The 144,179-nt window shown below is 34.8% G+C and overlaps 1 pseudogene; it reads right to left on the bottom strand.

The window, feature by feature from the left end:
- Positions 1-85,386: 85,386 nt before the first annotated feature.
- LOC144319166 (large ribosomal subunit protein eL32 pseudogene) lies at positions 85,387-85,822 on the bottom strand (annotated as a pseudogene).
- Positions 85,823-144,179: the final 58,357 nt, after the last annotated feature.

The raw sequence follows: 144,179 nt of genomic DNA, 5'->3' as shown, positions 1-144,179 counted from the left end.
TCTCTCTCTTTGTCTCTCATGAATAAATAAATAAAATCTTAAAAAAATAAATAAATGATGAACAACCAGCTGATTGTCCCCCTTATTTTTCTGTTTCTGGGTTCCCAGGTACCTACCTTGGGACATCACCAGGGCACCACAGACCCAACACACCACTCCAGAACTGTCAGGATTATCTTTACTTGTTCCACAAAAGATCCATCTCCCATTTCTCTTGGGAGATCTAAAAATATATATGCAAACACAAGGGTTAATGGCTTCTCCCTACCTATCCACTATTTTGAAAAAGTTTCTAATTCCTTACTCCAAAAGAGTAAATCAAATGCAATAAGATAAGGAAAAAATATCATAATACATCCTTTCATTCACCTGAAGGATCTGATTCTGATAGAAGTGGTTTTCCTTGATCTTGTCCTAAGGACCTTAGTAAGCTGCTCAGGACTTGTAATCAATCAAGTTAGTTAATATCTTCAGGTCTGAATTTCCATATAGACAGGTGGATTTAATGATATCTATCTAGCAGGGCTATCATAAGGCCCGCATACATTACATGTCAGAGGCCTAGTGCACGGCTATGAAGAAACAGTACCACTAATTATTGTGGGGAAGTAACAACGATGGGCATGTAAACTATCCTTTCCTTTTGAGTTCAAAATTTTCCTGGCAAAATAAAAGCACCTGCATTGGATAGGAAACTCATGGACAAAGTCAAGATACCCATTAACTTCAAGGCTGCAACTTTACCCAGAATCCATGATGCTTTCTAATTAAGAAAATATTTTTGCTTTTCTCCTAAAAGGTCTCTGCTCAGGAGATACTTGAGGAGGCAGTAATGTGAAGGTATTTTTACAAATATTTAGGCAGCTGTGACATTAGAAGAAATGTAAGTAAAGAAAGTACATGTATCAGAAGCTAACTTCCAAAATTCACGGCCCTTTCAGAAAGCTGTGGGTTTTCTTTTTACAAGACTGTGTTCTCTCACGGAAAATAAAACTACCTTCACCAGACAAGAGTAAACAATACTTTGGAAATAAGAAGAAACATTAATCACTACTATCTCCTTTCTCTAACCTCATGTGTCTCTAGCATGTTTCCCAAAGTTCAGGTAAAGTACATTTCAAGTAATTAATTCATTCCAGAGCCAAAAATGATGTGAATATTTCACTCTGTCTTTGTGATAGTTCGGAACCAGCCGCTCATCTATAACTTAAATTTGGCAAGTTTTGTTTTATTTTCACTGCCATTATAATGTTGACACAATCAAAATTCATATCTGGGAATGACTGAACTACTTTGCAGGTGTGCAAATATTGTTTTCCAGGAAGCATAAGCAATAGACATTTTATTTTTTAAATCTGTACCAACAGGAAATGAGCCATTACTTTAATTTCTAGTGAAATGTTGGCAAGACAATCCTGAGTGTGGTAATCGAAAACTTCTCTTTGTCTTTGTTTTGAGTGCCTTCCCTTTTTATGTAACTAATAGGACATATAGATTGGTGTCTACTTGTGTGCTTTAGAAAATAAATTACACACACACACACAGAGGGAGGGAGTTTGTTAACCTGTTAACCGTCATTTAATATAGTTATTTGGTACTCTGCAGTTTTATTAGTGTGATGTTCTTTTGGCTGTGGATAGATATGCATTAGTAAATTGAGATCAAAGGCATTTGCAAGGAGACTGTCCAAGAGGGGTTTACTAGCATCCAGCAATCTGAAGCAACTAGGCAATTGGGAAGCAGACCTCTGTGTTGCAGGAACATGGCATAGATCTGAAAAACAGAACTGGAGTCATGAGGCCTAAATTATAGTCTGGTTTTATCACTGACTAAGCTCAAATAGTCTCCTGATATTCCTATTATCCTTATGTCCCACAGTTCTTAGATTTCTAAAAACTCTGTTTTTTTTTCAGTCCTTTTTTCTGCTTGCATTCAATTTTGGAGGTTTCTATTGAGAAATCTCTATTTCTTCCTGAGCCATGTGCAATCTACTAATAAGCCCATCAGACACTCTTCTTCTGTTGCAGTATTTTTTATATTTTTATTTCTTTGTTGTTTTATAATTTATTTTTATTTTTTATTTCCTCTAGCATTTCTTTCTGGTTCTTTCTTAGAGTTTCCATCTCTCTGCATACATTACCAATCCGGTCTTGTAAGCAATGTGGTTTCCCCACCAGAGCCCTTCACATATATATTAATCATATTTCCTTTAAACTCTTGGTGTGGTAAGTCTAACATCCATGCCACATCTAAGTCTGCTCCTGATGCTTGCTCTGTCCCTTCCAATGTGTTTTTTTTGTTTTGTTTTGTTTTGTTTTTTGCATTTTAGCATGTCTTGTATTCTTTTTTTTTTTCTTCTTCTTTATATTTGGACCTGATGTACTGGTAGAAGGTACTGCTATAAGCAGACCTTTAGTGAGGACCTTTAGTGTGGTAGTGAGGTCTGGGGAGGGAACACGTCCTATAGACCTATGAGTAGATGTCATTCTTTTAGTGAACCTGTGGCTCTGGACCATCACTGTGCTTCTCTGTTCCTTCCCCTACCCCTTTAGGTAGGATCAGATGGCCAGAGGGGCCTGGAGTTCAGTATTCTTTCTCCTTGTAGAAGGCTAGATCCAGGCGAAGTTGGGTAGTGCCCTTTTCTCGGGTCATTAGGTTCTGATAAAACCCCAGCAGATTAGGCTGGGTTAATTAGTTTCTCCTGATGGCAGCCCTTGTTGGAACAGAGTGCTATGGCATTATTTCTAAATGGTTCTCTTCCCCCTCTGCCTGCCAGAAGCAGTCTTTTCTCTGATATTTACTGTGAGAACCTAGTTGAGCTCATGGAGGTAAAACTCACTATAACTGGGTCATGCAGGAGTTTTTAGCTCTTAACACTTGTCCATATCGAGACTCCTTCCATTCAGTCGCCGTTCTGGTTACTCCAGCAGTGGTTCCCACCAAGACTGCAGTTTGTGAGGCTCTGCTCCTGTAAGCTGTGATTCTCTGTGTTCCCTCCAATTTGGGGGATATTTTCCGAAGACCTCACTTCTCTTAAGGATCTAAGAAGAGTTGATTTTTCAGTTTGCTCAGATTTTTACTTGTTAGGCCAGGAGGGTGACCTCTAAGCTTCTTAAGTACACACAGACCAGAGACTGGAAGCCCAAATATTCTCTAGTGTCTCAACTGCTTCATCAGTAAAATGAAGAAAATGAACCACTTGGTCACTAAAGCTTTTCTTTTTCTTTCTTTTTTTATTTTTTTTAAAGATTTTATTTATTTATTCATGAGAGACACAGAGAGAGGCAGAGACACAGGCAGACGGAGCAGCAAGCTCCATGCAGGGAGCTTGATGTGGGACTCGATCCTGGGACTCCAGGATCATGCTCTGGGCCAAAGGCAGGCACCAAACTGCTGAGCTACCCAGGCACCCCAACTAAAGTTTTTCACACTCTGACAGAGGTTAACGGAGATGTAAAGCTACTCATAAAAAGTTAGAGGACTGCTATTTTGTTTATAGTTTTTTCTCTCCTATCCAAAACGTACTCAAAACTTAACAGTTGTTCAAAGTTCATTTCACTTTCAATGCGAATTATTTTTTCATTTGTTTCTACAGCTAATATTGTATATTTGTAGGCAAATTTTTGCTTGTCTCTTAAACCAGAGGAGTTTGTAATTCTATTGTTTATATTTACTCAACTTGTTTTATAGCTGTGCGGAGCTAGATATATTAATAATAACTTACATTTGGTTAGCACTTTACAAAGTATGAGGTACTCGCTAAGGGCTAGGGAGTGACAGAAATAATGAAAACCCAACATATTTGGTAAACAATTTTTTTAACATACTTCTTTGAGTTAACTATAATTTATAGATTATTTAAATGTAATATTTACATTAAACTGTATGTCAACTACAGTCTTGGAATGTGGGCTATATGCTGATTAAAACAGCTCAGTAGTGCAGATTTTTTTTAAAGCTAATCCTACATGGAGTTTATAATAGGGCAAAACTCCTTATTCAAAGAAATATGCTTAAATATGCAATTTGAGACACCTTCTATATATTTCTACAGTCTTTGATATGTTGCAAACATTACTGACTCAGTTTCTCAATCTTTGTTCCTTTACTGCTTATAGGTGCATTGTTTTATATTTCTGTGCTCCCCTAATTAAAGAAGGTCATAAAATATATACAAGTGTATGCTTCTAATGATGTCCTAATAGTTCTAAGCTAATAACACATGATTGTGTGCCTTCTATATTTGGTTGGATACCATGAATTTATTCAGGCATTATTAATGAATTTTGTTAAATCTCACAATTTATGGTTTAACGATGTTTCTTTCCCACAAGAGATTTCTACAGTAAAAATATGGAGGTAAAATCATTTATTTTCAATGAGACAGACTGACTTTATAGGTTAATGTGCTTTCATTTTGAGGGTAAACTCTATCATTTTAGTCAATTAACTTTTTGTCCTTTGTTCAAAGTCCAGAAATGATAAGAAGTTACTTTGTAACTTTATCCAATCTGAGAATTTCTCTGAAGTTGTAATTACTGTATTGAGAATTTTAGATTTATTGCACTTTGCCAGTCTTGAAGAGGCAACATGTATCTAGTACAAGTGGAATTTTCTGTAATGGATTTTATCTGGTGGTCAAGACCTTTTTAAAGTAATAGAACTAAGGTCTTACTGTTCATCTCATACAAATAACTACACTGAAAGGGAAAGGAGTTTTGATTAATATTCTTTTACAAATGCAGCAAGGTTGTGCTTTTACTCTAAATGTAAAAGCTAAAGATGCAGTCTGGTTACAACTGTAATGAGAATTTAGCACATACTCTAATTCAAGAATTCCACATTTTACACCTATTTCAACTGATTCTAACTGGTTTATTGCCACTAAAATTCATTGTAAATCACATAGATATATTATTTGGTATTACTATTATGCATCTGGAAGACAGATCTGAAAGCTTGCATTGGGACCTAGACTACTGCACTTGGCATTAATGTATAAAAATCTGTTTTTCAGACTAAACTTTTCTCTTCTGGTCTTTCCAAGATGACCTACTCTGTGATTTGGCTCATTGGAAATGCCAAACTTACTCCTCTCTAGTTAAATATTAATCTTCCTTCAAAATTCAGGTTAAATTTGCCCTATCCTCTACAATTTTTTTGGTGACCTCAAACAATACTTAACTCCATTATTTCTTATCCTGATCAATCATTTGGCATTTAATTTAAGCATCCTTAGATTCTTAGGATGCAGCAAAGCCTGTATACACTTGGTAATCTCAGATCTATTGCTAATAATACTAGTGGGGTAAATAAACCACGGTATTAAAAATGCACCAAGCAATAGAATAAATAGTATTTAAGACTATTGGTCTCTTGCTTAAATTGGAAGGTGACTTTTTTCATAATAGTAACATTATTATAAATGAAGCTAGAGCTTAATTCTCGGTGTTTATTGGAGAAGAGTGTATAGACCAGCTATACAACAAGAGTATTAAATTTATATCTAATGAAGACTTCAGTCTCTGTTAGTTCAATAGTTAACATAAACATTTAAAAAGTGACCCTGAGGAGCATAGTTCCTAAATATAATGAGAATAATAAACTGAAATAAATAAATACTTTAAAATATAGTATGTATAACAGGACTGTCAGCTATTTCAAGAACGGAGATAGAATGATTCAATGTATAGCTAGGTTGTCGTTCATTTATTTCTGTCTTAGTATTTAACAGATCCTTGACTAAATAAAGAGGGAAAAAAAGTATATCAGTCTTGCAAAATAATTATTTTCATATAAATAACACTAATTATTAGTTTAGTACAATTTCTAAGATAAAATCTTAAATACCAATGTTCCTTGGAAAAAGCCAAAATGACTTTAATATCAATAATATTTTATTAATCAAAATAGCATAAAAGGGGATGCCTGGGTGGCTCAGTGATTGAGTGTCTGCCTTAGGCTCAGGGCATGATCCTGGGATCTGGGATTGAGTCCCATATCAGGCTCCCTGCATGGAGCCTGCTTCTCCCTTTGCCAGTGTCTCTGCCTCTCTCTCTCTCTGTTTCTCATGAATAAATAAATAAATCTTCTAAAAAATAGCATAAAGAAAACATATAAATAAATTAAAATTTTACAATGAAATATAACTTTTAAAACAAAGTATTTTTAGTGGATTTTTTAAATATTCAGGAACTATTTCATAAATGTTAATAATTCTGCTTTGTTTTATGAAGTACATGAAAAAAACAAGTAACATTTCATATAGTCCATCTTATAAAGCTATAGAGATGAACATAACACTTTCATGCAATTACATGATACCTTAGAGATTATGAGGAATGTAATTGAATTTTAAAGGCATGGGTCAAGAGCAGTTGCAGAGAATGATGAAATATGACACAGATTATCAGATGAGAAGAACATTCCAGTTTAAAGGAACAGTTTAATCAAATGCAGAGAGGGCAAAGCAAACATATAATGTGTTTGATATGAGATATTAAGAACAATAGCTGTCATAATTAAGAAAGAACCCAAATAGTAAGACTGTTAGCATCCAGCGTGCAGTTTTTAACATACTAAAATAAATAGTGGAGAGCTAATGTAGGTTTTGAACACAATGAATGTTAGGAAAGTGATATTTTAGAAAGCTTAGATTGACATGCAAAGTAAATTGGACTATAATGGAAAGGAAATCTCAAAGACAAGGAGATTATAAAGGAAAACCCACACAAGATGGAAATGTTGAGGTCTGAGATGATAGCAATATGATGCAAAAAGTATTCCAAGAATAAAAATATTTCAGGGGCGCCATGGTGGGTCAGTTGGTGAAGAGGCCAATTCCTGGTTTCGACTCAAGTCATGATCTCAGGGTTCTGGATCAAGCCCTGAAGCTGACTCCATGATCAACAGGGAGTCTGCTTGTAGATTGTCTTTCTTCCTCTGCTGCTTTCTTTCCCACCACTCATGCCCTCTCTCAAACAAATCTCAAAAAATATACTTCAAAGAATAAAATGAAAGATATTGATGACAAATGTACTGAAGAAGAAGAAGAATTATTTGGCAGTCTAAAGATTTACAAAGATATCAAATGAAAATTGAGTTTACCTTTGGGTGTTACTTTCTGAAACAAAAAGATGACCTCAGAGAAGACATTAAATTGAAAAGTTTGAAGTGACTATTGAATATCCAATAAAAATGACATAAAAGAGGTGAATTTTAATGATTGAAGTGCATTTTATACAGCTTAATGGAAATTATGAGAAAGACCTATATGAAACTGGAGTAATCTTGGAGTAATTTTTAGGTGATTTTAGTTAGTGAGAAAAAAATGTATGAAAGAAGATACATAGTACCCTACATTTTCTGTAAGAAGGAAGTGAAAATAAGAAAACAGACCTACATCTGCTTACCTTTACAAAAAGTAATAATGGGACAAATCATAAAATGATGAAGTTTATACATACAAAGGATAGGGTAGGTGTGAGGGAGAGGGGCACGAGGGAGTGATGCGATATTTTTCAAAGTGTACCTTTTTATACAACTGTTGCTTGTAAAAGCATGTTGATACTGTGTCTATAAAAATAAATTTAATCAGTAAGATTTGGAAAGAGGGGAAAAAATTCAAACTAAGAGGAAACTAAAACAAATGATCCTAAATATATTTCAAAAGAACTGCAACCACAAAGGAAAAGAAAGAAGGGAAGGAGGAGAGAAGGAAAGAAAATAAGAAAAGAAACAAAACAAAACAAAATCAGCTCATGCAGATAGCTTAGGAACACATACATACTACTCGATTATATACTCTTGAGTCTGGAGTTTGGTGGGCTGTGGGGATTAAAGAACAAAGTGCAAAGAAATTCTGAAGTCTTTTTAGCAGAGATATTTATGGTAGTGGTAAATGGAGATTCAATTCTGACACCAATTTCAGTGAAATGTAGGGTCAATCAAATGAATATATGTGTTGATGGTGGTGGGGGCTGGAATTCTCAATTCTCAGAGTAGAAGAAAGAAGAGGCCTCTTCAAACATCTATAAAGTAACTTGGTTCCAAAATGTAGGTTCATAATTTTGGGTCTCTTTCTTCTCTAGGCCTTGGCCCAATAATTCTTTATCTTATCATTAACTCACCAATGCCTTTGAACAGATCTGGGTTTTTTTTTCCTATTTAATCTAAGTTTTCCATCATATCCTATAAGAGCTTTTCCCCATTATTGGAAGGAAATATATAGATATGATTTATGTATACCAACACATGCATCCTATTAGTTCTATTTCTCTAGAGAATCCTGACTAATGCACACTCATATATAGTTTATGCAGTATATAATGAAAAGAATATTTGAAAATGCAGAATAGATAAGTTTATCAGAGCCTCTATTTTATTTAGAAGCAAAAATGGAATCATCTGCATTGCAAGAGTACCTCATATCTTTCTTCTTGTACTAGATCTTCTCATTCTATACTTATTCCTTTAGATCATCTAGTCTTATGGCTTAATATTCTTCCTGACAACTATTAAATTTATGTCTGTAGTCCAGGCCTCTGCTTTGAATTCCAGACATTATAGTCAAAATTATATCACCAGCATAAGTTAGGTATCTACTAAGCACTTCAAACATAGTATTTTTAAGTTCTATACCTTGAAAATACAATCTGAAGTAAAATCTTGGGTTTTGCCTCCCTTGTACTTCAGAGCTGTACCTACATCTAGTCAAGTAGACTCTGAAACCCCAGAGAAAGCACTGAAAAGAAAAGCAGAGAGATGCTCTGATACATTGTTCCATGGGCACTGGCAAGCGCCTGTTCATTCTAGCCGCTCTGGAGTACACGGCCCAGCAGAGTTGGAACACAAACACCTGCTGCACTGTCCAAAGCTCAACTCTTGCTTTTCTGAGACTGGATATTTTAGTCATTTCCTGATGCAAAAGAAATTACCCCCAAAACTCAGAAGCTTAAAGCAATAACCATGTATTATCTCATACAGGAATGAATGGCTCAGCCTACATTTCTAGTTCAGGCTTTCTCATGAGTTTACAGTCAAGATCTCACCTAGGGCTGTCTTCATCGGAAGGCTTGACTGGGGCTGGAAGATCCATTTCCAAAAAGGTTCACTCACCTTCCTTGCAAGTTATCTCCTGTTGTCTGGCCTCAGTTCCTCCTCATGTGTACCTTTTTATGGGACTTCATGACTTGGCCTTTAGCTTCCTGCAGAGGGGGTGAGTACAGGGGGAGCAGGAAGATGACCATAATGCCTTTCATGAGCCAGCTTGGAAGCTGTACAATACCCTCTTAGTTACATAAGCCAGCCCTTCCTGACATGGGAGGAGTTTACACATCACATGAATATCCACAGTCAGAGATACCTTAGAGTTTGGTACCACACCTCCTTTAACTGCAATTTTCCCAGTCTCACTCAATGGCCACTCCAGCCATCCTCTTGCTTAAACCAACAAACTTGGATTTATTTTTTACTACATTATTTATCTTATACTCCTAGATTGAGTAAGATGATGATATGAGAAATTCATTTTGGGGAATATCTTTTCACATGTACACAATTCACTTAAAAAATTAAAAGTTTGAAAATTCATATAATGTTAAGTTTGGAAAAAGAATCTGGCAAGTTACATGAAATTAAAAAAATAATAACATTTAATAACTCATTTGGCCATTATATCATAACAGACATAAAATATGTGGCTCAGTATTTAAAGTATTACTCTTTATGATTTTTTAAAGATTTTATTTATTTACTCAAGAAAGACACACAGAGAGGCAGAGACACAGGCAGAGTGAGAAGCAGGCTCCTCACAGGGAGCCTGATGCAGGACTCAATCCAAGGACCCCGGGATTACACCCTTAGCCAAAGGCAGACGTTCAAGCGCTGAGCCACCCAGGTGCCCCAATCTTTAAGATTCTGATAATGACCATGAGATACATGTATTCATATTTTAAACATGAGCTAGTTCAGTCTTCTAAAAGTTAACTAATTACTCAGGATTATAAAGCCATTAAAATTAATATAGAGGATTCACTTTCAGTAATGGGCAAGATGACCCACAGGGAATAACTACAAAACTTGTATCAATAGAAAGAAAGAAAGAAAAAATCTGTTTGAAGGCATTGGAGGGCTAATGACAAGATAAAGAATTATTAGCCCAAAGTCTTAGAGAAGAAAGAAATTTAAAATTGTGAGCCTAGATTTGGGAGTCCCTTTTGCTCTACAGCTGTCCTGTTTGGAGTATTCTGAGTGATGAGAGATAAATAAGAGGCTGAGCAGTTGAGCAAACTCGTGGCTAAATGCAAAATATAATAATAATAATAATAATAATAATAATAATAATAATAATAATAATTAGCGATGAGAGTGTAACTAATAGGTAAGGATCCGTGTTTGGTTGGTACCAAAGAGAAATATATTCTAAGAATAATGACAGCTAGATATAAATTTGCCATCACAGTCCCTGAGACTCAGCTTCAAATTACCTCAATGGAAAAGAGAATGAATGAATTAGTGCCTTCTCTCAAGGGAAGTTATACCAGACTCAGATTTAAATTAACCCTCAAATTTTTTACTTTGTTTGGCATTTAATCAAAATTCTTCAAGTGCACAGGGAACCAAATCAATGTGATTAAACATATCAAGGAAAGCAACAAACGACCGACTCCGATTTTCAGCTACCTAATGCGCTCAAAGTAACTATATTCAAGTCTACAGGAACAAATATTTCTGCAAAAGAAACTGGGTGTGACTATTGGAAGATGGTATTAGCTGAGGTAAACACATGGAAAAAAACATGAAGTCCAAAACTATATTGGCAAACAATGACAACAACCACATCAGTCTGTGCTAAAGGAGAACAAGACTATTTCAGAGACAAAAAGAGTTCTGAGTCAAAGCTGTACAGAAAAGAAGTGGGCTAGGAAAGATTTATTTTTAAAAGAAGTACATTATTCAGTGTCTTTTCTTAGGAAAGAGCAAGAAAAAGAGTAGAAAAGAAAGGAACATCTTCATTACGAAAACCAGTCATTGGAGATTTGAGTATGGAGCTGCTTCTAGAGAGCTTATACTCCTAGGTTGAGTAAGATGACGATATGAGAAATTCATCTTGGGGAATATCTTTTCACATGTACACAATTTACTTAAAAAATTAAAACTTTTAAAATTCATATAATGTTAAGTTTGGAAAAAGAATCTTAGGTACATAAGCCAGTCTAATGGAGTTTAATTTAGAGTATATGAAAATTTCAAGTTTTCAAGATTGTTTTGAAGCAACAAACAGTCTCTGGTATCCATTGTCCCTTTTGAATGAGAGAATTTATTGTAGTAATTCTGTCCTTGTTCCATCATTGTGCCTGGATATTTGTACTTGTAAGTTGAAAGACAACTTTCTTTTAGACCATAGGTGTCTGTGTTAAGAAAACCTATGTGTGGACCTTATGTATTTCATGAATCTAGAACTTACAGCCTGAAGACATAATTGGGTTGGATTTTTGTTGCTCACAGTAGGGGGAATATATTTTAATGGTAGGGAGAGGCATGAGAAATTGTGATCAAAAGGACAAACTTTATATTTTGAATTATTGATCTTGATTATTTACTCACCCCTATATTCATGCCTGTTGTCACACAAGCTTTGCAATTCTTCTCACTAGAGACAAAGTACTTCACCATCTTTGAGGTTTGCACTTGGCCACGTAACATGACTAGAGGACTATTAGTAACATGGCACAAGGAAAAGCTTGTGTGGTGGTGTGTGCCATCTTGAAATTCTGTAATTAGCAAGTAATGAGGGTTCCATCATAACTGCAATTCCTTCAGCTTCAATAAGAATGAACTCACATTGGCATATGTGAGCCCAACAAGCAGTAAAGAGCCAAGATCAGCTAGCTGCATATTTGAAGAAAAGCCAAATAGCCAAACCCTGTCTTTATCAGCCAATACACAGAAGTATATATGAGATTAAATGATTATTGTTTTAAGCCATGTGCTTGAGACAATTTGTTATGCTGTATTATTGTGCCAGTGGCTGGAAAGCATGACTGAAATATTTATTGCATGATTGTGTTAAATAAAGTTTTAACAAAACAGACTTAAACTATAATGCTGGAAGTCAAAAGAGTTGGGAGAAGAGAGATAACTGTTATTGGGAGGGGCATGAGCTTCTAGGGATCAGGCAATTTTTTCTTTCTTGACCAGGACGATGGTTAGATGAATATTTTAATTTTTGATAATACCTTTGTCTGCATTATAATTTGTAAACTTTTCTGTATGTTTATGACATCTCAGTATGTATATATTTTAAAATTCTATACTTTAACTGCTATAAGATATATAGACCAAGCTTTTATGAAATTAGGTTATATAGAAATATCAAAAAATAAATAGAAATTTATGTATGGTTAATCTAGGTGCCAATCCACCTTGTAAAGCTTGGAAATTTACATGTAGAGTTTACAGTATTATAATCCCTGTGAAGAAATATTTTTTAAATAATTATTTATGTATTTATTTATGATAGTCACACAGAGAGAGAGAGAGAGAGGCAGAGACACAGGCAGAGGGAGAAGCAGGCTCCATGTACCAGGAGCCCGATGTGGGATTCGATCCCAGGTCTCCAGGATCGCGCCCTGGGCCAAAGGCAGGCGCTAAACCACTGTGCCACCCAGGGATCCCTGAAGAAATATTTTGACTATTATGTAGCTTGTATGCCTTACTAAGCATACAGGAAAACATAAGTAAGTTTTTTTTTTTTGGTAAAAATAAGTACGAATAATTGATGGAAAGAGGCAATGACTAAAATAAAACTCTTAAGTTTTTGCATGTACAACTAAAAGAAGTAAAAAATAACAATTAAAAGAAGTAAGCAAACATTTAATAAAGTCTTAGAAAATTGGAGGGTCAGCAGATTCTCTTAGTAGATGCATGTCAAACATCTAAGTTGATTTTTTCAGGCTAGGCAATTGAGAGTTTGGGAAGGGATAATCAGAAAGGCAATCATTAATCTTTGTCCAATGGATTTGCTATTGCTGCAAATTGGTAAGAATAGTTGGGTAGTGTGGTAAGAAAATTATTTGGTATCGAGAGAGTGAGAGAAGTAGAATTGTTTGTAATTGGTTTAGAAAATAATTACGGAGAAATTTATCAGAAAGAATAGTACAGAATTGAAGCACTAGTTGGACATCAGTGATAAAGAGAGAAGCAAGAATTGCTCTTGAGATGCCCTTGAGTAGAAACGAGGGAGATGGGCTCTGTGCAAAAGTGGAACACAGAAGAGTCATCCTTTCTAAGAAAAGAGATATCAGAGTGCGTTTTTAAAGATGTGAATGTGGTGATATAATTTGTGGAGAAGTCTAGTGGAAAGCTTCTCCTGATTACTTCTATTTTTTCGCTGAAAATTGATAGCACCTTTAACACTGGTGAGTTAAGAGATGGGAGCCGGCATTAAAACTTTAAAGAGAAAAAAGTTTGTATAAGAGTGAATGTATTCAGTAAATATCATAGAAATGATGGATAGCAGTGGGTGTCTATTTGATGTTGGTGGTCATAAATTTAAAGTGAGAGCAGTTATCAAGCTTGTGCATTTTTCTCCAGCTGTGTTTAGCTGTCTAGAGAAGTTGTAGAATAGACAGAAATTTGGATTTAACTAGACTGGTGTTTCTCCAGGCCAGAATAACAGAGATAAAAGGAATAAGGATGTATGCAATGACTTAATTATAATAATAATATATGTAGACTGAATAAGGGGAGGAGTTAAGGGAATTGGGAAAGCGGGAAAGTGGACAAAGTCAGCAGATGAAAATTGCAAGTGGGGTGGGTAAGGAGAGGAGCAAGGAAGGGAGTGTGCCAGAAAGTATCTAATGCAGTACTTGAGCTTATATTCTGGAGGGAATGCTTTCAATGGAAAGAAAGAAGCCTAAATTCCAACCAGGGACTGGGAAGATAGAGGGCAAGACCAAAGGTGAGAGCTCAAGTTTTTAAGAGGTCAGATTACTGAAAAGTTATTTTACACAGTTTTGACTACCTCAGAGATTATAATATAATTAATATTGAGGGTACTTTGGAACTATATTCTTCAAACTTGGTGGATTTTAGAGAAAAGAGTAAAACAATTATCTGGATAAAGAAAGAAGATATCCAGCCCAGAGTCAGGACCAATAGCAAGGGAACCTATATAAGCTGAAGGAAAGCTTGCTCAGGAAAATTAAGGTTTCAGCTAGACAAGATGTTGGAAAAAATTCAGAGATAAGGTTGAGGATATGAGGGATGACATCCCAATGACAGTCTGTGAGATCTGAAGGGCACAATGGGAAAATTTGGGCAATGAGAAAGAGGTGAGAAGTGGAAAAAGACGAGCATGTGCACAGGTCCAGAGTTGACGATTTATTGTAACTTTTTTGAGAACTGTCCCGATAGTGTATTAAACAGATTGGGTTGGTATTGATGTGGATATTGTAAGGATGGACTTATCTCCTGACACAAGGCTGTCTGTGGCTCCCTCTTCATTTGTAAACCATGAAATAAAATGTTTTGTTCTTGACTTTAAATTATGTATTGTTTGGGATAGAGAATATACACATAAAAAGAATACAAATACTACCCACATATTATACTAGTATGAAGAAGGCTAAATTAAGCCACAAGTAATAAAACTTTAATTTTATTAAAAGTACCATCATCTTTTTCTGAGACAACTCCACATTTTTCTAAGTGGTCAAATAGTATCAGTTCTCATCTGCTCCCAATTTTTCATCCTCACTGCATCTAGAGAAATCTTTATGGAACACGCATATGATCATATAATTATTTCTTCCTTAAAAGTCTTCCATGACTTTCCATTTACTTTCAGGACAAAAAAATACTTCTTTAAACATGACTAAAAAACCTCTGTAAGAGTTTATACTTACTCACTTCTCAAGCCTCATCTCTGTTTTCATTCCAGGTCCCCCTAACGACAGACACTCTACTCTGTACTTGTGACAGCTTCTGCATCGGGGTTCACCTAATATGAAATTAACATCTTCGTATCTATACACAAGTCCAATCATCATTTCCAAGGACAGAACTTCTTTGGCTTCCCTGAGTATATCAATCCCTTAATAGATGCTTGTGCGGGACCAAGTATCTCCCATTTGTGGCACTAGATACCTTGTAATGTTACATTTACGTGAACAGCTATTCGATTAATATCATCAGTCTTCTCTCTAAACTGGAAGATGACTCTTGTAGGTTATAAGCAAGTCTCAGGCGTGAATTTGGCTTCTAGTTATTTAACCAATTAAATTTTCCCCCGTGGAGATCTCTGAAAATAACACATTCAGTAAAACCCTAAGCTTTAGACAAAAAGCAGTCAGGACTTGGGTACGTTTGCATGATCGCTATTGAAGAGAAGAAAGGGGACAGAGAAATACTCCACCACAGTAGTGGAGGAAAAATATTAGAGAAGGTGATTTTAGGAATAACATGGTAGCTTCTGTATTTGAAACATGGTCAAGGAAGAGAACAGGTAACAACTAGGAAGAATCAATTCTGTTGTGAGTTCTGCTTTTCTCACACGAGTAAACCAAACTCTAACTTTGCCTTCCTCACATTTCACATTTTCCAATGTGTGCTGCGTATGAAGAAAACAACCTGCTTAGACTGTTCTTAAAGGTCGTCTGCTTAGTGACCAGAAAATTCACTTACAGAAGAGACTTTATGTGCCGATGATTTAAACCTCTTCCGCTTTAAATGGAGCTCTGGCAATGGCCCTGAAGAATGCTGTTCAAAGTGCAGCCTTTGGGGGCATCAGAGCCAAGGCAAGAGGTCGCATTCTGCTTTCCATTCACAATTCCCTTTGTTGCATGTGTTTCAGATTTTCTTTTTCTCTTTTGCCTAAAATCCCTATGCACTCACATTGCAGTTCTCCTAGTATTTGAAAACACGCCAATAAAAATATAGATCTTTGAGAAAATTTCAAATCATTAGAGGTAAAGTCACATTCAAAAAAGACTATTCTTTCTTATAGCCCTCAGATTAAATTCATCCTCTGCATAATCCTTTATTGGTTATGAAACCAAGCTTTTATAATCTTGTGATAAAGAGAGAGAGAGAGAGATCAGAAACCCATGTAATATTAATTTGCAGATATTAGTTTGTATGTCTTTGGAAAATCTTTCTTAGAAATACACAAGTATTCTTGTAAAGGATGATTAAATTTGAGTACATGTTCAGTTTTATGACTGCTGGATAATTTCTTTTTTTTTTTTCAAAAGATGAGTTGCACAAGGATGCAACATTGCCATTATCAACTTCTGTACATCTTTTATATTGCCTTATGAAAAATGTTTTTTCATTCTTTGATATATTTATGTTTGTTTATAGTAAATCTTTTAGTCTCTCCTTATTTCTAAATAATGCATACTTAGCTCTATTTGTAAAGGAAATTTTAGATAGACTTGGTTTGGTGTATAATTTTTATTAAGCATGCAAAGGTAAGGAAAGTATATTTAAGGCAAAAATTAAATAGCCTTTTGTAAATTGGACTGACATTGAATTATATGTTTTCAAAATTGATGATAATTAAAATACAGCACTGTTCAAATCACCTCACCTAAAGCATGAACTAAGAAATAGAAATTTCAGCATTTAACAATATACTTTTAGGAGTTTGAGTGATTTCAGCTGTCGCCTCCATTTTCACTCACATATTATCCTCCATTTAACATCCAGACAGAGGCTAAAAGCAATGTGCAGGATACTCACAGCAGTTTCATATATGTTCATTCAGAATGTTTAAAAAATAATTTGTGAAAAATAAGAAAAAAATATCTGATTCCAATTACTGCTCATCATCCCTACTAATCCCACAATACAAATGTATAAATCACTCTTATCTCTCACCTAGATTAGGATAATAACCACCTAAACTGATATCCCTGCATTTCTTCCCGCCTCAGAGAACAACCAGAGTCATCATTTTAAGCAGAAATAATATTACTGTTCTGTTCAAAAACACCCAAAGGCTTCATAATCCACTGAGAGTAAAATCTGAAGTCCTCAAGATGGCCCAAAATATTTTACATAGTCTGATCCCTGATAATTCACTTTGTCTTCTACCATTTATCCTTCATTTGTTGTTTTCCAGCTACATGGACCCTCTTGACTATTCTTAAAAAACAACCAGAAGGTTTATGTTTAAATGCTTTTCTCCAAATAGCCCATGACATACTCTGGTTTTCTCTTTTTTTTCTTTTCTACTCTAATTTCCACCTTCTTGGGGCCTCCTTTAACAACCTTTTGTTAAAAAACTGTAGGCAAACCCAGGCTTCTGTGGGTGTGGTTACAGACCACTGCAATGACCATCACAATAAAACAGGCCAAATAACTCTTTTGGTTTCCCAGTACATATAAAGTCATGCTTACACTATTCTGTAGTCTTAAGTGTACAATAGCATGCCTTTAAAAATAGTGAAATATCTTAAATAAAAAAAATCCTTTCTTGCTAAAAAATGCTAACCATCATTTGAGCTTTCGGCAAGTGGTAATCTTTTTGCAGGAGGAATGTCTTGCCAGGATATTGATGGCTGCTGACTGATCAGGGTGGTGGTTGCTAAAGATTAGGGGAGCTGTGGAGATTTCTTCAACTAAGACAACAGTGAAGTTTGCTGCATTGATTTGACTCTTCCTTTCACAAATAATTCTCTGTAGCATGTGATGTTGTTTGATAGCATTTTACCCACAGTAGAAGTTCTTTCAAAATCGGAGTCAATCCTGCCAAATTCTGCTTTATCACTAAGTTTACGTAACATTCTAAATGCCTTCTTGTCATTTCAACAATCTTCACAACATCTTTGCCAGGAATAGTTTCCATCTCGAGAAACTACTTCTAAAAAACAAACAAACAAACAAAAAACTCACTTTGCTCATCCATAGAAGTAACTTCTTATCAGCGAAAGTTTTTCTATGAGATTTCAGCAATTCAGTCACATCATCAGGCTCCATTTCTAGTTCTGGTTCACTTGTTATTTCTGTAGTTACTTCCTCTACTGAAGTCTTTAACCCCTAAAAGTAAGCCATGAATTTTGGAATCAACTTCTCCCAAAAGCCTGTTAATATTATCTTGACCTCTTCCCATGAATCACAGTGTTCTTAATGGCATCTAGCATAGTGAATCCTTTCTGGAAAGATTTCAACTTCTTTTGCCCAAATCTATCAGAAGATTCACCATCTATGGCAGCTACAGCTTTACAAGTTGCATTTCTTAAATAATAAGACTTGAAAATAGAAATGACTCCTTGATTAGAATGGATGTTGTGTTAGTGGCATTAAAACAATATTAATCTCAATGTACATCATCATCAGAGCTCTTTGGTGACCAGGTGCACTGTCAATAAGCAGTAATATATTTTTTAAAGATATTATTTATTTAGTTGACAGAGAGAGGGAGAGAGAGAGACAGAGAAAGAGAGAGCACACAGGGAGGGGGAGTTGAAGGCAGAGGGAGAAGGAGAAGCAGGCTTCCTGCAGATTGGGAGCTTAATGCAGGGTTCAATCCAGTGACCCTGGGATCACAGCCTGAACCAAAGGCGGATGCTTAACCAACTGAGCCACCCAGGAGTCCCAATGAACCCTAATATTTTGAAAAGAATAGTTTTCTTTTTCCCCTGAGCAGCAGGTCTCAACAGTAGGCTCAAAATATTCAATAAACTATGTTGTAAACAGATGTGCTATTATCAGATCTGTTTGTTACAACAAACATCCATTTGTCCCATTTGTAGAGTGCAAGCAGGGGAGATTTAGCATAATTCTTAGAAGCCCTAAGATTTTCAAAATGATAAATAAGCACTGGCTTCAACTTAAAGTTATCAGCTGATTTAGTCCTTAAAAAGAGAGTCAGCTTGTCATCTGTAGCTTTGAAACCAGGCACCAATTTCTCCTGTCTAGGTATGAAAGTCCTAGATGGCATCTCCTTCCAGTAGAATGCTATTTTATCTGCATTGGAAATTTGTTGTTTATTGTATATACTTTTGTTAATTATCTGAGAGATTTTCTGGATAACTTGCTGCAGCTTCTAAAGCAGCACTTGTTGCTTCACCTTGCACTTTTCTGTTACAGAAACAGCTTCTTTCCTTAAATCTTATGAATTAACTTCTGCTAGCTTCAAACTTTTCTTCTGCAGCTTCCTCCCCTTTCTGGACCATTATGGAATTGACAAGAGTTGGGGCCTTGCTCTGGATTAGGCTTTGGTTTAAAGGAATGTAGAGGCTGGTTTGATCTTCTATCTAGACTACTAAAAACTTTCTCTATATCAGCAATAGGCTGTTTTACTTTCTTATTATTTGTGTGTTTCTTGAAGTAGCATTTTTAACTTCTGTCAAAAACTTCTCCTTTGCTTGGACAACTCAGAAAGCTGGTGCAAGAGGCCTGGCTTTTAGCCGGTCTTGACTTTCAGTATGCCTTCTGCACAAGGCTTACTCATTTCTAACTTTTGATTTCAAGTGAGAGAGGAATGACTCTTCCTTTCATTTAAATACTTAGAAGCCTCTACAGGGCTATTTATTGCCCTAATTTCCATATTGCTGTGTCTCAGGGAATAAGCAGGCCTAAGAAGAGGGAGAGGGGTGGGGGAACAACTGGCTCAATCAGAAGACACACAGGAAGCCTGGCGAGCTAAATGTGGAGCATGTGACTCTTGATCTTGGGGCTATGGGTTTCAGACCTATGTTGGGTGTAGATAATACTTTAAAATAATAAAAAATCTTTAAAAAAACACAATATTTGCCACTTAAATTCTCTGTCGTATATGGAGCCAATGCTTTTGGAAAAAATAGCTCATAGATTTGCTCTGTGCAGAGTTGTCATACATTTTCCATTTGTAAAAGACAAACAAACAAATAAAAAACATGGCAATAGCAGCAACAACAAAAAACTGGTATCTGCAAAATGCGATGAAGCAAAGTGCATTAAAATGCGGTATATCTACACTTGTTAATTCTCTAATAAGTGTTACAACATTTTTATGATTTAATTTATTTTATAACCTTCACAATTATTATCTGGTGACCTATCATATATCTGTTTGCTTGTTCATGGTCTATCTCCCACCTCTACAACTTAATTTCCTTGGTGAGCAACAACTTATCTGTGTTGCTCATAGTTATAATACCAGAACAGTGTTTTGTTGGGGGAACAGAGGGCTAGCTGAGGATGAAGTGCAAGCTCAGGGAAGCACATCAAGTTCTTGAAATAGGCAGAGGGACATTCTTCTAGGGACTCAACTGCCTCGATGTTCATACTTTGCTAAGGGCAAAGGGCAATCTTAGCCCAACTCCCAGGATCCTGTAAGTCTACTTTAACATATAACAATTCCTTTAGAAATTTTCTTTATCTCTAAAGCCTTCAGGATACATGTTGGCAATCATCCCCCAAGCACATGGCCCACCGATATACATCTGAAAGGTCTCATGACTCAGGTTTTATTAGGCAGTGATAAATGACCTTTTCCCAATAATAACCAGCCCCCTCAAGGTCCTGGAAACCTTGCTTCCAAATTCTTTAGAGAGTATGCTATCCTCAAAACCCTCCCAACTCCCTGGTATATAATCAGCCACCCCTCACAGGCCTGGAGCAGCAGCTCTTCCTGCCCAAGGGTTCTTTCCCTGTGCTTTATTTACTTATTTATTTATTTTTAGATTTTTATTCCTTTATTCATGAAATATACAGAGAGAGAGGCAGAGACACAGGCAGAGAGAGAAGCAGGCTCCCTGCAGGGAGTCCTATGTGGGACTTGGTTCTGTGTCTCCAGGATCACACCCTGAGCTGAAGGCAGACACTCAACTGCTGAGCCACCCAGGCATTCCTGTCCCTGTGCTTTAGTAAAACCACCATTTTGACCAAAGACATCTCAAGAATTATTTCTTGGTTGTTGGCTCTGGACCTCCCCTATATTCCAAAACTTCAACAGTTTGACATATATTAGTGTTTCATAAATCATTTCTGAATAGATAAATGTGTCCTTATGGTATAAGTAAGGGAACACATTGAAGATCACATGTCCAGACACCCCATATCCTAGATTTCTTATAATCCAATAAGTAATATAATATTTTATACACTGAAAGACATGGAAAATAAAATAATTCATTGATAAAACACTGAAGGACTTATTTAAAATCTAGACCAGGGTTTGCCAACCTACAGCTCTTGGATTGCATTAGCATCACCTAGAAGCTAAGAGGTTTTGTTTTTGGTTTTGTTTTTGTTTTTGTTTTTTAATGTTTTAATGGTTAAAAGACTTCAAAAGGGATATAGTATGTTTTGGCAAGTGAAAACTCTTTAAAATTATAATATTAGTATCCATAAAGTAAATTTTTTTGAAACACAGACGTGCTCATTTGTTTACACATTGCCTTTTTTGCACCTTAAAACATCTGAGTTAAGAAGTTGCACCTAAAACTAAATGGATCACAAAGTCTAAAATGTTTACTAAGTTGGCACATTAGAGAAAAAGTTTAACAGCTCTCAGTTTGGAGATACTCAGATGATCCACATCTGGTCTAATTAAACTCAATTTTTATGTCATGTCTTCAGTTTCGATACTCATCTTTTCTGCCATATTGCTGGAAGCAGAAATTTGGATTCCAATTCAAATATTTTATAGCCAGTTAACTGTCATTTTTAGAAGTATTGCTAATTTTGATCATTGTGATCATAATCCATGATTATAGTTAAATAGGTTGAATGAATCAACCTATCATCAATCTATGCATTGGGGGGAAAAATAGAAGCAAACATATGATAAAACCAGAGCTTTCTTCTATTTTTCTTTCCATTACTAGGTAAATAATTGTAACCAGCTTTAATGATTTACTCCACAGGAGCAAGTGTTGGGGGGTGAATCAGAGAATAACTTCTGAGATCAAGATTTACAGATCCACTTTTGTAAAAGTATACATCCCACCTTCTATTTTGGCATTATGTCCTATGACACTGTTATAATGTTTGCAATGAGTCATGTTTAAATTTGATATACTGCCTGTGATCCATGACCCACTACTTAGACATTGTGACAAATGCATCGTTTAGCAGAGCCCACGCTATTCTATTTACTCCTGGAGTACTTTAGTCCTCTTAAAATAATTTTAAAACATTTATTAAAATGTTGTGCATCTTTCTGAAAACTATTATGTTCTTCCAAAAGCACATTTCACATGCATTGTTAAAATTCTACAATTTAAAATACTTCCCTTTTATTTTTCTCCTATCATTTCTGAGAACTCTGAGCAAGATTTTGGGGGGGGGGGGGCAGAGTAAGGAATGGGTAATGACCTTTATTGAGATTACTCACCAGAGTAGAAATAATGTCTGTACAAAACTGAATGTTTGTTATCATGACTTCCACATCATAATTAAAATACAAACTTTAAAAATAGTCATTTCAGAATTAGTGTCTTCTTTGAAGCCACAGTAACGGTTAAACATGGTTAAGACTCAAATGCAAAAATTTTGTTGGTTGGAAAGCTAATTAAATTTCCAACTTGCTCAAATAAAATTACCAAAGTGCAAACATGTGTTTTTCACAGAGATAACAATCCCCTGGAATTTCAAAACTGGGTGGTGGTGAGAGTATTAGGATCCTGAGATAATAAGGAATCCAGACAGCCTTTAAACAGTCTTCTGTTATCTTATTTTCTCAATCAGAGATCTATGGGTCTGCTGAATCGTAACAACTATAGCTTTAATGAGAGAGTACAATTCTTGGTCTGCACAAATAACAAGATGCAACTTGGGGTGATACACTTCAAGTTTTGTGGTGCATTTCCTGCCAGTCCAAGATTCTCTATAATGAGGTACTCCAAAGATGGGTGCACTATACATGGTGCAGTGGCAGTTGTGCCCACATGCCAATGCTAGTCACCCTAGATCTCGGGTGCCAGGAATATAATATGGCCAACCAAGAATTTCAAACTGGCTATCTGTGAGCAGGAAACCAGCTTTCTGGGGTCCTTCTTAGACTTATCATCAGCCATTTCAAATTCTGCTAACGTTCTAATCAGCAAGACAGAGAAAGAGCTACTCAGATACCTAGTTGAGATCCCACTGCTTACTTTTTTTGTTACACCAGGATTCCAACTGCCAGATATTTTCATCAGTATTTTTATATTCATTTTCCTAGTGAGGAAAATGCAATGGCAAAGCTTATAATTTGGAAAAAAAATATAAATTTTTAAGGGGAGAAAAAGACTAGAAGTTGGATGGTTTTATCTACTAAAGTGGAGAACTGACCATAACTCTAGAATTTGAACACGAGTTTTTCACTTCTGGTTCCAGTGCTAACATGTAAAGCAACTCCTCACTCATGTATTCATACAAGAAAAATTGGAACAAATGGGAATGCCCATCAGAAAATTGAGGTTGCAGGGCAAAGTGGTACTCTGAAATCTGGAGAGACAAGCAAATTCAGAGTTATAGTCAAGAGCTGCTTATCTGGAGCAGAGGTCACTGGAGCTATAAAGTGGTAAGAACAATTAAATGGTAATTTGACAAATGACTGGAGTCTGAGCATGAACTAGCTTGTGGGTAAGAAACTCCAAGAGCCATGGTCTTAAAAGGCCCCCACATTTTATAGGTTTCACTTCCAGGAACCCACCAAGTTATCATGGTGAAGACCCAAGAAAGATCTTATGGCTCTAACAGCAGTAGAAAAAGAGTAACCATTGGGAAATATGCTCATGGAGTTATCTATCCCCAAAACCTGCTATGGAGAAAAGACATTACCAGAGTCTTATCCCACCTGAAGGAGAGACATTTCTCTCATCTCTAACTTTCCTGTTTCATCTAAGGGAAGGAGGAACAGAGGCCTATTAAAAGCATGAGATATATCCATAAGATTATAGAACACTATCCATCGCCCACACCTTACCAACAGAGCTCCAGTATAATAAAGGCAGAATTATAGCTGAAAGACCTGCAAAATGTAGCATCTGAAGAGGCACTTTTTATGGAAGTCCAAAGTCAAAAGTAGAGATAAAACTAGGATAACCGAGGAATTTGAAGCCTCTGGCAGCCACAGAGTTTGTTTGCTACAACAAATATTAAACACAAACTAACTCCTAGCCAGATTGATATGGAACCTCACACTAAAGGCTATTATCTCAGTTCCTATTACCTGATACATCAGAGCTGGCTCCGAACAAAAAATTAAAAGGGATGGAAAAAGGCAAAGAAAAGACATAATTGAAGAATGAGACAAAGCAAGCAGATTCAGATATGACACAGTTTTTGAAATTCCCAGGCAGAAATTTTAAATAACTATGATTAATATATTAAAGGCTCTAATGTAAGAAGTAGTCAACAAGCAGTGATGGGTAATCAAAGTAGAAAAATCTACAAATCATAAGGAAATGCTAGAAATTTTTAAAAAGAGAGAGAAAAATGAAGAATTCCTTTTATAGGCTCATCAGTAGACTGGACACAACCAAGGAAAGAATCAGTGAGCTTGAGAAGAGCTCAATGGGAAATCACCATACTGAAATGAAAATAATTCTTTAACAATGGAATAGAGGAGAAGTAACATTGGGAGACAACTATTCTCCTTCTGCTACTTAGGTGCTCAAACTTAGTAAAATGAATTGATGCAAAAAGTAATAAGTACAATATCTAATTAGATTACACAAAGGATTGCAAAATTAATAACTTACACATCTGTCCAACTGCCCTTTAAAAATGCCCTGTGCTTTTCTTCAGTGACACCAGAAAGCCTTGAACATATATATATTCTACATGTCTTATGCCATTATTTGTTCTTTCTTTTTCTAGACACACACTAACATTTTATTACTTTTCACAGGTTTTCTTGTTAGATAATTTTGTATTTAGTAATATAATAATACATGTATCACTTAAAATATTTCATGCTCTAACAATTTTTTAAAATTGACTCCTCTAATAAAAACACATAACACAAACACACATACACACATGCCTAATACCTTGAAGAAAGTATAAAATTATAAAGTTTTATTCGTGAAAATAGAATTAATATGGTATGAATTGGGGTTCAATGAGAAGACAGAAACCACACAATAATCTGAACAGAGAACCTTTTTTTTTTGCCTGTGTTTCTTTTATTTAAAAAAAAAATATTTATTTATTTGCGACAGAGTGAGTGAGCAGCAAGAGAAAACACATGAACAGGGGCAGAAAGAAAGGGAGAGGGAGAGAGAGTGAGAAGCAGACCCTCCTGCTAAGCAGGGAGCCAGATGCTAGGCTCGATCCCAGGACCCTGAGGTTGTGAACTGAGATGGTGACCTGAGAGAGACTGAGCCACCCAGGTGTCCCCAGAGAAAGTTTTTATAAAGAACTATTAACAAAGGCTAGAGTAATGGAAAATGAATAATAATTAAGGAAAACTACAAAAATACAGTAGTGGCAGATATAGAAAATAGCCACTACCTCGAGGGTTGAGATAGAGTTCCCCTAAAAGGACTCCCCCTCTACCAAGGAGGGTTGGAATTCAGACGTTCCTGGAAAGGGCACAGCCATGGTTTACTGGATGGTGGCAAATTTGCTCAGTGTCTCACCAGGACTTGCTGAAAAAAATTGGGTTTGTGGTGTCTGAGAAACTGGTTCAACTTAGAACTCCCTATAAAGTCATCTAGGGGGACGCTGGGACAGGCCATTCACAAGGAGGTGTCTCACTTGTGGCAGTTTACTGCAAAACTGCTAGAAAAAAATACCAGGGAAATCCTCTGTCCCCTGGGTGTAGTTGATTGCCAAATGCTGCAGAAAGTGGCGTACTTTCACGCACAGCATTCTATATACATTAGAATTTCCATACAACACTAAAACAACTATAGTTTCCCAAGTGACCAAACATGTTTTTTTTGGGGGGGGGGCGGTGAGGAAAATGAGGAAGTTCTCTTCCAAATATGATGAGACGACACATGGTCCCAACCTCACTGATATATTGAAGAGGCTATCAATAAGTTAATTATTCCTCAAATTCCATCACAGTATCACTGAATATTACTACATAAACAAGAATATAAAGTTGCTCTCCGAGTTGTATCTAAAATAAAAATGTGAAAGAGAGTAAAGAAGAAAATGGGCAGAAAACACACATAAACAGAGAAAGAGAAGGGAAAATGTAACCATCATTTCTGTATACAGTCTCAAAACCATAATAGGTACCTATGAGATCTTTCTTCCACAACCCATTCCATATGTTCCCTATTCTCGGCCGGAACTTTAGCTGGTCAGTGTTCTTCACCTAGTGGAGTGACCCAATCATCTATTCTTGAAGGCCTGGGTCTGCTTGCTACCCTTTTGTTTCTTGAAATTTTTCATGAAGTTTTAGTGTTAGTCACAGAAATACTAAGTGGTGCCCTAGAGAATTATCTGGGATCCAAGCAAATCCCTCCTCGACTCCAATGGGCAGCAGTAACACCATCTTCCCCTGGTGATTGTAATCAATGACTCCAGCCTGCAGCACTGCTCCTTTCTGCCTATTGGTTTTGTGGCATAAAGAGCTGAGATACCCAGGTGACTGTCTCCTTTTCCAATCCAATGAAATCATTATTGCATCCTTGGTTAAAATATTACCCCCTTAGGGACAAAGGCTTCTAAACCAGAAGAGCTCAAGGCTGCCTGAATAGAGAATTAAATTTCTTCAAGTGCATTACTCTGTATAAAAGTGAGAAAGGCCATTGCCACACCTTTGACTCTCAGACCCATGTATTCTTGCTTCAGAGTGATAGAATCATATTATGATCTGATTCAAAGCAAATACTGCATCCTATAAGATCGAACTACATCCTCTCAGGGTATGGTCTCCCAAATGATGACCTAAAATGAGATGTCAGTAAGTCATTCTACCTTTCAGTTAGCCCAGGTAGTTATGGGTGATGTGCAGTGTAACAAAAAAAAAAAAAATAGTATTATGGGCTTATAGGTGCATTTCTTTTTTTAAATGAAATTAATTTATTGATTACAAACATTACTGTGCAGAATAACATAACCACGGAAGCATTATATGAGCCCATAGGTAGTGGTGGCAGTCCACAGATGGTGGTCTTAGGCAAGGAAGGCAAATCCATACCCAGAATATGTCTCTTTATCAATAAGGACAAACGTCTGGTCCTTAATTGAAGAAGTGTAATGTAAGTAACCTGCCACAAGGTGGCTGTCTGTTCTGCCTGGATAATAATGCCATATTGGCTCAGTATTGGTCTCTTCTTTTTTTTTTTTTTTTTTTTTTTTTTTTTTAAGATTTTATTCATGAGAGACAGACAGAGAGAGAGAGGCAGAGGGAGAAGCAGGCTCCATGCAGGGAGCCGGACGTGGGACTCGATCCCGAGTCTCCAAGATCATGCCCTGGACTGAAGGCGGCGCTAAACCGCTGAGCCACCTGGGCTGCCCAGTATTGGTCTCTTCTTTGACAGATTACGTATTCAGCAGGAGTGTTAGGCAGGACAGCATTGATAAGTGAAACTCCAAGATATTGAGTCTATGCCTAGCTGCCATCCCTACCTATATGCCCATTTTCTTCATCTTTCCCACTTGAATAGCCTATCACCTACTTTGTAGTGTATGCCCCTTGACAGGCATTCACACGGAGAGAAATATCCCCACAGTCTGCACTTTCTCTGACAGTTTCATCCATAGGCCTTTTCCTCAGACGTTTTTTTGTCACCCAGTCTTCTAACACTTTTCTTTCCAATTCCTAATAAAAACTGGGAGCTTTTGTGGATGAAGCAGAGTAGATCTTTACTTCTCTCCAATTCTCAATCCTGATGTGGTAAACAATGCCCAAAGTTGTGCCCAGTGGGAGGACTCGCCTTACCAATGTCCATCATGGGCACTCAAGGCTATGATATTGCCACCATTTCTGTTTGCTTAATACCAGCACACCACACAGATGCATCTGCAAAGTAGACTTGAGTTCTGTTTTGTTCTTTTTCTTTCTCAATTAACTGGTCGTACAGAATGTCTCAGAGGCCCACAACAATATGGAATTTTAAGAAAATACAATGGAACCAGTGTCAAGAGAGTTTGAGTCATATGTTCATGCAACGTATTCATTCCTTCCAGATCTGCCTCAGCTTGGCCTCTTATATAACATTTACATTTAATAACATTGTGGGAGAGTTCAAGCTGATATTTCATGTTTATGTTACCTACCAAAGCCCAATAGCAGACAAAAAACTCAAGAGGATAATAGATAACTGCAAAAGAAAGCATAGAGTTGCTACTAATCCTAAAGGTCTGTGTTGTGATCCTCCAGTTTATGCTCGCCAGAGGCTCCATACAGTATTCCAATTTGCCATGGCCATTAAATATCATGATGTGTGTAGAGCATTATGAGTCCCAGTTGGTAGGGCAACTATCACCGTAGCCTCAACTGTTGCAGTCTTCTCTTTTTCTTGTCCCTACATTAAACTGGAAGCCTTAAAAGAGACTCAACTATATGCTGTTGCAAAAATCCAAAATGGCTTACCAAGCATTTGCAACTCTTTCTTTATAGTAATCTGTGAAAGGTGTGAGAACTTGTCTTTCACTTGTAAGGCATATGTTAACATGTCTCAGGTAATTGAATCTCTAGAAATCTCACTGCTGTGGAGAGATCATGAATTTTTTTTTTTTTTTTTACGATTTTATTTATTTATTCATGAGAGACACAGAGAGACAGGCAGAGACATAGGAAGAGGGAGGAGAAGCAGGCTCCATGCAGAAAGCCCAATGCGGGACATGATCCCAGGAGTCTGGGATCATGCTCTGAGCCAAAGGCAGAAGCTCAGCTGCTGAGCCACCCAGTGTCCCAAGAGATCATGACTTTCTTTGTGTGGTTTATCCACCACCTTTTAGTTTGTACATGTCATATTAAGGAATCTAAAGTTCTTTCTACCCTCTGATCCAATCAACAAATGTCATCAATGGAGTGGACCAGTTTTACATTTTATTGAATGTCAAGATGATCAAGATTTTTCTACATTATAGCATAGAACAAAGTAATGGAATCAAGATAGTCCTGAGACAAGATATGTAGGACTTACTGGTGGATGTGCAAGGTAAAAACAAACAGTTTCTGGCTGTCCTTATAAATTGATGGAAAGAAAAAAAATTAGCGACATCTATATGCCAAGTTCTAGGAATGTATTAATTTGTCCCAGTAAACATACTGCATCACAAACAGCAGTTGCAGTTGGAGTCACCACCCAATTAAGTTTAAAATAGTCTACAGTCATTCTCCAAGATCAAGCTGGCATCTGCACAAGCCAAACTGGTAACTTAAATGGGAGTATCATCATCCTGCTTCTTTCAAGTCATTGATGGTTACATTATTTTCTATAGTTCCTCCAAGGATGAAGCATCACCTCTGATTCACTATTTTATTTTATTTTATTTTATTTTATTTTATTTTATTTTATTTTATTTTATTTTATTTATTTTGGTAACTCAGTATTTTTAGGCCCTGGGCTGAAGGCGGTACTAAAACGCTGAGCCACCCGGGCTGCCCTGATTCACTATTTTAGTAGAAAGTGGAAGTTCAAAGGGCTTTCATTTAGGTCCTCTTCCCATAATGGTACTATCACCATGGATCACAAAGCCAGTGTGGGCTTTCTATTTGGTATAAAGCTTAACTATTCCAACTATACATTTAGGGACCTATGTAGCATAGCCACAGAATAAGTCTGTGGACAAATGGGGACTTGAAAATGAACTTGAGTACAGAGCCCATCTGTCATCTGATGACCAGAGGTCTCAACCTCAGTGGGCCATAGTGGCATTTTGGGTTTCTATCAGGAACCTAGGGAACAAGAAGAGTAAACTATAACAGCAGATTAGGGAAATACATTGATATAAATACAATTACTAGAGATTCATGATTTAGTAGGTTAACACTTGCAGCTAGAGATGGCTCCTAAAGCTACTCTGCTACTTTCTTCCAATTATTTTGTTGAGGAAGTTGTTTCCTGCTTGGTCAAAACATGTTCTCTCAGGGAAAGCAGAGATTTTTCACTAGCTGAAATCCAGTGACAACACTGAGGAGTTTTGGTGGATCTTAGGAAGAGTTTTTCATCTTCTTTCTAGGCATCTGCCCTAGGTAAGATTATCACAGGTTTTCAAGCAGGGAAAGGTTAGTATCCTCAAACAATGAAGGGCAAGCTACTTTCACTGGTATGGGTGACTCAGAGTAATTCAGAATTCAGAATTTTCAGGTTCATAAAGTTCATATTAGATGCCTCCAGTCCAAGTTTCAGGATCATATTCCTAAGCAACCAGTGCTTAACTTCCAAATGAAAACTTGACAAGACTGAATTTGAGTCTTGTTTTAAAACAGTGGCATGCATATTTAAATTTTGTGGGGTTTTTTTTTTTTTTTCAGTATTAAGTCTATGGCTACAAGAAACAGGAGGCTATTTGTGAATTGTAACAAAAGCTCAGTTTCTCAGACTGTGACCTGATATGATAATAATGGACCTGGTCTTTCAATTTTATTTCTGTAATTACTCAACTACATTTGAAAGAACTCATTCCATATCACACACCTTACATTCATATTACCACCATAAAAGTCAAGTGCAAGCATCCTTTTGGGATTCCAAAGTGTACAGTTGACCCTTGAACAATGTGAGGGTTAGGAGTACCAACACCCCAGGCTATCAAAAATCTGTGTGTAACTTATTCCTCCCCAAAACTTCACTGCTAACAGCCTACTGCTGACCAGAGTCTTTACCAATAACATAAACAGTCAATTAAAACAAAAACAAAAACAAAAACAAAAAAACAGTCAATTAGTACATAATTTGTAGTTATATGTATTATATACCAAATCCTTAAAGTAAAGTAAGCTAGATAAAATAAAGTTATTAAGAAAATCATAAATAGGGCACCTGGTTGGCTCAGTCACTTAAGCATCTGCCTCTGGCTCAGGTCATGACTCCAGGGTCATTCATCAGGATCCCTGCTTGGTAGGGAGCCTGCTTCTCCCTCTCCCTCTATTCTTCCCCCTTGCTCATGCTCTCTCTCTCTCTCAAATAAATAAATAAAATCTTTAAAAATGAAAAAAAAAAGAAAATCATAAATAAGATAAAATGCATTTACAGTACTATATGTATGAGAAAAAAAGTCCACATTTAAGTGGACCTGTACAGTTCAAACTCATGTTGTTAAAGAGTCAACTGTTAATTACTGGTATTTCACTGGTATTTCACTGGTATTTCACTATAATCAAAGATGATAAATTGTGATGCTATTATATCTCATGGATTACTAGCATCTTATTTTCCATTGGCATGAAACTCAGCATGGCACAAAGCCTAAGAATTCAGACAAAAGAAATTCCTAACTTTCTAAGTCTATATCCTGGCATTATTCCCAGTACCAAATCTGTATCAGTTAGGATTCAATAAAGAGAGATATCATGAAGTAATTTGAACAGAGAAAGTTTAAATAGTAATTGACAGGAAATTGAAGCAATGATGAACTGGCTAATGAGAGTTAAAGAAAACTTTTAAGAATACAGCAATAGCAGAAGTGAGGAGTAGCCACTGCCAATGAGGCTGAGATAGAAAGGCCTCCAAAATAGATCCTTCATCTCAAAAGATTTTAAGATCCAGATTTTATTGGAAGGTACACATCCTTGGCTCACTGGATGATGCATAAATTGTTGTTGAGGGGCTTGCTGGTAAGTCTTACTAGAAATCTTCCATTTAGGTTACTAAGAGGGGATGTGCTTTAAATTGATTGCAAATTAACAAAACAAAACTGGTTCTTTGAAAAGATCAATTAAATTGATAAGCCTCTAGTCAGACTAGCTAAGAGAAAAGAAAGAGGACACACATTACTAACATCATAAATAAAAGAGTAGACATCACTACAGATCTCACTGGCATTAGAAGGTAAAGGAATACCATGAACAACTTTATGCCCATAAACCCGATAACCTAAATGAAATGGACCAACTCCTTGAAAGGCACAATTTATTAGAAGTCACATAAGAGGGCGAAGAATCTGAACAAGCCTGAATCTATTAGGCAATTGAATCAGTAATTAGTAATCTTCCAAAACAGAAAACTCTTGGCTCAGGTAGGTTCACCGGTAAAGTCTGCTAAGCATTTTAGTTAGAAATTATGTCAATTCTCTACGATTTCTTTCAGAGCATAGAAGCAGAAAGAAAGAATGCTTCCTACCTCATTATTTGTGGCCAGCAATACCATAAGACCAAAACCAATCAATATCAATATCACTTTTGAATATAGACTCAAATATCATCAACAAAATATTAGGAAACTGATTCTAACAATGTATGAAAAGAATTATATACTATGACCAAGTGGAATGTGCTCCAGTTATATAGGCTAGTTCAGCATAAAAAATTAATGTAATCAATTACATCAACAGATTAAAAAAGAAAAATCACATATCCTATTAATAATTACAAAAAACGAATTTGACAAAACTCAACACCCTCTCATAATAAAAACTCTCAGCGAACTAGGAACATAGAGGAATTTCCTCAAGTTGATAAAGATTATCTACAAAAAACTTATAGCTGAAATCATACTTGATAGTGGGAAATTTGAAGCTTTCCCACTAAGATAAGGTACAAGGAAAGTATGACATTTGTCACCACACCTTTTCAACACAACACAATAAGAGAAAAAAAGAAAATACGAAGTATACAGATTAGGAATAAAGAGAAAACTATCTTTGTTCACAGATGACATGGTCATCTATGTAGAAAACCCAAAAGAATAAACAAAAAAAACCTCATGGAACTAATAAGTAATTATACTAGGTCAAGCTACAAAAGTGGATTGCCTTACTATATACCAGTAATAAACAGTTAGTATTTGAAATTAAAAACACAATATCAGGGCAGCCTGGGTGGCTTAGCGGTTTAGTGCCGCCTTCAGCCCAGGGCATGATCCTGGAGACCTGGGATTGAGTCCCATGTCAGGCTCCCTGCATGAAGCCTGCTTCTCCCTCTGCCTATGTCTCCACTTCTCTGTCTCTCTCTCTCCCTCCTCTCTGTGTCTCTCATGAATAAATAAATAAATAAATAATCTTAAAAAAAACACAATTTCACATATATTAGCACCTAAAATATGAATATTTAGTATAAATCTTACAAAATCTATACAAAATATATTCCATGTTCATGAGGAGCAAGACAATATTTTTTTTTAATTTTTTTTTTTTTATGATAGTCACACAGAGAGAGAGAGGCAGAGACACAGGCAGAGGGAGAAGCAGGCTCCATGCACCGGGAGCCCGACGTGGGATTCGATCCCAGGTCTCCAGGATCGTGTCCTGGGCCAAAGGCAGGCGCCAAACCTCTGCGCCACCCAGGGATCCCGACAATATTTTTAAGATACAAGTTCTTCCCAACTTGATCTGCAAATTAAATGCAATCCCAATATAAATCTAAGCAAATTGTTTCATGGATGTTGACAAACTTATCCTAAAGTTTATATGGAGAAGCAAAAGACTCAGAATAGCCAAAATAACATGGAAAGAGCAGAACGGAGTTGGAGGAGCGACCATATTCAACTTCAACCCTTGCTAACAAGCCACATAAATCAAGACAGTATGGTGTTGGGGGGAGAAAAGACAAATAGATGAATGGATTGGAATAGAGCCCAACTGATTTTGATAAAGGAGCAAAGGCAATACATTAGAGCAAAGAAAGTCTCTCTTTTTTAAAAGATATTACTAATTTTTCATAAGAGACACAGAGAGACAGGCAGAGGCATAAGCAGAGGGAGAAGCAGGCTCCCTGCAGGGATCCAGAACCCTGGGATCATGACCCGAGCCAAAGGCAGATGCTCAGCCACTGAGCCACCCAAGTGCCTCTAGAGCAAAGATAAATGTTTCAATAAATGCTGTTGGAAGAACTAGACCTCCACATGAAAACAAAAATGACACAGATACACACACTTTACAAAAATTAACTTAAAAATTATTATAGACCTCATTATAGAATGAAAAGCCATAAAACTCTCAGAAGATAACACAGGAGAACACTTAGGTTACCTGGGGTATGGTGAGGACTTTTTAGACCAATATTGACGGCATAATCCATGAAACAAAAATTGATAAGCTGGACTTTACTAAATTAAAAACTTCTTTGCAAAGACAATGTAAAGAGCATGAGAAGATAGGCACAGACTAGGAGCAAACATTTGCAAAAGGCACATCTAATAAAAGACTATTATCCAAAATATACCAAGAACACATAAAACTCAACAATAAGACAACAAACCATCCAATTAAAACAAAGAGCTTACTAGACAGCTTACCAAAGAATATATACAGATGTCAAAGAGCATGTGAAAAGATGCTCCACATCACATGTCATCAAGGAAATGCAAATTAAAACAACAATGAAATACTACTGCACACATACTAGAATGACCAAATTCCAGAACACTGACAACACCAATACTGGTGAGGGTGTGGAGCCACAAGAACATTTATACATTAGTTGTGGAAATGCAAGATGATATAGACACCTTGGAAGACAACTTGGCGACTTGTTTTTACAAAATTAAACAAACTCTAACCAATGTGATCCTTGGTGTGTATCCAAAGGAGTTGAAAAGTTACGTCCTCGTAAAAATCTGCACGTGGATATTTATAGCAGTTCTATTCATAATTGCCAAACCTTGGAAGCAACAAGTCCTTTAGTACTTGAATGGATAAATAAACTGTAGTATATCCAGAATGGATTATTATTCAGCAGTAAAAATAAGGGAGCAATAAAGACATAAAAAGACATAGAGGAAACTGAAATGTGTGTGGCTAAGTAAAAGAAACCAATCTGAAAAGGCTACATATTGTGTGCTTTCAAGGACAAAATGAATATATGGAGACAATAAAGAAATCAATGTTTGCCTGGGGTCATAGGGAGAAGTAGAAGGATGGAAAGGCAGAGCACAGAAGATTTTTAGGGCAGTGACAATGCTCTGTAGGATACAACAATGATGGATACATACCATTATACATTTGTCCTAACCCACAGAATTTACAACAGCATGAGTGAACCCTAATGTAAAATACAGACTTTGGGTGGTTATGATGTCTTGATGTAGGTTCATCAGTGATAACAAATGTGCCAATCCAATGGGGGATGTTGATAATGGCACAGGCTATGCATGAATGGAGGCAGAGGCACATAGAAAATCTCTGTACCTCCTCCCAATTCTGCTGTGAACTACTCTTAAAAATAAATTAAAAAACAAACAAACAAACAAACAAACAAACCCCACTATTAAACTCACTGGTAGAGATGCTAGCCAGGCTGTCCATGGGAAAGTGCCTCATCTGTGGCATTCCACTAGAAAGCTGACAAGGGAAATGTCAGAGGGATTAGTTGGCTGATGTGCGCCTCCTCCTGTTGCTGTATGAAGGCCTCAGGTAGAAAGACAGATCGCAGCTGAATGCGCGAGAAGATATACTGGGCTCATGTCAGGTTCTGGAGAAAGCTGCACCCTTCAAGAAACTCAGAGGGGAGAAAACAACACACCGTCTTCAGCCAAACGCTGGAGAAAATGTGCTTTACAGAACTCCAGAGATGGAGAGAATGTGCAAACTCTGGGGCCCACCTTTGGTAAAAGCACACTGTAGAAATCTGGCAAGTGAGCTAAACAGCTCCCAGGAGGAGAGAGTCTCCTCCTCCTTCTGGGTCTCTCCAGCACCCTCGACTAACATGCTTAACAAGGTGGTAAGTGGCAAAGGAGAAAGCTGTGCATCAGTACCTCCATTATCAAGGAGCAGTGCAAAAAGAGTGGTTTGGGGTATGAGAGGTGATAAATTTACAACACAGAGCCCTGTCAGAGCACTACCACCAGCATTACATGAATTGTTGCATGTTAAAATCTAAAGAACCAAAATAGAATTGACTTTCTAAACATGCTTTAATGGCGAGGGCACTGACTTCGGTGTTACTAATTTGTATTCATCCAGCAGGTTATTCTCTAAGCTTCAGTTCCTAGACCTTAAAATGGAGGGGGGCATTGTGTGCTTGACAAGTAAGTTGTCACTTCTTAATCATTATTATGATAATGATTATTTATTTATATTATTATAATTCCATTTTTATATAAATTACAAATTTATATAAATTTATATAAATTTATAAATTATAAATTTATATTATTTATATTTCCATTATTATGATAATGGAAAAATACTCCATAGGGAAACATCACGATGGTTCTTGAAGAGTCTTTGATGTCTGAAATAAATTAGACGTGCTTCCTTTACTCCTATTTTAGATTTTAAGATGTCCTCCAGATACAAAGTAACTAGAGACCATCTTGAGATCTTTGGTTTAAAATAGGTATTGCTTTCCCATCAAACTTTTTTCTAGGATAAATATGAAATCAAATATAAAATATAGTTTTATTTCTTCACAAATACAGACACATTCACACATTCCTCTGTGTGTGTGTGTGCGCACACATGCGTGCAGAAGACGTGCATGTTATTAAATTTTTTCATGTATTGCATTTAGGGATAACTTCTAGAAAAGTGTCATGTGATAATTACGAGAATAGTTTTTACTTGACTAAAGTTTTTATTATTTTTTATTTTTATTTTATTTATTTATTTATTTGTTGACAAAAGTTTTAATGTGACTTCCTTAATGATTCACCTTTAAGAAAGATGTTCTAAGGCTGCGTGGGTGGCTTAATTGGCTGTATCCACCTCTTGATTTTGGTCATGATCTCAGGGTTGTGAGATAGAGCCCCTAGTCAGTCGCCACACTGGATGTGGGGCTTGCTTAAGACTCTCTCTCCTTCTGCCCCTCTCACTCCCCTTCTTTCCCTCTATTATAATAATAATAATAGTAAATAAAATTTTTAAAAAATTAAATAATTTTAAAAATTTAAAAAGATGTTCTCTATTGATTTGATAGAGTTTTAGACTATTTATGGGAACTACATTACTTTCCAAAAATTTTAATCGGAAACAAATACTGCATTTCAAGTGACATATTAATCTTTATAAAGATATTCATATGATATTCTCCTTGGCCTATCGACTGGATTAATCACTTTATTTGAATTTCTTGCTTCCTTTCTTTCCAAGTTTGGTTGGTCTCTGTATTTGTTTATGTTTTTTAATCCTAATGTTTATTTATTGAGAATTATATATTAAAATATTGATGGTACTTTACATTTATATTTGGTGATAGTTTTCACATCTTTATATTTCTTCCAAATTTTTTTCTTATTTATAAAATCTCTTTTATGTCCTGTTATTGGAGTTCAATTTGCTGACATATAGCATAACACCCAGTGCTCATCCCATCAAGTGCCCCGCTCTGTGCCCGTCACCCAGTCACTCCCACTCCCTGCCCACCTCCCTTTCCAACACCCCTTGTTCGTTTCCCAGAGTTAGGAGTCTCTCATCTCTTGTTATATAGATTTGATTTCTACACAACGAATAAGATTTTCATGACATGTTAGAAATCTCTTATTTTGAGAATTTATTCCTTCAATTTATTCTTAACTGCTATTATTTACCTTCTGTATCCAGAGTCCATCATTCCTTCTTTTATCCTTTCTTCTGCACCCTCTTTCTTTCTTTATTCTTTGTATTCATTCTTTTGTTTTCTCTCTCTCCACTTTCCCTGTCTCTCTGTCTCTGTCTCTCTTTTTCTTTCTTTCCCTTTCCACTTTTCCCCAGGTTTTCTTAGGATGGGAATTTGCTTAATTTTTCTAACTTTGGCATGTTTCTGACACAACTTTTCTTCACTTTTTTCTTATTTAATGACTCATTTAATGGTAAATTATTTCTTCTGATTAAGCTTTGTTCCCCTTAGTTATTAAGATTCCTGTTTTATTATTTTCTATGTAAACTATTTCTGTTATTTATTTCCACTTTAATGCACCCTGTTATAAACTTACTTTACAAGAAATTTTTCAGCAACATAGAGATACGGATTTGAAGTTTTACATTGGTTATCAAGTTATTGTTCATTTTATTTCAATATCTGCTGCTCTTGAGAAACCATTCAAATTTCATGATTTCCTATAGCAGCAACTTTCTATAGTAAGTCAGATAGTCTTGAGATAAAATTCTGCTTCATTTATAAATATGTAAAAATACTTCTAAAATAACTTTCATGAGTGGAAGAAGGGTGTAAATCTTATCCACTACTAGAGTGCATTGCTTGAAAGAGTGCTAAGTTTATAATATCCTTGAAAAAAATATTATTTACTAAATTGTGAATAAGTGATACAGGACTAATATTAACCTGTAAACATTAGTTTAAACCTAATCATTATATATTTTAGAATACTTTGTTATTTTTATTTCCATGATCTGCCCTAAGGTGATTACAATGTACTAAAATCCTCGTAAACAATTAAGCAATCTGCACCATTTTGGGTATTAAAATAAAATGATTTAAAAAGCTATACATGACCAATGCAGAAAACTTCACCAATATATAAGTATATCAAAATGTAGGAGAATTAACCTCATATCTGTTGGTTCCCATGATCCAAGAGTAATTCCTCTTATTATTCAAGTTGTATCTTCTTATGGATGCTTCTAATAAATCCAAATTACATATTCCTTCACCAAGATCTATTTTTCACATTTTAAAGTATAAGAAAAAAATTACAAGCAGATGTTTAATATACTTGAACTTTAATATACCGAAGAGTAGTTAAGTGCTCTGTGCTCTTTTTTTTTCTCTTACTTCTCTTTTCTTCTCTTATTTCTCTTAAAAATACCTTAGATTGCAAAACTTAGAATAGAGGGTTCTTTATAACTTAATACACACATTGTGTGTACCTCAGTGTACAGATGGCTATAGCAAAATGTAGGTGAAACTATGGTTTTTAATATTGTGTATATAACTTTGTCACTTAATGGTAATATTATTAATATCTTCTAATAGTCGTACTTCAGGACTTGTCTTATTTTTAAAGCAGCATAATAGTACACATTGCAAGTATACAATATGGCTTATTTCATTACTTCTCTATTGATGGGTACTTCAATTGCCCCTTATTCTTTATTAGAAATATTTCTTCAACAAACAACATGTAACGAGAATGTCACTGCATAGATATCTGTAAGTAAAAAAGCTAGTTCTAATGGCACTAAATTTTAAAATATTTATAGGTACTTCTACCAGCCTACACAGCAACTTTATGTGAATTAAGAAAACACACCATACCTCTAGGTAGAAGTAGTCCTATCCAGGACAGGAGGCTTGGCAAAAAACACAGACTGCCTCCATTTTTCTCCTTGGCATGACACTTTCAATCAAATAAACAACTTGTACACTTTTATATGGTGGCCCTATGTATTGCACTTCCCAAATTGCATAATATACTTTTCTATTATCTTATATCTTATTATTTTAATTTTCATTTCTTCATCAATAGTAAGATTGATGATTTTTAAATATATATCCATTATCCTTTTTGTTATTACATCATTTTAAGCTATAGTTATTGGCAATTAATTCAATATTTCTTTAGTATTATTGCTTTGAAATATTAAGGTAAATGAGCTTACCTGTAGGTAAAATAGTAATCATTAAAATGTTTTAAATATACTTGCATAGTAAAACTCAATTAACTAATGACATTGAGTTGAGTTCAGCTAATAAATTTACATGTTTTATTGTCAATTAATTTCTGCATACATGGTACCATCAAATTCATTAAAAATGAGCAGATGGATACAATTAGCCATGATCATGGAAACACATTACCAAGAATACTATGTATTGTTAATTAGGGAAATGGAAAGCTTAATTACTCACATTGAAATAACTGATAAACCTGTTATATGTGGTTTTGCTATATAAAATAATAGGAAACAGGATTTCACAAAGTTCGTTGGCATCTGAACAGAAAATACTTATAACAGCACCGATAAACATTAAAATGCATTATTTATTTTCATAAATAGGTGACAGGCATTTAATTTAGCCTGTTTGGGAAAAGAACATTATAAAAGTTCCTGCCCAACTTGTCATGATCTGCAATTAGATTTCCGAGGGATACTGACATTGAAGAACAAAATACAACTACATGCTATGAAGCTATTCATGAATTTGCCTCACTTCTCCCTTTACCAGGTCACCATTCACCTTTCACCCTATGCTCTAACAATATAAATCTTTCTTATACCACAGGAACTAATACAACTGAAATAATCTCGTGGTTTACTTTGAAGAACTACTCATTTTGAGAATATTTAATATGTCAAACAAAGTCAATTCCTATTTCTCTAAAGTACTATAATGTACAACTGACATTATATTCCCAAGTATTTCTATTCAATCACCACAAACTATTCTACTAAATCACTATATGTCATTAAAATGTTTTTTAAACTAATTCATCTGTTTGTGCATCAAAATATGTATTGAAATGTAATAAGAATCAGGAGATAGGAGTAAAAAAAAAAAAAGCCTGTGTTTTCAGGGGTCCTTGGGTGGCTCAGTCGATTAAACAGCTGACTCTGGATTTCAGCTCAAGTCATAATCTGGGTGTCCTGGGATCGAACACTTGCTATGGGCTTGGAAGCTGCCTTAGGATTCTCTCTCCTTCTCCCACTGGCCCTCCCCCTACTCATGCTCTCTCTAAAATAAATAAATTTTTTAAAAGCCTTTGTTTTCAAAAGATTTACATTCTTAAGGGGGATGTCAGACAATATATAAGTAAACATAGATTTTATGTAGTGATTAATGGGGATAAGTGAAGAAAAATCAGGGTAAGAAGATGGTGAGTGATAAGTAGTGTACTATTTTAAATAGTGTTTTTGCTAAAAGGCATTTTTAGTAAAGACTAGAAGAATGTGAGGAAGAATGTGAGTCAAACTCCTTTATAAGGCAAGAGTAGTTCAGGCAGGAAGAACAATGCAAGGGCTTTAAGATGAGCCATGCTTACATATTTGGGGAAACAAAGAAGGCTGCTGACCTATCTAAAATAGTGAAACCGGCTGGAGATGAGGTCAAAGGGGTAAAGAAGTATTGGGTAGTTTTTAATTTCAGCCTAAGTGAAATGAGAATCCATCAGATTGTCAAAGAGAGTCAAAATTTAACTCAGGTTTTAAAGGTCTCTTGTTATAAGGATTGTAGAGGGCAACAGTAGAAGCGGAAAGTTATTGCAATAGTCTACATGAAAAGTACTAGTGGCTTGAAGTTGACTGGTAGTGGTGGAACTAGTGAGAATTGTTAGATTTTAGATCTGTGAAGTTAGAGACAATGGTTTTTGCGAGGTTAGGCCAATAGATTTAGATGTAGAGTTTGATAGGAGGACGTCAGGATCTGGGGCCTGACTGACAGGCAAAATGGAGTTGTTATTTTACAGAGCACTAGATTTTTAGGATATAAATACTGATGAACTTATTTAGACTGGAGTAGTTGGTAAAAGAAATGGTTAGATATCTGTTTTGGTTTGGAAGCTCAGAAAACAATAGTGAGGCACTGAGGGGCAGCATGAAATGAGAAATTCTGAAAACCTCTGGTGTATGCTGATGGGGATAGGGAGGGAATAATCAATGAGTAAGAAGAAAGGACAGGAGTGCTTGGGAGGCAGAGTCAGTTGAGCACTCACCTCTTGGTTTCTGCTCAGGTCTGATCTCAGGGTCTTGAGATAGAGCCCCAAGCCAGGCTCTGTGATTAATGTGGAGTCTGCTTGAGTTTCTTCCCCTCCCTTCTGTGCTCTCCCTCTTTCAAATGAATAAATAAATAAATAAAATCTTTTAAAAATGTTTAAAAATTTTAAAAAGGAGAAAGAACAGACAATCACAAGAGGAGTATATGAATAGTTGAGAAATAAGGGAATCCAGTGCACAAATGAAGGATATACTCCTACATATGGCCACCAGCGCTTTATCCTTTAAAAAATATGGAAAGTAAAGTCTGGAATGGTTGATAGTTTTGTTAGTGGGAGTGGTGGGTAGCTTTTATTTTCTTTACTTGAGAGTGAGAAATAAGGAGAACATGATGTCTGAGGAGACAGGAGGTGTAAAATAGTCTTGAGGAGATTAAGAGAGTGAACTATGTAAAAGTATGGTTTTGCTAAACAACATCAAGGACCAATTTGATGTTAGTGGTCATCTATTTAAACTGATGCTAGACAATGCAGTTTTGTATTTACATACATATATTTAGCTATTTAGATGAAGATATGAAATAAGAGAGTTAGATTCAGGGTTTTCTCATTCACGTACAATAGAAAATATGAGTCTCCAGAAAGATTAAATTGCAATGGCCTCAATTCATTCTATATCTGGTTTATGTTGTAGAATCCATCTCTTTAATAATTCCTTATATGCACTTTAATCTTCTGGAGACTTATCCTTTCTATTGCACATGAATGAGAAAACCCTGAGTCTAACTCTCTTATTTCATAACTATAGGAAGTGGCAATGAAGACCAAGGTGCAAATACAATCTATCTCTAGAATTAACCTAGGGAGTATAGGAAAACAAACAAACTACTAATTGGGAGAGTTGAAGAGGAATCAACCATTGCTAGGAGAGAGAGATTGCTATCACTTTAAGCAAAAGGGAAATGGAAAAGAGCCATGACATTACTGAAAAAGGCAATTTTGGTGACTAGAGATTGTGAATCTCAGACTGGAAGAGTTTAAGTTAAGAAATGGGGTGTGAGATTAAGTCCATGTAAAGCCCAAAGGAGACAGGTATCTATATGAAAAGGCCTGAAGATGAATGATGGCCTAGGAATCTTGAATTTTATATAAATCTTGGGGTTATTGAAATAATTTTGATGTTTTCTTAGGCAATTTCAATGCCTATGTAAAAGAGTCTGTGAGCGTTATCTAAGGGAGTAAGGTTACCAGGACTATGTGAGTTATATAGGTCTCAGATTCAGGAAAACCATTAGTAATGCTAAGTCAATAGATGTGTTTTAGAACTGGAAGGATATCTTGGATAGGTTAGAATTTATTTAACTTGAGATGATGTATATTTTCCATGAATAATATTTAATGCATACTCTGTTTTCCAACCCCAAGATCTTAGGAAACACCTAATACTTTTATTTCTGCTCCTTTTAATTTATTTATTTATAAGGAAATCTAAATCTAGAGTCTATTTAGGAGCATAGTTACAATGGAGTGATTGAATATAGAAGAAAACTAATATATATATTCTATTATAAACAGTTTTAGATAAAACTAAAATACTTTAGGGGTGCCTGGGTGGCTCAGTTGGGTAAGCATTTGACTTCGGCTCAGGTCATGACCAGGGTCCTGAGATTGATTGAGCCCCTCATTGGGCCCCCTGCTCAGTGAGGAGCCTGCTTCTCCTTCTCCTCACTTATGCTGTCACTATCTCTATCTCTCTTTCTCAAATAAATAAATAAAAATCATTAAAAACAAACAAACAAAAACCCTAAAATACGTTAATGAGTAGTTCCTTATAGAGGATACTCTACCAACCAAGAGTCCCACACAAACAAGCACAGTCATTTTTCCAAAGTTCCTTGACCAAAACTAAAATTTGTAGATCTGATTGCACATGAATGTTCAATTTGTTGCAGAGCTGTTTTCTATTGTTAAGGGATAAATGAGCTAAAAAATAATTTTATTTTTTACTTTTTTATAATTTATTTTATAACTTAATTTCCTCCTGAGGTTTTTGAGTAATTTGAACTTTAAAGTAAAAGTTAATTGCTAGGTATTTTAGAACCCCAACCCATCTATAAATAGTGATCCTAATATTCCTCAGTTCTTCAGAGATCAGCCTTCTGACCACACTGAGCATATGGAAAAGTGCCAATAACATTGAAATGTTATTTAAAAAAAAAACCCTAAATATTCAGCAGTGATTAATCTATTTGAGAAATGCTAAAAATAATTTTTCACACAGTTGATCAGTTTAGCAACCAGAGAGAAAGGAACAATCACTTTGCTTAGCAATATTTAAAATATTAAAATATTAAAGGCACTCCACAAAAAAATCTGAGAGGAGTAAAATGAGACAAGTTGACAGGAAGTGAGACCAAAGAATATGGGAAGAAACAAATGGGATGTAGGAGTTGTGAGCACAAGAGTGATGTCAATGAATCAAAGAATTGTGATTGTATAGTTTCATAGTGCTTAAAAATGAGGAAAAAGTAAAATCTTTTTAATTTATCCCCTGAGATTTGAGACTTGTTTCCAGAGTATATACTGACTGATTCCACATCATAAATAATTTTTAACTCATATAAATGATTATCAGATTTGGCAAATAAAATACAAAGTGATCAGACAATTTTTAAGTTAGTATATTACATTATTATTATTCATTGTTATCTAAAGTTCTAATTTATTTTTAAAAATTTTTAAAGATTTTATTTATTTATTCATGAGAGACACACACACACACACACAGAGAAAGAGAGAGAGATCGAGGGAGGGAGAGGCAGAGACACAGGCAGAGGGAGAAGCAGGTTCCATGCAGGGAGCCAGACGTGGGACTCGATCCGGGGTCTCCAGGATCTCACCCTGGGCTGAAGGTGGCACTAAATCTCTGAGCTACCTGGGCTGCCCTAAAGTTCAAATTTAACCAGACATCCTCTATTTTATCTGGCAACTCTACTAATGGTGCTTATATAAACAAGGTGACCCAAAACTGTCAAAGTAAGTAAGTCCACTGCAGTTTTTATAACCTCAGAGACGGAATTAACTTAGGCTGGTTATGATACCTAATATGACGTTACTATGAAAAATGTTAGCCATGTGACAATGGTAATTTATATTACCCTAGAGTCTTTAAGTGTATAGAGAGAATAATATCTACTTCATAGATCTGCTGAATAGATTATCATATATATATATATATATATATATATATAGCATTTACTAATGTCCTTAGCAAACAGCAGCTGTTATTACCATGCACCTCAGGCTTAACCGTATGTTCTATGGCATGATACGTAGTTTAGTTTTAAGATAATGAAATATAGAACATCAGGGACATAAATAACCTTAGAAATAATCACCTCAATTTTACCATTTGAGCAGAAAAATTAAAATGAGATTTAGAATAAAAAGCTTCATTTAAAAGAACATATGCTGCATTTTGGTATTTAGTGTTAGTTCTCTATAAATTCCTTAAATTATGCTAAAAAATCCACAGAAAACATACAGTATTTCTCAAGAAAATGAACACAGGATAAGGTGTTTATAACCCACCTCACAGAAGAAATGGATATATTCCCCAGCTTGTTTAATTTATCAAGAGCCAGCTAAAGTTAGTAGTTAATGATTTTTGGCAATATCTAAGAACATTTGTAATGCATTTTGCAATTTGGCAAATTGTTGAAAATTATGAGGGGAGAGAGAGACATCATCTCCCTTCTTAATAATGAAAAATATTAGTTCTGACTTTACCCTATATTGCTTGTGGGCATGTGTTTAATTTAGTTGAACAGAATTGAAACCATTACAGAATATAAAGTAACCAAAAAAAGGTTTCCATAAGGGGAAAAAATGCTAAAAGTTAAGGGGGAAACTAAGTGTACTATATCTTTTAATAAATAATATAATTAAGAATCCTGACAAGCAAATTTATCCTACCCTTTACTTTTACTTTTATTGTTATAATCTAAAATATACATGGTGCTTGTGAGGGTTAATTCTGTGTCAACCTGACTGGGCTACATTGCCCAGGTATCTAGTCAAACATTATTCTGGATGTTTCTGTGAAGGTGTTTTTTGGATGAGACTAACATTTACTTTAAGTAAAGCAGATAATCTTCTATAATGTGGATGGGCTACTTCTAATCAGTTGAAGACTTTAAGAGAACAAAGACTGACCACCCTCAGCAAAGAGGAATTCGGCCAGCAGATGGCCCTTGGACTCCAACTCTTCCCTGAATCTGCAGACTGGGTTTATCAAGTCTCCAGAATCACATAAACCAATTTCTCAAAAGAAATCTCTCTCTCTCTCTCTCTCTCTCTCTCTCTCTCTCTCAATTTCCCAAACTTTCTGTCATCTCTATTTCTGTCTTTTTGGATCTAAACGCACACGTACATATACACACATATTTGGATATACCTATATAGATTGTTATATATCTATATGGAATAGATACAGATATATCTGATAGTTCTATTTCTCTGGAGAACCCTGACTAATACACATTACTTATATTTTTTCATTGATTTTTTAACACATAGGAGACAGTGCCTATGCAAATACATCTTACATTAAAGTACCATCTACACAAATAAAATGAACGATGCACAAAGAATAATTAAAAATAAAAATGTGCCTGGGTGGCTCAGTCATCCGAGCATCTCAATCTTGGTTTCTGCTCAGGTCATGATCTCGGGCTCCTGGGATTGAGCCCTGAGTCAGGCTCCCCACTCAATGGAGTGTCTGCTTCATCTTTCCCTCCCCCTCTGTCCCTCCTCTGCTCATGCGCACACACTGTCTCTCTCAAATAAATAATCCTAAAAACAATAAAATAAAATAAAGATCTTTCCATGGCCCATGTATGTTATTATTTAGTATGAGAATTATAATTGAAAATCATCCGAATGGACAGACTTCATTTGGGTTCATATTTATAAAAGTTTCCCACTGTTTTAAAGTCGTTGCATCATGCAATAAGTGCCATTATTTTAATATCAGAAGATTTAAAAAATTAAAACTAGTAAGAAGAAGAGATAAGTGTAACAGAACATGCCTTATTTGCAGTATGGTAATAATGAGGTGGGATCTACATGCAAGCTTCTTTGTGAAGCAGGCATGAGGAGAATTAAATTTACCTAACTTACATACCAAAGATGATGAAACAAATATTCTTTTTCCCCCTTCAGGCCTCTGACTTATTCGACACTGAACACACTCGGAGCCTAGGATGTTAATGGTAGACGAGTTGCAGTTAGCCTGGCTTTTAGTTTCATTCAACCCTTTCTAATTGGAGCCCCAGGCTTGGATCTCTCACAAACCACATTCTGTATGACACTGCTCTGATAGATAAATAAGTAGAAAAAACGAAAACAAGAAAGAGAAGGCTGGGTTTTTAGGAGACCGGCCGAGGGAGTAGACATCCAATAGCCTCAAGCGCCTAACTGTGATGAAGGCTGTGAAGAGGTGATAATGCGCCGTGTTCTTTGTGGCCAACAGATTTAGACAGGTCCTAGAAGGCCAGAAGGTAGATTTAAAATTAAATGGCAAACAGTTACTACCAGTAAGAAAATACTGTTCACGATAGCTCTCTGCACAGAGTGTTGATAACACATGTACCTCCAATCTGGTGTTCTGGAATGTACTGAACTGGGAGGGGAAATTCAGTGTAAGCAAGGAGGCAGGCACTAGGAACAAACAGCTCTGAAACTCTGGGAAGGAACAGCAAGGCGAGCCAGTGCACAGAAGGGATTCTCAGGAAATCTAGGTCAGCCCAGAGGTAGAATTTAGAATCAGAGGGCGCCTGCAAACAGGTTATGAGAGCATTGTTTATAGCGTAGATGACAGCTGCACAAATATAGCCTGGTTTGTGCTCAAATTATTTTAAGGATTTGAACATTCTTTTTAAATCTCTCTAGAGAGTTATTTTACTATCAGAAATTTTGCACTTCTGGAGGTTCACAGTATTTGCTGGCCTCCCTCTTGGTTGTAGGTATTCGGGTTGTCTAATGTCAGCACATCAGGCTAGAATACAAAATTCACAAGAACACTGGCTGCCAGAAGCACTAATCTGAAATGTATCCGTATGTACCCCGTTTGTACACATTAATTAATTTAGGGGAGAGATTAACTACGCACTACTCATTAGCCAGTAGCTTATTGCTAGCCAATGAGCAAGGTTACAATAATGATATCATTTCTGCACTTTGGAGTTATTTCTGTAGGAGTCAACGGAAAACAGAGTTTAAAGGAGATTATTTTCATAGCCTTGATGAAAAGGAATGAACGTCCAAGCAAGTGCATTTATCAGGCAGTAATGATAGTTACTGTCGTTTATGGACTTTAATTTCTAAATAAATTCTTTGACTTTTTTTCACAGATACTTTTTGAGGAGGTGGAATAAGTCACCTCTGGAAAGGTTTGGATCCCAGTAATAGCCTATGACCCTTAAATAAATAGACTTTTCCTTCACATACATGTTTAACTTAAAGTAATGGCATAATTCCTTCTAGAAATTAAATGCTTGCGACAGATTGCCCATTATCTTTACCACTCATTCTTATTAGTAAATAAACTGTGCCTTTTGTTCTTTGTCTTGTATTTCTTCTATTAAGCAAGTCAACATGGAATGATGGTTCAGAGCGAGGACTCTGGATCAGAAATGTCTGGCTTCAAATCTTGACTCCAGAACTTTTTAACTATGTAATCCTGAGCAAATTAACATCTCCCTGTTTTAGTTTTCTTATCTTTAAACTGAGACTAACACATATATTGTATGAGCTTTAAATAAGTTACATTAAATAAGTTATATGTGGGCACCTGGATGGCTCAGTGGATTAAATGTCTGTCTTCAGTTCAGGTCATGACCCCAGGATCCTGGGATAGAGCCTTGCATCAGGCTCCCTGCTCAGCAGGGAGTCTGCTTCTCCCTCTCTGTCTGCCCCTCTCCCACCCGCATGCTGGCTCTGTCTCAAATAAATAAAAAAAAAAAATCTTAAAAAAATAAATAATTATATGCAAACAGAATAAAATAATCATTAAATAAGTTATATGCACTTAGACACATAGGAAGCACTTTATACATACTAGCTATCATTATTAGTCTTTTTAATTTATTCCATTTGATTGATTTCATTGGCTCTGCTACAGTCAGATCTCTATCATCTTCCATTTCAGTTATTAAAACAGCTTCCTACCTCTTTTCCTTTAATCTTCACCTGTCTCCAGTTCATTTAGCCTGTTGTCAGCATGGCTTTACCAGATGCAAAACCGGTTATATAATCTCCCTGATTAAAACTTTTTAATTTTTCTCTATCTTCATCAAAAGGAGGTCAAAATTATTTTCACAACATTTCCATCTCTCTGTGAGTTGACAGTCTTCTGTCCCTTTAGCCTCATCTCTTTCCCCTTGTCATATTGAACTTTATGTTTTAGCTACACTGGACAATTTGTATTTCCTTAAATGCATTCTCATTATCTCTATGACAATGTCTGCACATTATACTTAATCTACCTGTTATACTGATTCTTAAACAGTAAAATACAATTCATCCTTCAACACTCAGTTACTCAAAAAAGGTTACTCATTTTCCCCATCTACAATTTTATGTGTTCTCTAATCCCCGTATTAATGTTTTGCATTTTTAGGTTGCACTGAAGTTGTGTGCTTCCCAACATTGTGAGCTATCTCAGAGTTATTCTGTATTTTATCTTAGACTTTTCAGAATCTACCACCATAGCACTCTGAGCATAGTAGAATCTTCATAAATGTTTGTTAGAAACAATCATTTAAAGTGTGTGCTTTCTTGTACCCTGGTAAAACCTGTGGAGTGTGAGATAAATCTATTGGTAAAAGCAATTTATCTGGAAGGAACAAATTAACAATAAGCACTAACAGAATCTAGACCCTGGAGTGGGGGTTGAGAGGTGGCACTTGAAGAAGATACCAAACATTACCCAACCTTTGCTGTGTGCTACAAAGAAAAAATAGAACAACAACAAAAAACACATAAGCGATTCAGAAATACTATAATCAATTAATAAGTACAATTACAACTATATACTGCTTTCCAAAAATCTTTCATTATTACACCTGCTTCTTAATTCAGCAATGAACTAGTCTTTTTTTCCTTACTTTAAGCTGGATCTAGAATTGTGTATTGCCATTTTAATCTAGTATTATATGTCAAGGATATTCATAAATCTTTGAATAGTTTTGGAAACTATGATCACATGCCTTTTTAATATATATAATATCTTTATAAAACCAATTTACATAAATGTTGGGAAAAATAATACCACAGACTAAGAAATTAAAAACTGAACCTTGTTCTCTTTAAGCTGAATTGTGAAAAGGAAGGAGAGATGCATTCACCAGTCAGCAATACCCCAGTACTGTTCCATGTTAACATTACTGGCTTTTTGGGTAAACAATTACAATCAATGACTCCCTTTCAGATTAGTCTTGAGGTCAGGGGGGTAGTAAGAGCCTTGTTACCACAGAGGGGAGAAATAAAACAGCACATGCTCAACTAGGAAAGAGAGAGAGATTTGTAATTATAAAGTAATTTAAGCTACTTACACGTGGTGCTCCTATAACACGTCACATGAGTTGTGCAGTAAACAGTTCAAATCTATAACTGGCTTATAGTGTTTAAATAAAGAAGCAAATACAAAAATCTGCATTGGTTGAGATTTAACATACATCGAAGTTCTGTTTCACATGGAGACTGATTCCTTTTTCATAATTATTCTTGTATTGTTGGGACAACCAAGCTATGTAAACCTCTTGTTATTTTAAAAACTATGTCAGCATCTTTTTAACTTAGATTTTAGCTGAATTACTGATTCTTTACTCATAAATAACACATAGTAAAGCAACTAAAGGAGTAATATGAATTGTTTTATGGCTTTTGGTAAGTATAAACAAATTACCATTAAAAAGATATTTTGGGGGCAGCCCTGGTGGCTCAGCGGTTTAGTGCCCCCTTCAGCCCAGGGTGTGATCCTGGAGACCCAGGATCGAGTCCCACATCAGGCTCCATGCATGGAGCCTGCTTCTCCTCTGTGTCTCTGCCTCTCTCTCTCTCTCTCTCTCTGTGTCTCTCATGAATAAATAAATGAATTATAAAAAAGATATTTTTGTATGGTTTTGTGTTTCACAGTTTATAATATCAGCATATGCATTATCTATCTCACTATAACTTCATCAATGAAATCATTTCACATTTTGCTAGGAAAAAAATACCGTATTGCTTAAATTACCCATTTCAGTTGAGAAAATATTTTTGTGTTTATAACACATGTTTTTAGATTTGTTTTCTTTCAAATATTTTCATTTCTGAGAAGTTTATAGTACTTGTAGCTTTTCTGTAAAAGGGCATGCAAAAACAAAATTTTCTAGAATATAAAACCTATTATTAAATTGAGTATATATTTAGTAAAAGTTTAAATTTATACAAATATATGCACACATTCATGAGTAGCAGAAAAGTATAAAGGAAAACTAACATACAGTTTACTTCTGGATTTTTTAAAACTATTTTCCTTATGCCATTATGTATTTTCGGTACATGCACAATGAGTGTCTTAATTTTATAACTAATGAGTGAATAAAAACTGTTATTTTTATTAAGACATAATTTATACCAATAGGTTAATAACTATGTTCAAACAAAGTGTATAATTAGATGTGTTTTAACAAATGCATATATCCTTGGAACCATGACCACAATCAAGATAGAACTATTTTCATCACTCCCAGAAATTCCCTTCTGGCCCTTGCAGCTAAGCCTTCTTTTCACCTCTGGGTCCCAGATCTGTTTCCTATATTTATATACAGATATTAAAGGAGATGTTATGATTATGAGGAATTGGCTCATGTCATTATGAAGGCTGAGAAGTTCCATCATCTACCATCTGTAAGCTGGAGATCCAGAATAGCTAATGGTATAATTCAGTCTGAGTCTGAAGGTCTGAGAACCAGATTAGCTGATGGTATAAATTCCAGTCAAAGGGACAAAAAAGGTAAGAGGTCCTAGTTCAATCAGTGAAGCAGAGGAAAAAAGGGTGAATTCTTCCTACCTCTAACTTTTGTTCTAGTCAGGCCCTCAAGAAATTGGATGATGCCCACATTGGGGAGGGCTATTTACTTTACTGATTCCATCAATTCAAATGATAATCTTGCCCAGAAACATCCCCACAAACACATCCAAAATTATGTTTAATCTGGGCACCCCATGGCCAATCAAGTTGGCACACAATATTGACTAATACATTCCCCATTTTCAGTTTTGATTTCACTAACTGCTGAATAGTTCTCACTGTCCAATTTATTTTTCTCCTTTAGGGAGAAGTATTTTACTGTATTCAACCTTCTAAAAACTATAAGACAGAGATTGCCTTTGCAATGCACCTAGGGATGATGTAGATAGAATGGCAGATGGCAAGTCGTGAATTGGTTCAACAGCAAAGATGCCTCACTCCGACTACTGTTGCTGAAGACCAACCTGTCAGCAGCAAAGAACATAACTGAGCCCTCAATATCGTACTCTCTTCTTCAAGAAGACCACCAGCACTGGGTAGCAAGAACAGGCCAGTTTATTACAATCCCTCTGCTTTAGGCATCAACAATTCACCCCTACTGGAAATATATGTATTGCAGATGGTGGTATGCCTTTTCTGCATGCAGTGCCTTTGGCAGCACAATCCTAGGGCTTTACAACATGTTTTATTTACTGACATGAAATAATGGAGGTCTAAAGTCAGGACTTTTTGAAGTATGAAAGAGGTCTATTCACACATCTGGCTCAGTTAGTCTGCACTATATTAAAGTCAGTGCTATTCTTAGGTGAATTTTTTTTACCCTAATATATTGTCACTTGCTCTTTTGTGAGCCCTCACTAAGAGGCAGATGGACACAACAGACACAAACTTCCCAGCAAACTGTCTGCAATATAACTTTTACATTCTTGTTTTTCTTGCATATTTAACACTTTCTTTACTTCTGGTCTGGAAAAACATTTAGAACTTACCAATGAAAAGCTAGTCCTGATATCTGGGTGCATCTACTATTTTCAGCTCATTAATGCAGACATGAATGAGCCTAAATAATGAGGCTAGCTCCTTCTATTACTGAGTCCATCTACTGATCTCCCAATGAAAAATGAAGTTATGTTATGCCAGATTATCTAAATAAACAGAGGAAATTTTTAAGATATATTTTCCCCATAATTTTGACTAACCTATTCAGGAGAAAAAATTTAGAAAATCCTTGCCAATTATCAGAGTTGACAACCTCTCACTTAAGGATTTCAGGAGGTTTTTAAGGCATGAGATTATACATGCATGAGAAAGAGTGATTGGGAGCCACAGGAATTATATACAATACCTGAAAAATAATGAGAAATGCATTTATTAGTTCAGAAAACTAGTTTATGAAACTTTCTAAAGTGTTTTGACAGGCAGTAGAAACTATAGGTAGAGCATTAATAGCATTTCCAAATTTAACCAGAACACAATGACTTTCTTTAATGTCTTGTTAATATATTCCAGCATTTTTGAGACCAATGTATGGGGGAAATAATATATATTTTATTTGAATTAGTAGGACAGTTTTGCATTAATATTTAATGTCAGGAGTATATGCAACTGCTACAATATAAGGACAATTTTCCATTAACTTACTGAAGTTATCAACTTGAAATTTTCTACTGATGAAGTTAACATAGGTTTTTAATTTTTTTTTAAAAAAGGAAAAAAGGAGCATCAGAAGTGAAATCATTAACTAATTGCAAATTTATAGAACTGTTCACAAAAAAAAATACTAAAAAAAAAAAAAGCATACTGACCATCTCCTTCCTATTTTTATACTTCTGTTTTAAGGAGAGAATTTGTCCTTGTATCAATAATTAATCCACATCAAGTATCTGAATCACAGCAACTCTTGTTTTTTTTTTTTCCAGTAATCTTTCACTATCCAATGTCACCTATTTCTGCTATATATATATTCTTACTTCTTTCTACAATATCCAATAAAAGACTACTAAAATATTTCTTTGGAAAATGCATCTCTTTATAGCTACTGTCCTGGTCTCTCTTTCCCCATTCACTACTCCAGCCACTGCAGCACAGTGAAATGTTTCCTCACTTCGATGACACTGTTCTAGCTAGTTCAATCCATTTCAGCAAATACATAGTATATGCATACTCTGGCAGACACTGTGATTGGGCTAGGAATGCAACCATGGGCACTATTCCTCTAGTAAAGGATAGAGAATAAGTAAAGAAATATTATAATATCACATTTAAAAATAATAATGACATTTTAAGGTAGTTTACTATAGAGTGGCATTGTCTACCTAAGAGGCAAGAGAAGCACTTTGTTTATTTGCTTGTGTTTTTTTTAACAGATGATAACCTGAGATATAAAGCCAATTATATTTGAAAAAGAAACATTCCTGGAAAAGCCATAGCATAAGCAAAACCTTAAGGTAACAGAGATTATTGTGGTCTAGGAAATTAAAAAAAAAAAAAAAAGTAGGGGGAAGGGTACAATAGGAACAGTCTAGTGAGTAAGCAGGAGAGTGTGAGAAGAGGCTGCAATGGTAGTCTAGATGTTTTAGACCAGGTTCTAAGTCATGAATATCTTACAATCCATGACAGGAAGATAGGGTCTTACCTGGATTGTAAAAAAAAGTCATTGAAAATTATTAAATAGGAAGGAGGTTTCATCTGATTTTATCTTTTAAGATGAATGGAATGAGGTGTACAGGGGGCAGTGGTAGGAACAGGGACAAGTGGAATGATCTAAGTAAGAGGCAATGGTAGCTTGAACTAGAATGGTGATAGGCTAAGTCAGATGAAAGGGACAGATGCAAATATATTTTGTTAAAGGACAAGAGCTTAGAAGTAGAGAAAGTTCGGATCAATGAGTACACTCGGATTTCTGGTTTTAATAAATGAGTATATGGCAATGGATGGGTGATGACAATTCAGGTAATATGTGATTATGGGAGTTAGGGAGGAAAGAAGTCAAGAATTTTGACAAGCGACCTCAGATAAGTCCGATGAATATTTGTAAAGTTTCCTTTTTCCCTTGACCTCACAGTTACTTGAGCCAGTTAAGAATCCCCTATTCCAAACACATTCTTCCTTTAGAGTCTCAGGAAAACCACACTTTTTTTTTTCCTTCCTACCTATCAAATTGCCAATTATTGGTGTTCTTTTCAAAGCAAACTTTGTTTCTTAGAGCTATTAGAAACTATTAGAAGTTTCACAAGATGGTTCTAGATTTTTTTTCTTCTTATACTCTTTGCTTAAATTATGTAGTCTACATCCTTTTTATACAGTTTGCATGCTGACCGATCTCATATGTATATCCCTCAGATCTCTATTTTGAATCATAGACTCATATTTCCAACTGTTTCAATAGCCCATATTGATATCCCGGAACCTCAACATCAATATATTGAAAACAGACCTAATACTCTTCCTTCACCTAAAATAAATCACCACAGTTCTAGCCGTTTGGGTCAGAAACCTAGAAGTTGGGGTGGCTGGGTTGCTCAGTGGTCCAGCATCTGCCTTCAGCTCAGGATCCTGGAATCAAGTCCCACATCAGGATCCCCACAGGAAGCCTGCTTCTCCCTCTGCCTATGTCTCTGCCTCTCTCCGTGTCTCTCATGAATGAATAAATAAAATTTAAAAAACAAACAAACCTGGAAGTTACTTTCATTTCTCTGTTTTCCAGACTATCCTCCCAATCACATCAAACTATTTACTCAAAAATATTCTTTGCCAAACCCTCTGTCATGAATGGTGACTTCAACGGAAAATGAGAAGAACATGGAACCTATAATTATGGACTTTTTAGTGAAGGACAATATGTTTAAAAAATAAGGACATAAATAAGAATATTTAATGAATTTTTGTGTAATAGGAATATGCTGTACTTTTTGAAATTTTATTATAAAATTACCTGATTTAGTTTAGAAAGATTCAGCACAGACTTCTCGAGGAAGTGCCTCTACTTTTCTTTCTTTCTTTTTTTTTAATCAACCCACATCTTTCCATATTTATTGGGCAAGTCACCATCTTCTCTTTGGTTTTTCTATTTCACTCTAAATGTACTTCTTACATCCCTTCTTGTCTCCCTATGTTCTAATTTATACTCAGAAAATAATACTATAAAAACAATAAATATCCCCATCCTCACCAACATCTGTCATTTCCTGACTTGTTAATTTTAGCCATTCTGACTAGTGTGATGGGGTATTTCATTGTGGGTTTTTTTTTAATTTTTTCAATTTTTTATTTATTTATGATAGTCACACAGGGAGAGAGAGAGAGAGGCAGAGACACAGGCAGAGGGAGAAGCAGGCTCCATGCACCGGGAGCCCCATGTGGGATTTGATCCCAGGTCTCCAGGATCGCGCCCTGGGCCAAAGGCAGGCGCCAAACAGCTGCGCTACCCAGGGATCCCTTCATTGTGGTTTGGATTTGTATTTCCCTGATGTCAAGTGATGTTAAACATGTTTTCATATATCCGTTGGCCATTTGTATGTCTTCTTTGGAGAAATGCCTCTTCATGTCTTCTGCCCATTTCGTGATTGGATTATTTGTTATTTGGGTGTTGAGTTTGATAAATTCTTTATAGATTTTGGATACTAACCAATATGATCCGTCATTTGCAAATGGCTTCTCCACCACAATTGCAATCTGATCATTATTTATGTAGTTATAGGTTAGTGTCCATATGCTCTGATGCATCATAAACACAGTAAGCTGGAAAATGTAATTGTCATTTGTATCTCCTGTGCCTGGAATACTGGCCAGCTGTACCAATGAACTCAATAAACAATTATAAAATCAGCGGATGTGTCACATTTAGAGTAATCTACAACTGGATCAGCTTCAGTGCAGTGATAAAATAGGCACAAATTGATTACAATGCAGTCAGCATATTTAACAAAAACGATCAATTGCACCATTTAAATAAATACAAGGGTAATAATTTGATATGTAATTCATTACTGGAAGATACCTAATGTGAGACAACATGTAAATCAGTTATTCTTTAACCTACTCATTAAATTTTGTAAAAATCACTAACATTTCAAATCAATATTTAACAGTTAATAGTGTTATTTCCAATATTCAAATATTTCTTTTGATATTCGAGTCCCTTATTTGCTCTTATTTTGTGACAATAAACATTGTTCCACAGTCAACAGAAGTGAGTTGATGAATCTGGTAATGATTACTTTTAAGTATTGGAAAAGACTAGTGTTCATCCTTCAGTTTACATAAGGTTTCATTCTTTCTTTTAGATATTGACTTGAATACATTATAGATAATTTACTCAGTATCTTTATGACATATCTCTTGTAATACATAGTAACATTCTGAAGGCCAAGTATGTGTTGACTCTTGAGATATGAAAGAAATTCTAGAAATTCTCATGAAATGTAAAACTATAAGCTATTAATGAAATAATATAAATAAGTACTTTCTTTGTCTAAATCTGTGGGGCTCTAAACTTCTATCATAATTTAGTCTGATTTCTTATTAGGTTTTCTGTCAGAAAATATAAATTTTAACATAAAAAATTGCAGTTATGTAACAGTAATTCCTAGTGCTATTTCATGGATTAATTCTAGGTTGGCTATATGAAAATCAATTGAGGACCTTTATAAAAATATATATGAACATGCCTCACTCCTACAAATTCTAATTAACAGGGTGGGGAGAGAGCCGACTTTTTTTTTTTTTTTTTTTAATTTTAGCATAAAGCTCCCAAAGGAATTTTCAAAGGCACTCAGCTCATCCAGGTTTGAGAATCAATAATGCCATTTGGAGGTCACAAACTGGCTGCCAGGGGGCTGAATCTAACTCACAGAAATGATTTCCTTGGCCTATGGAGCATTTGCAATTGTTGCAAATTAACATAAAATATTCACATTTGTAGCTTCTCTTCAAAATAAAAAGAAAAATCTGATGAAAGAGAATCTACATTATTGAATAGCAGCAATGTACTAGGGCAGTAAGCAACTGCCTCCTTCAATGTATTTATTCCTTCATTCATTTATTCAAACTAATATTTATTTATAGCCTGTTCTGCATAATATCCGTCTAGTTGCTCAGGAAATTAAAATGAATAAAATAGACAAAAATCCCACAACTATTGGAACTTGAGTCTTCCAGGAAAACAGAAAATACATATGTGCACCTGGGTTCAAGCTTGTCCCAATGTACAATCACATGATTGTCTCTGTCATGTCTCCGAAACACGATCAGTCAAGTGTCTTCTTGTCATTTACCACCACACTTGCACATCAATATTTTTTTAAGTAAAGACAATTTTTCTCTTACTCTTTTAAGTAAAGACAATTTTTCTCTTACTTTATTTTTTATTTATTTAGTTTTTTAAAAGTAGGCTCTGTATTGGGCAATCACAACCCTGAGATCAAGACCTGAGCTGGAGATCAGGGGTCAGATGCTGAACCATTTGAGTCATCTAGGCACCCTTGTTTTTATTTTTATATCAGAGTAGGGATAGTTTCTATGGGGAAAACAAAACAAAACAAAAATAAAATATTCAGTGGCTTAACCCAAAATAATCTCTCTCTGTCTCTTTTTTTGAGAGAGAGTGTGTGTGCAAGCAGGGATGAGAGAAGGTCATGCAGAGGAAGAGGAAGAGAGAGAATCCCAAGCAGCTCCACACCCAGCACAGAGCCTAAGGTAGGGCTTCATCTCACTACTCTGAGATCATGACCTGAGCCGAGATCAAGAGTAAAGACTTGACTGACTGACTCACCCAGGTGCCCCTGATTTCTCTTTTAAGTTACTGTTCAGTGTGTATATTCTACAAGATGTGTATATTCTTATATATTCTACAAGATCCAGTGTGATTTAGGAACTTGTTCTCCTTTCATCTTATGACTTTTAGATCCCCTGAGACTTCAAAATTATCTGTGAGCACCTAGTGAAGGGAAAAGAAAGGATGTGCCTAGTATATGCATTTTGTTATTCTGCAACTATGTAATCCCATGACCTGGAAGTGATGCACACCATTTCTTCTGACATTCCTTTGGTGATGACAAGACCCATATCCCACCTCAATGTGAGGAAGGCTGGGAACTGAAGCCCCTTATCTGGTAGCTCCTTCAATTATATAATATGGGAGAGAGAATAAGAGTACTTTCTAGACATATAGCTTGTCTTTGTCAAACCCTCAAATTTTTTTAAAAAAGAGAGAGAGATGTATCTAGAGGGCTGCATAGTTTAAGAAAACAAGAGAACATTTTTCTTTCCTTCTCTTTTGTTCAATACGCAAACTAAGAGAGGCTACATAGAGAGCTGCACCTTGCCAAAGTTATACATCTTGTTATATTCTTGGCACCTATAGGCAATTGAATTTGACTTCTGATCTAGTCCAAACCTTGATTTTTGGGAGAGAGAAATGATTATAGAAGGGAATAAGATTTTCCTAAGGCCATAAAATGAATTAACAGCAGAACCAGGAAAAGATGTGAAATAAGTCTACTAACTTCAAGTCCTATTTCTACTACACTTTTATTCCTCTCTAACATTATATATAACCAGATAGAATATGTAGAAAGCTGTGTACAAGTTTATACATATATTCTTTTTCTACTTATATGTTAAGAGATATTTATTTATTTTTATCTTCACAATATTTCTCTTTCCTCTGGTAAGAGCACTTTCTTTTTTTTTTTTTAATTTTTATTTATTTTATGATAGTCACAGAGAGAGAGAGAGAGAGAGGCAGAGACACAGGCAGAGGGAGAAGCAGGCTCCACGCACCGGGAGCCCGACGTGGGACCCGATCCCGGGTCTCCAGGATCGCGCCCTGGGCCAAAGGCAGGCGCCAAACCACTGTGCCACCCAGGGATCCCCTCTGGTAAGAGCACTTTCTTTGTGAAACTTCACTTCCTATTTTCCATGATTATTTTGGAGCAGCAACTGTTGTACTATTATGGTCACAGAGATGATCACATTACACAAGCCTATTAAATCATAGTACACATTCATAGCAAGGAACTAGGCCCATGAATGTGCAAAGTATATAAAATGGACCAGAGAACTTCTTTAGGAATAAAATGGAATAAGAGCATGATGATGATGGTAAATAATTTGATATGAGCCCTTTACCTCATTTTCTATAATGTTTGGGAGACAAACAAATAACTCCTATCCAAATAAGTCAAGGAGTCAAGGACTATTGATAATTCTTTGTCTGACATGTGTTCATCCTCTGAAACCACAGAGCTGGAGCATTATGAAAGTGGAATAAACATAATGGACTGGAAAAAAGGTCATATGGATGAGAGCAAGGGTGAGCATATGGGAGCATATTTACATTTTTGTAGTTAATGTGACAACTTTCTATGAGTTTTCTGAAAGTCACTGCTGAAGATGATATATGCTGTCTTGCTATGCCTGGCCATAATTTCAGCTCAAGAAACAGTTTTCTGGAGATTTAGACTCCAAATGCAAGAGATTGTGGGGGTAAACCATAAAGTAGCGGGGAAAAAAGAAATTAAGCCTGATGCAAATCCCCCAAATTAGAGAATTATATAAAATATGGCGTTCCAAAGAACAAATGTACTCTCCCAAGTGAGTCAGGGTTCAGATGCCTGCCAATGTAGAGGAAAATGATAGGCAGTATGGGTTAGAAACAAAAGAAGCAAACACCCACAAGAAGAAAGAACATCCCAAGTATATGATGCTGTTCACAGAAGACGGCTGAGGATAAGCCAAGCAAAGAGCAGATGGGTAATACTAGAAGAAAGACTATGTTTCCTCTCTCTCCCCTCTGTCCCAGTACTAGAAAAGATACTAATGGTCTTGAGGAACCATATGGTGCCCAGTAAATTCCTTCAGGATGCTGAGGCAGAAAGTTTAGTCATTGCTCTAACAGGAGTGGTACCTTGAAGGGTTTTGGTTTTGAGTTTCTCATTTAATGAGTGAGGGTTTTATTCAGTGATAGACTATTTCTGTACACAGCAGGTTTGGTGTGAAACTGACCTGTTCACCCTTACACTTCTGCTTTTGTTTTTAGAGTAAACCTGATTTTCCTCAGATGGTACGTCTTATTTCCCCCCCACATTTTATGGAAAATATAGCACTTCAATATTTTACTCTCTAGCACTTTCTACTTATTTGACCAGCTCTTCTGAGACATTCCTAATTGAAAGCTCTTGGGAGTTTGGTGACTTGCCTCAATTCTCCGAATAATGAGCTTTTGGAAAAGGGAGCAGGGATACTTAACTGAGGAAGGGGATTGTATTCAGTAAGAGCCTATCACTGCTATTTCTAATATCTGGATAGTGTTGTTTAGTTTAGCCTATTCTGCTGGCCTTTTACATCACTGATGGTGACTTTCTCTGAAGGGACACATTCTTTTTACCTCCAGTGTAATTTCTTTTAAGTTCATGAATCAGTGAGTGAGATGTATACATATCCGAGACTTAATTTTAGAAAGAGGCTGGCTAGCTGTTGACCAAACTCATTTCCCTTTCTCTTGGGCAAAAACCTGATTTTCATTCACCATTGCAGATAGGCATGACTATGTGACTAGAGTTTTGACAGTGGAATGTGGGTGGAAATGAAATATACCATGTCGCAGTTTGGCCTTATAAAGCTTCTTATACGAGGCTCTATATTCTTTAGAGAAAAAGGCATCTAGATTACACATCTACCAGAGAACTCAAGGGATCTGGAAGGTGGCACAACCACAAGATAGAAAAGCCCGAGTTGCTGTATCACTTATGGAAGGCTACGGGCCAAATAGCCACACTGAATGAGAGACAATATGGAAAGCCACTGAGAATTTGTTTCAGCAGTTCTCCACCCTCCTCAGAAATGATATGTATTTGTCCACCAAGTACTTGTGGGCTCCATTAAAAATCAAGATATTTTCTGGGTATTTGATTTTAATGCTTAGTCACAGTCAAGGACACATAAGACTGGTTTCCAAACTTGTTAGGACAGGCGTTATGGGTTTGCTACGAGTCTAATCAGCACCACAAGGGGGCAGAGTTGCCTAATCCCATCAATCAGCCAAACAAAACCCTTACTTATGACCCATTCAAGACGTAGGCTTCTCTCTATCTGAATTCTTCTTCCTTGACTTCAAATACGTAGTAGATTGGTATAAAATTTTTCAGATAAATAGACATATATTTTTAGCTGCTGCCCTAACTTCTGCTATTTGCTATCCAAAACTCAGGAACAAAATAGATTAATGTAGTAAGTGTATCTTATTAAACACTCTATAGCTCTATTTTGTATTTTATAGCTATGCATGCATCATAGTATATATTTATATAGTTACCCAGAGAGAATGTTGCCGCAAAAGTAAACTTACACACATGTATATACATGTATTTATATGACATGTGTTTTTATAGTCAATTAACTAGGTCTAAAGGACACTTATTAACTTAATCATATTTTCCCCAACTTTTGACTACATTGTATTCAAGCCAATTATATTGGGGATCCCTGAGTGACTCAGTGGTTTAGCGCCTGCCTTCAGCCCAGGGCGTGATCCTGGAGTCCTGAGATCGAGTCCCACGTCGGGCTCCCTGCATGGAGCCTGCTTCTCCCTCTGCCTGTGTCTCTGCCCCTCTCTCTCTCTGTATCTCTCATGAATAAATAAATAAAATCTTTAAAAAATAAATTATGTATATTTATACATGCATGTAATACATGCATTAAACATTTAGAAAGTCTAGGACTCTCATCTTTGATAGGGGTCTTTTAAAAGGGTGTTGATTGAAGTTATAGTTTGTATAAAGCTACTACTACTCTACGTGTGCATACCTGTACAAGTCCAAGAGTAAATTTGACGTTAGATCAATGTCTATAACTGTAATATGCCCCAATACAAATTGTGACTCATTCGGACAACTGGGTGGGTGAGTGTTTGAGCTTCTGCCTGTGGCTCAGGGCATGCTGTCGGTTAGGGATCAAGTACCCTGCATCAGGCTCCCTGCATGGAGCCTGCTTCTCCCTCTGCTTGTGTCTCTGCCTCTCTCTGTGTCTCTCATGAACAAATAAATAAATAATCTAAAAAAAAAGAAGAAGAAGAAATTCTGACTCATCTAGACCTAGTTGTAAACTAAGAGTTTTAGGTGACCAAGTGGTACTAGGGTGGCAAGGGTAAAGGTCAGGAGAAGGAGGGGAGAAAAGCAACAAGCAGAAGTAGAAGGAAGAAGAGGAGGAAGAAGGGGAAAGGAGGACAAAAAGGAAAGAAATTTTCACAAAGGTTAAGGAAAACATTTGGTTTTCCCAACAGTGCTTAGATACAGCATGAGAAAAGGATAATGGGAAAGAATGCAACAAAATATTATAAATATTTTCTTTTACAACTTACTTATAAGTAACTTTCCTCTTATTAATAAAGACAAGTTTTTGCTTCCACAACAATTGCATTATTAATGAAGAAATGCAAAGACAGAAGAATGCCAATGTTCCATTTTTACCTTTCAAAGTAATTTCTTTAAGCTCAGTTCTAAGATAATAATCTGAGTGTCAGAGATTTCATTTAAAAAAAAAAAAAAAAGTTTTGAGAATGTCAAGATCAAGGCCTGAAGAATCTGACCAAGATTAGGAAGACCCATATAGATTTATTAAAGTTTTATACACACACACACACACACATTTCTTGGTATTTTTCCAGGTTTAGATTCCAGTTTACATTGATTAGCTTCTTACTACTTACTCTTTTACAGCAAATGTGATATTCATGTGATTTCCAGGAAAGTAATCAATTCTTTTTTCTCCCTGTAGCACAATTCTGCTGTTTTATTGAATTAAAATCTAGAACAATAGTATTTTCATTTTCTTCTGCTTAATGAAAGTAAATTAGTAAGAATGTCACTAAAAGAAATATATATATTTTGGGTTTCTTAATCTGTAGTTAGATATCTCTGCTATTTAGAATACACACATTGGTAACAATATTAGAGATTTGTTCTTCTAGCAAAACTTTGAGAAAAAATAACTAGATATTATGTAATATTTTATTTTCTGTATTTTCAGAATGATTCTGGATAACTTAATTTAACTACTGAGGTGTTACATCATCTTTTGTCTTGTTTATTGTTTGTTCTAAATGCTAAAAACATATAGACCTTAAGTAAATCACTATTTTTTGAGGACATTAAAAATGTTCTAACTAGATCTGAGTACACGAAAAACAAATTTTTCTAACCAATGCTAAAGTTTTGTTTTTATTTAAAAGGAAACAAAGTTTAAAGAAAGAGTGATAAGTAATATGGCTCATAATATTGGCTTAGCCACAAAAAAAAAGATTACCACTCTAAAATATTTTATTTTGTATAAAAATGTCATGTCCAATGTATAAAATAATGCAGAAGGATTAACTTGCCTGTTCTGGCTCAAAAAGTTACATGATATCAAATAATCTTATAAATATATATTTCTCTTTTTTCCTGCCATTATTTTAAATAAATGAGATTATTTGGTCTGTGGATTCAATTGAGTAATAACTCAAGGCCAAGTTTTACTCCCTGGGAGTGGATTTCCCTGGTACTTGGTTCTATCCTCTGGATTTCTGACCCCATCTCCTGAGTCACACTTCTTTTTCCACAAGAAACAGTCCATGTTTGTGGGTGAGTAGCTTTCTCAGTCTGCTTCCTCTCTGTAAAAGACTGGGGCTGACAGGGGATGCAAGGTTTTTTGGGGTTTATTTCCATTTTCAACTGTTCTCACCCTTTTTAGTTCATGCTATGATGCTTCCATGAAGACTTTGCATTTGAAAACATTTTGGGCAGCCCAGGTAGCTCAGCAGTTTAGCGCCTGTCTTCAGCCCAAGGCATGATCCTGGAGACCCAGGATCGAGCCCCACGTCGGGCTCCCTGCATGGAGCCTGCTTCTCCCTCTGCCTGTGTCTTTGCCTCTCTCTCTCTCTCTCTCTGTGTGTGTGTGTGTGTCTCTCATAAATAAATAAATAAATAAATAAATAAATAAATAAATAAATAAATAAATAAAATCTAAAAAAAAAAAAAGAAAAAAGAAAACATTTAGAATTTCCTGTGTAGCATTTTGGGGTTTACTCTATTAGAAAGCCACACCTATAAATATCTTTGAGATAAGCCCCCCTCCATATCAGGCTGTGAGTCAGGGTGCTGTAGGGCAATGCCCTTGAATTTTTCTGAGGTGGTAACAAAGGACCTTACATCCATATATGGGGACTTGACCTTGATTTCATTTTTAGTGGTAGCACCCTGGGCTTGGTCTTTGAGATCCTCAGATTCTTTGGGAATCTTTGTTAGCTGAAGAAGGGAATGAAAACAATCTTATCCCTCAACCCAGAAAGTTCTGGTTTGAAAATGTTCCTCCATGGACACCTGGGAGGCTCAGTGGTTGACCATCTGCCTCTGGCTCAGGCCTTGATCCCGGGGTCCTGGGATCAAGTCCTACATCAGGCTCCCGTAGGGAACCTGCTTCTCCCTCTGCCTGTGTCTCTGCCTCTCTTTGTGTCTCCCATGAATAAATAAATAAAATCTTTAAAAAAAAAGAAAAATATTACTCCAGATTCTGCTTGAAAACTGAGCAGTTTCTTCTTTAATTCATCTCTCTGTAAATTTATTTTATCATATTCAGTAAAAGAAGCCATTCAAAACTCTTCCTACTTATCTTCTTAGCCAGTTTACTGATGCTGACATGCCAGTTTACTATGCACATTTACTGTCTTGCCCATCACTGCAGACGACAGCTATTGTCATTCTTCTACTTCTATATACCACAAGCTGCATTTTCTCTGGAGTGTAATAAAAATTCCTCACTGAGCTCCCAGTCTTCCACCATATCTTTATATCTTGCACCCATATCACCCATTCTCCTTCAATGTCCCAATCCCCATATCACAGGTTTGGTTTTGTTTTCAGCATCACCAGACTTCTGGATACCAATCTACTGCTGCATAAAACGAACCATTCCAAGACTTTGAGGCTTGAGACAACAGGGATCACCTATTTGTTCATGGCTTCTGCTGGGGAACACAATTCCAAGATGGCTCAGTTGTTATTTGGTAAGTAGGTGTTCACTGTTGACTAGAAGCTCAGTCCTTGGTCAGAGTCTTGATTCTTCTTCACATGAGTTTTTCGTATGGCTGAGTTACCTTTCTCTTAGAATGAGCGCCAAATTCCAGGAGGGAGAATGCAGAGTCCCTGCCAAGAGAACAAGCGCCTGTCTGAAAGTGCTTCTCAAGTTTTCACTTGCATCAAGCTTGTTAATGTCCCATTACCCAAAGCAATTCAGGTGAACCAACCCAAATTTAGTATCAGAGGCTGTTATACAAGGTTATAAAACTATAAAGATGTAGTTTTACTGGAGCAGGAAGGACGAGGCCAAAAACAATTTTAGATACCTCCAAATAACCAAGTTTATTTTAAAAGGGTAAATTTTCCCTCTCCTTTCCAACCACCTGCAGTGTTTGTTCTCTTTGGGAAACTTAGCAGTTGCCTCAAAATTATACATTTCTCTCCCATTCAATCAGCCATCAATACTATTGACTGTATCTCAGAAATGTTTCTGAACTCTGGCCTGTTCTGCAATTTTGTGTTTTCAGTGCAATAATTCTTTTTTTTTAAGATTTTTAAAATTTATTCATGAGAGACACAGAGGGAGAGAGAGGCAGAGACACAGGCAGAGGGAGAAGCAGGCTCCACGCAGGGAGTCCAATGTGGGACTCGATCCCAGGACCCAGGATCACACCCTGAGCTAAAGGCAGATGCTCAAGCACTGAGCCACCCAGGTGTCCCCAGTGCAATAAATCTTGAAACAATGCCACATCCATATATGTTTTCTTTAGGTAAAAGCTCTATATATTTATAAAATCTATTGGCTTTTAAATTATTGTTCATCTTTCTTTTCTTCTTTTTTTTTTCTTTTTGCTTGTTAGATAAGTTTCTTAGTGGGATCTGATTTTTTTAAAAAATCTCTGTGATTAGGCATCAGAAATATTCATTCTAATAAATGCTTCATGTGATCCACATGAACATTAAAACTGGAAGACTGTTCTTTTAGACCATTTCAGGATATTTTGCATTTTTTTTTTTGCTCTCTCCTCTGCCTAAAATGGACTTAGCCCATTTTACTTCTGTCATTTTCTTCTTGATTTTTAAAATTTTTTTTAAAGATTGTATTTATTTATTTGACACACAGAGAAAGAGAGAGCGCACAATCAGGAGGAGCAGCCGAGGGAGAGGGAGAAGCAGGCTTTCCGCTGAGCAGGGAGCCCAATGCCGGGTGGATCCCAGGACCCTGGGATTATGGAATGAGCCAAAGGTAGATGTTTAATAGACTAAGCCATCCAGTTGCCCCTTTCTGTCAATTTTTTGATGCAATGAAAAATATATCATTATAAATGATGCCTGACTCTTAACAATATTTTTAGCTCACACTTCCATCATAATACTTAATATATTTTTGTTAACTAATACATCGACTTATGATTTTCATGTACATTAAGTAATTAAAATTCATTCATTTTGTGAGTTTAAAGTGCATTGAATTCTCATTAATTCAAAGAAATCTTACTTAGTGCATGTCATGTACCAGGTATCTGAGGTACCGGAGTGCACAATATAAAACTCATTCTTATAGGGCAATAGGCAAATATGCAAGTAAAAAGTTTAATTAAAAAGATAATTTCAGATGGTAATAAGTACTAATGCTGTGATACAAATAATATAGAGTAATGTTATTGAGAGAGAAATGAGAAGGGGTGTGGTAGTTACTTCATTTTTTTTTTTTTAAATTTTTATTTATTTATGATAGTCACAGAGAGAGAGAGAGGCAGAGACATAGGCAGAGGGAGAAGCAGGCTCCATGCACCGGGAGCCCGACGTGGGATTCGATCCCGGGTCTCCAGGATCGCGCCCTGGGCCAAAGGCCCGCGCCAAACCGCTGCGCCACCCAGGGATCCCTGGTAGTTACTTCATTCTGGTGGTCAAAGGTGGCTTCTTGGCAAAGAAAATATTTGAGATATGAAAGATATAAAAGGTCCCTCGAATAGAGAGTACCATCATAAAAATCTGAAACCACAGCAGTCTCCAAAGTCTCTTAGTAATTTTAATGCATTTATTTTTTCATAGCACTAATACATAAGTATTTAAAATCTTAGAATATTGAATATTATTAATGTTATCAATAGTTTGGACTTTTTATCTGCTAACTTAGCAATAGCCTAAGTTGGTTGAGATACTAGTTTATTCTATTTATTTTGTTTTTCAGTGGAGGTGAGTTGAGGCAAGAAAGGTTTATGGGAGGTTGATAATATTAAAGTACTGCCTATCTAATACCCCTTCTCTACATCTTCACCAAAAGAAATCTTATTTTGTTGGAAGCACAGCTTCTCCACACTTAAAAAAAACAAAAAACAAAAAACAAAAAACAACTGTTTCTTATCTCTGTAGAAACAAATTACCATAAACTTACTGGCTTAAAACAGCACACATTTATTATCTTACACTCTTGTAGATCAGCAGTCTGATCTAGGTTTCAAAAGGTTAAACTCCAAGTGTTGTACCCTGCATTTTTCTCTGGAGCTCTAGGGCGAAGTTCATTTCCCTGACTTGTCCAGTTTCGAGATATTGCCCACGTGCCTTGACCACCTTCCTCCATCTTTAAAGCCAGGAACTGGAAGTTGAAGCTCTTTAATGTCACATCTCTGTCTCTGACCCAGCTGGGTAGGGTTCTTAATTTTAAGGATTTATGATTTGATTGGGACAACAGAATAGTCCAATATAATCTCATATCAAAGTCTTTTGCCGTAATCAGATCTGCTAAGAATCTTTTGTCAGATAAAGTAAAAAATTCACAGGTTTTGGGATTGAGACAGAGACTTCCTTGGGGAGCCATCATTCTGCCTACCACAAGGAGCCTTGCAAGATGGTCAGGAGGTATGTTCTTAGTAAACAGAAGTAAGAGTTACTATGGGGGAGGGGGGTGGCACACCTGGGTGGCTCCATGGTTGAGCATCTGCCTTTGGCTCAGGTCATGATCCTGGTGTCCTGGGACCAAGTCCTGCATCAGGTTCCCTGCAGGGAGCCTGCTTCTCCCTCTGCCTATGTCTCTACTCCTCTCTCTGTCTCTCATGAATAAATGAGTTACTCTGGGACATTTCTGGGAAGTCCCTCAACAGGAAAATAGACTGAGGTTCACGGACCCTTTGCTTGATCTTACACCATTCTGCTGCTTGAAACGTGACCAACGTAAGGCAAACTTCTGGCAGGTACCCTGAGATCAGGGCACAAGTGCTGCAGAAGAGCAAGCTGAAGGACTCACTATGTAGTCTCTAGGCTGCCTACATCTGAACTTCTTTTATATGAAAGAGAAATACCTCTATTTAAGCCATCATTTTATTAGATTTCTCTTAATAGCTTTAGGACAAATAATTCCTAACCGATACCCTTCATCAAAGTAAAGCTGACTTGGTCATTATAAAAGGAAAAGATCTATGTTGATTACAGGATGGTTTCATTTTAATGACTGAATTAGATTATCCATTCAGCAATCTTATTTACTGGTGGCACAGTCTTTAACCAGTTGAATTGACAAACTATACAAACCTGGACAAGTTAAGTTATCTAGAAAGACAAGGCAGGGTGGATGTTCTATTAACAGCTTAACAGTAATTAAGCCAACCGTCAGACGTCAATATAAATGTCAGTATTATAAGAGAATGGATTTTACTGCTAGAATAGTATGGTAATAAATTTAATTAAAATTGTAATTGCTTTTTGAATCAGCAAATCTTAGCTGCCATAAAGAAATATTAACATTTTAAATTTGTCACATCTATGCTGAGTTTTATGGCTAACTTTAAAAAAACATTATATTCTTATGTAAAATACCCAATAAACTGCATAATGTTAGAATACATTGATAATGCCAAAAGGAGTGAAAGATTTTTGAGAGCCAAGTTTAAAATAAAAGCTAACAATCTCCTTTAGGTTATTCAAAATCTGAAATTCCTGTGTAATGTTATTTATTCATGATCCTCTCTATATTACAAGTCTAAAGTTTTCCATTTATTAGTTTACCGTGGATTCTCTCTCTCTCTCTCTCTTTCTCTCTCTCTCTCTCTCTTTTTAACACAGTTACACAGCTGCTGGTGAAACCAAATTATTTTCTAATGGTATAACAGGAATTCAGATTATTTAATCAAATCACATAGTGCTTGCACTTATTTTTCACATTTTCAGAGGAATAGTTTTCTGTTTACTTTAGATATGATGTCAAGTCTTAGTAGCATGTGCTCTGTGAACCATTTTTGATAAGTATAGCACTATGTCAGTTCCATATATTGTATTATGGTTTGCTACATTGCACACACAATGAATACCATCTATCCTAAGATGTTTGGTCTAGTAACACTCTTATTTTGTTATGCATTAGTAAATAGGTAATTCAGTTTTGTTTGGGTTGTCCATTTTTGTTTATCTCTTTTACAATTGAAATGTATAAGTATTAAATAAAATTTTGCAGGATAGATATGATAAGCATATTATTTTAAAGTGTGTCCAACTTTGTGTTCTTTATTTTAAAAAAATACCAAAATTGGAAGAAAAATACATTATTTTCAACAGAAAATATGGTAGGCTGAATGATGGTCTTACCTAAAGATATGTTCTCACACTAATACCTGGAATCTGTGAATGTTATTTTATTTTTTAATTTTTTTCAAAGATTTTATCTATTTATTTGAGAAAGAATGACTGAGAGAGAAACCATGTGTGGGGTTTGGGACAGAGGGAGAGGGAGAAACAGACTCCCCAGTGAACAAGAAGCCCAATGTGGGGCTTCATCTCAGGACCCCGAGATCATGACCTGAGATGAAGGCAGACGCTTAACCAACTGAACCACCCAGGCACACCGAGTGTTATCTTATTTTATTTTATTTTATTTTATTTTATTTTATTTTATTTTATTTTATTTTATTTTATATTTTTTAAAAGATTTCATTTGTTCATGAGAGACACCAAAAGAGAGAGGCAGAGACATTTCATTTGTTCATGAGAGAGACCAAAAGAGAGAGGCAGAGGGAGAAGTAGGCTCCGTGCAAGGAAGCCAATGTGAGACTCCATCCTGGACCCTGGGATCATACCCTGAGCCAAAGGCAGATGCTCAACTGCTGAGCCACCCAGGCATCCCATGTTATGTATTTTAAAGAAGGCATTGCGAGCAGACAGAAAAGGAAACCCAGAGACACAGAGGAGAAGGCAATGTAAAGATGGAGGCAGAGACTGAAATGTGTGGCTGAAAGCTAAGGGAGGCCAAGGATTGCCACCAGTCACCAGAAGCTAGGTGAGGCATGGAAGAGATTCTTCTCCTGAGCCTCTAGAAACAGCACATTCCTGCCAACACCTTGACTTTGGACTTCTGGCCTCCAGAACAGAGGCAGAGTAGTACATTTCTATTATTTTAAGCCATCTAGCTTGTGGTGATTTGTTACAGCAGCTATGGGAAACCAGCTGCCACTTTCAAATAATTTTCATTTTTACTAACCGTTGCTCAGTTTGTCATCTTTTCTTTAAGCTTTTATTTAAATTCCAGTTAGTTAACATGCAGTGTAACATTAGTTTCAGGTGTACAGTATAGGGATTCAACACTTTCATATATCACCCAGTGCTCATCTCAGCAAATGTACTCCTTAATCTCCATCATCTGTTTCACCCACCTCCCTACCTCCATCACTCTGGTAACACCAATTTGTTCTCTATAGCTAAGAGTCATTTTTTCAAATCAATTTGATAAAACTAGTATTTGGCCCTTTTGACTAACTGAAAAATTATATATAAAGATTTTCTTGATTCAGATTAAAGGTAGTAGTTAAATATATATTTTCATTATGGTCCCTCTGTATTCTCACTACACTGAGAAACTTTTGTATTTCAACATATTACAAGAAGATTTAGATAATTTGCTAGACCATGTCTTTGTAGTTGAATTTATGATCAGTACATAAAGACTAAGCAAATGCAAAATAAGAAAACAATTTCAGGGAAAACAAATTGCCTAAGAAAGAAATGATAATTCAATACTATGAGGTTAGGTTGCAAATGACATTTATGTAGTCTTAATAATGTAAACAATGAATGATATAAACAAAATAAGAAAGTTAACCTATTTTCAACCTATAAAAAAAAGGAATCTATAGGAGTGTGGGATTTGGGAATGATTTGGTAATGCAGTAAAATATATCAGATAAATGTTTTGCTTCATTGTTAGGAAATAGTAGGAAATTAAGATATTTCTAAAACTGATCATTCTAAGAAGTAGTCTAAATATGTTATTTTTTTTTTAATTTTATTTATTTATTTATGATAGTCACACAGAGAGAGAGAGAGAGAGGCAGAGACACAGGCAGAGGGAGAAGCAGGCTCCATGCACTGGGAGCCCAACGTGGGATTCGATCCCGGGTCTCCAGGATCGCGCCCTGGGCCAAAGGCAGGTGCTAAACCGCTGCGCCACCCAGGGATCCCTAAATATGTTATTCTTTAGATATATGGAGGTAAAAACAGGAAAAGAAACAATCCAGGACAGATAAAGAAGTGAAAAGTGACTAGCTCTGAGGCATCAAAAATGGAGTGTTGTGGGGACCAGAAGGTGGTTTTTTTATACCATATGTGTGGTACACACTCCAGAGCGTCCCATCTCCTTGCATTCACACCTTGAGTAATCTTCCCCTGAGTGTGAGCAAGAACTATGACTTGCTAACTAAGACAGCAAAGGTGATGGGATGACATTTTCATGATATTACTTAAGATTAAACCTGGCTTGATAGGAGACACTCTCTCCCTTATTATCTCTGAGAAAAGAAGTGGTCATGTTGGACAGACCACGTGGCAAGAAACTAAGAGCACTCTCTGACAACAGCTAGTAAGGCAGGAAGGCCTTCAGTGAAAGCACACAAAGTGGATGCTGCCAACTATTATTTAAGATTGCTAAAGGACCATCCCCAGTTTAGCTGTGAAATGAAAACCACACTCCCAACCAGGGCCTTCACTGCAGCATGTGAGACTCTTAAGCAGAGGACTCAGATAGTTGTGGCCCAGTTCTTCACCCACAGAAACTGAGATGATAAAAGTGCTCTGTTTTAAGTCATCAAATTTGTGGTAGCACTGTTACAAAGAGACAAAAATCAAGAAACTAGATCTTGAATAATTTGATTCTGTTACCATGTGCATGTATTATTTTATTGAGGACACAAACTACAATTAAAGAAAACATAGCTTCTCAATGAAAATGGATCTATCTGTCTATCTATCTATCTATCTATCTATCTATCTATCTATCTACCTATCGATCTCTGTATCTATCTAGATATCCCTCCATAGACTCCAGAGTTCCAGTAGTGAGTATGCCAATGAGATTGTTGTCCAGGTGAGCAGACATTTCTTGTGCTTCCTAAGCTTTCATCTTCCCTAAATCCACTTACTCAAGGACGTATCTTAGAAAATGATTTAAAAGACCTGTTTGATAAGATATAGAGAAAACATACTGCCTAGAATTACAAAAACATAATCTTCGGCTTATAAATATATTTTAGAAAGTTGACTACATGGACACCTGGGTAACTCAGCGGTTGAGCGTCTGCCTTTGCCTCAGGGCATGATCCCTGGGTCTGGGATGGAGTCCCATATTGGGCTCCTTGCGGGGAGCCTGCTTCTCTCTCTGCCTGTGTCTCTGCCTCTCTCTCTCTCTCTCTCTCTCTCTCTGTCTCTCTCTCTCTCTGTCTCTCATGAATAAATAAATCTTTTTTTAAAAAAAAGTTGATTACATATGATATAAAGGAGAATTCATTTAGAATGTTAAGAACATATAATGTTTAAAGCATTTTAATTACAATAGCTTTTACAGAGGGAAACAAAGAATGTCATAGGTTATATAATTTTCATATTAAATATAAGAAAAGCATTTTCGTTTATACCTATATTCTCTTGTTTTTTAGATTTTTAAAACTTATTTATTCATGAGAGACACTAAGAGAGAGAGAGAGAGAGAGTGGGACATAGACACAGGCAGAGACACAGGCAGAGGGAGAAGCAGGCTCCATGCAGGGAGCCTGATGTGGGACTCGATCCTGGGACCCCAGGATCACGCCCTGGGCTGAGGGCAGGCGCTAAACCGCTGAGCCACCCAGGGATCCCCTTCTTTTGTATTTTGTCTGTGATAGATTTCTTCCATGTTCTAAATCATTTAAATTTAATATTTAAAGGATGAATGTTTAGAATTTCAAGTTTAATAGATTATAAGCATTGCAATAAATAATTTTAATATCTTTGAATTAGTATTTAAAAAATAGGTGATTTTAAATGTGATTTTATAATGTTTTATAAACAAACAAAACAAAAACAAAACACAAAAGTACTAGTTTCACCCAATCTCACACTTTGAACATGATCCTAGTTTTGTCTGGGTCATTGTTTTTTATCTTTAATTCGGAAAATAACTGATGGATCTGTCAATTGCCATAGATAAGAAACAGAAACATGGGAACCAGTCATTCTCAAACTCTGCTGTTTCCCCTCTCCACCAGTCAGCCCAAAATATCAGGACAGATGTAATATTTAACTATAAATCATCACAAACTATTAAATAGTCAACTAAATTTTTCTCTCTCCTTCATCTCTACTGGCATTTGTCAAGAGATTCCAAATGTAAAACAGGCTTACTGTATATCAGATCAGAAAATATGGAGTTTTGCACTGATGTAAGAGACACATCAATAAAAAGAAAATCTGTCTTACTATACACTAAACAATGCAAAGTTACTAATGCATATATTATTGGGTCTTAACCTTAAATACTGTATAGCATGTGCTTCATTTTATTGGTGTTTAATATCTGATTAAAGTGGGATTTCTTATTCATTCTAGCATGCATAATGCTGAGAAAAAGGTTATGAAAACAGCTTTCTGGTAACTTCTGCTACTGAAATAGCCCTGCTTTTTCTATAAGTTATGAAACTAAATAGCTGATATCCATGGGTCAGGCTAACTCACCATATGTCTTCTGAAACAATCCTTTTGAAAATCTAGAGAAAGCATGCATTCATTTACACTCTTTAAGCACCTAGTTTCTTAAGGAAACATGATGATTGATTTAAAATTAAATTTTGAAAATTATGGTCTTGATTATATTTTTGAAGTGATCAGTTTCACGGGATTTTAAAATGAAACATTGTTACATTAAACTCCTCTCAAATGAATTTTATTTCTTATGACTTCTGGAGCTGCAAACCCTGAAAGGATATAAAGGATCATTTTATGTAATACTACCCCCCTAAAGCAGTAACAACACTATTTATTTATTTATTTATTTATTTATTTATTTATTTATTTATGCATTTTAGTGCTGGCATTCTTTTGGTGCTGCCAGAACAAAGTAATGCAAACTAGATTGCTTAAACAACAGAAATCTACTGTCTCACAGTTCTGAGGGCCGGAAGGCCAAAATAAAGGTATCCGTCCACACGGTTGGTTCTCCTTGAGGGATAAATCCATTCTAGGCCTCCCTATTTGGTCTGTGGATGGCTTTCTCTCCCTGTGTCTCTTTACATGGCAAATCCCTTAGGTGTGTGCATGCCTCTGAATTTCCCCTTCCCAGGTGACCACCAGTCATATTGGATTACAAGCCACCCTAATGATCATTTCAACTTAAAGACCTGATTTCCAAGCGAAGTCATATTCTGAAGTCCTGGGGGATGGATTTCAAAATATAAATTTAGGGATGGGGCCACAATTCAACCCAAAACAGAAGTAAAATAATTATTTAAATTAATTTAAAACTTTTTTGTACAGGCATTCTTATCTTAAATCATAAAAAGCAGAGTTACTTCTTACCCAGAAGAACTCTGGCTTCATTAAATTTTATGAGTATCTTTACATGAGGCAATCCAGTAAGTAGAAATGTATGAAATAGCTCTTGTCTTCATCTATAGAGATAATTCATTATATTCTACTCCTCTAGGCCATCGAATAAAAATGTGAATGTTGGTACCACACATACACACAGAGTCTGATCTAATTTGTCAGTTTTGTTATCAAGAGAAAGAATGTTCAGGCATTATTCTTTTGTTAACATAAAAATGAAAGAAAATATTACCAAATTTGGCAAACTAAAAGGAAGCATTAGAAAAAAAGTATCGATATTATGTTTGGATAAGGGAAAATTAAAAGATATAATAATATATTTCAAATAGAGCATTTTCATCTAAGAGTTCAAAAATTACAATAACAAAAAATATAATAGAAATGTTATAGTTATTGATGACACTAAAGCTGCACACTTGCAGATAAAAATGATTTGTTAATGAATCATAATTCTCTCTTATAAAAATGAAGGGCACAGTGATTATCTTATAATGTTACAGTGTCATAATATTTCAGATATAATATAAAACAATATACTTAATTCCATAGTAGAGTACAACTTAACCATTCTTTTTATTTGGAGCATGCAAATGCTTGAAGACTTTACATTCCCTTACTAAGCCAATTTTTTTGTCATTCCACTATTTCTATAGCTAGCTGATATTTCTTGTATTTTTGTTATGGGAAAAAAAGAAAGTAGTATTGTAGTTGAGCATATTAAAAGCAATGTTCTAGAAATACTGTATCTATTTTCCCAAGTACTTAAAAAATTACCAAGGACTTACTGTTTTTGTTGATTTTATACCTGGGACTGCTAATATACCTCCCTACATCTAGGCTCCTAAACTTTCTAGATTAATTAGCTCATCAAAGTTAGTTAAAGCACTTTAAGTGAAGTTCTGTGTTCTCAGATCCTCTCTTTTTATCATCTGAGTCCTGATAGTCCATATAGTAAAGAGAAAACTCTCAAAAAAATAGGCACACTATGATATTTATAGATGAACTGAAGTATTCAGCAGCATTCTTCATCTTGTAAAATTGAAAATAATGTGATCTTTATTGAATATTGCTTCTAAAATGTATTGTCTAAGAGAAGGCTGACCTAAAAGGACTTTAGTAAATGCCACTAGGGGAGTAAAACCCAGTTTTAGAAATGCATTTTTAAAATAAAACTTATCACAATGCATTTTAATGAATAAATGCTTTAGTTTTGATATTCAGGCTGTAATATTCCAAAACATGAGAGTATTGATTAATGAGAGTATTGATTAATTAATATTGATTATTTATTAAAAATAAATACAACAAAAAATAAAAAAATAATATTCTATACCTCGTGTCTTCTTTAGTTCTTTTTTTTTAAGATTTTATTTATTTATTCATAGAGACACAGAGAGAGAGAGAGAGGCAGAGACACAGGCAGAGGGAGAAGCAGGCTCCATGCAGGGAACCCGATATGGGACTCGATCCCGGGTTTCCAGGATCACACCCTGGGCTGCAGGCGGCGCTAAACCACTGCGCCACCAGGGCTGCCCCTCTTCTCTAGTTCTTACTGTATTCAAGATAGTATTTCTAATGACATTGAGTCTTTTGGGGTTCCTGGATCTAATTCCAATGTGGGGGCAGGTGTTCAAGCAATTCTTGTCCATTAGCAGGTTATCTGAGAATTCAACTCAATTCTGGCACTATCTACCCAGAGGCAGTATCAAATTCCACAGACTGAGGGTTAAATCCTATGAGACTGTCCTCCACCTCCCTTTGGACACCAGTCACAAGCTCTAGGCTTTTATCTGTGCTTTTGATGAACCAGCTATAGATTGAGGACTCCAAAGACCCCTGCCTTATGTTCTTTTAATTTGCTAAAGTGGCTCACAGAACTCAGAGAAACATTTACTTACATTTAAAGGATTAAAGGACATGATAAAGGGAAACAACAACCAAATGAAGAGATGTACAGGGCAAAGTATGGGGAAAGGGTGCAGAGCTTCCATGCCTTCTCCAGGAGCACCAACCTGAGCTCTCTGAACTGTCTTTTGAATTTTTTATTGAGGCTTCATTGCATAGTCATGATTGACTAAGTCATTGGCCACTGGTTGATTCAAACTCTAGCCTTTCTCCCTTCCTCTCCAATCCTCTAATCACATGATTGGTCATCCTGGCAACTAGCACCCTCTCCCTCAATGCTGCCTGGATGGAGTCAAAAGACAAAATATTTTTGAAGTGAATGTAGGCTTACATTTAATTCAAGTAGTATAAGCCTGGAAAATTTATAAATTTTATATAGATTCTCATGATAAACAATCCATGCATTACAAGTGAAAGCAAATCTCCATTTTTATTGCAGTTTAAACTTTTATAAAATGGCATTTAAGATATTTATTGATTCTTTGTTTTAAAAATGAATTATTTGGACAAAGTTAACCCATGCTTTAAAAAGTCAACTGTCTGCAAATACAATGTAAATGAGCCTCTTGAATCAAACGAAACAACCGTCTCTCTCAAAAATTTGAAAACAAGAGGAGTAAATAGAAATCAAGGATTAAGAAGTATGACAGATCAGTTAAGAGGCAACTATTAATAGTAAACAAATGTAACATTTGTTATGTTTTTTTTTAATTTTTATTTATTTATGATAGTCTCACAGAGAGAGAGAGAGAGAGAGAGAGGCAGAGACACAGGCAGAGGGAGAAGCAGGCTCCATGCACCGGGAGCCCGACGTGGGATTCGATCCCGGGTCTCCAGGATCGCGCCCTGGGCCAAAGGCAGGCGCCAAACCGCTGCGCCACCCAGGGATCCCTAACATTTGTTATGTTTAATCAGAACTGAGTTACTAAATACTTTCACAGGTCAGTCGAGCAGAAAGAATACTTAGAAAATGCAATTTGTACTGGGATTATATTGGCTACTATCAAATAATGAAAAAAGTCATTATTTACCACAACCAATCTAACTCCGCCCACATGTAACAAAACAAACAAAAATGGGCTGAGATATTCTTAGATACATGATAGCACTTTTTATAAAAGGGAATAATATATTTCTATAGAAATATTTAATTTTCTATATTTACTTTTTTAAATTAAATATAGAAAATTGTATAGGTTTAAATACAAGATTGTTCAAATTTAAGGAGTGAATACTAAATTAATTAATTCTCTGGACCATTTTGGAATATCAAATATATACCAAAAACTGTGTTAGGTAGTCACTAGTATTCAATGTTAGACCACAAGTCATTTGGTGCCTAATAGAGAATACAGACCAGAAAAGAGGTTATTTCAATAAACAAACCTAAGTGCTAAGACAGAGGTAATTATAAGGAATTATAGAACCAACCAACATTTTAAGGAGTCAGAGAAGCCTTCTGAGGTCTCAGGAACACTGAGAGTTAGCTGGGTGAGTATAGGGAGATTATTCCAGGCAGAGGATAAGCACGCATAAAAGGCTTGAAAGTGAAAAGAACACAGTGCTTCCAGAACATTGCACGATTCCTAGTAGAGTCTTGAAATTAAATGTGGATGTTTTCTTAGTGAAGTGGGATATGTAAAAAAATCCAGGTAATAGAGGCTTTTGTTCACTATGTTTATGAGTTTGAACTCTATCTTTGGGGATATGGAGAGTTATTAAAAAAAATAACCACATTCTGATATTTTTGATTCTAATGATACTATTGTGCCTTCAGTTTGAAGGATGGACTAGAAAGGAACAATGGCAAAAGTATCAACAATTGGTTCTTGTTATACTTCTGTCAAGAGATGATGGTGGCATGAGATGAGGTAGTTACAGTGAGCATGGAGATAGTGGTAGCCAAGAAGATAAAAAAGAATTTGTTTTTTTTTTTTTAATTTTTTTTAAAATTTGTTTATGATAGTCACAGAGAGAGAGAGAGAGAGGCAGAGACATAGGCAGAGGGAGAAGCAGGCTCCATGCACCGGGAGCCCGACGTGGGATTCGATCCCGGGTCTCCAGGATCGTGCCCTGGGCCAAAGGCAGGCGCCAAACTGCTGCGCCACCCAGGGATCCCTAAAAAAGAATTTGAAGAATGCTTCTACATCGGATAATTTGGTAGGTGCTGTCTCATTTGTACCCACTGGATTTTAATTTATGGAGGTGGCTGCGTGGCAAGAAGAAGCAGCTATGCCATCAAAAGAAGATTTTTATTACATTCCCCAAGAGGCGCACACACCATGCATAGCCACATGGGAAAGAACTAGATTTTCAGGTCAGAAACAGAAGGAAAGAGAAAGCCTAAGCTAGAGCCTTTGTTAAGGTCTCCATGGAAATGGAAAGCCAGGCAGAGTGAAAAATGTAGGATTGGCTAGCCTGAATAATTCCAGCAGGTTTAGGGCTATAGAAATGATCTCCAGTTGCCTAGTCCCTGGGATGATTTAGAACAGAGGAAATATTGGGTTGGTGTGTGAAGATTAGATAAGGACATGACTGGAATGACTCAGGATATATTGGTTTGCATATCAAAAATGTATTATAAATTGTTTCTATCTTTAGGAATTAGCTAGCTCTGGGAGGGGTAATCTCATCTCTGGTCTGTAAGGTATTCAAATGCTATAGCATCAAGAATACAGTAAAGAATCTGGACCTCCAACAAACACATGAAAAAAAGAAAACAAAAAAAAACCCCAAAAAACAAACAAACAAAAACAAACATTCAACATCACTTGGCATCAGAGAAACACAAACTGAAACCACAATGAGATATCCCATTACACCAGTCAGAATGGCTAAAATCAACAAGTCAGGAAACACAGATCTTGGCAAGGATGTGGAAAAGGGGAAGCCTCTTACATTGTTTGTGGGAGTGCAAACTGGTGCAGACACTCTGGAAAACAGTATGGGGATTCCTCAAAAAGTTAATTGATTTTAAATAACATTTTTTTAAAAGCCAAGCCTCACATACACACTGTAAATGTATCTCTGGCCACCAAAAATATTTTTTAAAAAATACAGGTATTGTAAAGAATGAATGTCAAATTGATAAATATAGAGTCTAACAAAACACAGAACAGATTGTGGTGCCATTCACTGAACTCTGTACCACCGGAATAGAAGCTGAGAGTAGTGAAGGTAGAAATATTTAAAATGATGCTAGTGCATTAAAATAAAGATGTCTGATAGAAAGTTAGAGTAGATCCAGAAATCCTAAGAGAAATATGGACTTCTGAGATGAGCTTGGGATTTACCAGCAAGAATTATTAGGGAGTCCTCAGAACGTTATCAGCAAGAGTAGAAGGTAGTGAAGTGGAAAGGTGGCAACTCGAGTGCATCCATAACATAAGAAGGGAGCCCAGGGAAGAACCTTGTAGAGTTAAATGCAATCCTCATTGCAATAGAGTCCTAGACAAGAGGAATGTGAGCTACTTTTTTGAGATATTTTAGACCCTTTGTAGATTGAATATTTTCTATGTTCAGCATCCTGAGTCAGATCTATGAACAGTAAAAGTATATGAGTATATTTGTTAAAGTCTAATAGAAAAGTTTTCCAGTGTTTTCTTTTTTTTTAATTAGGCAAAGAAACGATTTCTAAATCAAGATTCCTAACAACATTGGCCACTTAAAGAAAACCATTTGAGCACTTACCATTAAAAATGTTATATCGAAGAAAAGATTTTATATACATGTATTATTTTAAGAAATTTGAAGCCTTTTGTAATAATTAATACGCAAAATAGACCTGTCTCATATTGATAAAAAAAGCTCAGTTGGTTTATCTTTTCAATAAACTAGAATATTATAAAGAGATGCTCATGCTGGAGTTTTTGAACTACGTTTATGAGACAGTGTTTATATACATTATATTTGAACATTTTTTCCACACTGTATCTCTAAAAAATATTAAATCAATCACTCCTCTAGATATTCTTTCTCTGAAATAGCTATAAATTAGTAGGATAATTTTTGTGAATAAACTTGTACATTTTTCTCTGCATGTATTCCTCCACCTAGGAGAAATAAATTCACCTGAGTTTACCTCAAACTGTGAGACTTTTGATGGAATCAATTTGATTTAGTTGTCCCCAAAGCATTCTCATAGAGTTATTATAGTGCTCGACTAGTGCATGGAAATGAAAGAAGCCCAGTGCAACTAGAGTTTGAAGGGAAAAAAAAAGAGTGGCTGTCATGGTGCAGAGATCCTGAGAAATGGACAGATTAGATATATATTTAGGAGGCAGAAATGACAGATTGTATTGATGGATCTGATGTAGGAGCTGGAAGAGAAAAATATTCAAGATAACTTTCAATTTTCTGGCTTGAGCACCTCGGTAGATGCAATGTGTCATCAATTTGGGGGAAACTGGATCATACACAGCTTCAGTGACCTAAGCAAATTATAACTTCTATATGAGACATATTAAATGTGTATGCTTCCAAGTATCAAGGGAAGATGCAAAGTAGTCATTGAATATTTGCCTGGAGCTTCAAAGCAAGATCTATGAGATATATACCAAGGAGTTATTAACATATAGGTACACCTGTAGAAATGTATGCTTCTGCAATTGATTGAGAAGATTGACCTCCCAGGAGAAAATGGCCGAGAATAAGTAGAACAGAAGGAAACTGAAAAAAATTGTCATTGAGATAAGAATATTGAGACATAATGCAATACAACAAAAGCCAGGAGACAGAATTGTTTCAAAACAATACATTTTTTCAATTAGTTTAAACACTACTAAGAAGTTTAATAAGATTAACGTTAAAATACATATTTGCTTAATGGCAAGGAAAGCTGCAGTTGTTTGAGAAGTTGACTGTCCCTGAAATACAGAGTCAATGCGTTGTAGAAAACTTGATAAGCTTGCAGGAAAAGTAAAAAGTTGATGCAGAGTATTTTGAAAACACAGCAAATAATTCAAGAAATTCAGATGATTGTTACTTTTGTTGTCTTTGCTGTTTTGCTTGCTTTTAGGATGGGAGTTACCTGTTCAAATCTGGCTGCTAATTACAATGATGCTAAAAAATTTAATAACTGAACACTCGGGAATGTTGGGGAGATTTACCTAAGAAGGTAGGAGGGCATGCGCTTTAAAATACAGGTAGAGTGTTTGACCTTTGCTAAATGGACAATTTTTCTTTTTGTAACAAAAAGAAGATAGGTACAAATATAAAATAGGTTGCTCATTCATGAGTGGTAAGGCTTCTATTAACTCGGTATATCATGAGGCAATTTTATCAGCTATTCTTAGCTGTGTTTGGGGCAAAAAGAGAAAGACCATTAGAGGATAATGTATGACATGGGGAATAGTCAGAAGAGCCTGAAGAGTGGGCATAGGTGGTGATATGTAATTATATTACTGGGCAGTTATAAGTGCCCAAAAGAAAATGGCAATCATGACTTTGTAATTTATAAGCAGAAATTTCTGTCATGAACTGACACATCCACTTGTATGATTTCTTTTTTCCTCACCAATGTTTAGATCCAGAACGGAAAACTTGCTGGAAATTTATTTATCCATGGCCGGGGTTTGTTATGAGAGTATATTGGAATGAGACTGGAGCTGGATGAGTGTGTATATTTACAAGAAAATAGTTTAATGTTGGTGCACAACTGTCAGCTAGATAATAATGAAGAAAGTGAAAGACTGATGAATGCAGAGGTAAGACTCTTACTGTATTGATGCTGTTCATGAGAGTAAAGGGTAGTTACATGGTAGGCATTTCACCAAGTACAATGAAGGATTTATAGGATTTTAATGACAGCATCAGACATTTAAATATTTGATATAGATCATGGTGTAGTTTTTAATTATATAAATAGTAATAAATTTACATAGGAATGAGTAGTTAAGGTAGATGTCACAATGAGACCATTAAAAAAACTAAAAATCAAGGGCTAATGGAGGATCATGCACTCATAAAGAGAAGCCATACAAAGGGATGAGAGGACAATGATCTGATGACAAAAAACGAGAGCAAGGAGTGAAAATTAAAGCCCTCAGTGAAGAACATAAAATTCAGTGAAGTTAGTAGAGGAGGTTACTCTATGAACACAAAAATACAGAAGAGCCACATAACATGGGTGTTAGTTTCAATACCAGTTTTCTGACAATAGCTGGATGTCTTATAGTTCAATTCACTTCTGACACTAACTATCCAGAATTAACATCCAATCCAGAGGGCTAAAAGCAAGACCTTAAATTTTGACACCCATCTGCTCACAGCACCAAATCCCACAGTCCCCAAGACATCAGTGGAGTCCTCAGATTATCCACACCTCCTCCTGACAGAGCTACAAATTCAGAGGTTCCCGTGATCCCTGTTCAGTTTTGGAAATATGCTAGAAAGATTCACAGAACTATATGTGGTTTTATTATAAAGGATATAACTCAGAATGTTGTACCCAAGATTGCGAATCTGAGAAACCACCAAGGAGCCGACACCGATGCAAACACATGAGGGTTTATTTACAAGCTGGAGCTCGGGTCCAAGTGTACCCCACACAGCAGAGCAGGGACTCGGACCCTGAGGTGGGTTTCAGCTGAGTTTTATGGGCTGGTCTAGGGGACCTCCAGAAGCGGGGATGGAATTTCTCAAATTCTGTTTACATTCTGATATGGGGCTTTCAAGGGCATTGAGCTCTGTTCTTATTCTAATATGGGGCTTCCTGCCCTTGGCTTGGGCTCTGTTCTTATTCTAATATGGGCTTATAGGTTGTTAAGCTGTAAACTGTTTTCTTCCTGTAACTGAAGTAATGTAAATTTCAGCTGTTATTCACAGGGGCCTGGGATGGCTGTGCTTGTGCTGAACTTAAAGTTGAATGGCCTTAATTTTCTCCACCTCCACAAGAGTCAAATAGATTGAAGTTTTGGGAGGGTGGGGAGAAGTGCAGGAGCTTTTTTCCTGTGGAGTCAGGATAAGCCACCCTTCTACGACATAAATATGTTCACCACCCAGGAAGCACTCCAAGCCTGTGGTTCTGAGTCATGGTTTCATTACAAAGGCAATGTTGATTAAATCATTGGCCGGGTGATGAACTCAATCTCCCTTCCCTAGAGGTTTGAGAGGGTGCTCAACCCCCAAGTCATGAGGGTTAGTTTTTTTTCTAGAGACCATCCATCCTGAAGCGAGGGCCTCCACCAGGAGTCACCTCTTAGGATTAGAAATACACTTCTACCCCTCAGGAAATGTAGAGTTTTTGAAGTTCTGTATCAGGAACAAAGACCTGTGTGTGTGTGTGTGTGTGTGTGTGTGTGTGTGTGTGTGTGTCTGTACCTCAAGGGAGAGAAGAGTTTTTTGTTTGTTTGTTTGTTTTTCTACAAAATGAAGATAATAAGACGAATTCTTATGGGGACAAATATGCTTTATTTAACACAATTCAGAAGTGTAAAACTATAGCAATTACTCACCAATCATACCATTCTTTTGCATGAATTTTGTGATGTAAACTAAATAACAATATTAAGTAGATCTGTTTCCTTGAATGAGAAAGGAAATCACATTTATAGAACTGTAAGTGAAAGAATTTGCATATGCTGGCTCAGAGAATATTCAATGCAATTATTTGGGTAGAAATTGAGATTCAAAGATGTAAAATTAAAATGTAGTCATCATGAATTAGATGTTATTTTTAACATGCCATGCTCCACAGTGCTGCCATATGCAGCTATTACCCATAGGCCTCCATAATCTACAATACCGATTCTTTTGCTTAGCAAAAATTCCTGGTAGAAAGTATCTTACTCCCATTTCTTCTTCCTCCATATATCTTTAAATTCAACTTCATAATAGGGACTATTAGTATGGTACAATAGGCTTAATTTTAGAAATAGTATATATATATATATATATATACACTATTTTTTGGTAGTTTTATGGTTTTATTAACACAAATATGACACGCACATAAGCCGTCTATTCATTTTCATCGCTATGCAGCCTGGCATTGGGATTGGTGACTCTGATGGCCAGCTGGGCTGCTCGTTCCACCATGGCTTTGTGGTTCTTAGAGGATACATTGTGAGCAATCTCTGCACAATAAGATTTGTTGCACATCAGCAGCACTTCAAGCTCCTGACATTGTGGACTAGGAACTTCCCAAAGCCACTGGGCAGCATGTGCTTTGTTTTCTTGTTGCTCCCGTAACCAATGTTGGGCATCAAGATCTGGCCCTTGAATCTTCTGCGTACCCTATTGTCAATGCCTCTGGGTTTCTACCAGTTGCGCTTAATTTTGACATATCGGTCTGACTGGTGCAGGATGAACTTCTTGGTCCTCTTTTTAAAGATCTTGGGCTTCAGTAGAGGTCTGAGGGTCATATATATGTATATATATATATATATATATATATATATATATATATATAAGCTTAGGCCAAAAATTTTGTTTTTAGTAAAAAGTATAGTATTCGTTCTTACTGTTACATATTGTCATTGCATTTTCCTCTATCATTTGTATTAGTTTTAGAACACTTAAAAATGTTTGTCTTTGAATCATAAGTTCAAGTTAATGAGAATAAGCATGAGATGTTTGACCTATGGAATTTGACTTTTACAGATATTCATTCTTTTTTTATCTTCCTTATACTATGGAGGGTCTCTTAAATTATCCTTGGACGTTATTTTCCATATTGTCCTATCATGACCCATTAATACAAACTTTGGTGTCTCCTAGTAAGAAAATTTCCTTCAGAATCTCTTCTAGAATGACTGGCATTCCTCTAAAATTGCCACCTGGGAGCTTTCCTACAGGGCCCTGCCAACAGTTTATATGCTTGAAAAAATGAACAATGACTGATGATGCCAAATTCACATCCAGTCAGTACTTGCAATCTCTCAGCTATATGCTCTGCTTTAAGTCACATAACCCACATAAAGACTCACCGGGAGTCACTGGGGGATGAAAATAAAATATAACTAGACAGTGGTGTTGCAAAGAAAGGTTTCCTTTTTAGATTTGAGAACCACTCCAGCCCATGTAACTCCACCTATGGCTCTTTCATCCCTTAAGGTATAACATAATTCATAGTCTGTCTCAAGTGCCCATCCCCCACCCCCTGTCAGCTTCATAATCCCAATGTGAGTTCACAAGGAGATGACAAGATTCATACTTTTCTCAGGCTCCTGGCTTATCTGATGATTCTTGGTGAGAAATTACATGAGCTTGCTTTGAATGTTGTTCTATTCTGTAATCTCCTAGAGTTTTGCTGTCTTATCTATCCTTGGGCAGTAGTCACCTTACTAGATAGATCATGACTGATTGCAAAATTATGACAAAAACATTGCCAAGTTGCAGTGCACTCTTTAACAAACTACTTATTTAATTGCTATCTCATTGCTAGAATTACTCCATTTTTTGTGACATGCTACACTCTAAAATAGAAATTTTGACCATAATGAAAATCCAATGCTTCCAGGAGTTTATGGCAATGGCTGGAGGGCAAAATTTTATTTATTTATTTATTTTGTGTTTTACTTTTTTTTAATTTAATTTTAAATTTTCATTTTATTTAAATTCAGTTAATTAACATATAATGTATTACTGGTTTCAGAGGTAGAGATTAATGATTCATTAGTCTTATGTAACACCCAGTGCTCATTACATTACATGACCTCCTTAATGTCCATCATCCAGTTACCCCCTCCCCCAACCCCTTCCCCTCCAGTAACTTTCAGGTTGTTTTCTATGATTAAGAGTCTAGGGAATCTCTGGGTGGCGCAGCGGTTTAGCGCCTGCCTTTGGCCCAGGGTGTGATCCTGGAGACCCGGGATCGAATCCCACATCGGGCTCCCGGTGCATTGAGCCTGCTTCTCCCTCCGCCTGTGTCTCTGCCTCCCTCTCTCTCTCTCTATCATAAATAAATAAAAATTAAAAAAAAAAAAGAGTCTAGAGTTTTGTATGGTTTGTCCCCCTCTCTGATTTTGTCTTGTTTAATTTTTTTCCTCTATTCCCCTATGATCTTCTGTTTTGTCTCTCAAATTCCACGTGGGAGTGAGATCATATGATGATTGTCTTTCTCTGAATGACTTATTTCACTTAGCATGATATCCTCTAGTTCCAAACATGTTGTTGCAAATGGCAAGATTTTATCTTTTGATGGCTGAGTAGTATTCACTTGTGTGTGTGTATATATATATATACACATATATATACATATATATACATATACATATATATACATATATATACATATATACATATATATATACCACATCTTCTTATATATATAAAAGATATATATAAGAAGCCATATATATATAATGGCTTGTGTGTATATATATATATATATATATAATGGCTTATATATAAGCCATTTTAAGAGAAGATATTTGCAAATGACATATCAAATAAAAGACTAGTATCTAAAATCTATAAAGAACTTACCAAACTCAACACCCAAATATAAATAATCCAATCAATAAGTGAGCAGAAGACATGAACAGACATTTCTCCAAAGAAGACATACACACGGCCAACAGACACATGAAAAAATGTGTGTATATATATGTATATATGCATATATACATATATATACATATATATACATATATATATACCACATCTTCATATATATATATATATATATATATATATATATATATATCACATCTTCTTTATCCAATCATCTGTCCATGGACATCTGGGCTATTTCCATAGTTTGCTTATGTGGACATTGCTGCTATAAACATTGGGTGCAGGTGCCCCTTCAGATCACTGCATTTGTATCTTTGTGGTCAATTCCCAGTAGTGCAATTGCTGGGTCATAGGGTAGCTCTATTTTCAACTTTTTGGGGAACCTCCACACTGTTTCCAGACTGGCTATACCAGCTTGCCTTCCTACCAACACTGTAGGAGACAGTTCTTCATTTTCTGCATCCTTGCCAACATCTGTCATTTCCTGACTTGTTAATTTTAGCCATTCTGACATATGTGAAATGGTATATCCTTGGGGTTTTGATTTGTATATTTCCCTGATGCTGAGTGATGTTGAGCATTTTTTCATGTGTCTGTTGGCCGTGTGTATGTCTTCTTTGGAGAAATGTCTGTTCATGTCTTCTGCTCACTTATTGATTGGATTATTTATATTTGGGTGTTGAGTTTGGTAAGTTCTTTATAGATTTTAGATACTAGTCTTTTATTTGATATGTCATTTGCAAATATCTTCTCCCGTTCTGTTGGCTATCTTTCGGTTTTCTCAATTGTTTCCTTTTTACTTTGACGAGATCCCAATAGTTCATTTTTGCCTTTTTTCCTTGCCTTTGGAGATGTGTCTAGCAAGAAGTTCCTGCGGCCAAAGTCAAAGAGGTTGCTGCCTGTGTTCTCCTCTAGGATTTTGGACTCCTATCTCACATTAAGGTCTTTCATCCATTTTGAATCAATTTTTGTATATGGTGTAAGGAAATGGTCCAGTTTCATTCTTCTGCATGTGGCTGTCCAATTTTTCCAACACCATTTGTTGAAGACACTTTTTTTTTTTCCCCATTGGATAGTCTTTCTTGCTTTGCCAAAGATTAGTTGACCATAGTGTTGAGGGTCCATTTCTGCATTTTCTATTCTGTTCCATTGATCTGTATGTCTGTTTTTGTGACAATACCATACTATCTTGATGATTACAAGGGCTAGTAATAGGGTTTGAAGTTCAGAATTGTGATGCCACCAGTTTTGCTTTTTTGTTTTGTTTTTTGTTTGTTTGTTTGTTTGTTTGTTTTTTTATCCAGTGTATCTTTGGGTATTTGGAGTCTTTTCTGGTTTTATACAAATTTTAGGAATTTTTGTTCCAACTCTATGAAATAAGTTGATGGTATTTGGATAGGAGTTGCATTGAATGTATAGATTGCTCTTAGTATCAGAGTCATTTAACAATATTTCTTCTTCTAATACATAAGTATGGAATGTTTTTCCATTTCTTTATGTCTTCTTCCATTTCTTTCACGAGTGTTCTATAGTTTTCTGAGTACAGATGTTTTGCAACTTTAGTTAGGTTCCTAGATATCATTTGGTTTAGGGTGCAATTGTAAATGGGATGAACTCCTTAATTCCTCTTTTTTCTGGCTCACTGTTACTGTAATCCAACTGACTTCTGTGCATTGATTTTATATCCTGCCACTTTGCTGAATTCCTGAATCCTGATTGATTTGCAGATGTTGAACCACCTTTGCAGCCCAGGAATAAATCCCACTTGGATGCGGTGAATAATCCTTTTAATATACTTTTGAATCCTATTGGCTAGTGTATTCTCTGCTTTGTTCAAGCCCCACTAGTATCTTTATAATAATTATTCTGAACGCTAATTCTCACATCTTACTTATGTCCATACTGATTAGGTCCATAGCAGTGAGTACCGCCTCTTGTTCTCTCTTTTGAGATGAGTTTTTCTGTCTTGTAATTCTATCCAAAGAAGAATAGATGGATGAGGGAACAACATGTTAAAATGGCAATAATGATTCCAGAGAAATATAAACTAGGCAAATCAGAACAGACCCTGTTGCTTCATTATTAGTGTATAGAAATGCAACAGTTTTCTGTACATTGATTCTTGTATCCTGCAACTTTATTGAATTTGTTTATCAGTTCTAGCAGTTTTTGGTGAATCTAAGGGTTTTCTATATAGGATATCATGTCAGGGGCACGTGGGTGGCTCAGTCAGTTAGGCATCTGCCGTCAGCTCAGTCCATGATCCCAGGATTCTGAGATTGAACCCCACATCATGTTCCCTACTCATTAGAGAGCCTGCTTCTCCCTCTCCCTCTGCCTCTCCTCTAGCTTATGCTCTCTCTCTTGCTCACTCTCTCTAAGAAATGAATACAATTTTAAAAATATATATATATTTATATCATATAAATATTGTATTATATACATATACATAATATATTTTAATGAAAGTTTAACTTCTTTCTTGCCTATTTGGATGCCTTTTATTTCTTTTTCTTGTCTGGTTGCTGTGCCTAGGACTTTCAGTACTATGTTAAATAACAGTGGTGAGAGTGGACATCCTTGTCTTTCTTGATTGTAGAGGAAGAGCTCTCAGTTCTTCTCCATTGAGGATGATATTTGCTTTTTTAAAATATATGGCCTTTATTATGTCAAAGTATGTTCCCTCTATCCTTACTTTGTTCAGGGCTTTATCATGAATGGATGTTATACTTTGTCAAGTGCTTTTTCATTATTGAAATGATCATATGGTTCTTATCATTTCTTTCATTAATGTGGTGTGTCACATTGATTAATTTGTTAATATTGAACCACCCTTGCAGCCCAGGCATAAATCCCACTTAATCATGGTGAATGACTTTTTTAATGTATTGTTGGATTCAGTTTGCTAGAATTTTAATAAGAATTTTTGCACCCATGTTCATCAGGGATATTGGCCTATAGTTTTCTTTTTTAGTGGAGTCTTTATCTGGTTTTGGCACCAGGGTAACGCTGGCCTTTTAGAATGGGTTTGGAAGTTTTCCTTCCTTTTCTATTTATTGGGATAGTTCAAGAAAAATAGGTATTAACTCTCCTTTAAATATTTGGCAGAATTCATCTGTGAAGCCATCTGGCACTGGACTTTTGTTTGTGGGAAATTTTTTGATTACTGATTCAATTTCTTTGCTGATTTTTGGTCTGCTGAAATTTCCTATTTCTTCCTGTTTCAATTTTGGTAGTTTATATGTTTATGAATTTATCCATTTCTTCTATGTGGTCCAATTTGTTGGCATAGCATTTTTCATAATATTCTCTTATAATTATTTGCATTTCTGTGGTATTGGTTATTTTTCCTCTCTCATTGTAATTTTATTTATTTGGGTCCTTTTGCTTTCCATTTTGACAAGTCTGGATAGATGTTTATTATTTTTTTTCAAAGAACCAGCTCCTGGAATCATTTATCTGTTCTATTGTTTTTTTGTTTTGTTTTGTTTTGTTTTTGTTTCTATATCATTTATTTCTGCTCTAATTTTTATTCTTTTCTTCCTTCTGATGGGTTTAGACTTCATTTGTTGTTCTTTTTCTAGCCCCCCTTAGGTGAAAAATTAAGTTTTAATTTGAGATTTTTCTTGATTTTTGAGGTAGACCTGTATTACTATATACTTTCCTTTAAGACTACTTTTACTGCATCCCCAAAGTTTTGGGCCATTGTGTTTTAATTTTAATTTGTTTCCATGCATTTTTTTCCTTCAATTTCCCAATTGATCTATTCACTGTTTAGTAGATTATTGTTTAGCTTCTATGTATTTGTGGTCTTTCCAAATTTGTATTGAACCACAAGAGACCTTGACCAGCCAAAGTAACATTGAAAAAGAAAAGAAAAGCTGGAGGCATCACAATTCTGTACTTCAAGTTATATTACAAAGCTGTAGTGATCACAGTAGTATGGAAATTGCACAAAGATAGACACATAGATCAATAGAACAGAATAGAAAATCCAGAAATGAATCCATATCTATATGGTGAATTAATCTTTGACAAAGCCAGGAAGAATATACAATGGGAAGAAGACAGTCTCTTCAACAAATGGTTCTAGATACCTAGAAATAAACCTAAATAACAATATGCAAAAAATGAAACTGGACCACTTGCTTAAACTATACACAAAAACAAATTCAGAATGGATTAAAGACCTAAATGTGAGACTTGAACCAATAAAAATCCTAGAGAATCAGGCAGTAACTTCTTTGACATGAGTCCTAGCAACTGTTTTCTAGGTATGTTTCCTGAGAAAAGGGAAAAAAAGCAAAATATAAACTATTGGGACTTCATAAAAATAAAAAGCTTCTGAACTGCAAAAGAAACAATTAATAAAACTAAAAGACAAACTATAGAATTCAAGAAGATATTTCCAAATGATGACATATCTGATAAAGGGCTACTACACAAAATTTATAAAGAACTTATAAAACTCAACACCCCAAAAATGAATAATCCAGTTAAAAATGGCAGAAGATATGAATACACATTTTTCCAGACACCCAGATAGCCATTAGACACGTGAAAAAGATGCTTAAAATCACTCATCAACAGGGAAATACAAATAAAAACTATAATAAGATATCACCACACCCTGTCAGAAATGCAAACTTGGTGCAGCCACTCTGATAAAACCTTGAGGTTCCTCAAAAAGTTAAAAATAGAACTATCCTATAATTCAGTATCTACACTATTAGGTATTTACTCAAAAAATACAATAATACTAATTTAAAGAGATACATGCACCCTGATGTTTATAGCAGCAAAATCTACAATAGCCAAATTATGGAAATAGGCTGTGTCCATCAACTAATGAGTGGATAAAGAAGAACTGTATGTGTGTGTATATATACGTATATATGCACACACATACACTCATTGGAATGTTACTCAGCCATAACAGAGAATGCAAAATTGCCATTTGCAACAACATGGATGTAACTAGAGAGTATTATGCTAAGTGAAATAAAGTCAATTAGGGAAAAGACAAATATCACATAATTTCACTCATATGTGTAATTTAAGAAACAAATGAGTAAATAGGAAAAAGAGTGGGAGAGAGATAACCAAGAAACAGACTCTTAACTAGAGAACAAGCTGATGGTTACCAGAAGGGAGGTGAGTGTGGGGGGGGGGGGGGGAGAGGTTAAATGGGTGATGGGGATTAAGGAATATACTTTTTTTTTAATGAGCACCGGGTGATATATGGAAGTGTTGAATCACTGTATTGTACATTTGAAACAAATATTATACTATGTGCTAACTGGAGTTTAAATTAAAAAATAAAAAAATAAGAAAAGAGATTATGTGTTAGCAAAGGTGTGGAGAAAAGGGAACCCTTGTATGCTACTGGTGGGAATGTAAATTGATATAGCCCTATGGAATCCCTCAAAAAATTAACAGAACTACCACATAGCAATACTATTTCTAGGTATATATCCAAAAGAAACGAAATAAGCATCTTGAAGACATCTCTGTGCTAACCATGTTCATTGCAACAGTATTCACAGTAGCCAAGATATGGAAAATTAAAATCTTTAAAAAACTAAAAGAAAAAGTAAGGGTATATCAGAAAGAAAAGAAAATAATAAAATTATTGATTCTTCTCTGTGAAAAAAATGATCATCACTGATTGGAAAAAAAACAACGACAAAAAAAACAGCAGTGGGACACCTGGGTGGCTCAGCAGTTGAACATCTGCCTTTGGCTCAGGGTGTGATCCCAGGATCTGGGATCAAGTCTCACATCTGGATCCTTGCAGGAAGTCTGCTTCTCCCTCTGCCTATGTCTTTGCCTCCTCTCTCTCTCCATGTCTCTCATGAATCAATAAATAAAATCTTTTAAAAAAAGAGAAAGGAAAAAAAACCCTGCAGTTTCTTATATCAAAAAGAGAGGTACTTTGGGATCCCTGGGTGGCGCAGCGGTTTGGCGCCTGCCTTTGGCCCAGGGCACGATCCCGGAGACCCGGGATCGAATCCCACATCGGGTTCCCAGTGCATGGAGCCTGCTTCTCCCTCTGCCTGTGTCTCTGCCTCTCTCTCTCTGTGACTATCATAAATAAATAAAAATTAAAAAAAAAAAAAAAAAGAGAGGTACTTTGAACTAGTAATCTAATCAATATATCAACTCTCACATTTCTCTACATATAACTATTACTATTTATTAGAGGAATAACATTTACTAAATAACAGATATTGCAAATTATATTCTCACAATGTTAACTTCTGAAAGAATGTACAAATAATAGTTTAAATATTTTGACTAATAAATATGGTCCTTTCAAAACCACATCAAGCAAAAAACAGTAAAAAATGCATTCTAATTCGAGTTAACATTAAACCAATATTTACATAAATTTCTAAAAGAAACAATAAAATCCTAAATCATAAATTCAAAAGCTAGGAAACATTTTAAAAAGAATATATATGCCCCATATAAAATATATTTATGCCCATGTAAAACACACACACATACACAAATCAGAATAAAATTAATATTAAAAATAAATAATAGTGAAAGGGAATAAAGGGGAAAGGAGAATAAATGAGTGGGAAATATCAGAAAGGGGGACAGAACATGGAAGACTCCTAACTCTGGGAAATGAACTAGGGGTGGTAGAAGGGGAGGAGGGCGGGGGGAGGGGGTGACTGGGTGGCGGGCACTGAGGTGGGCACTTGACGGTATGAGCACTAGGTGTTATTCTGTATGTTGGCAAATTGAACACCAATAAAAAATAAATTTATTATTTAAAAAATTCAATAACATTTCCCAGAAAATGAATAAGACCCAATTCTAGTGAGAAGTTCACTATGCATCATAGAATTATTGACCTAGAACATTCAACTCAAGAAATATTGTGATAGAGATGCCTGGGTGGCTCAGTGGTTAAGTGTCTGCCTTTGGGTCACAGCATGATCTCAGAGTTTTGGGATCAAGTTCCATCTGCAGGGAGCCTGCTTCTCCCTCCGCTTGTGTCTCTGTCGCTTTCTGTATCTCTCTCATGAATAAAAAATAAATAAAATCTTTAAAAAAAAGAAATATTGTGATAAAGTTTTTGGGCTTTAAAAATTAAACACACACACACACACACACACACACACACACACACACACACCAAAACTCCAGGTCTCCAGGAATTAAGAATGAGCCACATTAAAAAAAAATAATAATAATAAATAAAAATTTAAAAAATCCATTCACTGATGAAACAACATGCAATAAAGATTATAGACTACCATTTCTAAGAAGCTCAATAAAAGCAAGTATGAGCTAAATCTGTTATATCCATCCATCTCTTAAATATAAAGGATGTAAAAACATTCTTGTATGTGGAATACTTCAGGGAATACTGCAAATGAATTCTTCTTGAATCTACTAAAAGATGAGCTATATCCAACAAAGTGAAAACTGGGAAACTTCAGAAAATGGCTCATGGAAGTACTGACCATACTTAATTGTAGATCTGTAGATCTAAGACTATATCAAAGGTGGTACAAGGCTGTAAGAGTAATATGGTTATGTTCTCTAAAAAAAAGGACAACAATAAATAATACAAATAAAATGTTGGAGGAGGAATGTATATTGTCACATCAGTAGCAGTTGGTAGTCAAAGAATGTTATCGTCACCTGACAATTCAAACAATAGATGGTTAAACAAAAAGAAAGACTTAAAGGTAATTTACTAAATATTATTATAAAGGGAACCATGTGAACAAAAGTCCAAATCTTTTATGATTTAAAAAGGAAAAAGTAAATGGACCACATATAAGTGTAGATGCAACAGAATATAATATTTATTGTAGTTATACTATTTTATTATTAAATAAGATGAGAAGTTGAAACCAGATATCAGACATAACAATACATGCCTAACTCACTTATTTTGAAAAACTAAAAGGATTCCAGTTTATCTCACAAAGCAGCAGCATCTAAATTTTTGTGATTTAACACAGACATACCTAAAGTAATGACTCTCAAAGGCTAACCATAAAGGATGGAGAAGATACAACAGGAAAACAGAAAAATTAAGAAAGTAGGAGATAGAAACCTTATATCAGACAAACTATAACTGAGAAAAAAGCATTAAATGTACCACCATTAACATAATATAATGATAAAAGCCACAATTCATTTCCATACAGTGTACATTAAAGAGATATAATATAGAAAGAAACAGACCAATAATAGATTTAAGCCATTCTTTTTTTTCTTGTCAGTATAAATCAAGTGAAAACATTAAACAAGAGGTAGAAGATCTCAATGACATAATCAATAAATATACATATAACTATATTGTATCTTGTTAAAAATATACCTTTTTATAGGAACACATGGAACATTCACAAAATGAATCACACACATATTATTAGGTCAAAAGAAAGCATCAATAAGTCCTATAAAGCAGAAATAATACAGATAGCAATCTTAATAAATGAAATCAATAAAACTGATAATTAAAGACAACATTTTAAAAAAATACTTTCTCTGGGATTCTTTTTTTAAATGGAAAGCTTTTTTGGTTTATGAAAGTAATAATTAGCTTGAAGCCTAAGAAAGCAGAAAAGAAATATAATACTACCTGCCTTAGAGTTTTATTGGAAGGAATCAATGATAGAAAGCAATGAAAGGAATACAGAAAAACATTTAAAATGATTGCTATCATTCAATATATTTTATTTATTAAAAATTATTGACTTCTAGTTTTAGCTCTGATAGAAGTTGTAAATTCCGTCCTTAAAGAAAGAAAACAACTGATAATAAGGAAATCAATGTTTCCCCTTGAGCCCATCAGAGAACTGACCTTACAGAGAAAACCTAAAATCTGTGGAGGCAAATACAAAGAACCACAGCTGAGGTTTGATTATTTAGAATAGAAGACAGTAGAACCATTAACTGGTAGAAACATTTAAATGGCAATTTTGACAAATTATTGAAGGATGAATGTGAATTAGCATGAGACTAAGAAACTCCTGGGAACTCATTTTAGGAGGCTCCATATTTTTGTGGTTTTACCTCTTGGAACTTCACCAGGTTCTCACAGTAAAATCTAAGAAAAATCCCATCACGTTCTGACATGTTGAGAGGAAAAATAACCATTTTGAAAATGATTTCATTCTGAATAACAAAGAACCATTCACCAGAGAAAAAGACCATCAGAGCCTTATCCCACAAAGCACAAAGGGTTTTTGTCCAATTCCACTCCTCGCTCTTCCTGTCTTCCATTAGGAAAAATCCTAAGAAAGATTTGTGAGGGTCACATCCCAGGAATACAAGTTTTCTGGAAGATTAAGATTTAATAGTAATATTATAGGGCACTTCTCCCTTCACATCACCACACAAGATTCCAGAGTAATAAATGCAAATTACGCCTAAAATTGCTGAAGATACAAACTACATTTAAGGAGTAAGGTTTTTTTGTTTTTTTTTTTAAGATTTTAATTTTTTATTCATGAGAAAGAGAAAGAGGCAGAGACATAGGCAGAGGGAGAAGCAGGCTACCTGCAGGGAGCTGAATCCCAGACTCCATCCCTAGGCTGGAGATGATGCCCTGAGCTGAAGGCAGACGCTCAACTGCTGAGCCACCCACATGTTCCTACGGAGTAGTTTTTAAGGAAATCCAAAGATAACAGGGGAGACAAAAACAAAGATACTAGAGGAATTTGAAACCCCAGCACCAATAACTACAACATTAAGGACAGTCTAATTTCTAGCTGTATCATCAAAAAAAACTTCATACTAAATGTCTTCTACTTCAATATCTAGTTTTCTAATACATAATATTTGAATTTCAATAAAAAATAACAAATCATGCTAAAAAGTAAGAAAACACAAAATTTGGAATGACAAAGAAAGCATCTGAACCAGACTTAAATATAGCACAGATAGATGATCAGAAAGATCATAGAGGAAATATAAAATAACCATAATAAATATGTTAAGGCTTCTAATAGAAAAGAAGACAAAGCACACAACAAGGAGAGTAATATTGGCAGAGATATGGAAATTTGAAGAAATAACCAAAAGAAGTAACCCAAAACAAATTAAAATGCTATAACAGAGTTTAAGAATGCTTTTTATTGGCTCATCAGTAGACTGAATATGCCCAAAGAAAAAATAAGTAAGCTTAAAGATAAGTCAATAAACACACAAACTGAAATACAGAAGAAAAAAAATTTAAATTTGAAAACTGGAATAATTTCAAAATGGGTAAGTAACCTGCATAATTATAATAATTGAAAGAGAAGAAGGCACAAAGCAGAGGAATATTTAAATTAATGATGTGGGGAAAAGCACCTAACTTTGAGGAACAAGAATAAGAATCACAAAGGACTTCTCAACAGAAGCCATGCAAAAAAAAGAAATACAGTGTTGAATAATCAACCAATGTAGAATTCCATATGCATGAATTTACCCTTTAAAAGTGGTAAAACAAATCAAAACCACAATGATATATTACCTCACACCAGTCGGAATGTCTAAAATTAACAAGTCAGGAAACAACAGATGTTGGCAAGGATGCCAAGAAAGGGGAACCTTTTTATACTGTTGGTGGGAATGCAAGCTGAGGCAGCCACTCTGGAAAACAGTATTGAAGGTCCTCAAAAAGTTGAAAATAGAGCTACCCTACACCCCAGCAATTTCACTATTAGGGATTTACCCCAAAGATACAAATGTAATGATCTGAAGAGTCACCCCAAGTTTTAAAGCACAAAGTCCACAATAGCCAATATATGGAAAGAGCCCAGATGTCCATTGACAGATGAATAAATAAAGAGCATGTGGCATATATACACTACTTAGCCATCAAAAAAGAAAGAAATCTTGCCATTTGCAGCAATGTGGATGGAACTAGAGGATATTATGCTACGTGAAATAAGTCAATAAAAGAAAGACAATTATCATATGATCTCATATGTGGAATTCAAAAAAACAAAGCAACAAAGTAGAGGATCATAGGGGAAGGAAGGAAAAGAAAACAAGATGAAATCAGAGATAGAGACAGACCATAAGAAACTCTTTTTTTTTTTTTTAAGTTTTTATTTATTCACTCATGAGAGACACACAGAAAAAGGTAGAGAGAGAAATAAGCTCAATGTGGGGAGCCCAATGTGGGACTTAATCCCAGGACTCAAGGATCATGCCCTGCACAGAAGGCAGAGGCTCAACCATTGAGTCACCCAGGCAATCCTAATCCTAGGAAACAAACTAAGGGTCACTGGAGAGGACGACAGTGGGGTGGCGTGGGGTAACTGGGTGATGGACATTAAGAAGGGCACGCAATGTAATGAGCACTAGGTATTATATAAGACTGATGAATCACCAACTTCTGCCTCTGAAACCCATTGGTTAACACTATATATTAATTAATTGAATTTAAATAAAAAACATTTTAAGTTCATTTTAAATAAAATTTTAAATTAAACAATAATCTTTTAACAATATCATTAATGTTTTAACAATAATGTTAAATAATGTTTATTTAAAACATTTTAAATAAAATTTTCTTCAGACAAAAAATGAGGGAATTCATTGCCATCAGACTTAACTTACCAAAAAGGTCAAAAAGAAGTTCTTCAAGGGGAAGGAAAATAAAATAGGTCAGAAACTCAATTCACAAAGGAAATATGTCATGGAAGGAATAAATTAATATAAAATAAAATCTTTCAGCTTTTATTTTTATTGACCTAAAAATAATTTTTTAACATGGTAATTGTGAACATATATTGGATGTTTATAGCATATAGATAAGTGCAGGAAGTATTCTAGGAGACAAGATATAAGAACTGGGAATAATCTGTCATAAAATATTTGTACTGCCCATGAAGTGGTAAGGTGTTTTTTTTTTTTTTTTTTTTTTTTTTAAATGGCCTTAAATTTTAAATGTATATTGCAAGCTCTGGGACAACTTTTAAACTTTTTTTTTTTTTTTTTTTTTTAATGAAGAATGATCGATATGCTAAAAGAAGAGAAAACTTAAATCATACAACATGCCAGTTAAAACCAGAGATTTCTGGGGTGCCTGGGTCGCTTGGTTAGTTAAATGTCTACCTTTGGCTCTGGACATGAAGTTCTAGGATGGAGCCTCCACATCAGGCTCCCTTGAGAGTCAGCTTCTTCCTCTCCCTCTGCCTCTTCCTCTGCTTGTGCTCTCTTTCTCTTTCTGTCAAATCAATAAATGAAATCTTTAAAACAAGCAAACAAACAAAAAACCAAAAAATAGAAATTGCAGGGGCTCCTGGGTGGTTTAGTTGGTAAAGCATCTCACTCTTGATTTTGGCTCAGGTCATGATTTCAGGGTTGAGAGATTGAGCCCCACCACGTCAGACTCCACATGGGGCATGGAGACTGCTTAAGATTCTCTTTCTTCAGGCAGCCCTGATGGCCCAGTGGTTTAGCACCGCCTTCAGCCCAGGGCCTGAGTCTGGAGACCCGGGATCTAGCCCCACATTAGGCTCCCTGCATGGAGCCTGCTTCTCCCTCTGCCTGTGTCTCTGCCTCTCTCTCTCTCTCTCTCTCTCTCTCTTTGTTCTCTCATGAATAAATAAATAAAATCTTAAAAAAAAAAGTTTCTCTCTCTTCCTCTACTCCTTCTCCCTGTTCCCCTCCCAACTCATGCTTTCTTTTGCCCTCTCTCTTTTTCCAAAAAAACAAAAAACAAAACAAAGATTATAGAAAGAGGAAAAGAAACAAAAAAGAATAAGTACAATGAATAGGAAAAGAATTACAAATAATATCTATATTAACAATTACTTTAAGTGTCAAAGTCGAAATATACCAATAAAAAATATTGTCCTAAAAGATAAAACATAAACACAATTCATATTCTCTAAAAGAAACACATTTTAAACGTAAAAAAACAGACAGATTAAAATTAAAGTTATGGAGAAAGAAATACCATTCTAATAGTAGTAAAGAAAAAGACAACAGACTTCAGAACCGTGAAAATTATCAGTCATAAAAACAGGCAGTACACAGTGATAAAGGGGTAAGTTCTCCTACCCCTTAACACAAACCTATACATATAACAATAGATAGTCAAAATATGTGAAGCAAAGACTGATAAAACTAAAAGGAGAAATACACAGTCCGCTATTGTAGTTGAAGATTCCAAAGCCCTTCTTTTGGTAACGGGAAGGGATCAAGGAATAGAAATCAGCAATAGTACAATTGACATGAACAGACTTTTTTTTTTTTTTAAAGAATTTATTATTTATTAGAGAGAGACTGAGAGAGCATGAGCAGGGGGAGGAGCAGAAGGAGAGAGACAAGCAGACTCCCCATTGAGCACAAAACCCAAGGTGGGACTCTATCCCATGACCTTGAGATCATGATCTGTCCCAAAATCAAGAACCAAGACACTTAATGGACTGAGCCACCCAGGTGACCTTGAACAAATTTTTAACCTATTTTATCTACCTGATATTTATAGAACTCTTCATCCAATAGAAGCAGAATATAGATTCTTAAGTTCAAATGGAAAACTCATGAACACAGAATACAATACTAGGTCCTAAAACACAATACAAATAACATAAAATATATTTTCAGGCCATAATGGAGTTAAAATAGTTATCAATAGGAAAAAGCAGAAAAATCACCAAATGTTCAGACATTTAAAAAAAATAGTATGAAATACACAAACATTTAACTAAAAAGGTCTCAGGAGAATTAAAACAATTTTTGAAGTAAACAAAAATGAAAATAAAACATCTAAATTTGTAGTATGCAGTGAAAATAGTGATTAGAAGGAAAATTAGAGCATTAAATACATATTTTAGAAAAGAAGAAAGCATGCAAATAGTCTAATCTTCTATCTCAGAAACAGGAGATACTTAAGTTCAAAGCAAACCGAAAAAAAAGAAATTATAATATAGAGCAGAAATCTCTTACCTTGAAACCAGGAAAATGGCAGCCCCAGTGGCCCAGAGGTTTGGCGCCGCCTTCGGCTGGAGGTGTGATCCTGGAGACCCAGGATCCAATCCCATATTAGGCTCCCTGCATGGAGCCTGGTTTTCTCCCTCTTCTCTGCCTGTGTCTCTGCCTCTCTCTCTCTGTCTGCCATGAATAAATAAATAAAATCTTAAAAAAAAAAAAAGAAAAAAGAAAAAAGAAACCAGGAAAATAACAGAAAAAATTAAACAGAAGATGGATTCATTAAAAGATTAAACTTCTAGCCAGGCTAACCAAATAAAAAGAAAAAAAAAGTCACAAAATACCTATAAATAATACTCTGGACATTAAAAGCTTAATAAAGAATATTATGGACTACAAGGTCCCCCACAAAAAATTCATATATTGAAGCTTTAATCCTCAATGTGATGATGTTAGAAGGCAAGGCATTTGAAGGGCAGTTAAGCTTCAATGAGATCACAAGGGTGGGGTCTTCATGATAAGATTAGTGCCCTTATAAGAAGAGGTGAGAGAGCTTGTCTTTTCCCTCTCTCTATCACGTGAGGATACAGCATGAAGACAGCTGTCAGCAGCCCAGGAGAGGGTTTTCATCAGACACCAACATCTGTGAGCAATTTCCTTATTTTCTTCCCAGCTTCCAAAATTGTGAGAAATAAATATTGTTTCAGTCACCCAGTCTATAGTACTTTGCTATAGTAGCCCAAATTAACTAACACAAAGGGATACTATGAATAACTTTATGCCCACAATTTGGTAACTAAAAAAAATATATAAAATTACCTCAGAGATGCAAAGTTTTAAAAGTCAAACAAGGAGAAATAGGTAATCACAATAAGTCCATTTATATTAACAACATTGAATAAAAACCTTCCAAAAAAGAAAGCATCAGGAAGGAAAGAAAGGAGCGAAGCATAAGAGAGATAAGGAAGATTTTCCATAATCTTTATCAGGAAACAGAAGCATAAGAACACCTCATTTCTTTTGATGGTCAGTATTTTCCTAATACCAAAACTATATAAAAGCATTACTAGACAGGAAAACTATTGACAAAATAATGTTAGAGTTTATATGGAAAGGCAAAGACCTATAAGACCCAATACAATACTAAAGAAGAACAAAGTTGGAGTAGTATCTGACTTCAAGACTTATTATAAAGCTATAATAAACAAGAGAGTGAGGTATTGATAAAAGAATAAACACACAGTTCAAAAATGAAATGAAGTGTCTGGAAATAGACTCACACAAATATTGTCAACTTATCTTTGAAAAAGGAGCAAAGGCAATTCACTGGAACAAAGGTATTCTTTTCATCAAATAATGCTGGAACACTTTGACTTCCAGATAAAAAATATATCTATATCTATATTAATATCTAGACACACAACTTCTGAAAGTAACTTCAAAATGGATCACAGACCTAACTATAAAACTCAAGCTATAAAACTACTAGAAGAAAACAAAGAAGAAAATATGGATGACCTTGGGTTTGGTGATAACTTCTTAGATACAATACTAAGAGCATAATCCATGAAAAAAAAATTGAGAAGTTGGAGTTATGAAAATCTGCTCTGCATAAAGATACTATTAACAGAGTGAAAAGACAAGCTACAAAGAAGGAGAAAGTATTTATAAAACACATATCTGATAAAAGACTAATCCGAAACATACAAATATCTCTTGAAACTCAACAGTTAAAACAATTTCTCTTGAAAATAAGCAAAAGATCTGAATTGATACCATACCAAATAAAATATACAGAAGAAAAATAAGCTTATTAAAAGAATCTTAACATCATTTGTCACTATGGAAAGTGTAAATTAAAACAAGACAGCACCACTCACCTATTGGAATTGCTTAAAAAAACAAAAACAAAAACACCAAAAAAAAGTTGGTGATACCAAAAGATTGTGAGGATGCAGATAACAGAAATTCTAATTCACTGCTGGAGGGAATATAAAGTGATACTGCTACTTTAGAAGACAGTTCCGCAATTTTCTAAAAAACTAAACAGTTTTCTCATGTTACGCATCAATTGCATTTTCAGTTAATAGGTAGCTGATCTGAAAATTTATTTCCACTAAAAAACCTGCACATGATGTTTATAGAACTTCATTCATAACTGCAAAAAAGAAAACAGGCAATTTTTCATTTAGCAGGTGAATGAACAAACTATGGTACATCTATACAAAGGAATATTCAGCAGTAAAAAAGAAATTATCTATCAAGCATGAAAAGGTATTGAAGAACCTTTAATGTGAAATGCTGTGTGAAAGAAGCAAGTCTAAAAAGGCTACATACTGCATGATTCCAATTATACAGCATTCTAGAAAAGGGAAAACCATGAAGATAATAAAAATGATCAGTGGTTGACAGGTATGGGAGGGTTGAACAGGTGAAACACGAGGGACATTTTAGGGCTATGCAACTATTCCTTATGGTATTGTAATGGTGGACACATGACATTATGCATTTGTCAAAACTCACAGAATTTTACAAAATAAAAAAAATAATTCTGTCTTTATATTTTAACAAGCCATTTTAGGAGGCAGACATACCCCAGGAAGGCATGTAGAAAGTGATGACTAACCACAGGCGACCAATAAAGGACAGTGGGGGTTAGGGGTGCGAATTCCCAGGCAGACAAAAATCTGCATCTAACTTGATTCCCTCAAAACTTTACTAGTAGTCTACTGTTGACCAGAAGCCTTACCGAAAACATAGTTGGTTACACATATTTTAGATGTTACACGTGTTACATACTGTATTCTTACAATAAAGTTAAGCTAGAGAAAAATAAAGAGGTATTAAGAAAACCATAAGAGAAAATACATTTATTGTGAAGTATTTATTATAAAGTATTTATTGAAAAAATTCTTCATATACATGGACTGTGCAACTCAACCTCGTGTTGCTCAAGGGTCAACTGTATATTACAAGTGCATGAAACAACCTCAGTGAAAGGGAAGAGGGAAGATACTAACCTAAGTAACTTTGGAAATGCGTGAAATCTGTAGCACTTAAGGCAAAATTACTTGATAAAGCGTCCAGTGGGCAAAAAGGTTAAGAACACTGATACTGTTGTAAAAGTATGCAAGAACTGAACTATTATGTAAATGAATGGCCCATGGTGTAGGTCTGGGTTTCTTACTGTTGGCTGGAAATTTACTGATATGCATGTGCAGAAGTCTTGAATGGTAGTAATGCACTAGAGTTGGAGACATCAGGTTTACCCTAATATAGACACATATAATTGCATATGAAGTATTTAGTGAATGTTCCTTACTTTATCAGCTGAGAGGGCCTAAAAACTAGGATATTTCTTATTAATAACCTCACCTAGTGCCCAGACTTAGTTCCTAGTGTGATTCTCCAATGAAAGGAACCAGTGCTCCTTGGGGAAATGGCTAATTCTAAGATTGGGCCTGGAAATAAACCAGATGATCCTGGAGCTCTTTCAGTTTCAGAGGACATTTAAAAATTTTATCATTGCTCATACAAACAAACAAACAAAATCAAACAGACAAGAAACTAACTTATATGTCATAAGTCAAGGAAGCACAAGAACCAATTGAAAGAGATCCCAAATGCCAAAGTCCCTGAAGAGATCCTAATGTTCCTAAGGCTGGAGCAACCTGAGCAGGAACACAGATAAAGTAGTATTGGATTTTAATCAAAATTTAAAAATAAATATCTATGAGCCCACACTGATATAAATGATTGGATAATTAAACACATGAAGAAGCAAGTGAGAATTTAGACAGAATTCACCCTATAAAATGGAATAATTTGGCAAAAAAGAACATAGGAAATATTCCTGAGTCTCCCAGAAAATAACACTGATCAAACATAAACATTCAAGGAAATAAAATATATACTGTGATTATCTATGGGAAAACTCAAGAACTGTAGGCTTAAACATAGGGAAAAGGAATTACTTTGACTGACTCATACATAATAATTTAATTCTCATATGTAATATTCTGAATAGAACAGGAAATACGTTAAGCCATATCAATAAACCTAGAATCAGTCTCCTTTTGCTTTTTGAAATTGAAGCAAAATAAGTACTTGAAAGAAATGAAATATTCTTGAAAATAATAGACTAAGTTCCTCTTATTTGGAGTGAATATCATTTCTTATGTCCTAGAACAATATTAAAATAATGTTTAGTATACACTATATATTTAGCTTAATTTAGCAAATTCATTGCAAAAGCATTCAAAGATTCTTGACATTTAAAAATTTTATCATTGCTAAAACATTGCAAATTTGAGGTATGTTATGGGTATACAGTACAAGTTTTGTTAAATATATAGAAATGTGGAATTTTAGAGTAAATATACCCATGGACACACCCACATTCACCCACACCCACCCACCCACCCACACATACACATGCATATACACACACACATATATATGATTACTTTATATATACATATATGATATATATACAGATTACTTTAATCATACATAGCACAGAATTCAAAAAGCAGACAAGGACATATGCATGGCAAAAACAAAGATTCTTGGTCCTCTAGCCATGCAATTCTCACAAACAAAATAGTTTCTTATTTGTAGCTCACGGATATTAAGTACAGTGAAACACATATACCCATCCATGTGGATATGTGTATGTATAAAAGTGTAAATATGTGCATATGCATAAATACCTGTATGTATTTGTAATTTCATGAATAGTCTTATATAATAGAGTCCTAGGGATAGAATTACTGGATTAAAATGCACACTGTAAACTTTAATAAGCTTGCCAAATTTTTATCAAAGTCACAGCAATTTACCCTTCCACAAACATATCCTTGTCATACAAAAATTTATTCAACTTTTTAATCTTCATAATTTGATAAAAATAGGTAACTGTGGTTTCATTGTTGCATTTCTCTTATATTTTTTCTTTTTTCTTTTTTTTTTTTCATTTCTCTTATATTGAACAAAGTTACACAACCTATAATATGTTTAATAACTATTACACTTCACATCAACTTTTTTTCATATTTTAGCTCATTTTTTTTAGGTTTTCAAGATTTTTCTTAATGACTTGTAGGTGCTTATATGTAAAGGTGATTTATTTATCAAATAATTATCCTTTTGCATACATTTCCAGTTTATCATTTGTCTGTTTCTCATGATACACTCCAAAATTTAACGTTTAAATTTGGTCTTCTTTGTGCTCTTGAGGCTTTGAGTCATACTAAGAAAAGCTTTCAATAATCTATGATTATAAAATAATCATATTTTCTTATACTGTTACATTATTTCTGCTTAAATCTTTGAATTATTAGGTATTTATTTTGATTTAAAACCTGACATATGGATCTTATTTGGGGAGAAGGTGAGGAGGCTGTTTTTAATGTTTTTCAGACTGCTATTGTACTATCTCAACCATGTTTATTAAATAATACATCTGTTCCCCACTGATATGGAATATTGTATTTATCAAAAACTATATTCTTTAATATTTATGTTTATTTGAGGAGTTTCATTCACTCATCCATCCTATAAAAATTATCAAGGTTATCAAGGTACTTTCATTCCAGGTGATTTTGTTTTGTTTGTTATTTTTTTAAGTTTTGAAGATTATATATGTATATAATTTTACTCATACAGAAACAAACATATGTATAAATAAATATATGTGTGTATGTATATATACAAAAGCACATAAATATTACTTTTCAGCAAATAAGCAGAGCATTAAATGGTTACTTTTATATTCCTCTAACAACATTGAACAATGCCAACAATCTTAGTTAGAAATACATTGGAAAACATTGCTATTTTTTTTTTAAGATTTTATTTATTTATTCATGAGAGACACACAGAGAGAGGGGCAGAGATACAGGCAGAGGGAGAAGCAGGCTCCATGCAGGGAGCCCGATGCAGGACTCGATCCCAGGACTCTGGGATCTCGACCTGAGCCAAAGGCAGATGCCCAACCGCTGAGCCACCCAGGCATCCCCATTGCTATTTCTTTAGTATTTAACTGTGCTCTTGAGTAGAGTTTACTAATAGCTCACATAGGGTTTTTATTTAGTCACTATTTATTGTTAAATTAATATCTAGTTGTGTTTTTTATAACATACATATATGCGTGTATATTATTAAACATGTGATAAATAAACATGTATATTTATATATAAACATATATATATATATATATATATATATTAGTTTTGATATCAACCTTATGATTGCTCCATAAAAATTATTTAGGATCTTACCTTCTTTTTCTGTCTTCTGGGAAGATTTGATTTTCATTTGCATTATTAATTCTTTACAAACTTGATAGATTTCTCCTCCAAGTGTTGAGAAATAGCACATTACTGGCTTGGGGGATAAAAAGAATAGTCCTATAACAGTTTTACACGTTTATGGTAATTTTATTTTTTCTATTGTCCTATTGTTCTATGTTTGCAATTTATAAGTTCCTAATAATTAGCTACATCTTACTACTATTTAAATTTATTTATGTAGACATGAAAAGAATTCTCATGATTCTTTTCATTGTAATTCTCTTATGGATATTTTATCTTGCTATTTCTATTTTGTGTCTATTTCTCCTCATTCAGTTAAAGCTGCCTTGATGAATTTTTTCTATTTTCAAAGTAATAGCTCTTAGATTTATATGTTCCACCATATTCTACTTTATTTCATTAATTGCTTTTTCCCAATTAGGTTTATTTTCTACCTCAATTACTAACTTAAATTGGGGGCTTCACTTATAGTATTGTCTTTTTTAGAGTTTTACTGTTTAATGGTATATCTGGGCTTTGTCTTAGCTGTATCTCATTGGTTCTATAGTATAGGTTTTTGCTGCTTTTAAATAAAATAGTATTTGTTTATTTTTTCAAAGATTTTATTTAAAACACAGAGAGAGAGGCAGAGACATATGCAGAGAGCCTTATGCAGTACTTGATCCCAGGATCACAACCTGAGCCAAAGGTAGATGCTCAATTGCTGAGCCATCCAGATGCCCCTAAATAAAATAGTATTTAGATTTAATCTTCTCAAGACAACATTTATTTAACAATTTTTAAAATATCTGATATTGCATTCTTTCTTTTATACTTCTATTAATAATTTCCAAATTAATTAAAACTAGGTCAAAGAATGTCTTCTATACTATTTAGAGCTTTTGAAATTTTTGAAGGTATTTTTTGTGGCTGAATATACAGTCAATTTTGAGAATGAGTTTTTTTATTTCTTTTTTTTAAATAAATTAATTTTTATTGGTGTTCGATTTACCAACATACAGAATAACACCCAGTGCTCATCCCGTCAAGTGCCCCCCTCAGTGCCCATCACCCATTCACCCCCGGCTCTCCTCCCCTTCCACCACCCCTAGTTCGTTTCCCAGAGTTAGGAGTCTTTTTCTTCTCTCTTCCCTTATATTCCCTTTCACTGTTATTTATATTCCCCAAATGAATGAGAACATACACTGTTTGTCCTTCTCCGATTGACTTACTTCACTCAGCATAATACCCTCCAGTTCCATCCACGTTGAAGCAAATGGTGGGTATTTGTCATTTCTAATAGCTGAGTAATATTCCATTGTATACATAAACCACATCTTCTTTATCCATTCATCTTTCGATGGACACCGAGTCTCCTTCCACAGTTTGGCTATTGTGGCCATTGCTGCTATAAACATTGGGGTGCAGGTGTCCTGCTGTTTCATTGCATCTGAATCTTTGGGGTAAATCCCCAACAGTGCAATTGCTGGGTCGTAGGGCAGGTCTATTTTTAACTCTTTGAAGAACATCCACACAGTTTTTGATTTAGTTATTCTGTATTTTTATATATGTTGGTGTATGTTTTCACCGGGTGAGAGACACAAATTATTTTTTTGATTTACATTGCTCTGTTAATTGCCTGTAGCTTACACTTCATAATTGTGATTATATAGATATTCAGGACTGGATATTGTTTGGAATTATAAATGCTTCTAACACATTACCTTTGGTATTAAGATTACAGCTCTAGATTTTTAAAACAGCTTTATTAAAGTATAACTGACTTCATGAATTAACACTGTATAATTTTCCTAAAGTTTTGTCAAATGTATACATGAAACCAGCATCATATTACATATACACAGAGAAACATACCCATAAATATACTGGGTATACACACACACACACACACACACACACACACACACACACAACATTCTGTGTACACACACATGTTTAACTCTTGTAGGCATTATAATATCTGTGTGATCTGTAATTACTGTGTGATTCCCCTAATCCTTTATGGTGATTCTTTCCTCATTCTGAGATGTTTTCCTCACAGGAAACTGATGAGTATTCTGCTGAACACCTGAGTGGCGTCTTTAGCTACTTTCTTTTTTTTTTTTTTAATTTATTTTATTTTATTTATTTATGATAGTCACATAGAGAGAGAGAGAGAGAGGCAGAGACATAGACAGAGGGAGAAGCAGGCTCCATGCACCGGGAGCCTGACGTGGGATTCGATCCCGGGTCTCCAAGATCGTGCCCTGGGCCAAAGGCAGGCGCCAAACCGCTGCGCCACCCAGGGATCCCGTCTTTAGCTACTTTCGCATCCTCTCTCTGCAGTTATTGTCCCCCCTCCTCCTGTGTCCTGGGTACTTTAGCCCACCCTTTTTTTTTCTCCAGATTCAGCTCCATCTCCTCAACTTCCATTGGACTCTTCCTGGGTTCCCCTCGTACTGTGTCCTGAAAACTCTCAAGGCAGTAAGGTTATACAACGGTAGGACTTGCCATATTTGCTTTCTGTCTCCCAGGAATCACTGCCCTTTGTCTGTCTCTTTTCTGAGCTCTAATATCTGTGTTTCCTGATTGCCTCTGGTTTCAACATATATGCTTCATGACTATTTCTGAATGATTCTTTCATTTGATGGGCACACATTTCGTTATAGTTTTAATCTGTTCTGTAGCTTCTTTCTGGAGATGCTTTCACAAATGTCTTAAGTTTGGTTACTATTTTCCACTCTTTTCTTTTCTTTTTTGTAATTTTTTGGTTTAAGTTTGTACTAAGGTGATTATATTCACTCAAGTAATATTATATATATATATATATAGAGAGAGAGAGAGAGAGAGAAAGAGAGAGAGTGGGAGACACTTAACTATGTAATATTGTAAAAATCAGAGATACATAAATCCAAAAACTAGAAAAGAGAATACACTTTCATGAATCTTACACTTTAGTGGTAGGAAAAAGTCAATAAAACACAAGCAATCAAATATAGTGGTGTTAGTTCTATAAAAGAAACATAATGAAGAACTGGAAGATGAAACGTATTGTTGATATTTTAGAAAACGTTTTTAGAAGAGGTGCATGAATGGCACAGTTGGTTGAACATCCACACCTTGGTTTCAGCTCAGGGTTATGATCTCCAAATTGTGAGGCTGAACCCAGCATTGGGCTCCCCCTGGGCATGGAGTCTGCTTAAGACTCACTCCCCCTCTCCTCTACAACTCCCATGTGCTTTCACTCTTTCTCAAATAAATAAATCTTTAAAAAAAAAAAAAAGGAAAATGTTTTTAATAAAAAAAACTATCTTGTAAGTTATATGGAGAGTACTCATAGTTATTTTCAAAATAATGAAAGTCCCTGAGCTTATCTGTGAGAAGGGTATTACAGGAAGAGAAAACTTATATGAAGAAAGTACATTAATGGAACATGCATAACAGTTTGGGAGTAGTAAGGGAACAACTTTAGCTGACATTAGTGTTAGCAAATGAGTGTATATTGGAAGATGAAGGCATATCATTAACAATGAGAAAGACTGTATATGGATTCATAAACCAGTGTAAGAACTATACATTTTATTACTAATTAGAAGGAAAGCCATCAGAGACTTTTAAGAATAGAAATGGTGTGATTTATTTTATATTTATATTTCCGAAAGCCTTTCAAGATCAGTGGAGGAAAATACCTTGAGAAGCAAAAAAAAAAAAAAAAAAAAAAAAAAAGAAACATGTAAATATTAACAATGAAAAATTGCATGAAGGTGGCATGGGCTGAGGTGGTTATGCTATGAGAATAAACTGAATTCTAGATACTATATTAAGGTAGTTCAAAACTCTTATGATGAAATGAAGGTCAGAAAAGAGAGAAGTTAAGGATGATTCCATGGTTTTTGTTCCAGTTTAACAGGAAAAAATGAGTTGCTGTTTACTGATATGAGAAAGGGTGGAGAGAACAAAGTTTTACAGTGGTGGAATTAAGAGCTTGGTTTTACAAATATAAATGTGAAATAAATTTCAGACTTCCAAGAGTGAACCATACCTTTGGATATAAAAATCTAGTTCTAGGGACACACAGTCTAGAAATACAAATTGGAATCATCTGAATACAGGTGGTGTTCATAACTATATGACCAGATAAGATCATATAAGAAGGGACACAGATTAAAAAGGAGAAATAACCCTTAGCTATTTATTTCCAAGAGTGGAGACAGTACTCTCTAGAGCCCAAAAGAATTTCTACCAATTCTCCTTGAAGTTTCATATATTTCTGGTGTGTGTGTAGTTGAGGGACTGCAGACTCTGTGGGTTTAAGCAGTTGTTTTAATATTTACTTACCTCTAAATGACAGCAAGTGGCAGTTTTGGATCTGCCCATAATTTAGTACCGTTTTCCACACTTCTTCTCTAAGGATAGCCTCTGGAAAGCCTTCTGCATGCTATATTCTGTTTAAGACCACCTCCTCTTTTATGGAATTCAGAGTAACTGTCGCCACCAGCCTCAGATGCCACTCCCATTATTGCAAACACGACACTGTTGACTTTTGGTTTTGCTCTTCATGAAGTGTCATCAATTTAGACAATGACCTTGGGCTCATTGGATACATGCAGGTGCATGTATGTTCCCTCAGCATCTTCATACACCTCAGATCTTCAGTAATGTTGACAGCCCTTCTTCATGAGTATTGATTTCCAGTGACAAATCTCTCATAGTTTTAAAGAAGTTAATGTGCAAGTCTGTTACTCATTATTCTTGCTGGTTTGGAATAATTTTAATAACCTAAAATTTCTAGAAAAGTAAGCACGGACTCTCAATGGTAAATATGTCTGAGAAAAAAAATATTTCTTGGTTCACAATGAAAGTATTTTTCTTTAACTTTCCTGAACATGCCTGCCCTTTCTATTACCTCTCTAGCACTAAAAAAATATTAACTTGAGTTGACCTTAACAATAGCCTATAAAAGTGTACAGTTTACTAAAATTCTCTCTAACTTGACCTTTGCTAGGCTTGGTTAAGATGGATTTTTGGTCCACCTTTTAGATTTTTTTTTTAATATGAAATGGCCTTGTCATCCTCCATATAATTTCTCAAGAGTAACATTACCAATAGTTTCCTGAGAATGCTTTTAAAAATGGATTACCTCCAACAGATTAGTATATTTTCATTAGAACTTACAGAGACTTTGAGGTGAATGATTTAAGCTCCACAGCACAACAGGTATTGCATTTCCTGACAATTATTTCATGCCTCAGGTTGTATGAGGCATGGAGCTAAAAGACATGTATTTTTGTTATTTTTTTCCCACGTGACAAGTTCCAGATTTTTAAAAATGTCTCTGACTATAGAATAGTTTCTTTTTAATAAGAAGAGATTTAAATAAGGATAAGGCATGCATTTTCTCCTAGGTGAAAAAGAGTCATGACTACATAACTGTCAGATAACATGAGAACTGAGATTTTCATGTCTTAGTGCAATAATCCACTAAATAATATGTATTGATTTACTTTTTGCTTTTAAGATAAATACTCTTAAAATACACCTTCCAATTTGATGCTCACAAGTGCTAGCTGCATTTTGTTGAGCTAGCTTCTTAAATCTACTTATTTTACTAATTCAAAGGGAAGCGCTGCTTTCCTTAACCTATAATTTGCGTATTTTGCATCTAATTGGTTTCAGTTGAGTAAATACATGTTTGTCCTTATAGTGTTAAACACATAAGCTGTAGTGTTTATGCTATGTAAGTGTGATTAACTTGTAAAAAATTCATCAAGTGCCCTGAGATCTGCACAGCTTATTTAAAAATTATGCATAAGGTTTTGAAGAATAAAAATGATTTGACAAGTAGGCAGCCCACAAAGAAGCTGACACATAAAGGGAAAAAGATCAAACGGGAATATAGCAGGCATATTCTCACTGTAGACTGCAGTGTCTGGTTCCACTCCAAGGGGGTTGAAAGAACAAGTAGACATGAAATATAGAGAAAGAAGACAGACATAACTCTCAAGGTGGAGAAATAAAAGGCCATTTGACATTCAAAAATGATTTTTTAAAATTTTATATTTTGACATCCAATCAATAAACTCACCTCAGTTTAACTTAGTTAACTGAACACAACTGCTGTCTTAAATCTGTGGAAAGCAATAAACAAGAGCACATCAAAAAAACATTTCTGCTAAGTAATATTAATCTCCGATTTCAGATTTTTTCAAATTTCCCATGACATAAAGGCAATGGCAAAAAATTACATATTCAAGCCCCAGAGTGCCAGTTTACAGCTTTTTAATTTTTAAACATGATTTAATATATTTTTTCAATTTTACTATGATGTCAACTCTTAGTTAAGGGTTATAGTCTAACCAAACACTGCATGTAACATTTTGGCTTTTTTAGCTTTCTTTATTTGCTTATCATTCATTATTTTAAATTTCAATATTCAAGGGCAGCCTGGGTGGCTCAGTGGCGTAGCGCCACTTTCCGCCCAGGGTGTGATGCTGGAGACCTGGGGTCGAGTCCCACATCTGGCTCCTTGCATGGGGCCTGTTTCTCCCTCTGCCTGTGTCTCTGCCTCTCTTTCTCTCTCTGTGTGTCTCTCATGAATAAATAAATAAAATCTTTTAAAATATTAAAAAGATAGATTTCAATATTCAAATTCATTTTTGTTTAATTTTTAAAATATAAGCCCATTAAACACCTATGTGCCATTGACTTTATTTTCGATTTAATTATTTTGAAATGCATGTGTAAAACTATATGAAGATGACACTAGGGCAAGTAACCCATAGGCAGTGAAAACAAAATCATATTAAACTGAAAATAATAAGAACTGAGAATAGATTGCCCTTTTTAAAGATGGTATTTTTCAACACCTTTAGAATAGTGTTTGTTTGTTTTTAATCCAGTGAGGTTCATACATGAAGAGATCCCTGAATTTTTATCCTTTGATATATAAATCTTAAAGAAATAATACTTTCTGGGTAAAACATCAATAATTATTAAATGACTGCAATAGGAAAAGGGATAAGTATCAGAATTTCTGTATTTAAGAATATGTATGTGCTCTTTATAATCTGATAATGCTGACAAACTGCCACCCCAAAAGGCTCCAATTAGTCATATTTTTTTCACTACATATCTTGCCTCTCAAGTAGTTAGATTTTAATGTCGGTTTAATTTGCATAATCTTGATACATTTTAGGTTGATAAATATTTTCATATTTTTGTTGGCAGTTCATATTAGTGCCTGTTAATTGACTATATATTCCATATTCATTTTTTCCAATATATTTTTTGTCCTTTGTTTGGGTAATTAACATTAACTAACTGGAGAACCATCCATTTTCACCTTCAAAGATTTGCTTCAGATCATTTCTTATTCAATATCTTCTTTTGTTTTTCTCAGTTCTTCATTTTTATCAAGTTTCACAAAATGAAAACATAAAAGGCTTCGTCTGTATTGTTTATTTTGCAATCCAATAGTGTTTTGACTAAATATAAACATTCTTTTCCTACCTGAATTTTCTAAGCCCATTATAATCCATTTTCTTAGTATACTTTTGACCTTCTGTTTTTTCCTTTGCAAATGATGTCACTCTCTCTTCTACAATGATGTGACCTTCTTCCTTTTTCATCCTACATAATTTTTGCTATAATAGAATTGAAAGCTCACCAAATACTTTTATTATGAATATGAGGGGATACTTTGATTAGATTATTGAAGTTATTTTTAGTCTTTTGAGTAAAGAGATATCTGTACAGTTTTCACTTCTCTTTGGTGACCAACTATACAAGACTACTTATAAAAATTAGAGAAGAAAAGCTTCTAACATTGTGTTTACTTTTTAAAATTTTCTAGTTCAAGTATAAAATATAAAATAATATTAACACACATTTTCTTTTCTATTTTTACTTTCCCCCTTTGCAAACTATGCTTTTATTTCCCAAGATAACCTTTTTACATTTATCTATATTCAACTTTCAGGTTTCTTTTGTAGTTAATTGTCTCTGGAAGTATGACTTCATTGATTCACGTTTCTACCCAATTTCAAATTCATATCTGCTTCCAATCAGTTTTAATTTCATTAAAAAATGTCCATTCTTTAATTAGATAAGGGTTTTTTTTAGTATTTACTACATATCGAACAAATGTCATATTTTAATAGGTATTTATTTTGTTTTGATCAGATATTATTTTATTAGACATAAGAAATATAAATTAGTTGATTTTTTTCAGGCATCTTAAAAATATAAAAACTTGTAACATATTTCTATGAGCTTAATTATTTAAAATGTGCATTGAGCAGTTAGTATAAGGAAAGGCAATAGAACATTCCCTCATCCTGAGAGATCCTCGCTAAAATAATCTTAGTTTATGCATTTTTTCACTTAAGATTTATTAGGATAACACATCTATTTCTCCTTTGCTATTCACCCCTGTCCTTCCAAAGTTCAATTTTGAGATCAAATTCAAAAGTAGGCTCCATTTTCTTATGAATCAATATTACCATGAGGAGTATGTATAGATATCCACTGGGAGAAATGATCCTTGGACTCTTTTTGTATGGTTTCCTTTCCTATGACTGGATGAGAGTAGTGAAGTTTTCCCTATTTTGGTTACCTCTTTGGCTTTCCCTTTTCTATCTATTTTGGATATCTAATAATGGAAGTAGGATTACAAAAAATGCATCTTTATTGATTTTTTTAAGATTTTATTTATTTATTCATGAGAGACACAGAGAGAGAGGCAGAGACATGGGCAGAGGGAGAAGCAGGCTCCGTGCAGGTAGCCTGATGTGGGACTCCAACCTGGGAATCTAGGATAATGCCCTGAACCAAAGCAGATGCTCAACTGCTGAGCTACCTTGGAGTCTCAAAAATTGCGTCTTTATCTAATGTCCCATTTCTGTCATTCCTATTATTATCATACAGATCAACAGATTATTGGATCTGTAACATGCTTTTCACATTGGTTGACTTTTTATTCTAACATTGTAACTCAGAAAAATATGTAGGGTTTTTGTTTAGTTTTTAACCTCCAAGATATTCTGTTTTTCAGAAGCCTTCATTTCTTAACTTAAGAGGTCTGAGTGACAAATTTTCAATGGCTCCTCAAAAGAACCCATTGTGCATTTTATTCCCTCTCTAGAACTTTCTACACAAGTCAGCCTTTGTTGGACCACTAATACTCCATGGCTTCTCCATCCTTTCATTAGTAAAAGATAAACCACCATCTCTATTTCACACTATCATTTCCGTGGGTAAAGCCAGACCTACATTTAATGTTTCAGAAATTCCTTTACTGTGTAAATCCATATTTTAGAATATAGGTCATGTTCACACTTTCTCAGGTTCTTTTGCAGGGGAGTTTCAGGTATGTCACTTTGACTCTTATCTGCTGCAGTATATCTGGGCTAGTACTGGGAATTAGGCTCAATGATTGCAAATAATAGACTTATCAATTATGGCAGTAGGAAAAAATGTTACATCTAGTTTTCAAAAGTTTCATTTTTAGCAGTAGGTTTTAATTAAGTATTAATGATGTTTACAATGAATGTGGTTGTGTTAATCTTCCATAGAGCAGCAACCAGGTCTTTGTGGATCAGTTTTATCATGTAACTTTGGATAATAACTGTGTAGCCTCTAATTCTGTTTTTGTTTTGTTTTGTTTTGTTTTTAAGATTTCATTTATTCATTCATGAGAGACAGAGAGAGAAAGTCAGAGACATAGGCAGAGGGAGAAGCAGGCTACCCACAAGGACCCTAATGCGGGACTCCATCCTAGAACCCGGGATCATGCCCTGAGCCAAAGGCAGACCCTCAACCACTGAACCACCCAGGCATCCCCCAATTCTGGTTCAAAAGTTTTGGCAAGATGCTATATGTCATCCAATATCTTTTAAGAAGAGCAGTTTTCTGTTAACTTAGCCAGAATTAGTTTATATTACTTCAATTAAGTTCTCTTTTGATAAAATATTGAAATTTTTATTTTTAAAATTGAAAAATTATAACATTATCAACTTTTATATTAAGGGATAGGATTTCAAAATAATTTATTTTTAGCTTATCTTTACATGTTTATAAGAAATATATATATATATATATATATATATATATATATATGCTGATCAAAAAGTCCTATATCCATAAATGTAATGAATAGGTCATGAGGATAAAGATATAGCATAGAGAATAGTCAGTGATATTGTAACAGGGTTATAAAGTGACAGATGGTAGCCACACTTGTGGTGAGTGTAGTATAACATTTAGACTTGTTGAATAACTATGTTTTATACTTGAAATTAATGTAACATTGTCCTTCAGTAAACTATGCTTCAGTAAAAATTTAAAAATAAGATAAAAATAAATAAGATAAAATGTATAAAATAAAAATAATTCTGAAAAAAGGTCATAAATCTATCACTGCTGGAAAAGTCTTCCAGAATTAATAAGCTAGTACAGAAGCTCAAAGATTCTGAGTCTTAATATTTGGACAAATGGATGAAATGTACTTTACAACACAAATGGAGAACAATAGACTTAAATTTTAGTCTTGATTCTGTCACTAGTAAGCTGTATGTCCTTTGGCAAGACATTTAATTTTTTTGTTTGTTTCTACTTATTTTCCTATGAATGGATCTGGTTAGATGACATCCTCATAATAGCCCTTCATTTAAATTTGAAGACATGTTAATACAAATTGCTGAAATAAATTATGTAAATACAAATATCAAACATATTGAGAGTTTTAAAAGTGAATTATTAAAGTGAATTTTTATGTTAAATAATCCTTAACTTAGAGAGCTAGCCAAAGAGCCATTTGCAGAATGGTCATTAAAATGAAAAAAAAAAATGACCTTACGATACTACTATAAAAAAATCACGTGACTTCATTAAATTTCCAAAATTCAAGTCCAGTTGATTTATAAACTCTTTCTTCTGCATATTTATTGCTAGAACACTGTTAATTCACCTTTAACGATACACACACACACACACAGTTGAGTGTGTCTCCTAGCAACTCCTCTTGGCAGTATGAGTGGGATGGGCTGTCTCTTTACTCACTTTCACTTTTCCCATCTGCACCAGTTTCTCATGTGACAATTCCTCTCCCTGGGATTCTGGCAACCCCAATCAACATCAGTTGCTGCAAATATTATCATAAGAAGAAGGAAAAGAAAGAAAAGCTCATTTCCTTAATGTACAACAGCTAAAATTTTCAAGTTTTAGCTAATATTCAAATACAAAATAAGATAACATGCTTTGACATAGCAATATGACTTTTGGACAAGCAAGACTTCCCTTTATTGCATCAGTGAAATCTCAGCTGACTGAATACTCTTTCTTCTTTTCATTTTTCTTAGGAGAACGTAAAGTTCTTGAAATAATCACAATGATTTTTCTCCCCAAGGTTATCCTTATTTTGCTCATTTTGAGCCAGGAACCACTGAGATTCCTATTTGTGGTCCCAATTTCAATTTCACCAGCTGAAACATGAGTCATAATATGACTTACTTTCTTTAGTACATTGGGAGTTTCATTTCTCCCAAATCCAACGCTTTCATATGCCCCAGTTTTGCTGTTTTCACTACCAAGAAGCAGAGTATATCACCAAACTCATGCATATAATACTAAGAAAACTCAAGCAAATCTCATACACAAACGTGACTATCATAGCAGGTTACACTAGAAATCAGTGATGTTCAACAGTGACGGTGTCACTAACTAGAGGGCATTTTGAACATTTGCAGGAAATTCTTGGCTTCCGCCTCCCCCCAAAAAAAGTCAGTTCTCATATATACTTTTCATAACCATAGTGATTCCAAGTATAAGTCTTATAAGATTGGGTTTTCAAATGTAATTTATACTATTATATATTGCATTATAAACTGCATCCTACTGTATTAGTCCTTTCATATTACATTATTTTTTTAAGATCTATTTATTTATTTGAGAGAGAGAGAGTAAAAGTGGGGGGAGGAGCAGAGGGAGAAATTCTCAAGCAGATTCTCCTCTGAGTGCAAAGCTCAACCCCAGCCCACTCCACTATCCATGAGATGATGACCTGAGCCAAAACCAAGATTGGCTTAACAAACTGAGCCACCCAGGGGCCCCAAATTATAGTAAATTTTTGAAGTCTGTTGCTATATTGTGATAAGAGAGAGAAATATTGATTAAGCTGCTAATTAAAGCATTCATTCCTTCATCAATTCACTTATAACTATACACATCTTGTATGCAACTATGTAATAGTTGCTATTTGAGACACTGAGGATACTACAGTGATAAAAATTAAAAGGCAGCCCATGGCTATAGAACTTTCACCTTCTAGTGTGGTAGACTAATAATAAAAATAAAGTTTAAAATATAAGATACTGATAAAGGCTATAAAAAAAATGGAGCAGTAGCCCACAGTCTACTACCTAAAACTAAGACTCAAATATGATAAATTTTACCTAATTTATTTAATTTCTTATTTTCTGGAGTGGTAGAGTAAGTGTGCAAACAAAACACTTTTAATTAGAACACAAACAACAAGAAACTTTTATTCTAGTTCCATCTGCTATCCTTTGTCCTGGAAGTATAGTGGGAAGTAATACCTGTGAAATAAACAGAGACACCACATTAGGCAAGAAGAGTCATTGGATCATAATGTTGGGATTCAAATAAACATCATCAGATAGAGGAACCCCAACTTGGGCAAAAATGGCTAAGCCTAAGCATTACCATCTTGCTCAGTCATTAGCTAAGAGCCACTCTGAGAAGGCTGTGACCTTGGCTTGAATGGTGAGGTGAATTAGAAGCAGCTAATATATGGAGGTTTGTCAGGTACCCTATTTCTCATGACTAGATGATGAATCTTCCCTTGAAAGGGAATTTGAATGGAGTTCCTTATTCTGCCAAACTCATCTCCTATAAAATTTAGAAATGTATAATGGTATGCTTACCAATCACCAGTACTTTTGTTTATTTGTTTTATCTAGGCTTTATGGTAGACTGAATGTCAGTCAGACCATCAATGTCTAATGGAATGAGCCTATATTCCCTATTCTCTCATGAGCATGTTAATCTACTTTTGTAACTGTTTTGTTCATTTCCCACTTTTTCAATCTCCTACTTTTCTCTGTATTTCTCTACCCCCCATATCCTGTATAGTACTGCATTTTTTCTAAATTTGCTTAATCTCCAGCAGGTGAATTGTTACTACACATCCCTGGTAGAAAACCTCTTAATAGATTCCCAAAGCAAAAATTCTATTTCCCTTACTAAATCTTGGGGCCTGGGAGGTAATTGAGAATTATATAATTATTTTCCATATTATCCACCATAAAACTTTGTCTTTTATCTTAATTTGTTTAATTTTGACTTTGAATAAAGTTTAGAACACAGATGACAGTGGAAACATTTCTTTCAGGCAATTCTTTCCCTACTGCAGGTGGCCCTGACCTTATTTCCCGCAATATTTTATTTTTATTTCTCTCTGCTGTTTTTTCCTTTCCAGCAGGTCAAGTTGAATTTTCAAAACTTTGATGTAGTTCTTCTCCCCTACCTTATGTAGACCTAACACAGTCTTTTGCAGCTTTTGACTGTAAGATAAAAATCTGTCCCTAAGCTGACTTCATTGTTCCCAGAATTTCTGAAATCATCTTTTCTAATCTCAAGTAATTTTTTTTTTCCAGGACCAAACTCTGAAGGTTTTTAGCCTATTGACCATAATGTTCCCTCTCATTAAAGACTCTTGACTTCTCAAGTCAGAGTATTTGAATTATTTTTAGTAACACTCTATCTCTTTTCTCTCTTTTTCTTTTTATGAAATTGGGTCTGTAGAAGCTTGATTCAGATGTTCTTGATGTAAATCTGGGTGGCACCATTTATTTCCTATATAATACTCCCATCATTTCTTCTCTTTTTATTAATAAGTTCTACTACACTGCCAGAGATAGAAAGAAAAGGACACTTTTTAGGGATTTTATCTTTCTTCATCTTTATCTGTCTTCATTTTACTCACAAACTTATCTAACACAGTGAATTTTCATTAAAATTTCCTAGATTCCTTATTAAACTTGCACATAACTTGTCCTTTTGCCAAACTTAATGAACTGGTATCACCACAGGCAAGGCTTGAGAAGCTGTATTTTTCAAAGTATCCCGTATGTTTTTGTTTGTTTTTTGTTTTTGTCCTAGTACCATCATCAAAAAAAAAAAAAAAAAAGAAAGAAAGAAAGAAAGAAAGAAAGAAAAGAAAATAGGGCTTTGTATTTGATTACTCCCTTTATTGCACTCTTGCTTCTGGTGCTTAGAGATAGGGTGAGGTTGGAAAGGTGTCTGAGCTCCCCTTAGAGGCCAAAGATGATACTCAACCATACATTCCTATCTAGAATATACTCTACTGGCTCACATTTAATATAATTTAGTATTCAATAAATTATCTTATTTGGATTCTATTAGTCCTTTATTCATAAGTGAGGCTCTATCTGATTTTAGAGGAATTACATTTGACAGGTGTGCACTTTAGAGTGCTGATAATTTCGCAATCATTTGGGAAATTATCCTTCTTTGACTATATTTTGGGAGAGTTCATGTAACACAAACAAGATTTGTTCCTTTAAAATTTGAAATAATCTATAAATCTGGTCTTACTTTTAAAAAGGAAACAAATGCAGAGAAATATAGACAGGGAGAATAAATAGTATTTTAATATTCTCACATAGATAATTATACTTCTGCTTAGTAGATGATCAGAAATATTTCTAAAAGGTAAAAACACTGACTCCTTCAAATTTTTCAAGAAAATACTAACAAATAAACTCCAACAATATATAAATGGCATTTTATACCAAGTAAACTTTTATACCAAGTGCGATTTTTGTATTAATATAATACTTTATATCAACAGATTTAAAACCAAAAATCACATTATTCCATTTGATCCAGAAAAAGCATCTGACAATATCAAACAGCCTTTCAAGAAAAATATGCTCAACAAACTGGAATAGAAGGGAAGTTTTCAACCTGATAAAGAGTATTTGACAAACACAAACAATAGAAAACAACCCACGGCTAACATCATGCTTAACGGTGAGAGACTAGATGACTTCCCCCTAAGATCAGGAGAAAGAGAAGAATGTTTGCCTTTGCTGCTTCTCTTTAACATTGTCTGGAAGTTCTAGCCTAGATAATTAGGCAAGAAAAATAAATAAAGGACATCCAGGTTGGAAAAGAAGTAAAAATATCTCTCTTCATAGATGACATAATCCTTTATATAAAAAGTCCTGTAACCCACTAGAAAAATATTAGAACTAATAAATTAGTCCCACAAGACTACAAGATATAAAATCAATACACAGATCAATTCTATTTCTACACATTCACAAAGAATAATCCAAAAATAAATTAATAAAACAATTTAATTCACAGTAGCATCAAAAGAGTAAAATACTTATGAATGAATCTAACCAAAGTGCAAAATTTATGCTCTGAAGACCATAAGACACTGTTGAAACAAATTTTGTTAAATATTTAAATAAATGGAAACATATCCCATGTTCAAGAATTGGAGACTTAAAATTGTTAAGAAAGTAATATTCTCCAAAATGAGCTACAAATTCAACATCATTCTATAATGTTGCCTTTTTTGTAGAAACTGGCAAACTGGTTCTACTATTATATGGAATTGCAAGGGACCCAGAATAGCCAAAAAAAATCCTCAAGAAAGGACAAGTAGGAAGCCTCACATTGTCCATTTCAAAACTTACTGCAAAGAAATTTAGCACAAATTTTACTACAAAACTTACTGCAAATCAAATTATTGTAGCACTAGAAGAAGAGACACATAGATGAATGACTAGAAATGAGAGTCCAGAAATACATACACATATGCACACACACAACTAATTTTCAAAAATGCCAGGACAATTGAATGGGAGACAGATTAGTATTTTCAAGAAATGGTTATGGGACAACTGGAGAATCACTTGCAAAATAAAGTTAGACAATTATGTCATTCCATAAACAAAAATTTATTCAAAATGTAAGAACTAAAAGTCTAAAACTCTTTGAAGAAAAGATGGAATAAATCCTCACAACCATAAATTTGAAAGTGCAGAGGAGGGAAATCTATAGAGATATAAAGTAGATTGGTGGTTGCTTTAAGGTGCTGCTGAGGGATATTGAGGTTCTGAGGCACAATAGGTAAGGGGTAATAGATTTCTTTTGGATGTGGCGAAAGTATTCTAAAATTGTGGGTAATGCTTGCACATATCGTGAATGTACTAGGAACCACTGAATTGAACACTTTAAACAGATTCATTGCACAGTATATGAATTCTATCTAAATAAATGTATTTTAAAAAGCTAAGAAATTCTTCATGGTATGATCAACGAAATGCTGTTTTTTCCAATGATGCCATCCTTGATTCTGAATTCCTAGTCGCTATTCTATTTAAAAATCACTGCCTTGATTTTCATTCCCAAAGTCTATTTCCCAAAGAATCTGATTTCATTTACATACCTGGATAAAAAACATTGATACTTATTAATTCATTATGGTTAATTTATTATGATCATATACAGCCATAATGCAAAAAGGGATACTAAAATAAAATAAATTATGCATATCTATTTACCTTATCTTCAGGGAGTGTAAAATAAAAATATAATTATGTGCTTTCTCTTAAAATATTTTAATAGATTTAAGGAACAACAAACAGTATACAAAAACAAGGAGCAAACAAGTCATATGACCATGTATTTCAAAAGACCAAAGCCATTATTTTTCCCAACTTAGTGCTCAAACTGATACTCAATCTCCTTTTCATTAGTAAAATGTAAATCATTTATTCAACACATCTAAATTTATGAATATTTTCAAACTCAATGTATTTGATATTATAAAGGCAAGTAAATTATGAAGCCAAGTAATTTGATGCTGAATTACAATTTTTATTTTTTTGATATTTATACAGATATTTCATATAGATCTAGCATAAAAAGTCAGAGAAGATTCATTCATAATCCATTTTATTCCTCACTACAGTCATTGTGGCAATCAAGTATTATGCACCATCTGTGAACAAAGAGTTGTTTCTTTGATGAGGTGACAATAATAAAGTAGAGATTAATTTCAGTGGTCGAGACTTGGTTTGTTCTCTTTTGATAAAATTTTGAAGTACAAATAGAGAAATGCCAGTGACAAATATATATGCTTTTTGATTTTGATGAAGGTTATTTTCTTTTTCCCCATATTCTAGGCTTTCAAAATTATGCTTCTTGGAACCAAAAGACATAGACTTCCAAGAATATTATTGATATTATACTCAATGGTTCAGAACACTAAATTTAATTAACCTCCAGTATTACAAATGATAAAAATACAGCTTGCATAACTTTCTTATATTAAGTGTTGTGTTATATTATATATATTATATATATATATAAGATACATATATTATATATATCTTATATTAAGTGTTAAGTGTTGTGAAACTTAATATCCCTCCTAAATTCTGAAACTATGCAGACTTAATCATCCATTGATTATCATAAAAGCAAGAGGTACACTAATATTATATTATGGATCAACTGTCTTCCTAGAAAATGATCAATATTGTTTTTCTATTTAGTAAAAATGGCAAGTGCAATATTTTAACCTATCAAATTTTCATCTTTTTATTTTGGAATTGTAAGTTTATTTTAAAATGCTAAATGAATTAATTTCACATATTAAAGTGAATTTTCAATATCATAATTCTTTGTTACTTCCTTTCTTGACACGTTTTTGGAAATTCTAAAGAGATAGTTACAGATATGTATTTCTAGGGTGAGAGTTTATTTCTAGGTTAACTAAGAATACAACCTTCCCTGACTCCATTTATAATACTCATTTTGTTAGCATCTTGGAAATTCGATATCAAGAAAAAATAATTTACCTTCAGAAGAAAAAAAACCGTACTAAATTTTACTGTAACTGAATAATATTTTCTTATGTTTATGACTAAATTCTAAATTGAGCTCTTGAATAAAAGACAGAATGTTTCACCATAAGCAATATGAACTGAAACAAGTTGAAATAATTTGTTTAGATTCTGTAGAGCATCTTGGAATAAATTTTCTTCTTGTCTTGTTGCAAGAATAATTTCTATACTGTTTATTCTCTATATTTAAATTTTCAAAGTAATTGCTTTTTAAATTTTTCTAATTTATTCATTATAACACTAGTCATTTCAGTTTTACAATTAGAATTTTTAACTAAAGCATAGCAAAATTATTCCAAAGAGCATTAATCTCAGAAATATCTGTTAATTTAATTTTTAAATGTACATGCATGATTCTATTTATTTTATTATGATAAATGTATCCCCAAAAATCATATATGAATTAACTTTAAGAATAGTCATCCTAGCATTAGAGAGAAAATAATGATATATACTAAGTGGTCTCCTAATTTAATAAGATATCATAAATCTTAAAATGCAGTATAATCTGATTCTTACTGCCTGAATTCAAAGCTTGCCTCTACCACCTTATAACTTGGCAGCCTGAAGCAAATTAGTTAACTTGTCTGTTCATTTTCCTCATTTAAAAAAAAAAGGATAATAATCAGTAGGATTAGTATGAAGATTAAGTTAGATTAATATATATGAAGTGTTTTTGCAAAGTGGCTGGTATAAGTGTCTAATAAGTATTAGCTATAATTATCAAAGCAATGAGACTTAGATATATGAATATTAATTTTTAAACTTTGTGTAATGTAAGCTATATAAGGTTTCAATAAACTGAGAGCTTTTCTTTTCTTTTTTAAAAGATTTTATTTATTTATTCATTAGAGACTTAGAGAGAGAGAGAGGCAGAGACACAGGCAGAGGGAGGAGCAGGCTCCATGCAGGGAATCCGATGTGGGACTTGATTCCAGGACCAGGGGATCATGCCCTGAGGCAAAGGCAGATGCTCAACCGCTAAGCCTACCAGGAGTCCCAACTGAGAGTTTTTTTAGGGGATTGTTTATCATAGTTCTAATTTGTTCTATATTAAAGAGAAAGGCAGGCCGTGTATATTAAAATACATATGATGAACAAATGGCATTTAAACTAATTAAAGTATTAAATGAGAAATCAAGAACCGAAGAGGGAATGATTATTTAATTTTTTTTTAAAAGACCGAGAACTTGAACCAAATTATGCTTAAGACTCATGTTCATTCTCATGATTTCCTAAGTGTATACCTTGAAAAAGGAATGGATATTGAGGAAATGTGTGATGTAATTATTTATTCTAAAAGGTAGCTAGCTATTACATCTAAAGAAGTACTTTTGCAGAAAATATCAGTAATGACAAGGAGGAAGCTACTGGATTAGCTTGTTTACAGAAAAGTTTCCCATGATTGCAAAGAACTTGGTCACCTTTATTAATGTGCCACAATTTGCCAGTTTGAACTTACATGTCAAATGAGAAGCATAGAAGATCTATTCAACCTGAAAAATGTATGTTGTCATTGCAGAAATCCTTCAAAAGAAAATCATAAGAGGAGGGAAAGGAAGACTGTGAGGAACAGTGTACTATATATAAATTAATAACAATAATAATATCTTGTGTTCTGGATCAAATTATTGGGTCACTGGATTTTTGCATTTTTTTCCTCTTTAAATTGGGTTGATGATACCTATTTTGTAGCTATCCAGTGATAAGAAATGAGATGGGGGTTGGGAAGAGTGGAGAAGGGTGAAGATTATTTATACTTTGAAAATTAAAATTAATATAAGAGAAAAAATTAAAACTTAATTAAAAATTATAATGGGGGAGCAGATGTGAGGAGAAATGGAGGCAAGACTTCTATTCATTTGAAAGTTGTGATTTAGACAACAAAAAGACATTAAAGGCATTCAAATTGGCAAAGAAGAAGTCAAACTCTCCCTCTTCACTGGTGACATGATATTCTACATAGAAAACCCAAAAGCCTCCACCCCAAGATTGCTAGAACTCATACAGCAATTTGGTAGCGTGGCAGGATACAAAATCAATGCCCAGAAATCAGTGGCATTTCTATACACTAACAATGAGACTGAAGAAAGAGAAATTAAGGAGTCAATCCCATTTACAATTGCACCCAAAAGCATAAGATACCTAGGAATAAACCTAACCAAAGAGGTAAAGGATCTATATACCCTAAAAACTATAGAACACTTCTGAAAGAAATTGAGGAAGACACAAAGAGATGGAAAAATATTCCATTCTCATGGATTGGCAGAATTAATATTGTGAAAATGTCAATGTTACCCAGGGCAATTTACACGTTTAATGCAATCCCTATCAAAATACCATGGACTTTCTTCAGAGAGTTAGAACAAATTATTTTAAGATTTGTGTGGAATCAGAAAAGACCCCGAATAGCCAGGGGAATTTTAAAAAAGAAAACCATATCTGGGGGCATCACAATGCCAGATTTCAGGTTGTACTACAAAGCTGTGGTCATCAAGACAGTGTGGTACTGGCACAAAAACAGACACATAGATCAATGGAACAGAATAGAGAACCCAGAAGTGGACCCTGAACTTTATGGTCAACTAATATTCAATAAAGGAGGAAAGACTATCCACTGGAAGAAAGACAGTCTCTTCAATAAATGGTGCTGGGAAAATTGGACATCCACATGCAGAAGAATGAAACTAGACCACTCCCTTTCACCATACACAAAGATAAACTCAAAATGGATGAAAGATCTAAATGTGAGACAAGATTCCATCAAAATCCTAGAGAAGAAGACAGGCAACACCCTTTTTGAACTCGGCCACATTAACTTCTTGCAAGATACATCCACGAAGGCAAAAGAAACAAAAGCAAAAATGAACTATTGGGACTTCATCAAGATAAGAAGCTTTTGCACAGCAAAGGATACAGTCAACAAAACTAAAAGACAACCTACAGAATGGGAGAAGATATTTGCAAATGACATATCAGTTAAAGGGCTAGTTTCCAAGATCTATAAAGAACTTATTAAACTCAACACCAAAGAAACAAACAATCCAATCATGAAATGGGCAAAAGAACATGAAGAGAAATCTCACAGAGGAAGACATAGACATGGCCAACACGCACATGAGAAAATGCTCTGCATCGCTTGCCACCAGGGAAATACAAATCAAAACCACAATAAGATCCCACCTCACCCCAGTGAGAATGGGGAAAATTAACAAGGCAGGAAACCACAAATGTTGGAGAGGATGTGGAGAAAAGGGAACCCTCTTACACTGTTGGTGGGAATGTGAACTGGTGCAGCCACTCTGGAAAACTGTGTGGAGGTTCCTCAAAGAGTTAAAAATAGACCTGCCCTACGACCCAGCAATTGCACTGTTGGGGATTTACCCCAAAGATACAGATGCAGTGAAACGCAGGGACACCTGCACCCTGATGTTTATAGCAGCAATGGCCACAATAGCCAAGCTGTGGAAGGAGCCTTGGTGTCCATCGAAAGATGAATGGATAAAGAAGATGTGGTTTATGTATACAATGGAATATTCCTCAGCCATTAGAAATGACAAATACCCACCATTTGCTTCAACGTGGATGGAACTGGAGGGTATTATGCTGAGTGAAGTAAGTCAATCAGAGAAGGACAAACATTATATGTTCTCATTCATTTGGGGAATATAAATAATAGTGAAAGGGAATATAAGGGAAGGGAGAAGAAATGTGTGGGAAATATCAGAAAGGGAGACAGAACGTAAAGACTGCTAACTCTGGGAAACGAACTAGGGGTGGTGGAAGGGGAGGAGGGCGGGGGGTGGGAGTGAATGGGTGACGGGCACTGGGGGTTATTCTGTATGTTAGTAAATTGAACACCAATAAAAAATAAATTAAAAATTATATATATATATATAAAAAAGAAAGTTGTGATTTATATTTCTATTTGTTTATTCGATTGTCACATTCCCATTTTAATTCAGGATTTCTCTGGCCCTAATTGTCATCCCTACAGAAATTTTTAAATGGTGAAGGCAATTTTTTTCCTTTATTTAATCCAACTCACATTGTTCCACTATTTATTTATTTTTTTAAAGATTTTTTTTTTTTTTTAAGTTATGAGACAGAGAGAGAGAGAGAGACAAGTAGAGGAAGAAACAGGCTCCATGCAGGGAGCCCGACGTGGGACTCGATCCCTGGTCTCCAGGACCAGACCCTGAGCTGAAGGCGGTGCTAAACCGCTGAGACACCCGGGCTGCACTGTTCCACTTTTTAAACTACAAAGCCTAATTCTGTTTAACTATATTTCAAAGGAATTCTATGAGTGGTAAAATTTCAACAATCTCCTGAATGCTTGAAATGTTATAGTTGCTGAAGATTATTTTTGCTCTTTAATTTGAAATACATATCTATGTCTATGTATCATATTTGTGATCTATGAAATACATTTGTAACATATATTAATAGAACTTATAAAACATACAGAAAGATATAATATGATGAACATCCAAGCACTCATTACCCAACTTCAATAATTATTAATATCTTAGTAATCTTTTTCATTCAGTAATTTCTCACTGACCCCACTAAAACCTCTACACAAATTTCTACTTTCTAATTGCTCCAGAGTATTTCAATGTAAATCCTGCACATTGTGTAATGTCAGCTATCATTAAACTACTCTACTTGATAAGAATATTTTTAAATATACATAATCACCTGGCCATTTTCACATCTAATAAAATTAATGATGCCTACTTAATTTCTTGTTTATCCAGTTAATATTCAAATTTTCCATCTTGTCTTAGAAGTGTCCTTTGATGTGTGATTTTTAGAATTAAAATATAAACTTGATCTAAAATATTACATTTGGTTTTCTGTTGCTTGATTCTTTCCATTGTTTAATAATCCTTCCTTTTTTGTTCTATTTATTTGCTCTGGAAACTGGATCATTTGTCCTTTGGAAAATTTGCATTCCTTTTGGTATAATTTAACATGTTCTCTTTCTGAAACTTTCATTTATTTTAAACTGAGTTGTGTACTTCCTATTGCATCGCATCACAAAAAACATGTCTGATGGGGATCCCTGGGTGGCTCAGCGGTTTAGTGCCTGCCTTCAGCCCAGGGGTGATCCTGGAGACCCGGAATCGAGTACCGCGTCAGGCTCCCGGCAAGGAGCCTGCTTCTCCCTCTGCCTGTGTCTCTGCCTCTCTCTTTCTCCCTATCTATCTATCATGAATAAATAAATAAAATCTTTAAAAAAATGTCTGACAACATGCATTTAGTATAACTAAGATCAATTTATAGGTTTAGTATTATCAGCCTAATCCTTCCACTATAAAACTAATGGTTTTGGCATTCATTCATGATTGCAGAACTGAAAGATGGCTCTGACTCAATGTCAAATTCTGGAATAAAATTAGTTGTCTCTAATTCGGAGTCTATTGTAAATTGAATAGAAATTAATTGAATTGTCAATCTTCTTTTTTTTTTCTTTGTACATAAACTTTTTAAAGTATATTTTTATAGTTTTGATGCTCTAAAATTCAATCACTATGTGTCAAGATGATTACATGAGTTTTTGTTTCTTGTCATCTTGACATAATCCATTTAATCCATTTCTTATATTTGAATTTTAAAATGTTATTTCTTTGTATACTATGTTATCCCATTTTCTCTTTCTTTTCTTTCTAGAGTTTCTTTTTCACTATTTCCCAGTGTTATCTACTAAAATGTTTCCTCATTTTGATTTCCTGTAATTATTATTGATTGACATAACCAGTTATTATTAGTATTTGATGATAATGACGATAGCAAATATTCCTCTACCATAAGATTAACTCATCCATTTATCTGGGCTTTCATGTTTTTTATTATCACAATATTTTATTCATAGTAATAATAGTAGCTAACATGAGAAATTCTATGATAAATGTTGTTTTATAAGTTCTTCCCTATATTTAATAAGGAATTAACTTCAGTATTATTTACTTTGTGTTCTCAAAAAATCTATCTTATGTGTGATATTCGATAATATCTGAATAATTTTATTAAAATTCAAGGGACAAGCTCTGGACTCAAGTAATGAGACAACATTATCAATAGAGAAAGTTGAAACTGGTGAAATGGTAAGTCTATGGACGTTATTTGTGTCCTACTGCTTGAGGACAGAGTTTTCATCACGTCTATGTGGGCAGCTAAAAACCTGTTTCAGTAGGAAACTCGGAACAATTTTTCCTTCTACTTGATGTCTTTGTTTCACAAGATTGGTCTCTTTTACCAGTGAACTAGAGAAGCTGGTAAAAGGAGCTGAGTAGACTATATAAAGTAATTCAACTCCAGGGTTTAGGGGGTAAATTCCAACTTGCTCTAAGATTTTTAGGTAATGTTTGGGAAAGGGTAATAACTGCTTCTGTTTCAAGCATTAAAAAAAAAATCCTTTGCATGATGCGGCTGCATCATCCATTCATCAAGGTAATGATTTATGACAAAAGTATTAATAATAAGAAAAGCAATAATAGTATATGTTTGTATGGACTTTTCTTCTAGATATTTAGGAGCTAGGTAGATAGCTGGCTGTAGTTAATACAGGTGTCTGATTAAGGATGAATTTTAGCTATAACCAAAGTCTGTCTTTCTTTCCTCTAAGCTATGAGTTACATTCTATAAAGTGAGGAAGTGGAAAAACAAAACATTGCAGAATTTGGCTTACTTGATTCCAAGCCATTTGAGGTGGACCTGGAAGAAATGAAAAATTCTAATTCCTCATTGTTAGAAATATACCAATATTTGTTATCGGAAAGGAATAATCTAGCTTCACCAAGAAATATAACCAGCCTAAATTAGGAGAGAAAACTGGTCTTTTGACAATCAGAGGTTGAATCTAAGCCAGTAATAACCTGAAACCTGATTATCTGACAAAGTGATAGAGTTCTATTAGAAATATCTTATAAACTAGATATTTATTCTATAATTACTACAAAAGTCTATAGTCATATAAGTGCCTTATTTTATATGCATTATAGTAGGGTTATATGAATTTGATTCCCTGTAGTAAAATAGCTTGTTAGTCACAATGTCTCAGAATGTATTAAAACAAATAGATATTTTAGAATACCTGAGCACCTATAAAGTATTTACCACAGTGTTGGAGGGATGAGATTAATATACATAAAATAATTTTAAAATAAAGTATTTTGAAGATTATTTAAAATAACAATGGAACAGATAGCACCACTCAGTATTCTATCATTTGGTTCAGAATGTATGGAAATTAATTACTTCAGACTATCAAAGAAGGCAAAGAACACTTTGTGACAGGAGAGTAATCTGAGTCAGCTCCTGAAATATGGTTCAGATTTGCATTGGTTGAGAAGGAAATGGAGACCAGTGTGGCTGTATTATAAGAAGACTAAAAAGCGTGTTCAGATAAAATGGTTGAAACATTTTACCTTAAGTGTATATAGTATATATTTTAGACTCAGTGCTCTGAAAAGATAATTTAGTCTTCATTTTTGAAAGCCTTGAATGTCAGGTTAGGAGGGCAATTTATCCTGTAGGCAATAGGAAATAACAACATTTCTGAGCAGGGTCATTATATGATAGAAGGTTCATTTTAGGAATATTGACATTTCAGAAGTATGAGAAATGAATTGCGAGATGGAAAGGGAATGGTTCTTGAGGAAGAATGAATGGTTCTTGAAGAAGAATCTATGCCAGAGAGATTTTAGCCTGTACAGGAATTATGCAATGCCTTTTTTAAAACTGCTAAATAACCATTTAGGCTTGCAAAGATAACATAGGTAAGTGGGAAGCAGAGAATTAGGAAGTGCTCTTAAAATTATAATTGGTAAGACTTAGTCACTAATTGCAATCACTAATATTAGCCTTCTAGTGACAGTAATAAAAAGTAAAAAATGGGATCATTTCATGTCCAAAATATATAATTAACCTTTAAAATAAAAACACTGTAATTTTAATAACATGTTTTATTACCTCTCAAGTTTAAATAATGTGCATATCTGGCAAAGGTATAAAGATACCTCTGAATGTTCTTTTCTTTTAAGGGGTCCACATTGCTTCTATATTTGATATGGATAGAGAAATCCTTTCAATAGTTTGTGTGGTTTCAAGAAAATAAACATTATAATTTTCCCTGGGTTGAGGAAAGAAAAATTATCTTTTTTTCAGTACGAAAAAAATACATTCTCTGATGAAGTGAAGACTATTTTGTTAAGAAAATACAATAGACTTTCTCATTTGACATAAAATACTAATAATGGAATGTAGTTCAAGTAAGTAGGAGAAAAACTCTTTTAATAGATTACCTCTTTTATGAGGTCCCCTTGAGATTGTCAGGAAATATGTAAAAGTATCTTAGTCCAGATTTATTTACTACATAGACAAAAAAGCAAATTGCACTAAAAAATATAAGCTTCTCAGGATTCTCAGGACATTGATGTCAATGCATGTCACATGTCTCTCTCTAAATCTTTCCCAGTATTCTTCCAGGGGCCCACAACACACAACAAACACAACAATAATGAACCTTATATATAATATAGGAATGTCTTCCCCTGTTACAGACATTGTCCCTTCAATTGAGTCCTGTGATTGATTCATGGTCCATTTTTGCTATAGTTGTCTTTGATTTGTACTTTAACTTTGTAATTAGTTAGGTATCATTTTTTGCTAAAATATGTCATATTTGGTATACTTTTTAATCTCATAAATCAACTCTCAAAATATATCCTCTGCAGTCATTATGCATGATGTTTATGATCTTGGTTTAAAATAACAATTCAAGTACATACATTTATGTACATCCTCCTTTTGGAAATACACACTGAAATGAAAGAAGGAATAAAAGAGACAGGAAAATTTTTAATTGATTTTAAAGAAATATAAAAATAAGTAGTATATCATGGGATCCATAGGTTAGAGTCTTTGATGTATTGGTTTTTTTTTCCTTTTTTAAAAAAATAATGATAAGTTTACAATGAAGATCAAAAAGTTCAGCACTGTGTATATGAAGAAAATAACTCATAAGTGAGTTGATAGGCTCCCAGCAGAATCACAAACAAGCTAATTACCTTAAAGGCAGAGGCTGCAAGTAAGGGAACCAATAGGACAATTTGTGAAAACAAGGCACTCTCAATTACATGATCACTTTTGGTAGAGCTTCAGTGCCTAACAGATGGTCACACAGGGTCTAAAGACACACTCATTCAATCCTGGTCTCTATTCAGCATGTATAAAATATAGAGGAAAGCAGGTTATTGCCACTGAGTTCTCCAATAAATGGCAGTTATGCTAGTTAGAGAAAGGGGGTCATAGCCCACCTAACTTCTTTTTTTTTTTTTTTTTAAGATTTTATTTATCTGTTCATGAGAGACACAGAGAGAGAGAGACAGAGACAGAGACACAGGTAGAGGGAGAAGCAGGCTCCATGCAGGAAGCTCGATGTGGGACTCGATCCCAGGACTCTGGCATCACACCCTGAGCCGAAGGAAGACACTTAACCGCTAAGCCCCCCAGATGTCCCACCCACCTAACTTCTGACTGTACAACAAATGTAGAAAAATAAATCCCTAAGATGGTGGCAAACACCCCCCCATTTTCACAGGTTATTGGAATGACTTATCAAACACAGAGAGTCCTGAGATAGCTAGCTAAAGAGTACAGGATAAATTTTGATATAGTGGATAGGCAGATAGTTAAACTCTCCAAATGACTTTAAGAATGCAGCATGCCAGTTCACTTCAAGGTAAATTTAGTAAGAGCATCTTAAAGAAAGGGAAAGCATTACATGTCACCCTGGTCTTTGAAGGCACTCCTGCAAGGTCGGGAAGTGTTAGGGCAAAGGAGTGGCAAACAATAATTACAAAAAGAGTAAAAGCATAGCTTTCCACAGACATAAAACTCCCTGTATTTACCTCCCTAATCTTCACATCTAATGAACTTTCACTATAGAAAGTAAAAATCAAGGGTATACAAATGCTCAACATTTTTTCTTTGGCAAGAACTAAAGCAATGCCCGTGGAAACCTACAGTGTCTCTCCCTATAAAATTGACATTGAACAAATATAACTGTTATGGACTGAATTGCATCCTCCCAAAATTCATCTGTTGAAACCTTAACCCATGATGTGAACATAGTTGGAAATAAGGACTATATGGAGATAATAAGGTTTAAATGAGGTCATAAAGGTAGGGTTCTAATCCAATAAGCTGTGTCCAGGAAAAGACCAGATCTCTCTCTCCATGCATGCAGAATGAAAAGCAATGTGAGGACAGAAACATGAGGCAATCCAGGAATAGCAGCTTCACTAGGAACTGAATTTTCTGGTACCTTGATCTTGGACTTCTTGATCCAGAACTGTTAATACACTTCTGTTGTTTAAGCCATCAAGCCTGTGGTATTCTGTTATAGCAGCCCAAGCAGACCAATATAAGCCTCCCTCAGAAATGATGAACATTCAAAATAACTAAATAGAATAATTCAATAGAAAACAAATCTAAGAAATGAGAAAAAAACATATGCAATGAAAAATATCTACCACAAAAAAAGCAAAATGTATGAGAGAGTCTGTGTATGTGTGTATGTGTGCACGGGCACATGTGCATGTGCACATTAAGGAAAAAAATACAGTAGGAGAAAAACTAAGAAAATGTAATATCTTAGAAAAAATAAGATAACTTTACAGAAGGGCATAATTATCTATATCAAATGTTATGAAGAGTTTGAGTAACATCTGAACTGTTTGACACTAAATTTTTAACATGAAAGTTGATAAGCTTTTAGCAAAAACATTTTAAATCAAGTGAGGAACATGTGGAAATACAATGAGAGAGTCTAGAAAATTATTTCAAAGCCCTTTTTCTGTAAAATATATTCTAATAATAGGATTATAGTAGGAGGAAGCCATGATGTTAGAGGATGGCAATTATTTTTTAAAAGGAGACACTGAAGCATTTTGTTGAAGTGTACGTTCCAGAAGTAGGTGAATTTGAGACTGATCATCAGCATGAATTTCTAATGTACCTTTCCATATCACAGAGGCTGGAAAGCTAAAAATGTCATTTCCCAGTCTGTCTTGTAGACTATTCAACATGGGAATTAGGTTCTGGTGAAGAGATGGGTTATTTGGGAAATCAAATTAGAGGAGGCAGAGGTCATCCTCAGGCTCTTTCAGCTATTTTCTATCCAGCCTGACCCTGGAGACAGGGTTTTTCTCCAGCAGTGTTCCATGGTCAAAGCACAAGCACCAGGAATCTAGAGAGGCAGTAGCAGGGATGGGAGTGGAAGCTTCTTGATCCCAAGATTATAGCCATAACAGGGTGCTCTTAAAGGTGATAGTTACAAAAGAAGCTTTCGAATTATGTACACACCCCACTGCAGCAAATGTAGCAACTACATTTCATTTTGGTCATTGCTGAGGCTTTTTCTGGGAGTCTTCCCTTACAGCCAAGACCATTATATGGGCTATTTCTTTAGTCCTAATTAAAATATCTTTTTTTTTTTCATGCCCAGATGAAGGTTTCATGGGAACTAGGCATATATGTAAATTCAGAGACTCTTATTAAGGAAAAAAATACAAAAGTATAAATCAAAATTAAATATGAGATTAAATTATATAGAATAAGAAAAAATTACAAATTATAAATTTTAAAGCTAACAAACAACAGTCATCACAAAGTATAGAAAGAATAACATTACTTTTATTTTTTAATGATTTTATTTATTTATTTGAGAGGGAGACAGAGAGAACACAAGTGGGGGAGGGGAGGGGGGAGAAGGAGAAGCTGGTTTCCCGGTGAGCAGGGAGCCCTACACAGGGCTTTATCCCAGGACCCCAGGATTATGACCTGAGCTGAAGGCAGACACTTAACCAACTGAGCCACCTAGGTGCCACAGAAAATATTACATTACTTTTTTAAAATTTTCAGTTGCTTCACCCACTTATTTTCTTTCCTGTATTTTCAGAAGCATGCATTTTGATTACTTCTTATGACAAGAACTTTGTAATACTTCCATAGAGGTAATAGAAAGAATTATTTTCTACCTTTAGGATGGTTATTTGAATATAATTTTTTTAAATTTTTGATAGTTGTATACCATTATTTCACACAAAGTCCTATCCATTGTTTGTATCACTGCTATAGTTTTGTGTCTTTTACAAGCAAAAATCCTAAAATTCTATCTTAAACAATTTGTATCAAAAATAAATGATGTGGATATATTAAGTGATGACATATGTCATATATATGCTGGCAAATGTAAACACACACATTTATAATTTTATATGTTGCATTATCAAGAAAATTTCTGAGAGAAAAGAGCTTTTACTTTGTTTACAAATTGATGAGAAACAAATATCACTCACACTTTACACACAATGGTCAAAAGATTCTCTCTATATATATTTCAACCTGTTGTTTAATCCTATTGATGTAGGAACAGGGCTAGGCCGAAAGATAGGCAAAGGCCCCAGAGTCAGGCTCCTGCCCATCCCAAGACAACAGAGATAAGACAGTAAAAACAGAAAAAATAAACCTGGCTCCCTAGACCCAAGACGTTATGGAGTATCCCCCTTTGATGGCTACTAAGTAGTCACAGAAACTCACTAGACTACAAAGACACAGGTCATTAAGGTGTTATCAATAGTCCCTGCTCAAACCACAGACAGAGGCACAAGAATCTCAAGGCCATGGGCTAATGACTAGGTTCACAGAAATCCTAGATGTAGAGAAATGTCATGGAGAAAATATTAACCAGAGAGAAGGGAACACCTCGTTGGGCTCATGACATTTGCAAGAACAGTTTGTTTGTTATTATGATAATTAGGAGTCCATCTTATTTGTTCTAAATATAGACATGATATTTACAAATCCACCCTGATATTGACAAGAAGTTTACCAAGTTCCCTGGTCAGTTTCCTACAAAAGACAGACCATAAAAGCCCTCAATGGCAACCCTGTCGGGACCCCTCTCACTTTTGAGAGCTTTCTCTGTTTCTCTGCTTAATTCTATTCTATTGCTTTGCTCACTTTCTATTATCTGCAAGTTTTATTCTTTGACTCCATAAGACAAGACCCAAGCTCTCCCATATCTCACTATTACTGCATTCTCCTAGTGACCGAAGCCACAGTACTTGTTCCTATCTTGACATAAATCCTCACTTGAAGAACTACTGTTCCTGTGACCTACAGCTGTGTGGTTCCAATAGACACCAGTCACATGTGACAATTGGAATTTAAATTAATTAAAGGCAATTAAAATTTAATTCTCAAATAGCTATATTTCTAATCCAATTGACACATGTGACCAATGGTTTCAATATTAGACAGTGCATATATTAAATATCCTCATCATTGCCAAAAGTCCCCCTGGACAGTGCCAGCCTAAAGGGTTATACTAGATCTCTCTATGCTGGTTCATAGTCATCACCTTCCACCAGGCACATCTAGCTGCTGTAAGTATTGTTGATCTCCTTTCCATCTGTTATCTTTCAAATTATAACATTTCCCCCTTTTCGCTGCTATATCTAAATATTTCTTATCTGGGATGCCTGGGTGGCTCAGTGGTTGAGCCTCTGCCTTTGGCCCTGGGCGTGATCCCCAGGGTCCAGGATCAAGATCGAGTCCCACATCAGGCTCCCTGCATGGAGCTTGCTTCTCCCTCTGCCTATGTCTCTGCTTCTCTCCTTCTGTGTCTCTCATGAATAAATAAATAAAATCTTTTTAAGAAATTAAAAAAAATAATATTTCTTATTTATGTATATGGTTATTTATTTATATAGTATTTTTTTCTGTTCTTTTTGTGTATGTATACTTCTATGTGAGAGCTATACCCACAGCATTATCTTGAATATGGCCTGGTATATATTGTATGTAGAAAAATATCTTTAAATGAGTAAAAGAATGAAAGAAAAGAAAGAATTTATTATTAGCTTGCAATCCAAAAATAATAGATATTACTTCCAGATTAAAAACATGGTAACTAATAAAAATGAGGTAATGAAGCATATATCTGGTAGTAGAGAAAACTGAATCAGCTTAAATAATTATTTAAATAGGTTAAAATATGAATTATAAATTCAAACTCAAATTTTAGTTCCTTTATAAATACACAAAGAAGCAGAAAAATTATTATTAATTTTATTCATCCAGAAATTGCCTTTGTTATATCTGTTTTATCTGATGAGTTTTTTCTCAATGCCTATCTTTCTGTGCCCGTTGCTTGGTATCCTCAGCAAACTTTTGCTATATTATTGATGTACTAAACAAAAGAAAATGCATGAATAAATAAAACAGTCATCCCTGTTCTGTTTACTAAATAATACGTACTTAAAATACTGCTAGAATAAATCATCTTTCTTAATTAGTATTTAAAAAAGAAAAACATTTCAGTTATTCTGCATCTTTAATTTGTTTTCAAATTTGGAAAGATGTTTTTATACATATCAAAGCCAGTTAATCAATCTATTTTCAGTTAGCTCACCTAAAGGGAAGAAAAAAAAAGAACTTGTCCAAAGTTTTCTTTAAACTCTCATTCTATCTATGATGAGATGGCCCCTATTCAGTCTGCTATATAAGAGAGACATTGAAGTTAGGCTGTTGTTTACATCTACATTTGTTTTTCCTGTGTCCTTTCCTACATTCATCTCACAATGGTTTCCTTACTCTTTCAAGGCCAAGAACAAAAAAATACTTCCCCAAACAAATCAGACAGATAAAATGAACTTTTCTTCCATCAGTACAAACAAAAAAATATTGTATCTCCATTCTCTCTCTTAAAATTTTGCTACTTGTTAGCAAACTTTACTCTAGATTGTGAAAATGGTAACTAATATGTCCTACCCATCATTTATTTCTCAGAATCTGCACTTAGCCCTTAATTACTACTACACCAAATACTAATGCTCTAGTACTATAACAAATATGTGTTCACATATTTTTAAAAGACAAAATTGTCAGAAAGACAGCTTTATATTTAATAAAAACGTTAGTACATGATAAATTTAATGATGTATTTAAATCTGCATGTGAAAACTTTCACTATTATTAAAATAATTTTCTTGCTTTGAAAATGTCTCCAAATATTATATTTCTATGACAAACTTTAGACAAAGGACATTATCTCTATATTTTTCCCAATTATAGAAACGTAATTCTATGAATTATATTTATTCATTCATTACTAGAAAGTAGGGTGAAACTGCATTATTTCAACTCCCTATTTATGGGAATTGCTATTAAAGTAAAAACATAGGATACACTATTTGGAAAGATATTGAAGACATAGACATCCTCTCCTTCTTGACTCACTGCATAAGAAACTTAGTTGCAAACAACACAATATTTATGCCATTTGTGGTTAAGAGAACTTAGGAATTCCATTACATGAATGTATTGTATTGTTATTACTTTTATTGCTATTGAAATATAAGCTTTATTTTATTTTTAATGATCATTGATTGACAATTATTATTTTTTTTAATTTACTGGAGACCTAAATTTTTAATGTAGAGTTTAATCAAATTAAATCAATATTTATTTTTAAAACAGCAAATATATTCTAATGTTCAATATTTATCATCTTGACTATGACACATTAAATCATATGCAAGAGATAAAAATAATTTAAAAATTCAGAGGTTATTTTCACTCTTATATAATATTTACTTGTAGTGTGAATTTGTTAGAGAAGGAAGTTGCTGCTCCCCACCAGTTGATATAACCAGAAATTTTTTTTTTCCATTTTTTCTTGGTAATTCACTTTTCTTTCCTCCACAACTACTAGTTTATATTTCCTAGGTCAATTATTTGCTTGGCATACCAATATATTTTGCTACTTTCAAATCCCTCAGCACATAATTCTTCTAGAGTACCTGACATTGATAATCTACTACTGAAAGTTTTCTTTGTCACCAGTTGAAGGAGATGGATAAGGAGAAGGAAGCTGAAGCAAGACCAAACTCAAACTCATTCATCTTCCACCCTATAAGACAGAGTCATTTTCTCATGAGTGCTTTAATAAATGTGATTTTAATTAGAGTACACTGTTTCATAGAATCTGTACAATATAGAGATAAAAACTATGCCACTGTTTCTTAGTTTGATTTAAATAAGCAAAATAGTAATCAAAATTATGAAATGATTGGAAAACAGAAATTTTAATTTACAGCTTAAGTTTCATTTTCATAATATCTGATATAGAGTAAGACAAAATTAAATATTCAAAGGAATAAATTAAAGGAAATTTAGGGAGAAAGAAAATAAAATATGTATGTTTAAGCTAATTTCATGATATACATTGGTAATTCTATATGGAAACAGTTACTACTAATTTCTGCTTAATAATTATTAGACATAATATTGTTTTCAAAATATATATTTGTGGCTACTTCACATTTACATGCAAATCTTTATTTATATATTCGTAGTCAGGGATGATGAAAAAAGCAAAATAATGTGAATGGGATATTTTACATACAGGTCATGTAAAATGTGTCTCCACTGATGGAATTTTTTTTCTGATGCCTGAAAATTTTTTTAGTTCATCCAGATATTATCTTATCTATTTAAAATGTTATGACATTTGACATAGACAAAATAATAACATATACTACTGATCCATACTTATTTACTGTGTGACACTAAAGAGTTAGGAAAACCTAATTAAGCAGATCCCATTGTGTTATCACCTAAAGTACTTGGCTGAGATTATAACTTTGCATTTAATCCATAACTTGCAAATTTCCAAACCCATTCACTGCAAGATACTTCAGCTAGATACCAAAATATTTTATATTTTATGCTTATATTTTTTGCTATTTTAAACAATTTTTATGAACATTATTTTTAAAAAATGTTTTTCTAAAGATTTTATTTATTTGAGGGAAAGAGAGTGAGAGAGCAAGCATGTGCAGGACGGAGGGGCAAAAGGACAAACAGACTCCCCGCTGAGCAGGGAGCCCCAGAGGGGGCTTGATCTCAAAACTGAGATCTTGACCTGAGCCAAAAGCAGACAACTGACTGAGCCACCCAGGCACCCTTTTTTGAACATTCTTATAGATGTCTTCTAGAATACATGAGCAAGAATTTCTGTTAATCATAAAGCTAACATTGACACTGTATGCTATTTATGAAACCAGAAGATCTCCCTAAGTGGGTGTACTAATTTATAATTCTATTAACAATGTACAAAATTTATTATGGAAATCCATATTTTTACCATTTGCTATAATGAATGTATTAACTTTTGTAAATTAAAGGAATTAAAATTATATTTCCTTTTTAATCTTAATTTAATCTTTAATAAATTTAATTTCTTGAACACTAATAATTTTTATTTTCTTGATCAATAATAAACATTTTTTATGTTTAATTACCATGCACATTTTCTATTTGTGAAATGAATGCTCACATATTTAGCTCTTTTCAACAAAAAAACAACTTGATTAAAAGTTGAGTGAAAGATCTTAACAGATACCTCACCAAATAAAATATGCAGATGGCAAGTAAACATAGGAAGAGATGTTTCATATCATATGTCATCAGGGAAATGCAAATTAAAACAAGAATAAAATACCACTACACACTTATTAGAAATGACCAACATGTGGAACAACACTGATGAAGAAGTGAAGCAACAAGAACTCTAATTCATTGCTGATAAGAATGGTGGGCAGCCTGTGTGGCTCAGCATTTTAGTGCCACCTTCAGCCCAGCCTGTGACCCTGGAGACCCAGGATCCAGTCCCATGTCGGGCTTCCTGCATGGAGCCTGCTTCTTCCTCTACCTCTCTCTCTGTGTCTCTCATGAATAAATAAAAAAAAAAAAAAAAAAAAGGAATGGAAAATGGTCCAGCCACTTTGGAAGATAATTTGAAAGCTTATTACCAAACTAAACATACTGCTATCATCTAATCCAGCAATAATGCTCTTTGGTATTTACTCAAAGGAGTTGAAAATTTATGTCCACACAAAACTTGCACATGGATGTTTATAGCAGCTATATTCAAAATTGCCAAAACTTTGCTTTTCCCTCTAGCAAGGCATTAACATTAAGACAATGGGAAACTTGATGAAAAATGTCACACATATCCC

The sequence above is a fragment of the Canis aureus genome, chromosome 8 (genome assembly GCF_053574225.1).
Source record: "Canis aureus isolate CA01 chromosome 8, VMU_Caureus_v.1.0, whole genome shotgun sequence".
Lineage (NCBI taxonomy): Eukaryota > Metazoa > Chordata > Mammalia > Carnivora > Canidae > Canis > Canis aureus.
Note: the sequence above shows the minus strand (reverse complement) of the source record. Positions and strands in the feature narration are given on the sequence as shown.